The 139,528-nt window shown below is 47.3% G+C and overlaps 7 protein-coding genes and 3 pseudogenes across 18 annotated transcripts; 3 read left to right on the top strand and 7 right to left on the bottom strand.

Annotated features, from left to right (window-relative positions):
- Nucleotides 1–1,074: 1,074 nt before the first annotated feature.
- On the bottom strand, nt 1,075–8,031 carry LOC121479761 (sialic acid-binding Ig-like lectin 10). Of its 2 annotated transcripts, XM_041735571.1 has the most exons (11): nt 7,934–8,031; nt 7,432–7,815; nt 6,990–7,274; nt 6,651–6,698; nt 6,252–6,524; nt 5,192–5,239; nt 4,813–5,070; nt 4,445–4,729; nt 4,049–4,139; nt 3,824–3,953; nt 1,075–1,761 (listed from the first exon to the last, which is right to left on the bottom strand). In XM_041735571.1, exons 1-11 carry the CDS (start codon nt 7,968–7,970, stop codon nt 1,504–1,506), a joined length of 2,097 nt encoding a protein of 698 aa, XP_041591505.1. In that variant the 5' UTR covers nt 7,971–8,031; the 3' UTR covers nt 1,075–1,503. The 2 variants fall into 2 exon arrangements, with proteins under 2 accessions (XP_041591505.1, XP_041591511.1); XM_041735577.1 differs by lacking the exon at nt 5,192–5,239.
- A 1,595-nt stretch (nt 8,032–9,626) lies between these two features.
- Nucleotides 9,627–23,839, bottom strand: LOC121478866 (sialic acid-binding Ig-like lectin 14). The gene is made up of 11 exons (XM_041734266.1): nt 23,778–23,839; nt 23,338–23,699; nt 22,872–23,150; nt 22,667–22,714; nt 21,055–21,312; nt 20,598–20,733; nt 20,450–20,523; nt 13,869–13,918; nt 13,174–13,332; nt 9,755–9,880; nt 9,627–9,638 (listed from the first exon to the last, which is right to left on the bottom strand). The coding sequence occupies exons 1-11, from the start codon at nt 23,837–23,839 to the stop codon at nt 9,627–9,629; spliced, it is 1,566 nt and encodes a 521-aa protein (XP_041590200.1).
- Nucleotides 23,840–33,490: 9,651 nt separating this feature from the next.
- On the bottom strand, nt 33,491–42,045 carry LOC121478860 (sialic acid-binding Ig-like lectin 5). The gene is made up of 8 exons (XM_041734259.1): nt 41,996–42,045; nt 41,556–41,915; nt 41,124–41,402; nt 40,381–40,644; nt 40,020–40,304; nt 39,088–39,202; nt 38,679–38,757; nt 33,491–34,507 (listed from the first exon to the last, which is right to left on the bottom strand). The coding sequence occupies exons 1-8, from the start codon at nt 42,027–42,029 to the stop codon at nt 34,328–34,330; spliced, it is 1,596 nt and encodes a 531-aa protein (XP_041590193.1). The 5' UTR covers nt 42,030–42,045; the 3' UTR covers nt 33,491–34,327.
- Nucleotides 42,046–52,164: 10,119 nt separating this feature from the next.
- ZNF175 (zinc finger protein 175) lies at nt 52,165–71,019 on the top strand. 5 transcript variants are annotated; one of them, XM_041745140.1, is made up of 6 exons: nt 52,259–52,546; nt 52,876–53,000; nt 54,550–54,804; nt 61,044–61,170; nt 61,431–61,526; nt 67,580–71,019. In XM_041745140.1, the coding sequence occupies exons 3-6, from the start codon at nt 54,655–54,657 to the stop codon at nt 69,367–69,369; spliced, it is 2,163 nt and encodes a 720-aa protein (XP_041601074.1). In that variant the 5' UTR covers nt 52,259–52,546; nt 52,876–53,000; nt 54,550–54,654; the 3' UTR covers nt 69,370–71,019. The 5 variants fall into 5 exon arrangements, with proteins under 5 accessions (XP_041601073.1, XP_041601075.1, XP_041601074.1 ...); XM_041745139.1 differs by lacking the exons at nt 52,259–52,546; nt 52,876–53,000 and adding an exon at nt 52,165–52,238; XM_041745141.1 differs by having other exon boundaries at nt 52,258–53,000; nt 67,679–71,019.
- On the bottom strand, nt 65,622–67,565 carry LOC121485110 (annotated as a pseudogene).
- A 465-nt stretch (nt 71,020–71,484) lies between the features above and the next one.
- On the bottom strand, nt 71,485–86,279 carry LOC121478852 (beta-1,4-galactosyltransferase 3-like). The gene is made up of 9 exons (XM_041734248.1): nt 86,255–86,279; nt 85,335–85,407; nt 85,025–85,190; nt 75,792–75,948; nt 74,095–74,330; nt 72,716–72,903; nt 72,046–72,168; nt 71,794–71,895; nt 71,485–71,713 (listed from the first exon to the last, which is right to left on the bottom strand). Exons 1-9 carry the CDS (start codon nt 86,277–86,279, stop codon nt 71,572–71,574), a joined length of 1,212 nt encoding a protein of 403 aa, XP_041590182.1. The 3' UTR covers nt 71,485–71,571.
- Nucleotides 85,177–89,502, top strand: LOC121485109 (cytoplasmic tRNA 2-thiolation protein 1). Of its 2 annotated transcripts, none has more exons than XM_041745143.1 (3): nt 85,177–85,247; nt 86,670–87,214; nt 88,672–89,501. In XM_041745143.1, exons 2-3 carry the CDS (start codon nt 86,707–86,709, stop codon nt 89,274–89,276), a joined length of 1,113 nt encoding a protein of 370 aa, XP_041601077.1. In that variant the 5' UTR covers nt 85,177–85,247; nt 86,670–86,706; the 3' UTR covers nt 89,277–89,501. The 2 variants fall into 2 exon arrangements, with proteins under 2 accessions (XP_041601077.1, XP_041601078.1); XM_041745144.1 differs by having other exon boundaries at nt 85,218–85,342; nt 88,672–89,502.
- A 5,034-nt stretch (nt 89,503–94,536) lies between these two features.
- On the bottom strand, nt 94,537–114,554 carry SIGLEC5 (sialic acid binding Ig like lectin 5). 6 transcript variants are annotated; one of them, XM_041730706.1, is made up of 9 exons: nt 114,518–114,554; nt 114,059–114,439; nt 113,555–113,833; nt 113,306–113,374; nt 112,499–112,756; nt 112,132–112,416; nt 111,815–111,914; nt 110,935–111,016; nt 94,537–94,755 (listed from the first exon to the last, which is right to left on the bottom strand). In XM_041730706.1, the coding sequence occupies exons 1-9, from the start codon at nt 114,552–114,554 to the stop codon at nt 94,738–94,740; spliced, it is 1,509 nt and encodes a 502-aa protein (XP_041586640.1). In that variant the 3' UTR covers nt 94,537–94,737. The 6 variants fall into 6 exon arrangements, with proteins under 6 accessions (XP_041586640.1, XP_041586648.1, XP_041586632.1 ...); XM_041730714.1 differs by lacking the exon at nt 94,537–94,755 and adding an exon at nt 99,470–99,844; XM_041730698.1 differs by lacking the exon at nt 94,537–94,755 and adding an exon at nt 100,819–101,964 and having other exon boundaries at nt 113,306–113,353.
- Nucleotides 114,555–115,036: 482 nt separating this feature from the next.
- LOC121478846 lies at nt 115,037–115,985 on the top strand (annotated as a pseudogene).
- A 9,647-nt stretch (nt 115,986–125,632) lies between these two features.
- On the bottom strand, nt 125,633–129,247 carry LOC121478842 (annotated as a pseudogene).
- Between the last annotated feature and the right edge of the window lie 10,281 nt (nt 129,248–139,528).

Raw genomic sequence — 139,528 nt, 5'->3', positions numbered from 1 at the left:
TTATTTCACTGCCACTTACACAAGGTGAGTTACCTGAGAAAACTCTCTTTGACCTGCTTTACCCCCATACATATTTTTCAGCATTACCCTTAACCTCTTCTGCTTTACTTTTGTGGGGGTTTCCCCCCCCCCCCCAGCTCTTCTGGTCATCCTATTGTATAATTTAAAACGTTTTTTGGGGGGAGAGGGGCCTGATGGCTCAGTCAGTTAAGAATTTGACTCTTGGGGGCACCTAGGTGGCTCAGTGGTTGAGAATCTGCCTTTGGCTCAGGACAAGATCACTGGGTCCTGGGATTGAGTCCCACATCAGGGTCCCTGCAGAGAGCTTGCTTCTCCCTCCACCTATGTCTCTGACTCTCTCTGTGTATCTCTCATGAATAAATAAATAAAGTCTTTAAAAAGGAAGCATCTGATTCTTGATCTCAGCTCAGATCTCATTCTCAGGGTCATGAGTTCAAGCTCCACGCAGGGCATGGAGCTGGCAAAAAAACACATTCTTTCTTTTTTTAAATGCAAAGATCCCAACATCTATGCTGGGATCCTCAGTTTTCAGCCTGACAAGGAGTAACCATCCCCCAAGAGAGCTTTCTATGAGGCAATTAGGACAGATCTCTGGGGGAGGGAGGAAGGAAAGGGTAACGTTCCTCTCTGAGAAATAGAGCCATCTTTTCTCTTCACCAGCAGAGATTCAGAGCACATTGTGAAGTTTGTTTTCTATTCCATTTTGAAAGTCTTTCCACCTCCATGCCCCTCATGTGTTTGCTCATCCTTAGATGGGTCAGAGAATGCATTTGCCCCCACCCTCCATGTTCTAGCCCAGAGAGACCTCACTCTGGGGACTTCCTGTCCTGTCACTCAGCTAGCCTCCTTTTGCAGTGGCTGCTCTTGAGCTCACTCTGAACATCTGCTTCTGTTCCTCTTCTGTAAAAATAAGTGGCCGAGTTTAAAGATTCTGCAGACTCTTCCTGGAAACAACCAGACAGCAAATATTTCAGAGTCCACTCTGCCTGACTTTGGCTATAGACATACATAAAAGAATGGGCACGACTGTGCTTCAACAAAGCTTTATTTATGGACACTGAAATTTGAATTTCATATCATTTGCACGTATCACAAAATATCTTTCTTCTTTTGATATTCCCACCAACCACTTATTTTCTTTAAGTTTATTACTATTATTATTATTTTAATAATCTCTGCACTCAACATGAGGCTCGAATTCAGGATAGGGAGATCGAATTCAGGATAGGGAGATCGAGTCACAAGCTCTTCTGAATGAGGCAGCAGGGTGCCCCTCCCCCAACCATTTAAAGTGTAAAAAAACACTATGCTCAAAAATAGGTAGCAAGCTAGTAGGACTTAACCTCTGAGGTTAGCTTGCTCACCTCACAAAGAGATAGTTTAATTTTCTTTAAAGAGAGAGAGACTGGCTGCTCATTCTCCTCACCCTCTCCATTCTGCTTACCCTGGATCCCCGCCCTGCAGCTCCCACCCTGGAGACCCTCAACGGAACTTGATGTCTGCGTAATCTGAATAGGTATCCTGGGGCTCCTGGGGTTCCCGGGGCCTGGGGTCTGAGAAGTGGAGGGTGGCATAATGGAGCTCCTCTCGGTTATTTGATTCTGAGGCTTGAGTGAATGATCTGGGTCCTTGGCTAGTGTGGGAAACAAAATGTAGCTCCTTCTGGTTCTTCTTACAGTCCAGGGAACCCGGAGGAGGGGCCTGAGAAGGGCTGCTTGGTTTGGCTTTCCGATTCTGAGCCTGAGGGAAAAACAACCATCTTTCTTTCTTTCTTCCTTTCTTCCTTTCCTTCCCCTTCCTTCCTTCCTTCCTTCCTTCCTTCCTTCCTTCCTTCCTTCCTTCCACAAATGCTTGACTACTTACCACGTGCCAGGCACTGATTGAGGAACTGGGGATTACATCTTGGGGCAGGAACAGGCAATAAGTAATGTCTGTGGTGTAAGCCACCTTTCTGTGGTTCTTTGCTGTGCCAGCCTGAGCAAACAGGCACAGGCAGTTCCATGTCACCGCCACCATTCAATATGAGAACTGTTCCATCACCATCAAGTTCCCCTGCTTCCTATTCCTTTAAAGTCCTCATCATCCTCCTGTCAACAACCCTGGCAACTACCAATCTGTCCTCCATCTCTATAATTTTACCATTTCCAGGGTGTTATAAAGATGGAGTGATGCATATAAGACCATTTGAGGTTGGCTTTTTTTCCCCCTTTTTTGGTCTCTAAGTTTTTCCAATTGGTAGCTTTTTTTTTTTTTTTTTTAAGATTTTATTTATTTGGGCAGCCTGGGTGGATCAGCGGTTTAGTGCCACCCTCAGCCCAGGGCAGGATCCTGGAGTCCTGGGATGGAGTCCCATATCAGGCTCCCTGCACAGAGCCTGCTTCTCCCTCTGCCTGTGTCTCTGCCTCTCTCTCTCTCTCTCTCTCTCTGTCTCTCATGAATAAATAAATAAAATCTTTAAAAAAAATTTTGTTAATCTTACAAAAAAGATTTCATTATTTATTCATGAGAGACAGAGAGAGAGAGAGAGAAAGAGAGAGAGAGAGAGAGGAAGAGACACACACAGAGGGAGAAGCAGGCTCCCTGCGGGGAGCCTGATGCAGGACTCAATCCCAGGACCCCGGGATGACCTGAGCCAAAGTCAGATGCTCAATCCAGGAGCCCCTAACTGGTAGCTTCTTTAAAATGTTTGTTCCTTTTGATCGCTGAGAAATATCCCACGGGGTTAGATGTACTTGTTTGGACTTTTAAAGAATACCAGGCACAGAGAAAGAGGGGGTGCAGGGGCGAGGGGCAAGAGTGAAAGCAGGGAGGACACACAGGAAGTGAGGAGGTGCATGGAACTGCAGGAGTTGGGGAAGGTAGTTTGGGTGTATTCTGAAGGGGATTTGCTGATGTGTTGGTTGTGGGGTGGTAGAGAAGAGAAGAGCAAAAGATGACCTCAAGAATTTCAGCTTAGGCAATGGGGCAGATATGGTGCTATTTGTTAAGATGGTCCCAGTGGAGGAGAAGCCTACTAAGTCATAAGTTCTGTCTCAGGCTAAGTCCAAGATGCCCTAGTAGACATCCAAACAGAGATGCTGCCTCAACAGTTGGCTGTGAGTCTAAGATTCAGGGGTGAGCTTGAGAGATGTAAAATTTAGAGTCATCACAGTAAATGTTCTCTCCTGAAAATATCCAGCATTTGTAGAACACCTAACTAGGTGCCAGGCACTATTCTAAATGTTTTACAGGTACAATAAGCAAGGTGAATACTTAGAATGATCCTAGGTGGAAAAAAAAGATGAAGAATGATCCTAGGTAATAAATACTACTATTTTCCCCATTTTATAGTTCAAGAAACTAAGACACAGAGAAGTTAAGAGACTTGTCCAAGAACACACAGCGTTAAAACCAGGATTGAACCCAGACAGGCTGGCTTCAGAGCCCTGATCTTAATCACTAAATATAATCTGCTTTTCAGTGATATTAATAATTATCACATCATTAATTATAATTAGTAACACCATCAAGGTGGTAATAATGGGACAGCTGCTCCATTCTGAGTAAGTGTATGTGTTCTAAGTCTCAAACCAATTCTCAAAGGAAGCAGGGGGAGAAATGGAGGCTCAGAGGATACAAATGATTTGGTCCAAGTCTTACAAATAGTAGGTGCCAGAATCAGGACTTGAATCCAACACTCATACCTTTTCCACCTTGCTGTCCCTTGGGAAGATGGATGGGACCATCTTGGGTTGGGACAGGAGAGGGGCCAGGGTAGAAGTCTGAGCAGGAAAAGAACAGGCAGGCAGCATGAGCCACTCACCAGGGGGCCAGAGTTAGGGACCACGTTGATGTAATCCAGGATCGTACTTCTCCGTGTGGCCCTGGGCCTTGGAGGGATCCCTGCCTGGTCCGGAGTCCCTGCCTGGGTCTGTTTCTTCCTCAGAATTTTCCTGCCAGGGAAACAACCCACCTGCAAGTACACCCCAACACCTCCCCTGTCCCCAGCCCCAGATCCCACATGCCATTGCTCTGGCTCCTAACTCACATGACCAGGAGGAGGCAGAGGAAAAGAAATGTCATGATGCCAGTTCCCAGAAATGTTCCGTTGGAGAATGCTTTTGAGACGAGCCCCTTATCTGCACAAGGAAACAGCCATCTCTGAGCCTGTCCCATGAACGTGGGGCCTCACACCCACCTGCCCTTGGGCACTCAGGCTTTCAGCTCCCTTTCCAGAGGTTTTATCTGCAACCCCTCATGTCCAAGTCATGGAGACCCTGCTGCACCCCAGGACCAGGTGACAGGCCTTCCCATTTGGATTTCCCTTCGTATCCCCAGCCACAGGAGTTGCTTGTCCTCTGCCAGCTCCTGCTTCAACCACAGGACTCTGGCTCCGGTCCCACTCAGTGTCCACCTCGGGGGGGCACCCAGTTGGTCCCCTAACCTGGCAGCAGCAGGACGGAGGCGCTCTGAGTCCCGTGCATATTCCAGGCCTCGCAGCTGAGTCTGAGGCCAGAGCCCAGCGGCCCACGGAGGCTCAGGGAGCTGTTGGCCCAGGGCCCCTCAGCGCTGGAGGTGACGGTCAAGGAGGCATTGCTGTGGTTCCGCGACAGCAGCCCCTCCCCCAGCCGCCAGCGCAGGGTGGGGGCCGGGCGGGCGAGGGAAGAGCAGGTGCACTGCAGCGCCTCGCCCTCCCAGGAGCAGGAGGGACTGAGCGGCTGCGGGGGGTCTGAGGGATGGAGGAGAAGGGGTCAGCGGTGCCCCTGCTCCCCAGGCCCTGGGCATCCTGCCCCCAGGGGTCCCCACACTCACAGACCACAGAGAGGTGCAGGGAGACGTGCTGGGAGCCCAGCGAGTTCTGAGCTCGGCAGGTGAGTTCTCCTTCATGCTCCATTTGTATCTGAGGCAGCTCCAGGATCCCAGGGTCTGCAGGCTGCGAAGGGTTCAGAGTCTGTCCCCCCAGGGCCCAGCTCAGCCGGGCTGGGGGGTTGCTGTGGGTGACACAGAGCAGATGCAAGCTTTGGCCCTCCAGGACTGGGAGAGATGTGCCATTCCCGAGGTTTTCCAGAACTAGGGGAGGGAAGAGGCAGGACAGATGGTCAGCTAAGGGCACAGGGACCCCTTTGCATGCCAATATTCCAGATACCAATGCCCTCTGTGTAGTACCGAGTTTCTCTGTTCCCCTTCCTACCTGTCCTATTTTTGTGCAGGACCATCACTCTCAGGTTCTCTGGGGCATCTGAAACAGAGACAGGGTACTGGCTCTAGACTGGCCAGGGGCATCCCTCTGGACAGAGAGGGGAAGCGGGGGTCGAATCATCCGCTGACAGATTCTCCCCTGAGTGGCCGGAGGGAATAGACTGGTAAGAAGGACTGGTTTCTGTGATTTGGAATTTATAAAATATATTTGGCCTCTGTCCTGTTCCTGGTAGGGAGAGCTCCTAAAACCCTAGGAATGTCCTAAAGGAAGAGACCAATAAAACTCTCTTGATATGCATAACAAACCCCTATCCACCACAGCCGGGTTTATGTAAATGAGGGGACTTTTGGAAAGCACCTCAGGTTGGTTGCTGGTTGCCAGGAGAACCAACCTTGTGACCTGAGGCTTGGGGACTTAGACCCCACCCCTGACTTCCATGGTCGGGGAGGCTGGAGGTGGAGTCAAGCCAATCATTTGCTCAATCCTGCCTTTGTATTGAAACCTCCATAAAAACCCAAAAGTATGAGGTTTGGAGAGCTTCCAGGTCCGTGAACAGGTGGAGGTGCAGGGATGAGGGCGTACCCGGAGAGCAGCATGGAAGCTTAGGGCCCTCACCCCACACCTGGCCCTACACATCTCTTCCACCTGCTGGTTTTTGTTTTTTGTTTTTTTTCATAATAACCCGTGATCTAGGAAGTAAAATATTCCTGAGTTCAGTGAGCTACTTTATCAAATTAAATCCAAGGAGAGAGTCATGGGAAACTCCAATCTATAGCCAGTTGGTCCACCTGGGCTTGTGACTGGCCTCTGAAGAGGAGGGAGGGTCTTGGACTGAGCCCCTTCACCTGTGGGATCTGACATGTCTCCAGGTAGACAGCGTTCAGTGGAGTTGAATTATAGAACACTGGGCTGGCCGTCAGAGAATTGCCAGTCCCCAAAGGCCTGGGGTTCTGAGTGCCTTTAGAGCTCTGGGACCTTGCCCCCAGCCCTGGCCAGCCCCCCTCATCCCTCTCCCTTTCTGGAAACCAGGCCCCCGGCCAGTGGCACTCACACTGCACAGAGAGGTCCAGGGTGCGGCTCTGGGAACCAAGCCTGTTCTCCGCCCGGCAGGTGTAGCAGCCCGAATCCCCAGGCTTTACCCCGTGCAGCACCAGCTGGTGCTGCTCGAGGGTTCCAGGGCCCCGATGGTGGGACCAAGAGAGGATTCTGTCCTCCAAGGCCCAGCTCAGTGTGGCCGGGGGCTGGCTGTCCACAGCACAGAGCAGTCTCAGGAACTGGCCTTTCTCAACCTCTAGATGTGGGCTGTTGCCCTGGGGTTCCAGGGCTGTAGAGACAGAAGCAGCTAGAGGAAGTCTGCAGGGAGGAGCACCGCCTCCCTTCCCTCCCTCCCTCCCTCCCTCGTCCTCCGGGCGCCAGGAGGACCAGCCCCTCCCTCCCAGGCCCGAGGTACCTGACGTGTTGTCACGGGAAATACTGATCACCAGGTTTTTGGGAGCATCTGCAACAAGATTGAGATCTGGCTCTGGGGAGGGACGAGGAGTTCCTCACAGTAAGAGAGAGCACCCTCCGGGAAAAGAAAGTATGACTATCCGCGGGACACAAGCCACGGACAAGTGCCAAAGATGCTTGTGGACACGGAGCAGACTGCATCCCCAAGCCCCTCCAGGGCAGAGGCAGCATGGTGGGGCTCAACACTGGCCTCTCGGGACCCACCGCCAGACACATCCCTCCACTTGCACATCCTCTCCGTTCCTGCCTGCGCACCCTGATGCCCCGCCACCAGACTCACAGGCAACATTAAGTTGAACGGTTTTCTCTGTGCTCACGCCCTTCCGGGCGAACTCTACACGGCAGGTGAGGTGGGTGCCATGGTCCTGGGGCCTCGGGGTGAGAATAAGCATGGAGAAGTAGGAGGATGTTGGTCTGCTCCTTTGGTCGGAGACGGCGGCCCCCATCCAGGAGAAAGTAGGGGCTGGACATTCCTCAAAGGCCCAGTTAAACACGCAGATGAGGGTCACCTGGCGCCCCGACTCCAGGACCTCTGGGACGAAGACCTCTGGCTTCTGCGTCAGGGCTGAGACAGAGAGAGGGCAGGATCCTAGCCCTGGAAGGGGTGACCCCTGGTCTGTTCCCCCACAGACTCCCCTTTCCCAGTGTGGGGAGTGGTGGCGGGGGAAGGCAGGGAGGAGGAGAGACCCCACCCCATTGCCCAGCTGGAGCCAGTTCTATACCTGTCACTTGCAGAGAGAACTGGTTTCTCACAAAATTGTATTGCACGTGTCTGCCTCTTTCCACCCGAAAGAAGTACATGGCTGTGTCCTCCACCTGGGCCTCTCTGATGAGCAAGGAACAACTCTGACTCTTGGGATCGCCAATAAGCTGGAATCGATCCGGGGGCACAGTTTGCACCTCTCGATACTGGTCGTTTGTGGCCACCGGCCTTCCGATGGCCGAGTCCGACCCAGCTGTGAACCAGTAGCCGAAAGCTGGGGTATCATCCCTCCAGCCTATCTGGGGGTAGGAGAGGGTACAGGGCACATGCACACACAGGCCCTCTTGCACCTTCACGACCTTCTGCACTTGCAGTGAGAATCTTGGGTCCTGAGCCTGAGACCCTGAAGGAGACAGAGATTCAAGCTACACCCCCAGCCCAGACCACCCCACCCACCCTGCCTGGGATCTCCCACCCCACCCCCACCCATCCAGGCCCCTGCTGGCCGTGGACCCACTCACCGCCCCACAGTAGGGCCAAGAGTAGCGGCAGGAGCATCTTTGCACTAGGAGGTCCTTGGACCTGCCCTCAGACTGGCTCATTCCCCAGACGCTGTGACTGCAATGGGCAGGGCAGAAGAGGAAGCACCGCGCAGAGAAGACAGAGGAAGCTGAGCTTCCCGTGATGTGTAAACTGCTCCTGATACTGGGCCCCACGTGGCAGTCCCTGTCCTCTCCACTCCCCACCCCACCTCATCCACTAGGACTGGGTCTTTCCCTCAGAGGCCTACCTGGTGCTGAGGATTGCAGAGCTGGTCCTTCGGGGAGCCAGCTCTGGGGGAGAGCCTGGAGGGCATGTGAGGCCATGGGGTCTGGGCAGGTGGAAGATAGGGGCTCTCCCACTGGGCTGGCCCTGGGTCACTGAGGAAGCAGAAGTGAAAGTGCACAGTGAACCCTTCTTCAGAGAGAGGTGCCTCTGGGGATGGTGGTTGGTGCAGAGATGGATTCTGGGGGTGGAGGAAGGGCTGGTCTTGAAATTTAGAATGTCCAGTTAAAGTTAACTTTCCTGGGACACCTGGGTGGCTCAGTGGTGGGGAGACTGTCTTCAGCTCAGGTCATGATCCTGGAGTCCTGGGATCGAGTTCCACATCTGGCTCCCTGCTAGGAGCCTGCTTCTCCCTCTGCCTGTGTCTCTGGCTCTTTCTGTCTCTCATGAATAAGTAAGTAAAATCTTTAAAAAAAATAATAAAGTTGACTTTCTCTATTTTTTAAAAGGTTTTATTTATTCGAGAGAGAGCATAAGAGAGAGAGAGAGAGAGAGGACTCGAGAATGAGAAAGGGGAAAGGGCAGAGGGAGAGGGAGAAGCAGACTCTCTCGTTGAGCAAGGAACCTGATGTGGGACTCGATTCCAGGATGCTGGGATCATGACCTGAGCCTAAGGCAGACACTAAACCGATGGAGCCACTCAAGCGCCCCTGAAGTTGACTTTCAATTAAACAATGAATTTTTTTCTTTTTCTTTCTTTTTTTTTAACAATGAATTTTTTTAACGAAATATGTCCCAAATATTGCAATGGGACATTCTTGTATTAAAATTATTCGTTGTGGGGCACCTGGGTGGTTCAGTTGGTTAAGCACCTGACTCTTGCTTTCAGCTCAGGTCATGGTCCCTGGGTCCTGGGATGGAGCCCCAAGGAAGGCAGGCTCCCCACTGAGTAGGGAGCCTGCTTCCCCTCTCTCTCCCACTCTGCTTTTTTCCCCTCCCTGTTCCTGCACACTCTCTCTCAAATAAATAAATATAGCTTTATTATTTTTAAATATAGCTTTAAAAAATAAAATTATTTGTTGTTCATATCTGAAATTCAAATTTAACTAGATGCCTTGTGTTTTTGTTTGCTAAATCTGGTAACCCTAGGCTGGTCTCTGTCCCATCCCTCCATCCTGGCTGGTGGGCTCACTGATCCCCTGGTCCACCAGAGGCTCCCACCCCCAAGACCTCAGTCCTCCTCTCAGGCTCCCCTTCTTCTGCCCTAAGATTGGATGCACTTACTTGTAATACTCGTTCTGAAAAGAACACCTGCTCTCACAGGTAAGGAGGATATGGAGCAAGTGGGATAAACTCCCAGATGTCCTCCTCACCCAGCCCTTCCCCTTGAGATGACCTTGGCCACATAGAGACAAGGGTTCCAACCACTGAACCTGGGGGTGGCGGGTATCATGCTGCACACTGGGGACACAGACAAATCAGACACAGTGTCTGACCTCAAGGGGATCCAGTTTGGTAAATGAAGCTTCTTCTGAGAAACAGAAAAGCACTGAAGTGCTCATAACCACTCCCCCTACCCCCTCATCCCTGCCGATGCTGGGACAGATGTTCATGCAGAAGCCAGGAGAGGTCTCCTGGAGGAGGTGACATGTGGCTGCCTCTGTCCTTGCTCTCATGTTCACTGTACTCATGCGCTCAGGTGGCTATAACAAAGCACCACAGACTAAATGGCTTAAACAACAGAAAAATTATCCTTAATCCTTCTGAAGGCTGGGAGCCCAAGATCAAAGTGTCAGCATGGTTGGTTTCTTCTCAAGCCTCTCACCTTGGGGGTATAGACACCATCCTCTTGCTGTGTCTTCATGGGGTGGCCCCTCTGTGTATGTCTGTGTCCTGATCTTCTACTTCTCCTTCTCCTTCTTCAAGTGGGCTAACGCCCAGTGTGGAGCCTAATGCAGGGTTTGAACTCATGACCCTGAGATCAAGACCTGAGCTGAGATCAAGAGTTGGACAAAAAGCTGACTGAGCCACCCAGAGGCCCCCTCTGATGTCTTCTTAGGAGGACACCAGTCCTACTGTATTTGAGCTTGCTCTATGATCTCATTTTAACAGAATTACCCCTTTAAAGGTCCTATTTCCAAATATAGTAACAATCATAGATCCTGAGGTTAAGAGTTTAACATATGGGGACTCCTGGGTGGCTCAGTGGTTGAGTATCCGTCTTTGGCTTGGGGTGTGATCCCAGAATCATAGAATTGAATCCCACATCGGGCTCCCTGCATGGAGCCTGCTTCTCCCTCTGCCTATGTCTCTGCCTCACTCTCTGTGACTCTCATGATTTAAATAAATAAAATCTTAAAAAAGAAAAAGACTTTAACATATGACCAGGGCAGGGGGCACAATTCAGTCAGTCCATAATATCCATCTTTGGCGCTCTGATCCAGGTCCCTGCTCCCCAACCTGGGCTTTATCAGGGGAGACCCAGGATCCCTTCTCCCAGGGAGCCTCCTGTCCAGGGGTTACAACGCAAGCTCAGAGAGGAAGGGCCTCCCACAGAGAAGAGGGAGAGGGAGGGAAGGATGCCCCAGTCCTCATATGGGCTTATTCTGATTGTGCTACTGACAATTCCCTGATTTTCTTTTTTCTTTCTTTCTTTCTTTCTTTCTTTCTTTCTTTCTTTCTTTCTTTCTTTCTTTCTTTCTTTCTTTCTTTCAGATTCTATTTCTTTATTCATGAGAGACAGAGAGAGAGGCAGAGACATAGGCAGAGGGAGAAGCAGCCTCCTTGATGGGAGCCTGATGTAGGACTCCATCTCAGGACCCCTGGATCACAACCTGAGCCAAAGGCAGCCGCTCAGCCACTGAGCTACCCAGGTGCCCAAATCCTTGATTTTCATATTGTCCTTAGTTGTAGAAGATGATAATATGGCAGGGGGAGAAGGTTTGAATCCTTGGGATGTTCCTGTACATTTCTTTGCAACCTCCTATGAGTCTATAGTTTTTTCAAAATGAAGTTAAAAGCAAACTAAAATATTCACTCATATATGGACTGTAAAAAATAGTGAAAGGGACCATAAGGAAAGGGTAGTAAATTGAGTGGGGAAAAATTAGAAAGGAAGACAAACCATAAGAGACTCCTAACTCTGGGAAACAAAAGGTTGCAGAAGGGGAGGTGGGTGGGGGGATAAGGTAACTGGGTGATGGACACTAAGGAAGGCATGTGATGAGATGAACACTGGGTGTTATATGTTGGCAAATTGAATTTAAATTAAAAAAATGTTTTAAAGCAAACCAAAATAGATAATCCCAAAGCACAGCAACAACAAACAGTCTGATGAGTGTATTAGACACCTGCTCAGAAATCTGTAACGTGCATCTCAAACTTAACATGCTTCGTGCAGCCCTATTTCTCACCACAAACCTTTCCGGCTATCTAAATATTTTTATGTGTCACCAAGTCCTGACTGCTTCCTTTACCTCACTCCATACACAACTACCCACAAGACCCATTAGCTCAACTTCTTAGGTATTAAAAAAAGTCTATCCATTTACCCCCACCCCCACTACCATTCGTTACCTCCTGCAAGATGTATCGGTCTTAGTTAGCACTATTGACATTTTGAGTCCAATGGTTCTGGGAGGGGAGGGATAGGGACCGTGGCAGGATGTCCAACAAGAGCCCTGGCCTCACCCCTCAGATGCCAGTGGCACCCCGTCCACTCTAGCTGGGACTGGGACAACTAAAAATGTCTCCGGACATCGCCGCCTATCCCCCGATGGCAACCTACCCCTTGATGGAGAATGACTGCCCGCATCCCAGCCACCACCTTCACTCCTCCGTGTGACAGCAGTGATTGATTATTCTCGCTGCTCCCACTCTGCCCCCTCAATGGTGGCTTCTCAACACAACAGAGTTATTATTTTTCAAATATAAATCCATCCAGGTCCCTCTCTTACTTAAACGTTTCAATGGTGTCTTGCTATATTCATGAGAACACCCAAACTGCTCACCCTATCTCACCATGACCTCCCCAAGCTCACTTTGAACCCTCTTTTGCTTTGCTTCCGCATTCTGTCAGGGATCCCCACTGTGTTTCTCACCCACAGCAAGTCTGTTCACACCTGGGGACTGGAGGGGGGATGACCCTAGGAGTTGTCCAGAATGCTGTTGGGGGGGGGCTGCCCCTCCTACCCCTCTGGATTCAGTTTTCAGTCCACGTTTCCCATCCCCCACAGCCTTCTGAATTTCCTGTGGCTTCTTGGGCCCTTCCTCTAAGTGACCAAACCACCTCCACCCCTCTCCCAGGCTTGCCCAGACAAGAGCCAGGTGGCTACCCAAGGCCCCCAGAAATCTTTTTCCTTCATCCTAACATCTCTCTTCTCTGCCCAGGAGTGTTCAGATTCTCTCTGAACATATTCCTTTAAGACAAACGAACAGGGGCGCCTGGGTGGTTCCGTGGTTGAGCCTCTACCTTCGGGGCTCAGGTCGGGATTCCCAGGTCCTGGGATCGAGTCTCGCATAGGGCTCCCCTCAGGGAGTCTGCTTCTCCCTCTGCCTTTGTCTCTGCCTCTCTTTGTGTATCTGTCATGAATAAATAAATTAAATCTTAAAAAAAAAAAAGACAAAAAACTACGCAGCTCTGCAGGCCTTCCCTCTCGTCTCATTGACAAATGTTGCATCTGCTCCATCTACCCCTGATGCACAACGGAGGCGCTAAGATAGACTTTGAGAGGAAGTGAGACAGAGGTGGCGGGCGGGTATGGGGCGGGAGAAGTTGAGAGGGAAGAGAGAGGTAGTTAGCTCCGAACTGGGCCTGGGGAGGAAGCAGGGGTGTGGGCCTGAGACTGGAGCGAAGCATCGAGGGGATGTAGGAAAGGGTCGCAGTTAAGGATGAAGAGTCGGGGACTGGCTGCAGTTGAGGCCCTGAGTGCCGAGGAGACTCTAGTAGGGGAAAGGGGCACCTTATCCTCCCCAGCCCTTACACACACACACGCACCGTCCTCTTCCTGTCATCTGTCCGCAAAGGACCTGTCCCGGGTGCCTCGCCGCCTCCACCGCAGTTCAGGGCGCCGCCGCCAGGAGGCGCGCCACCTCCGAAGTGCTGAGGACCCCCGCGGAGCCCCCGGCACCGGGGCGGGTGCTGCTGGTGGTGGTGCTGGAGAAGCCGCAGCTCCACGGGGACTATTTCCCTGGTGCTGCATATATTTGCAAACGCGGCTCTTCCCAAGAGGCTACGTTGATTCTCATTGCACCTGCAAATTATGACTGTTCTTTCACTGCATCTCAATAGACCGAGTCTCTGCGGGGGGGGGGGGGGGGGGGGGGGGGGGAGCAATTAAAGAAGTCACCGTGACCACTCTCCTTCCCTCACTGCAAACCCACCCTCCCCAAATTTAAAACACTAAAGTAGGCGCGCCTGGCGCGCCTGGGTGGCTTAGTTAAGTATATGATCCTGGGGTCCTGAGATCGAGCCCCAAGTTGGCTCCATGCTCAGCGGGGAGCCTGCTTCTCCCTCTTCCTCTGCAGCCCTCCCTCCTCATTCTCTCTCTCCCATTCTCTCTCTCTCTCTCTCTCTCTCTCTCTCTCTCAGATAAATACATAAAATATTTAAAAATAAACAAATGAAACACTTCAGTACCGTCCCATGCTCACACATCATTCTCAAATGGAGTCCTGCCCAGGCACACTCACCATGTGACAGCCAGGGGGGAAAACATGTTCCTGTGATGGCTTCATCTGGGCTATAACAGAGATATCACAGACTGGGTGGCTTAAGCAGGGAACATTCACTTCTCACAGTCTTGGGTGGCGCAAGTCCAAGATCAAGGAGCTGGCTGATTCTGTATGTTGGAAGAGCCCACTTCCTGACTCACAGAGGACAACTTTCTAGACTGCCTTGCCCTCACAGGGTGATAGGAGGGTCCAGGGAGTCTCTGGGGCCTCTTTTACAAGGGCACTAAGTCCCATTCAGGAGACCTCCAGCTTCACGGCCTAATCACCTCTCCAAGGCACCACCTCCTACTACCATCACATGCGGGGTCCGGTAAATTTCAACATACAGATTGGGGGGGGGGACACAGTATATAGCATGTGGTGTTATCAGGTCCCATCCTCGAATTGTCTAGGTTGGGGTTGTGTTCTCAGCTGGACCTTCACCCTTTTCTCTTCAAGTGGAGATAGCATATTAAAAAGCAAGAAGGTGAGAGAAATACTACTACAGGATAAATTTGGATTTGCTAATTTCTAGTATAAGGAAAAATTTTGTAAGTTCAGTGCTTTGTTTTCAGATGTAATTGCTATTCACTGGCATGTGTTTTGACAGTCCGTGTGAACTATCTATTTTCTTTTCTTTTTCTTTTTTTAAAAAATATTTTATTTATTTATTCATGAGAGACACACAGAGAGAGAGAGAGAGAGAGAGAGAGAGAGAGAGGCAGAGACACAGGCAGAGAGAGAAGCAAGCTCTATGCAGGGAGCCTGATGTGGGACTCGATCCCAGGACTCCAGGATCACGCCCTGGGCCAAAGGCAGGTGCAAAACCACTGAGCCACCCACGGATCTCCAACTACCTATTTTCCAAAGTGAAATACCAACTCTTTACGTGAAGACCTAAGGCTCTCTGTGATCTGGTTCCTGTTTACTTCCCCAGCTTACTATCTCTTTACTCCAATACTTTAATTTTTTTCCCTTTAATAAAGTGTAAAGCAGCCCCTGCTGGCATTGACAGGCAGGCCCTGGTGTTCTCCTATTAAATATAAATGATTTCACAGGATTTCACACCAGACAAACCCACTTTGTGACTGGAGTAGAATAAGATAAGGATAAGACTACTCCATACTCATGCCTTAACACAGACACATTGTCTAAGCCACAAAATGACAACATAGCCTCCATCCCCACCCCAGTCCAGGATAACATGAATGACTGCAGAATATTTATCAATTACAGCTTTAACCTTTGTTATGGACTGAATGTTGTATTCCTCCCAACATTCATATGATGAAGCCCTATTCCCCAGTGCGTTGGTATTCGGAGAGGGGACACCTGGGAGATGATTTGGTTGTGAGGATCATTTCCTGAATGAGATTTGTGCCCTTACAAAAGAGACTGCAGAAAGTACCCTTGTCCCTGTGAACCAGGACATGCACTCTCACCAGGTGCCAGATATGTTGGTACATTGATCTTGGATTTCTCAGCCTTCAAAACTGTGAGAAATAAATTTCTGATGTCTGTAAACTATCCAGTCTGTAGTGCTCTTTTAAAGCAGCCTGAACTGACTAAGACAGATACCTATTGGAGCTGAGACATCACTTGGTAAGCTGGCATATATTCATCTAACTAAAACCCTTACCAAGGTAATTGAACATTTCTGACTCTAGAAAATACTGCCCATCATGCCCTTTCCTATCAATGCCAGTGTTCAGAGCTAGAGTCTTGGCCATGTGGATAAGGAGCAGCTTGAGGAAGAGAGCCCCTACCTTCTCAGCTATATTCACCTGATATTTAGTCCCTTTAACACACAGCTGGCAGGGAATGAAAAGTACTGGCAGCCTGCCCTTTCCTGGGAAGGTACCATAATTCTCGACTTGGGACTTGGAGGAGAGGAAGCCTTGTGTTCTTGCTCTACCTACCTGGAATAGAGTTTCCATTATCCTGAACTGGAATAGGGATGGAAGTGGAACCAGCAACATTATTCTTAAAAGCCAAAACTGGGAATGATTGAAATGTCCATTAACTGGTGAACACATAAATGAAATGTGGTATATACTCACACAGTGTAATAATATTGAGAACAAAATGTCATTAGCTATTAGTGTGTGCTCTAACGTGGTTGAACCTCAGAAATGTAATACTTAGTGAAAGATAGCAGACACAATAGACTTTATATTATGTGATTCCATGTATATGTATATTTATAAAAACAGTTCATCAGTTCATTAGAGATTGAAAGCAGATCGATGATTTCCTGGAGCTGTGAGGGAGAGGTATTTATTGCAAATGGGCATAAGGGTCCTCTTTAGGCTAATGAAAATGTGTGACAATGACTATATAACTATAAATTTACCCAAGAATCATTGAACTGTACATTTACAATGAATTAATTTTACACTGTATCAGCTATACCTCCATAAAGCAGTTATTAAAAGTCTGCTGGGGGGACACCTGGGTGGCTCAGTGGTTGAGTGTCTGCCTTTGGCTAAGGGCGTGATCCCGGGATCCGGGATCTAGTCCCACATCGGGCTCCTTTCAGGGAGTCTGCTTCTCCCTCAGCCTGTCTCTGCCTCTCTCTGTGTGTCTGTCATGAATGGATGGATAAAATCTTAAGAAGAAAAAAAAGATCTGCTGGGGACTTCTGCTTCTTAGCATAAGGGAGTATAGGGTCCAGAATTCTACTCCTGTAAAAAACTGGAATGCCAAACAAAATATAAGAAGCCTCTGTTTTCATACGTGAAGCACAGGCAGGGAAGAACTGTGATCCTTGAGAGAAAGACAAAAATGAGGTGAACCATAAAATCACCAGGTTTTTTGTGAGGCAGTTGTTTGCAACTAGCAGAGTGAGAAGGGGATGAGGTCATAATAAAACGGACTGAAAATGGGGATCCCTGGGTGGCTTAGCAGTTTCGCACCTGCCTTCAGCCCAGGGCGTGATCCTGGAGTCCCGGGATCAAGTCCCACATCAGGCTCCCTGCATGGAGCCTGTTTCTCCCTCTGCCTGTGTGTCTCTGTCTCTCTGTCTCTCATGAATAAATAATAAAATCTTTAAAAAAGAGAAGGGGACTGAAACTTCACTGGGTTGAAGAGACAGACTTGAGGGATAAGGAGACTGACATAGCTAACATATGTAGGTCAGAGTTTCAGACAATAGAGAGTATTGTGAAGAAAGGGTTCAAGGTCTCCAAGAAAGGTCCTTGAGTGGTTGGCAAAATAACAATCTGCATGTGCACAGGGTAAAACCCAATGAGGCCAAATGAGAATATATATATTTTAAAGATTCTATTTATTTATTCACGAGAGGCACACAGAGAGAGGCAGAGACACAGGCAGAGGGAGAAGTGGGCTCCCTGAAGGGAGCCTGAAGTGGGACTCTGATCCCAGGACCCTGGGATCACGACCTGAACCAAAGGCAGTTGCTCAACCACTGAGCCACCCAGGTGCCCTGAGTAATTTCTAAGGGGAGAATAATTACTGGAGAGTTATTAGATGGGAGATTCCCAGTGCTCACAAAGGGCTTGGTCTTGTGTATATTCCCTCCAGCCAGAGTGAAAATACCTTCTTGAATCCATGGGGCATTCAGTAAAATCACCAAAAGGGCCATGGCATTCAAGTGAAAGAAAATTAGTCAAACACTAGACCTGTCTTAGGAGGAGCTGAAAATTAAAGAATCTTAGGAATATGGCCCAGAGGTGCCTGGGTGACTCAGTCAGTTAAGCACCTGCCTTCAGCTCAGGTCATGATCCCAGGGTCCTAGAATTGAGCCCTACATGGGTCTCTCTGCTCAGCAGGGAGCCTGTTCTCCCTCTCCCTCTGCCCCTCCTCCTGCTTGTGCTTTTTCATTCTCTCTCTGTCAAATAAATAAATATTTTTAAAAATTGGTCCCACATGCAAGTAACTAAACTGCTTTTAAAAAAATGACCAGTGTTTTTAAAGGAATATAACAGGGGATCCCTGGGTGGCTCAACGGTTTGGCGCCTGCCTTTGGCCCAGGGCGTGATCCTGGAATCTCGGGATCAGTCCCGCGTCGGGCTCCCTGCATGGAGCCTGCTTCTCCCTCTGCCTGTGTCTCTGCCTCTCTCTGTGTGTGTCTCTCATGAATAAATAAATAAAATCTTTAAAAATAAACAAATAAATAAAGGAATACAACAAAACCAAGCAGCCACATAAAATTGATAATTTCCAGTATTCAACAAAAATTACTAGACACAGAAAGAAATATGAACACATGAGAAACACACTCAACAAGAGAAAAGTCCTCCAGTGGAATCAGAGTCAGACATGACACAGAGGGCAGAACTAGGAGACAAAGACATTAAAAGAGTTATTACAAGTATGTGCCGGAAATATTGAAGGATGTAAAGGAAAAAATTACCATTATATAATGAGCAAAGAAGTGTAATATTAAAAACAGGATGTGTAACTTTTTAAAAAGATTTTTAGGGCAGCCGGGGTGGCTCAGCAGTTTAGGCCACCTTTGGTCCAGGGCGTGATCCTGGAGACCCGGGATCAAGTCCCACATCGTGCTCCCTGCATGGAGCCTGCTTCTACTTCTGCCTGTGTCTCCGCCTCTCTCTCTCTCTCTGTCTCTCATGAATAAAAAAATAAAATCTTTAAAAATAAGTAAATAAATAAATAAATAAATAAATAAATAAATAAAGGAATAAAACAAAACCAAGCAGTCAGCCACATAAAAAAAAATCTTTAAAAAGATTTTTATTTGTTTATTCATGAGAGACACACAGAGAGAGAGAGGCAGAGACATAGGCGGAAGAAGAAGCAGGCTCCCTGAGGGGAGCCCAATGCAGGACTCAATCCCAGGACCCCTGGATCATGACCTGAGCCAAAGGCAGACACTCAACCACTGAGCCACCCAGGTGTCCTGGAAATGTGACTTTTTAAAAAGAGTTTATTTATTTATTTGAGAGAGGAAAGCACATACATGTGTGTGTGAAAGAGCAGGGGGAGGGTGGAGGGAAAGGAAGAGAAAATCTCAAGCAGACTCTGCTAAGGACAGAGCCCAGTGCAGGGCTGGATCTCATGACCCTGAGATCATGACCTGAGCCCAAATCAAGAGATGGATACCAAATGACTGAGCCACTCAGGTGCCCCCAAGAAATGTAATTTTTAAAGAAGAAAATATATTATCTGCAATGAGAGTTCCATTGAATGAGATAAACAATAGATTCAACGTTGTAGAAGAATGATCAGCAAACTTGGAGATGTAGCAGTAGATCCTGTTCGAACAGCAGACAGAGGGGGGAAGGGTCTGTAAAATGGCAAACAGATGTTCAGGGCCCTGTGAGATAGCATCAGGCCACATAACATATGTAAAAGGAGAGGCTCAGAGAAGATGAGAGAAAGGAAGAATAGAAAAAATATATATATATATACATTTAAATAAATATTGGCTTCACTTTTACAAATTTGATTGTAATTGTAAAACCACAGACTCAAGGTACTCTGCAAATGCCAAACAGGATAATATCTTTCTTCCTTTCTCCCTGTCCCTTCTCAACACACACACACACACACACACACACGCACACACACCAAGACATATATTAATCAAATTATTTAAACCGAGGGGAAAAAAGAGAAAATATTAAAACTGGGTAGAGAAAAAGACAAACTACAGACGAAAAAAAAAGGAAGGAAGGAAGGAAGGAAGGAAGGAAGGAGGAAGGAAGGAAGGAAGGAAAAACTACAGAATTCTCACAAGAAACTATGAAAGACAAAAGAATTTGAAGAACTGAAAGGGAAGAAAATGTTACCCTAAAGTTCTTTATCCCACAAAAAATATCTTTGCAAGCTAAGGGAAACAGAAACTCCTCTAGATAAATAACAGCTGAGAGAATTCGCCACCAGCATACCTACAATCACAAGAAAGATAGATTCAGGCAAAAGGAAAGTGAAACCTGAAGGTATACGAAGGAATGAAAAGCTACTGAATGGTTAATATGTGGATAAATATGAAATAGTTTATTTTTCTAATTTAAAAAATCTCTTTAAAATTCACTGCTTAGCTATTTTTTTTAAGATTATTTATTTATTCACAAGAGATACAGAGAGAGAGAGGCAAAGACATAGACAGAGGAAGAAGCAGGCTCCATGCAGGGAGCCTGATTTGGGACTCGACCCCAGGGCTCCAGGATCATGCCCTGAGCCAAAGGCAGATGCTCAACCACTGAGCCACCCAGGCAGTCCTAAAATTCACTGCTTTGAGAAATATTATGAGATTTATAACAATATATTATGGGGTTGAATTTTGGGCTTATCCAAATCAAATTACAATAAGCACACAGAAGCAAAATATTACATGGAGCATACATAATTCAATTAACAATAACAAAAAAATCTGTCTATGTCCTCATTCACCCTCCCCACCATGGATGTGGAACCATCAGGAAGAATCTTAAGGATCAGAGGTGAAGAGGCATTATTTCTGGAGAGGAGGTGGGGTCGAGTCCTCTAGTATTTCCTTGTTCCACAGAGCAATGCAGGGGTGAGTCTAGGATACTGTGGTTTGACAGATTCTCAGTTACAACTTGCAGACTTACCCTCTTTGGAGCCTCTGAACCTGTAGGGGAAACACAGTTCTGAGATAAGAGGCCAGTTCTGTGGGTAGCTTGCTCTGGAGAGGACAAGAAGAGTGAAACCACCCAAGGTGTCCCAAAATCTGGGATGCTGTGAGAAAGGACTTCTCACCTGGTATAGTAGATCCAGGTGAGGCCATAGGTGGAAAGGAAGCCAGCCCCCATGAGGGCCCCTCTGATCAGGGTGAGGACCAGAGGCCAGGTGCCCCCCTGCTCCCCTGAGTTCTGGGGACAGGAACTGGAGGTACCTAGAGGAGGAGGAGAGAGAGGAGGAGGAAAGTGAGTTTCCTTAAAAAAAAAAAAAAAAAGATTTGTTTATTTGACAGAGAGTGAGAGCCAGACAATCACAGAGAAAGAGGCAGAGGGAGAAGCAAAGGGAGAAACAGACTCCCCTCTGAGCAGAGCCCAATGATAGACTCAATTCCAGGACCCTGAGATCATGACCCGAGCCAAAGGCAGACGCCTAACCGACTGAGCCACCCACTCACTGAGAGGGAGTTTCCTGAATTCCACACCTTAGTCCCATTCACAGCCCCCTGTCAGAATGCAGGTGTCCCGCACATACTCACCCTGCATAACTAGGTTCAGGGAGACGTGGTAGGAGTTCCACAAGTGCTGAGCTCGGCAGGTGAATTCTCCTTCATCGCCCAGGACCAGCCGGGGCAGCTCCAGGACCCTGGGATCCGAGGGCTTGGAGGGGCTTAGAGTCAGGCTTCCTCGGGACCAGCTCAGCATCACAGGGAACTTGTGGTCAGTATCACAGACCAGGCGCAGAGACTGGCCCTTCTGAACTCGCAGAGAGGTGGCATTGCCCAGGGCCTCTGGGACTAGGGGACAGAGAGAGCCAGAAGGGCACAGCTGAGGACCCCTTCTCTCCCTCTGGCCTTCCACAGACACGGGTGTAGAAAATAGTGTCTCTCAGACAAGTGTTACCAGCAAAGGCAAGTAAGAGTGACGAGCCATCTGGTGGGGTGGGGAGAAGGAATGGTGCCCAATGAGCCCAGGACAGGTGAATGGCTCCCTGAGCGAGAGCTGGCATGTCTGGACATGGCAGAGAACATCCCAGGCGGTGCCCTTTGATGTATGATTCTGAAGAGGGTCATGGACACACATAGGTCTGACCTGGAGACTCGCACACAGGTGTTGCTCCCAGGCTTTCCTCTGAGAGCCACAGGGAACCATGGGAGGGTCTAGACAGGGGAGGAACAGGGCCAGATCTAGGGCAGGTGGAGGCACCTTTGGGCCAGGGTGGGCTACAGGGGACGGTGGGGATGGGGGCAGAGACTGGCAGGCCAGAGAGGAAGCTGGCCCAGATGCAGGTGGTCTCACCATGTCCAGGTAAGAGAAGGTGGAGGCCCGAGGTGGGGCTGCTGCCGTGGGGATGGAGAAAGAGAGCCACTTAAGACATTTTCCTGAAGTTGAGTTTGCAAAACTCGCTGGTTGTGGGGAGCATTGGGTGGGGCACAGAAATGTCTAAAGTGACTTCCAGGGATGCCTGAGTTGTTCAGCGGTTGAGACCTGCCTTCGGCCCGGGCGTGATCCTGGATTCCTGGGATCAAGTCCCACAATGGGCTCCCTGCATGGAGCCTGCTTCTCCCTCTGCCTGTGTCTCTGCTTCTGTGTGTGTGTGTCTCTCGTGAATAAATAAATAAAATCTTTTAAAAATAAATAAAGTGACTTCCAGGATATGGACTCAGGTTGCTCAGGTGGGAAAGGCCTCCCCAAGGTGCAGAGGGGGCTCAGGATGATCTGGACTGGACAGAGATGGACAGAGACTGGGAGGATCCCTGGGCAGACACAGGACTGGAAGCACCAGGGCACAGGCTTATTCACGGCGTCATGCAGAAAGCAGCCAGGGGCCCAGTGCCCAGCTATAGGAACTTGTATCTAAGGCTCCTGGTGGGACAGAGATGTCATGGCCACAGGAAGAGTGGAGAATCATGAAAAGGGTCCGATGGGAAAATGAGAGGAGAGAGATCAGGGGAGAGAAAGCAGCCATGGTGACAGTGAGTGGTCAGCTAGGATTCAGAGTGACCCCAGAGAGTCCAGCCAGGCGGTGGGGTGAGGCGGATTTGGGACCAGGGAGCGATTAAGGAGCAATGGAGCTTCATCCCGTCAGACCCTTGCAACATTCCCTTATTTGACCTCTGAGATGTCAGTTGTGCCTCAGACCTCTCCCACCTGTGCTGTTTCCCCTGAAGATGAGGATGGTCAGGTTGTGTGGAGCATCTGAAACAGAAACAAATAATTGGCCACCTGCAGTATGATGAGGTGGCCGTGAGCGAGGGGATGGAGCCTGGGTGTTTGCTCCATCTTGATTCTGTGGCTCTAAGAATTCTTCCCAAGTATCCCACTCAAGCCCTGCCTCCCCCTCCCTAGCACTCACAAGACACGTTTAGCTGGATGGTCCTCTCTGTGCTCACACCAGCTCCAGGGAAGGTCACTCGACAGGTAAGGTTGGTGCCGTGGTCCTGCGGCCCTGGTGTGAGGGTGAGCACAGACGCGTAGCGACTCTTGGAGCCCCGGGAGGTGAGGGTGACCCCGATCCAGGAGAATGTGGGGCGTGTTCCCCTCTTACAGACCCATGGCACGCTACAGGTAATGTTCTTGGGGTGGCCAGATTCTAGGGGCTCTTGGATGTGGATGTCAGGTGTCTTTGTCAGAGCTGAGGAGGAGAGAGACAGATCCTGGAGATGGTACCTGAGTGTGCCCCTAGAAGCAGCCTCTACCCTCAGGCCAGCTGTCTCCTCCCCAGACAGGATGGAAATCAGGGATCCCCTCCTAGTCCTGCCCCAGGAGCCCTCAGGACCCATGCAAGTGGCATATGTCCTTTTCTTGGCCCCATTTCTTACCCGTCACATGCACGGAGAGCTGGTTCTGTAGGTAATTATATCTCACATAAGACCCTCTCTCCACCCTGAAGAAGTATGTCCCCGAGTCCCTTCTCTGTGCATCTTTGATCTCCAGGGAGCAGTCATATTCCAGGGGGTTTCCAAGGAGGCAGAATCGGTCCTGGGTCCCCTCCTGTACTTTACGATGTGGGTTGTTTGTGGCCACTGGAGCATCCTGGGACGTAGAGGCCCCTTCCCGGAACCAGTAGCCATGAACAGGGTCAGAGTCAGCCCAGCCATTCTTGGGGTAGAAGAAATTGCAGGGCACAGAGATACATAGGCCCTCTTGCACTGTCAGGGACTCCTGAACTTGCAGCCAGTACCTCGAATCGGAATTAGAGAACCCTGGAGGGAATGGAGCCAGTGGAGGCAATGGAGGCAGTGGCTTCTGCCTGCCCAGCCTCTTCCCCTGGGCCCACTCACCTGCCCACAGCAAGGGCAGCACCAGCGGCAGCAGCAGCATATTTGAGATGGAGGGTGTGTGGGCTTCTTGTGGGTGAAGGAGAGGTGCCAGGGAGGAGCCTGAGTCCTGGTGGTTCTCAGAAGAGGAACTGCAGCCCCAGAGCTGGCCCCCTCTCTGCACAGAGCCTGCCACATTTCCTGGCCAGAGACCCAGGAGACGCCCTCCCCAGGAAGGAGAGGCCAGCACCTGACCGCGTGTCCTGCCCCCATCTTGGCACTTCCCTATGGCACCAGAGCCTGGACTGGGATTTCTGAGGACATGTGAGGCATGAGACACAGTGAGTCTCCTCGACCTCCAACTGAGGTGATTGTCTGAGCAGCATTGTCTATACCTGGGAGCTAGTCCATTCCTGGCTAAATCTGGAGGGGTCACAGCTTCATCTAGAGCTTCCAGGTTCTAAAGGATTCTTTAGGTTTGTGTGAGTGTCTGGAGCAGAAGAAAAGAAGGAGTCCTGGGTGTAGTGAAGGCAGGAGCCATTCATTCATTCATTCATTCATTCATTCCCCAAATACTTAGTGAACATCTGTGTTGGGGGACCTGGAGACAAGCCAGTTGGGCCTAACCTGGTCCACCTTGTGACATGGTCCCCACCCAGGGTGCCACTTCCTCCCCAGCCACACAGTACTGTCCCTGGGGGGTTCAGAGCTGCAGGCACCTGTGACTTTGCCATGTGTCCTTAGGTATTTTCTAAAAATACGAGTACGAGATTATTTTTGACATGTAGTAAACAAGAACAACTCTCTTCAAGCTGCAAAACTTGAACTATACCCATTAAAGAACAACTCCCCATTCCCCTCTCCTCCCAGTCCCTGCAACCACTGTTGCATGCTTTGTCTTCAGGAATTTGACAATTTTTTTTTTTAAGATTTTATTTATTCATGAGAGACACAGAGAGAGAGGCAGAGACACAGGCAGAAGGAGAAGCAGGCTCCGTGCAGGGAGCCTGACGTAGGACTCGATCCTGGGTCTCCAGGGTCACGCCCTGGACTGAAGGTGGTGCTAAGCCACTTAGCCACCCAAGCTGCCCCTTGTTCTCAATTCTTTTGCATATGCACCCAGATGTGGAATTACCAGATTATATGGCAATTCTATTACTAATTTCTTGAGGAAAGGCCATACCCTTTTGTGAACCTTCTCTATTACCACGTCAAGCTAGCTGTGACTACTCTTGTGATTCTGGACGTTCAAACTCAGCCCTCCCTGACATCCCCAGTTGGATGTCAAGTGGCTTCTCAGAATGAACATCATCCTCAAAACCCAGCTCTCTGAAGTCCGCCCCATACGAGGACTCTGCCCTTCCAGCTGCTCAGGGGAGATACTGGGCATCATTTTTGCTCTTCTCTATCCCCCACCCCCTCCTCCATTAGAACATGCTGTTAGCTTGACCTTCAGAATATATCTAGAAATATTCCCCCACTTGCAGTGTATCCTTGGCCCAGCGCACCTGGACAACCACCCCCCACCCCCAGGGCTGTGCCACATCTGTTTTTTGCTCCCACGGACCCAGTCTGGCTGATTCTGAACTGAGTAGCCATGGGGATCCTCCTAAATGAGGGTCCCAGCATGTGTCTGCTCTCCTTGAAGGCTGCAGTGGTCTGCAGTGGTCTTCCACGGGACCTGCATCATCCTCCGGGCTCCCTCACCTTTGCACTTCTGTGCTGCCAGTCTCGGAGCTACTGCACTCACTGCTCCCCTAAGAGGATTCCTTTTAGGCAAGCAAAGAGTCTGCTTCTTCCTACGTTGGAGTCTTAGTTCAAACATAACCTCCACAACCTCTCAGCTCCAGAAAACCCAGCCCAAGGCACCGCATGCTCCTTTCCCTGAGAGCTTTTTCTCCAGGCCTCTATGAATATGTGACATACTCTATTTTTATTTATTATTTACTTTTTTATTCTTGTCTCATAAGAACAGAACCTTGATGACAGATGTGCTTAGTGTTCCCTTGTTTTGTTTTGTTTTGTTTTGTGGTAAAACACTCACAAAATAAAACTTGCTTTTTTTTAAAAAAATTTATTTATTGGGCAGCCTGGGTGGCTCAGCGGTTTAGCGACTCTTTCGGCCCAGGGTGTGATCCTGGAGACCCAGGATCTTTTTATAAAAAAGATTTTATTTATTTATTCATGAGAGACACACACAGAGAGAGGCAGAGAATAGGCAGACAGAGAAGTGGGCTCCCTCCAGGGAGCCTATTATGGAACTTGATCCCAGGACTCCAGGATCACGACCTGAGCCAAAAGCAGATGCTTAACCAGAGTCACCCAAGTGTCCCAAAATTTGCCATTTTTAACATTGTATAAGGTACAATTCAGAGACACTAAGTACACTCACAATGTTGTGCAACTATCACCACCAACTCTTTCCAAAACTTTTTCATCATCCCCAACAGAAACTCTGCACAGTTGCCCAACAACCTCCACCCACCCCCATCCCCAAACTCAGAACAACTCCCATTCTACTTTCGGTTTCCATGAGCTTGCCTGTTCTGGGTAGCTCAGATAAGCAGAATCAAACAGTGTTTGTCCTTTTGTGTCTGTTTTTTTCCTTTAGCATATGGTTTTCAAGGGTAATCCCTATTGTGGCTGCATGATATTCCATTATGTGTCTACACTGTAGTTGGCTCATCCATTTTTCTGATGATGGACATCAGGACTGGTTCCATTGTTACCGTGAGTAATGCTACTATGAACAATGATCCTCAAGTATCTGTTTTAGGTGATGCTTTTAATTTCCTTGAGTATATACCTGGGAATGCAAGTAATGGGTCATACAGTAATTCTGTTTAATTTATTTTTTTTATTTTTTAAAGATTTTATTTATTTTTTCATAAGAGACACACACACACACACACACACACACACACACACACACGAGAGAGAGAGAGAAAGAGAGAGAGAGAGAGAGAGGCAAAGACACAGGCAGAGAGAGAAGCAGGCTCCACGCAGGGAGCCCGATGTGGGACTCGGTCCCAGGACTCCAGGATCGCACCCTAGGCTGAAGGCAGGCCCTAAACCGCTGAGCCACCCAGGGATCCCTGTTTAATTTATTTTTGAAGATTTATTTATGGGATGCCTGTTGGCTCAGCAGTTGAGCATCTGCCTTTGGTTCAGTCCGTGATCCTAGGATTCTGGGATCAAGTCCCACATCTGGCTCCATGCGGCAAGCCAGCTTTTCCCTCTGCCTATGTCTCTGCCTCTCTCTCTATGTCTCTCATGAATAAATAAATAAAACCTTAAAAATATATAAAAATGTATTCATTTATTTGAGAAAGAGAGAGAAAGACTGCATAAGCAGGGGGAGAGGCAGAGGGAGAGAGAGAGTCACAAGCAGACTCCCCATCCAGCAAGGAGCCTGACATGGGGCTCGATCCCACAACACTGAGATCATGACCTGAGCTGAAATCAAGAGTCAGATACTATCCAATGGAGCTACCCAGGCATCCTGATTTCTCTTTAACTTTTAAAGGAGATTCCAAAGAGTTTTCCACAAGGCTGCACCATTTCTCATTCCCACAAGCAAAGTGTGTGGGTTCCCATTTGTCCATGTCTTTGCCAACACTTGTTACCTTTTTTTCTTTTTCTTCTTTTTTCAAGGAGATCTGTCCTAATGGATGTGAAGTATTGCTTCACTGTGGTTTTGACTTGCATTTCTCTAGGGACTAATGATGTTAATTATTATTTCATGTTATCCTTGGGCATTTGTATATCTTCTTTGCAGAACATCTATTCAAGTCCTTTGGATGACAGAGAATTTTGAAGCTGTATTTATAGATGTACCTCTGGCACCTATAACAAGGCTGGCACATAGCAGGTGTATTTGCTGAATGAGTCTATGAATAAATGACTGAATATCATTCTTCCATTCAAAACCATACAACTACATGTGTGTATATATATATACACGCGGGCACACACACACACACACACACACACACACAGGTGGGTGGTATTTAATACTGACCCTGAATATGATCAGGCTCTGGAGATGCAAAAATGGGGAGGAAAGGGCATTTCATGAGAAGGAACAGCATATGCAAAGTCTTACAGTCATGAAGGCCCTGGTCCAGCTGTGTGTGGAGACATTGCAAGATGCAGGGAGAGGTAGAGATCTGGGTGGAGGGTCCAGTGGAGGATGGACCAAGCCTGGCCTTCAAATCCACTGTTTGCACCTCAGTCTTGGCTCTGGAGAGGAATCATAGCTGTTCATGATGGGGAGGAAGTGGACGCTAAACATCTCCCAAGGGCTTGGTGTGTTGAGGAGAGAGAGGGAGGCAGGAGGCAGGTGGGTTAGAGGCCCAGAGAAGAGAGGAGGCCACAGGAATAAGCAGGGTCAGGATGGGGAGGAGACCAGCATCAGGATGAGCTTAGGAGGGAGGATGGGCAAGATTGAGTGAGGTACTGGATCAGGCAGAAAGGCGGGAGGTCGTGGTGGAGAGCCACACCCCGGTTCTGGTGTTAGAGATGGGGGCCACGTCAGCCATGTGAGGGAAACCCAGTAGAGAAGTGGGCTTGGGAGGAATGTGGCAGCTCAGCTCTGGCCATGCTGAGTGGAGCAATTCTGGGGCCATCCTGGGGGAGGTGTTGGTGGGATGTTGGATGGTGAGCTGCCCACATCGCTCAGCTGAGGGATTAACTGGGGATGGTGTTTGCCTCCTCCATGTCCCCTGCAGGCCTGGCTGTCTCCTTCCTGAGGAACCTCAGTCTGAGAGAAGAGACCAGGGTCTTTCAGTCTACCTGTGGTGGTGCAGGGTGAACTGACTCACCCGTGTTCCCAGTTAAGGGGTTGGAAGTGAGTGATTGAGGTAGGAGAGGGCAGGTCTGGTCCCCAGATCACCTTGAGCCCAGGAGGCACATTCCATCTGCACACTCAGTGGAATCCTCCCCCCCACCCGGTGGGCCTCCTGCCTGCCCTGCTCTCTGACCTGTTCAGTCCCTCCTCACTGGTTCTGGGACTCAGCCACATGTCCTCGCCCTCCTCATGCCTCCCCTTCCCCTGGCGGAGTGTTCATGTGGTTGACTACAACCCTATGTCCTTTGCTCCCAGCAGGGCTCTGGACATTGGTTCTCAAGGCCTTGCTGCACCCCTGGATGTGGGACCACCTGCATCTGGGCTTCACCCCACCCCGTGCCCTACCAGCAGTTGGATAGAGGGCTCTGGGACTGCCTGCTCAGGGTCCAGGGAGCTGAAGGGCACTGGCATTAAAGTCCAGTGTGCAGTCCCTGGACACTCACTCCTCAGAGAGACACTCGGGGAAGACGGGCTGGGAACCCACAGCATCTGAGCTCAACAGGTGAATCCTCCTTCATCTCCCTGTGTACCTGTGGTAGTGTCAGCACCCCAGGGTGGAGAGGGCTGTGAGACACAGAGACACTCAGGGTCAGGCTGCCCCAGGTACAGCCCAGTCTTCTGGTGGGGGGTTGCTGTTGATCACACAGACCAGGTGCAGATATTAGCTCTCTAGGACTGAAAGAGACAAACTGTTCTCCAAGGACTGTGGGTGCTGGAGAAAGAGACAGGGTAAAAGAGACAAAGAGGTTGAGAGAAAGCAGATGGATACAAATGGAGACCAGCAGAGAGGGATAGAGTCGGGCACATAGACATAGCCTGAGATAGATCAAGACTCAGAGAGGAACCCAGAGAGGAGGAGTGAACATAAGAGGCTGCCTAGGTCCTTCTTTCTCTACACTCATTGATGCAGATTCATCCCTGCCCTGATGGAATCTGGCTGGAGGTAGGCCCCAGGAAGCACAGACAGAGGGTCTTGGGCTTTCAAGATACCCATGCACATTGTCAGCCCTACCCTAAATTCCAGGTCCTTCATTCAGAACCCAGACTGACCCAGAAAACTCTGTCCTTTTACTTATATTTCCACCTGACACGAGTTTACTGATTTAATGCAGTATCTCTGAGGGGGCTCACTCTTAGAAACTCACAGTCTGGTGGGGAACAGGGACCTAGGAGCTCCCAATACCACATGACTCATGTTGAGGTGTGAGTGACACGGAGCTGGGCAGGCCCTGCAGATGGCAACAAAATGAGACTGGCAAGTCTCCTCCTGGAGGGCCTCCTGGAGGAGGCAGCTTCTGAAGTCAAGTGGGAGGGGCAAGCAGGGACAGCCAAATGATGATAGGGCTGTGGCAGGGCATTGCAAGAAGGAAGACTAGAGAATGCAAAGATGACCAAGGCCTGAGTGTGCCCAGAGAAAATATAATAAGACCTGCAGAGTCAGAACTAGAGTGTGTGGAGTGGAGGCAAGCCTTCAGAGAGCAGGGCACAGGAGGAAAGGCAGAGAGTTTGTTTTTATGAACTCAAAGTGGGAAAAAGCAGAGCTGTAAGAGAAAAGATTGATAAATGTTTACTACAGATATGAATAGATCCCCAAGCACCAAAAGATAATTGACCATCCAAAACAAAACCAAACAAAAAACCCAAACAATCACAGTGGCATACCCAGTTAAGTGCTTGCAACTCCTATTACAGAAAAACAGCTAATTTCTCTAACTTGAAAAAAAAATGTCCAAAAATGAATAATAAAAGTCGAGTCACACAGTAGAAGACTGAGCAAAGAATATGAGCAAAGACTTGCCAAAATTAAAGAAGCACAGAAGCTCCCCACAGCTCAGTTGGTAGAACGTGCAACTCTTGATCTCAGGGTGCTGAGTTCAAGCCCCACATTGGGCATGGAGCCTACTTAAAAAAAGAAAAAAGAGAAAAGAAACACAAATGACTTGTCATTATATAAAATCATGTGCAACATCATTTATAATAAGAGAAATGCTAATTAAAACTCCCTGGAGATTCCAGCTTTCACCTGATGTCAGAGATCTAGAACGTTCACCCCAGGGCACACCTGTATTCTGACGGAGAGCTGGTGGGCAGTAAATAATCTGGCCTTATTTCTCCAAAATAGACAAGGTGGAGAAAAGGAGACCCCCCAGGGCATTGTTAGTGGGTATATAAATTGGTGCAACAACTATGAAAATGTTATGGAGTTTCGTCAAACAATGAAAATAGAACTATCATGTGATCCAGTAATCCCATTTCTGAGTGTTTATCTGAAAAAAAAAAAAGAAAAGAAAACACTAATTCAAAAAGAAAACTGGACCCCCATGTTCATGGCAACATTATTTATAATAGCCAAGATATGGGAACACCCTACGTGTCCACTGATGGGTGAATGGATAAAGAAAATGTGAGAGATATAGAAATCATATATCATACATATGATATATGTATCATAGAATATATATGGGAATATTATCTAGCCATTAAAAGAAAGAAGGACATATTATTTATGAGGACATGGATGGAACTTGAGGGCATTATGCCAAGTGAAGTAAGTCAGAGAAAAGCAATACATATGATCTCACTTATATGTGGAATCTGAAAAAGAAAAACACACCTCCCCAAAAGAAAGAAAGAGAGAAAGAAAGGAAGAAAAAAAAGAAAGACAAAATCAAGTTCATAGATATAAAGAACAGATTGGTGGTTACCAGAAACAGGTGTAGGAGGGTGGTGGGCAAAATGGGTGAAGGAGGTCAAAAAGTATAAACTTCCAGTTATAAAATAAATAAGTCCCAGGGATATAATGTACAACAAGGTGACTATAGTTAACAATACTGTGTTGCATATTTGAAAGTTGCTAAGAGAACAGATCTTATGGGATGCCTGGGTGGCTCAGCGGTTAAGCAGCTGCCTTTGGCTCAGGGTGTGATCCTGGGGTCCCAGGATCGAGTCCCACATTGGGCTCCCCGCATGGAGCCTGCTTCTCCCTCTGCCTGTGTCTCTGCCTCTCTCTGTGTGTGTCTCTCATGAATAAATAAATAAAATCTTTTAAAAAAGAGAACAGATCTTAAAGCCCTCAAAGCAAGAAAAGAATTTTGTGACTATGTATGATGATGTTAACTAGATAACTGTGGTGATCATTTTGCAATATCTACAAATATCTAATCATTTCATTATATAACTGAAACTGATTTATTGTTATGTGTCAATTACATCCCAATAAAAAAATACAACACATGACCCAGGTATTTAATTTTTAGGAATTTATCCCAAAGGCATAAGCACAAACATCAGAAACTAGGTACAAGAGTCTTGTACCTCTTGCAAGAGGTACCTCTGCAAGATTGCAGCATTTCAATTAAAATAAAATGAATTCCATGATTTTCCATTAGAAGAAGATGCACACAGAAGCAGAATCCATCTTTGGGAAGGAACAGTGCACAGTCACAGAAAAGAAGGTAGACAGTCTGTACTACTGATAGCATAGGACCCCTCTAGGCGAACACACCAAGGCTCAGAGCAGCCTATGGACACCAGTCACTTCCCGGGAGGGGACTGGGTGTCTGAGGACAGACTCTGCTGTGCATTCTGAATGTTTGTCCATGTGAATATATTACCTGTTCAGAAGTACCTAAATAAGCAGTTGTTAGGAAAAATAAAAGACAGGGCAGGAGGAGTCACCAGGAGATACATGATAAGGGGCAGATCTGCTGTTCTCCTTGTTCTCCTGATAACAGGGGGGAGGGCAGACATGGGGGAAGGGGAGGCTGAGGGGGACAACTGCTCACAGGGCCATGGGGATTGGGAAGGGGGAGGACCACTGGGTTCACCCACAGGGGGGGTTCCGGCCCTGCCCTCACTCCCCACACCCCAGGAGGAGGCTCCAAACTACCCGTGCCATTTCCTTGGGAGAAGTTACCATCAAACTATGGAGAGTCTGGGACAGAAAGACATGGTGGATTCATGTAAATGGAGAGGGCTGGTGGACATTGGCCCTCTGTCCCCATGAGCTGCATACATGGGGAAAAGGTGGAGACAGGTGTCCTCCTGACCCCTCTCAGCCCAGATTTTGGGACCAGCATCCAGTGTCCTAGCCCCTGGCTCCCCACCCCACTGCCCTCAGGACCCTATCAGAGACTTGGAAGGGGGAGGTCCTGGCCTGGCTCTTACAGACATGTTGAGATGGATGGTCCTCATCGTAGTCACTCCAGCCCCAGGCAAGGTCACCTGACAGGTGAGGGGTGTGCCATGGTCCTGGGGCTGTGGGGTGAGGGTGAGCACCAAGGAGAGGTGGGTCCTGGGGCCTCTAAATAAAAGCTCTCACTGAGAATTTGAAATTACATTGAATTTATTGATCCATTTGGGAAAATTTACACCCAGCAACACTGAATCTTCCAACCAATGAACATGTTATATATCTCTATTTATTTAGGTCCTCATTCATTTCTTTCAGCAACATTTTTTTCAACGTACAGGACTTGCATAGAATTCATCTAAGTTAGTTTATATTTTCATGTTGCCATAAGTTGCATCTTTAAAAAATATTGAATTCTTAATTGCCCTTGGCCAATACATAGAATTGCAAAGAAATTTTATAATTTGAGCTAGTATCTTAATACCTTGCTGAACTCTCTTATTGATTTTAGTATCTCTTTTGTGGATAACTTTAGATTTTCTATGTGCACAACCATAACATCTGTGAAAAAAAGACTGTTTTGCTTCTTTTTTTAAGAAAAATATTTTGTTCATTTATTTGAGAGACACAGAGAGAGAGAACATGAAGGGAATGTAGGTGGGGCAGGCAAAGGGAGAGGGAGAAGCAGACTCTGCAAAGCTGGGAGCCAGACTCAGGGCTCCATCCCAGGACCCGGAGATCATGTTCTGAGCTGAAGGCAGCCGCTTAACTGATGGAGCCACCCAGGTATCCCAAGACTGTTTTGCTTCTTACTTTATGATCTGGATAACTCTTATTTCTATTTCCTGCATTTATTGCACTGGAAAGGACTACAAAATACTGTTTAATAGAAGTAGTAAGGGCAGCCATCCTTGCCTTGATCCTGGCGGGAAAGTTGTGTGGCCTCTGGGACTGTCCCCTCCAAGCTTTCAGAGAAATCATTAGCAGAAACTTTCTGTTAAAGCCGCTAACAGAAGTCTTGACACATACCATGTGTTCAGAGTTCCCAAAAACATTTGTGTCAGGACTTATCTGTTTTATTTGTAGCCTCTCATCCATCTTCTGCGATCATCTGGCTGGATAAGGATGACTTCCCTGATTTCTCAATCCATGGCATAGATGGATTTGAGCTCAGTTCTTTTGAACACAATTCCTGAGGTTTTCCATACATACTGGGAGATTCAAACCATGACCAAGAAGACCATTGATTTTAAAATAGTCAAGGCTGAGCATTATTGGCTGAAAAATCATAAGATTAACAATACATTGGAAGTCCTAATCCCCAGTACCTTAGAATGAGACTGTAGGAGATAGGGTCTTTAAATTTCAGTTAGAATGAAGTCACTAGGGTGGGCCCTAATCCAGTACATCTGGTGTCCTTATTAGAAGAAGAAATTAGGACACAGACTCACACAGAGGGAAGACCAGGTGAAGACACAGAGAGATGGCCAAATACAAGCCAAGGAGAGAGACCTCTGCTGACACGTTGATCTCAGACTTCCAGCCTCCAGAACTATGAGAAAAATAGTTCCTCATTTGTGTGTCTTGATCTCTGAATACTCAGTGTTGATGCTTTCCTGTTCCCGAAGCTTCAGCTTGGGAAATTGGAGGAAAGCATAGTGAAGCTCCTGTTCCTCTCTTGAAATGGGGCTAGCCCCAGCAGGAGCTGGGTGGTCTTCAGGGATGTCCATCCAGGACTGGTCCTGATGTGCCTGAGTGGAAGGAAGAGGAGGACCTCAGAGCTGGTTAATATAGGGCCTGGGGGAAAGCAGTCAAGGACCAGAAGGGGATCAAGACACATTTTTATCAAGACAGGATTTTTATCACTTACCCATTCATTTATTTTTAAATGTTTAATAACTAAGATTGGCTAGCCCTTAGTCAGTGTTTTGTGTTTTTTAAAAATATTTTATTTATTTATTCATGAGAGACACAGAGAGAGAGAGAGGCAGAGACACAGACAGAGGGAGAAGCAGGCTCCCTACAGGGAGCCCGATGTGGGACTCAATCCCAGGACCCTGGGATCACGACCTGAGCTAAGACATATGCTCAACCACTGAGCCACCAGGTGCTCCTTAGTCAGTGTTTATATTAATTGCATTACATTCTTAAAAAAAAAAAAAGAAAAAGGCTGGGAGAAGGTATTATTATCATATTCATTACACAAATAATAAAATTAAGGCTAAGAGAGATTATATACATTGCCCTAAAGACACACATCTATCTATACAGGGGCACCTGGGTGGCTCAGTCAGGTTAAGCATCTGACTGTTGATCTCAGCTCAGGTCTTGATCTCAGGGTCGTGAGTTCAAGCTCCACATTGGACTCCATACGGGGTATGGAACCTACTTAAAAAAAAAAAAAAGACACACATCTATTATAAATGCATGATTGAGCCAGGACTCAAAACCAATTCTTTCTAACTATAGCACCATCCTTTATCCAGGCAGTGTTCATGGTACTGTCTAGAGTGATGAATAAAGCAGGTACAGTTCCTGAGACCATGTAGCTTATGGTTTTCTAGGAGAGGTAGTTACTAAACAAATAGAAGACAAATACATCCAAAGTTCTACATTTTTATAGGAGATATTCTGAATCTAAAGCAGGGCAATGGGGGGCTTGGATGGCTCAGTTGGTTAAGCAACTGCCTTTGGCTCAGGTCATGATCCCAGGGTCCTGGGATGGAGCCCCGAGTCGGGCTCCCTGCTCAGTGGGGGTATGCTTCTCCTTCTCCCTCTGCCCCTCCTCCCGCTTGTTCTCTCTCTTTCTCTGTCAAATAAATGGATAAAATCTTTTTTTTAAGATTTTATCTATTTATTCATGAGAGACACAGAGAGAGAAAGGCAGAGACATAAGCAGAGAGAGAAGCAAGCTCCATGCAGGAAGCCCAGTGTGGAACTTGATCCCAGGACTTTGGGATCACGCCCCACTCACTGAGCCACCCAGACGTCCCACTGGGTAAAATCTTTAAAAATAAAATAAAATAAAGCAGGGCAGGGGTGGTATATCCTATTTCTGGACAGGCACTAGAAGACAGAGCAGAGGTCAAGTTTGCAGTCAAGATGGCAACCAGACACCCTTTCCCACGTCTGCTCCATACCCACAACATCCTCAGGCTATGGAAGTATGAAACAAGAAGCCCTCACACAGTTGCTGAAAGAGGTGAGGTGTTCTCAGATTAAGAGGAAATGGCAAGATATTTCTCTGGCCTGAGAGATATAACAGGGAATAAAATAATAGCAACAACAAACCGCCCTTGGGACTCACCTGCTAGAGGTGGGAATGGTTTCAGATGTAGTAATGAGTTCTGTGCATATTCCATGCCAGCTACTGTGTTACACACTTCTCATAAGTACTGTATGATACTGTATGTACTCGTAATATTCCAATGTCACCAAAATAAACAGAGGTCAGAGAAGGTGCATCACTTGTCCAAGGTTTCCCAGCTTGTCAGTAGGGAAAGACGGAATTTTTTTTTTTTTTTGGAAGATGGAATTTGAACACAGTCTAGCTCTGGAGTACATGTTTTGAGCCCCCATACTATACTGACTGCAAAAGACATTCACTTAAAAGAAAAAAGAAGGGATCCCTGGGTGGCGCAGCGGTTTGGCGCCTGCCTTTGGCCCAGGGCGCGATCCTGGAGACCCGGGATCAAATCCCACGTCTGGCTCCCGGTGCATGGAGCCTGCTTCTCCTTCTGCCTGTGTCTCTGCCTCTCTCTCTGTGTGTGTGACTATCATAAAAAAAAAAAAAAAAAAAAAAAAAAAAAAAAAAAACCAAGAATTTGAAGGTAAGGAAATTGAAGATGTATATCCTGATTCCTGACAAGATGGGGATTTAGGGCACATTAAGAGTTTCATTTCCCAAGGTTAACCAAGGAGAAAGAAGAGAGAGAATTACACAAATTAAACTTTAAAAATGATTTTGTGTGTACTCGTTCTACCAGTTACTGAGAGAAAAGTTTTAGGAATAATCGACTGTAATTGCCAATATGTTCTCCTTGCTGTTCTGTCAGTTTTCATATATTTATTTTGATGAATGATGTTCTGTCACTGGAGGCATACATGTTTAGGATTTTTACATCTTTTAATGAAGTGATAGAAACCAGAAAAATAGAGTAAATATTGCATGATTCTATTTATATTAAGTCCCAGAAGGGACAAGATTAATCCATAGTGATAGAAATCAGTGATTGCTGGAAAGGTCAAGCTAACTGGGCAGGGGAACAAAGGAATTTGGGGACATGATGAGAATGTTTCACATCTTGATTGGGGACATGGGCATAGGGTGAACACATCTGTCAAAGTTCATTTCACTGCATACTTAAAATGGGTGCGTTATTATACAGAAGGTATACCTCAATAAAGTTGATATTAAATAAACACAGTGGTAGCCATCAGGGAAATACAAATCAAAGCCACAATGAGATACCACTTTGTAACAGTCAGAATGGCTAAAATTAACAACTCAGGAAACAATGGATGTTGGTGAGGATGCAGAGAAAGGTGAACCTTCTCACACTGCTAGTGGGAGTGCAAACTGGTGCAGCCACTTTGGAAAACAGTATGGAAGTTCCTCAAGAAGTTAAAAATAGAACTACCCTGTGGCCCAGCAATTGCACTACTAGGGATTTACCCCACAGATACAGACATAGTGATTTGAAGGGACACCTGCATCCCAATGCTTATAGCAGCAATGTCCACAATAGCCAAACTATCGAAGGAAGCCCAGATGTCCATGAACAGATGAATGGATAAAGATATGGTATATGTATACACACACACACACACACACACACACACACACACACGCACACACTGGAATATTACTCAGCCACCAAAGAGAATGAAATCTTGTGATTTGCAATGACATGGATGGAACTAGAGAGTATTATGCTAAGTGAAATAAGTTAGAGAAAGACGAATACTATATTATTTCACTCATTATGTGGATTTTAAGAAACAAAATAGATGAACATAGGGGAAGGGAAGGAAAAATAAAGTAAGACAAAAATTGAGAGGGAGGCAACCCATAAGAGATGGTAAACTCTAGGAAACAAACTGAAGGTTGCTGGAGGGGTGAGGATGGGGGGACAGGGTAAATGGGTGATGGACATGAAGGAGGACACGTGATGTAATGAGCACTAGGTGTTATATGCAACTGATGAATCACTGAACTCTACCTCTAAAACTAATAATACATTATATGCTAATTAAATTGAATTGAAATAAATAAATAAATAAAGAAGCACAACAGTAGATTTGAAAAATGCAAAGGGGGAGTGATGAGTTGTGACTTTGGGGTGCCCCAGTCTCTCTACCTTAGGGCTGGAGTCCACCACTTCCCTTGTACTCAGTGGTCTGACACAGACTAAGTTTGGGCTATTATACTTCTGGCAATCAACGCCACAAGAAAAGGCTAATATTCCAAGGGAATGTAATATTCTGACATAGGAGGCATAAATACTCCTAACAAGCAACTGGGCTATATACATCTTCCATCAGAAGCAGAAGTATTGGGTGCCTGGGTGGCTCAGTTGGTGGAGCATGTGCTGTCAGCTCAGGTTGTGATCCCGGAGTCTTGGGATGGAGTCCTGCGCTGGGCTCCCTACTCCTCGGGGAGTCTGCTTCTCCCTTTACCCTTCCCCCCTGATCTGCTGTCTCTCTTTCTCAAATAAATAAATAAATAAATAAATAAATAAATAAATAAATAAACCTTAAAAAAAAGAAGCAGAAGTATTAGAGCAGTTGAATTAATTTAAAATAACCACATGTGTAACTCCAGGGAGTATTGGATGTTAATAGGCAAATGCTCAAGTGCCCTTGCTGGGGGTGACTTCCAAAAGGCATATACTGGATAGGACCTCACAGCCTGTCACTCACCCCAGAGTCTGAGCTGTCATCTGGGCTCATATCCATGCTTTGCACTGGCTGGGCTGCTTTCTTCCTGCGGGTCTTCACTCTAAGTAAGAGAACAGCCCCGGGCCCTTCAGCTTGGTTATTTGGGGTATACAGTAGGGAGACCATCCCCTGCACCCATGAAGAGCATAGAATGAGGTAAGAGGTGGGTCCAGTCTCCAGGTGCTCCTCCAAATCCAAAAGCTGGACCAGGGCCTGGGAAGAGACCCCAGGCTTGGCCCAGTTGGGTATTGGCTGATTCACACCACCACTCAGCCTCCTTCCCTGGCTCCTGGATTTCTAACCAGTCCAGGTTGCTCTAGCTCAGGCTCTCTGAGATTCCACAACCCTATCCACTCCAGGCCTCTCCCTCCATCCCTGGACCCACTCTCACCTGAAGATGAGGCAAAGGCAAAGAGAAAGCAGGGCCATGCTGCCAGCTCCCCCAACTGCTCCCAGGACCCCACTAGTCCTGGGTTCTGATTTACCTACAGAATTTGAGTTTAAAAAATTTTTGAGTTAAAAAAAAATTGAGTTATGTGTAAGTTGCAGCTCCAACACATGGCATGTTCCAACTGGCCACTTCTCTCTCTCTCTCTCTCTCTCTCTCTCTCTCTCTCTCTCTCTCTCTCAGTGTGTGCCACTAGTATACCCACTCCCCATCTAGGACTCAGTGACATGGCATTCCATTGCCCTGTGAACGCTGGACCAGCCTCTTCCATTGGCCTCAGGACTGAGGATGTTAGGCCTTCAGCTGCTCCATTTGAGGCCTTGGTGTTTCTCCTGCCAGTCCCATCTCTCTGGGGGCTGTTAGGGGCTGAATTGCATCCCTCACCAAATTCATATGCTGAAGTCCTAGCCCTCTGCGACACCCCTCCATCCCCAGCATCTTAGTGTGTGGCCTTATTTGGAAACAGGGTCTTTACAAAGGTAATCAAGTTAAAATGAGATCATTAGGGTGGGCCATAACCCAATATGACAGGTGTCCTCATGAAATGGGGATATTTGGACACAGACATACACGGGAGGATGCCATGTAAACATGAAGGCAGAGATTGATTCCACAAGCCAAGGAACACCAAAGATTGCCAGCAAACACCAAGAGCTAGGGGACAGGCTGGAAAACGTTCTCACAGCCTCGGAAGGAACTGATCTGCAGACACCTTGATCCTAGGCTTCCAGCCTCCAGAACTGGAAGACAGTAAATCTCCATTGTTTAAGCTGCCCGGTTTAAGGTACAAGGTACTATGTTGCAGCATCCCTATAAAATTAATAAAAGAGCCACGGTCTCTTCCTCCAGGCATCAACCCCCAATAGACCTCAGACCTGGCAGCAGCAGGACAGCGGCGCTCTGTTTCCCGTGCGCATTCCAGGCCTCGCAGCTGAGTCTGAGGCCAGAGCCCAGGGGCCCACGGAGGCTCAGGGAGCTGTTGGCCCAGGGCCCCTCAGCGCTGGAGGTGACGGTCAAGGAGGCATTGCTGTGGTTCCGCTCCAGCAGCCCCTCCCCCAGCCGCCAGAGCAGGGTGGGGGCCGGGCGCGCGTGGGAGGAGCAGGTGCACTGCAGTGCCTCGCCCTCCCAGGAGCAAGAGGGGCTGAGCGGCCGCGGGGGGTCTGGGGGAGGGAGGAGAAGGGGTCAGCGGTGCCCCTGCTCCCCAGGTCCCGGTGTCCTGCCCCCAGGGGTCCCCACACTCACAGACCACAGAGAGGTGCAGGGAGATGTGCTGGGAGCCCAGCGAGTTCTGAGCTCGGCAGGTGAAGTCTCCCTGCTCCGCAACCCCTACTTGAGGCAGGTCCAGTATGGGACTTCTGTAGATGGGGGTGGCATTCAGGGCGGGGGACCCCCGGAACCAGCTCAGCTCCGCAGGGGGGTTGCTGTCAGCAGCACAGAGCATTTGCAGAGCCTGGCCCTCCAGGATGAGAATGGATGAGGTGTTTTGCAGAGTCTCCAGCACTTTGGGGAGAGATGCAGAAAGAGGGATATGACAGCAAATCCGCCAAAGAGGAGCCCCAAAGCAGGAGGATTTGACCAAAGAAAGTTGTGGGTGAGTGAACATTAACTTCGGGGAGTCGAAGTTTGTGGGGGCTTCTCTCCACTGCTCTTCCCATGCCTGAACTCAGTGACTGGTTTCTTGTATGTGTCTCATGCTCCACCCCAGCCCTGGAGGAAAGAGGTTCTTTCCTACCTGTTCTGTTTCCTTGGAAGATCCTGATAGCTGTGTTCTGTGGAGCATCTGGACAGAAGGATGAGCCGGCCTTGGCTTTGGTGGCAAGGAAGGAGTGGGTGCTCGGGCTTCCCCCCAGGAGCCATGGAAGGAGGTAAAGGGGTTCTCATCCTGCTTAGCTACTGAGACCCCATTGTCAAGCTCTAGCCCAGCTCTGCCCTGGTTTTACACCCTCAGGATCACAGGTGTCCTGGCCCCATATACTCACAGGTGACATTGAGCTGGATGGTCCTTCCCACCATCACATCAGCTGCAGGGAAGTACACTTGACAGGTTAGATTGGTGCCGTGGTCCTGCGGCCGGGGGCTAAGGATGAGCACCGAGGAGAGGTGAGTCCTGGGACCCAGGGAGGTGAGGGCAGCTGATGTCCAGGAGAAGATGGGGGCCATGCCTTGCTCGCAGGCCCAGGGCACAGAACAGGTCAGGTTCCTGGGGTGGCTGGACTCTAGGGTCCTCGGGATGAGGATGTCAGGTGTGTGAGTCAGGGCTGGTGAGGATAGAGAAGATGTTGGGACCCCTCGATGTTTTGCCATCTGCCCCAGTGCCTGGCCATCCTTCACCACCCCGAAGAGGAACAGAATGTTCATTTTCTATCTTTGGTGCCCACACCCTGGGGCCTTCCTCCAGGCCCCTACCATACCTGTCACATTTAGAGAAAGCATATTATCTAGATATGAATATTTCCCTATTTGAAAAAAGTAAGTTCCACTGTCCCCCATGTTGACTTCTATGATGTCCAGGGAACAGTCCTGGGCCTGGGGGTTCCCACGGAGGAAGAACCGGCCCTGGGTCCTCTCATGCAGCTTCTGGCTTGGTATGTTTGTGGCCACTGGAGGATCGTGGTCTACATCTGCCCCTTTCTGGAACCAAAACATGTGGGAGCCTATAAAAGCCAGCCAGGGGTAGGAAAATTTGCACGGCACATGGACACACAGGCCCTCCTGCACTGTCACCGACTCCTGTAGTTCCAGCTGGTAGCTCAGAACTTGAGCCAGAGGCCCTGGAGAGAGAAGGAAAAACTTATTTTGGAGTTCCAGCGCCTCCCCCAAGTGGGGTTTCCTCTCCCCTCAGCTCACTCACCTCCACACAGCATGAGCTGCAACCACAGCAGCATCCCTCCGTGATGTCTGGGACAGTCTGCCTTCTGCAGTCCCTCTGACAGAGAAAGGAAGCCACAGGATATGAGAGGGCAGAGGAAGCTTAGACAGGAAGCCTGTGGTAGAAACAAAAGGCCACAAACCTAGAATAGAGAAGTTCAGAACTACAGTCAACTGTGATTAACCTTTGAAATACTCTGGTTCCTTTTCTGTGTGCAGCAGGTGGGTCCTGAGGCTCAGAGGAGGCAAAGGTCTTGGTCTGGTAAGGCAGCAAGGAAAGAGGAGACCCCCCAAGTCCTACATCCTGGGCTCATGCACAGTTGTCTATCTTGGAGACCTGAACCTGCTCTGATTTCAGATTTGGCTGCTTGCCACTTGAAAATAATATTCGTGTACACCTGGTGTACTGTAATTAAAGGAAAATTTTTAAAAATCAATACTTGAGAGACAAGTGATATTGCTTTATTCAGGAAGCTGGCAAGCTGGGAAGATGGCAGACTAATGTCTCATAGAAGAAGGGAAGGGAGCCGTGTGCAAGAGAAGCAGGTGCCAGGTGGTTAGTCATACGTGAACATGACCCTGGACAGACTTGGTGGCATCCACAACAGCATTGTTTGAATGTAGTCAGGCCTTCTCTTCTGGCAAAGTCTGGTTCTCAAGGCCAGTGATCTGCAAACCTGAAAGAAGAAAGCTAGTTCTGCTACAGATTAACGGACTTAAGTCAGCAAGCAAGTAATGCATAAGTTTGAAGCAAATTAACTCTTCAGACCTGTTGGAGTGCTGTTACGATCCCACCTGGCCAGCCCCCAGGAGAGTCACAGCCTCAGGATCTTCATGGAGGCAGACTCCTAGGGATGGGTCTCAGGATAGCCTACATAGCTTCAGAGGGATAAGAGTCCAGATGAGGCAGGGGATGCAACACATGCCTTCACTTCATTTATTCATTCATTCACAAACTAACATTAAAAAAAAACACACAAAGAAAGGACAGATTTGAATCAGTCCTGACCCTCAACTAGCTCAAGCATTAGGGGAAAACAGACAAGTCTGAGCTTTATCTGAAGGTAATGGGGAGTCATGGAAGGTTCTTGAGCAGGAAAAAGGCAGGGTCATATAATTATCAACATGGTCCCTGTAAAGTCAGTGTAGGGAAGAACTGGAAGGGAGAGGCTGGAGGCCAAAAGGCCAGGGAGGAAATTGTTGTGACTTTGCAGAAGGGAAGAACCAAGCCCACATGGAGACAGCGGACTTGGTGATGGAAGAAAGAATGATTTAGGATGCTTTCAGGAAGTGAAACTTAAAGAGAGGTGCAGTGGGTGGGGGAGGGATTATTACAGTGACACCTAGAGCCCAGACTCTAGCCGTGGGGGCTGGAGGTGCCATGGCCAGGAGTAGTAAATGTGCAGGGCTGGGCTGAGCAGAAGGTGGGAAAGGGAAAAGGAAAGGTAGCAGAGTCAGCTCCAGGGGCAGGTATATTCTCGGTAGGTGGGGGTGGGGGTGAGGATTGGAGGTGAGGTGGGAGGTGCTGGGCAGAGCTGCAGAGACACACACACACACACACACACACACACACACACTCACACTCAAGCTTAACTGTGGGAATGGGGGTGAGGGATTGAGATGGCCTGGCCAGGGAAGAACCAGAAGAAGGTGGTTCTTGGTGACCTTGGTGAGAGTTTTGCCAAGAAGAAGCTGGAGGGGGCAGCAGCAGCCAGACTGCCGAGGGGGCATTCAACAGCAGCATCAGCCTTTTTTCATTTGAGCTGAGACCCCACTTCTGTCCCGAGCAGCAGAAACCCTACTTCCAACATTGCCCCAGAGAATTTTTCCTACCTGTGCCATCTCCTTGGATGGGACCCAATAACGAGTTGCTTAGAATATTTGGACCAGAGAATGACAATATTCTCTATTTCAATGGTGGGGTGGGGTGGGGTGGCTAACACTTTGGATCCACAGAAGGGTGGTGAAGTGAGACTGTCACGCTTTCTTCTCCTTCCTCAAGCCAGGCTTCTGGCCAGGCCTCGAGTCACACAGGCCCTTAGGGACACAGGTGTCCTGACCAACAACCGTAGGAGACATTGAGCCAGGTGGTGTCAAGAGCTTAGCCAACCCAAGTGTCTAAATAGGCAATTGAGCAACACTGAGTCAAAATAAAAGTAACAATGAAGCCTTTAATTACATACTGTGATGATAGATTGCACAAGAGTCTAAATGGGGAGAAAACACCCTTGTTCCACTTTCCCCCACAGAAAGGCAGCTGGCAGGGCGCCTGAGTGGCTCAGTCAGTTAAGCGTCTGCCTTTGGCTCAGGTCATGATCTCAGGGTCCCGGGATGGAGCCTCTGCTGCTTCCCTTGCTTGTTTTCTTCTCTCTCTCTATCTCTCTCAAATAAATAAATAAAATCTTAAAAAAGAAAAAGAAAAGAGAAGGGTGGTTGGGTGCTAAAAAAATATGATTCTAACTGTCAAGGGAAAAATTATTCATGACACTTATTAAGAAATGGTAAAGACTGGGACACTTGGGTGGCTCAGGAATTGAGCATCTGCCTTCGGCTCGGGGTGTGATCCCAGGGTCTTGGGATTGAGTCCTGTATCCGGCTCCCCACGGGAGCCAGGATCCGGCCCCTCTGCCTATGTCTCTGCCTCTGTGTGTGTGTGTGTGTTTCTCATGAATAAATAAATAAAATAATTTTTTAAAAAAAGAAACAGTAAAGACTATATCCAAGGCCATTGCAATAGGGTACAGGAGCCACCTCAGTGGGGTTTGGCAGCAGGAGAGAGAGAGCGATTGGGCTCAACTCTGAATATAAAAGGAAAAGTGGGAATTTATAGCCAGGAGCAGGGTTAGCATCAGTGGAGGGAAGATTACTGTGAGGGGTGGAGTTGGGGAAGTAGGAGTGGGAAAGTTCTGAGTTCTGAGTGGAGAAAATATCTTCAAGCTTTTCTCCTCCCCCTCCCATAAGAAGGCCTCAGTAGAGGTGTAGGAGTGGAAAAAATTCTGAGTTCTGAGTGGAGAAAATGTCTTCAAGCTTTTCTCCTCCTCCTCCCTTAAGAAGGCCTCAGTAGAGGTGTAAGAGTGGAAAAAATTCTGAGTTCTGAGTGGAGAAAAATGTCTTCAAGCTTTTCTCCTCCTCCTCCCTTAAGAAGGCCTCAGTAGAGGTGCCTGAAGACCTCTGCCCAAGGCCTCAGATAAAGAGAGGTAGGAAAGAAGGCACCTGGCCTATAGATACAGATAAATGCAAAGAGCATGACCAGCCAGAGAGGTCTGAGTCCTTAAAGGGGCAACTTCCTTCAGAGCCTTTGATGCACTGGCTGTCACCAAGTCTAGACCAGAGAGGGCAGCTTTCCCACTTGAGACTTTCCCTCTGAGGAAGGCCTTCATATTTACCTGTGATTAGGCCTGGAAAAATCACATACAGGTTTTAACCAAGGGCCAAACTTCTCAGATGGTTCTGTCTACAAAACTACCACCTCCTAGAAACGTTGCTTGATATATAGTGCTGGTATCATGATCTTGGGAACTTAAGATATGGATGAATACTAAGGGATGGGGGGCCTTGGGGCCCAGGGAGGAAAGAAGCATCTTCTTATGCAAGCTCCTGGCAAAGTGCTCTTTAGATTCTGAAATGATTCTGTACTACAGGTATAGTTTTGGGGTATTTGGTACAAGCTGGAGAAGTCAGCTTTTTCCCTGGAGGAAAAGACTCAGACCCCGGGCCGTGATCCTAGGCACAACCTCTACAAGGTCTCTCCTCTATTAGCCTCAGGGATCTGTACATCTTCTCCCACTCTCCAGATAAAGAGATGCATTCCCATTTCTGGGGTCCAGTCCTGGGGATCCTTGGCTATTTGTCACATTCAGAGACAGTGTCATATTTAGGAACCACATTTCTCTATCCTTTTTTTTTAAGATTTTATTTTTTAATTTTAATTTGTTTAAAGATTTTTATTTACTTATTCATTCATGAGAGACACAGAGGGGGAGAGAGAGAGAGAGAGAGAGAGAGAGAGGCAAAGACACAGGCAGAGGGAGAAGCAGGCTCCATGCAGGGAGCCTGACATGGGACTCAATCCCAGGTCTCCAGGATCAGGCCCCCCGCTGAAGGTGGTGCTAAATGGCTGAGCCACCTGGGCTGCCCTATTTTTTAATTTTTAAAAAAGATTTTACTTATTTATTCATGAGAAACACAGCGAGAGGGAGGCAGAACCACAGGCAGAGGAGAAGCAGGCTTCAAGGGAGCCCGATGTGGGACTCGATCCCGGGTCCCCAGGATCATGCACTGGGCAGAAGGCAGGTGCTAAACCGCTGAGCCACCCAGGCATCCCAAGATTTTATTTTTAAGTAATCTCTACACCCAATGTGGGGCTTAAACCCACAACTGTGAGATCAAGAGTTGCATGCTCCACGGCCTGGGCCAGCCAGGTGTCCCCATATTTCTCTATCCTAAAGTATTTCCACTTTTCTGAATTTTTGAAAATCTGATGCTCAGAGAGCAATTGAGGTTCTTGGGTCCCAGAAGAAGTTCTCTCTTTTTGGTTTTGATAGGGTCTGTGGCCAGAGAAGGATCGTGATGTTTCTTGGCCAACTCCGGGATCTGAAGGTGGATGTTAATAGGTCAAAGTCGGTCCAGAATGGGATTGGAGGTATAGACCCTAATTCACTATCACTGATGGAAGGATACAGATCATACCTGCACTATCCTCCAGCAACAACGGCAGCAAACAGAATGTCTGACCACAGCCCCACCCAGAACTCTTCTTAGACGTCTGTTGCCCTCACAGCTATAGCCACCAAAACAGCAGCAGCAGCATCTCTGGGCTGGAGTATATAGTCTAGATTCCCTTAACATTGTCTGGTTAGCCTCTCCCAGCTTGGAGATGGGGGCTTCTGAGGGGTGGTAAGAGAGCAGGGGATGCTTTCTGGATCAAATGTATGATTTCTGTCCCCAGCTTCTTCCTTCAACAGAAAAAAAAATCTTTCTCAGGCCACTGCAGGGGAAGTGAAAACTGAGCTCTCATCTCCCTGGACTATGGCAGTGTGGGCCTTCCTTTCTCCCACATTCCAGAACCCTGCCTCTTAACTTCAGAAAACCAATCCATTTCCCTCAAGAGAGATGTGGAGTTTGAGGGTCTGTTCTTCCCAGGTAGCTTTCTTGGAAACCCTATCATGAGGATGGAGGAATAGAGGACCAAGACCCTCTGGGGAACAAATTCTCTCCTTGTTGGACCCACCCCTGAGACCTCAGGAAGCCCCGGGTGAACTCTTGAATTGTCTACAGGGAGAGACCCTAGGGGACAGAGGCTGGGACTGAGCCTGGAGCTCTGACTCCAGCCCCAGACTTGGGTATGCAGCTTGGGTTCAGGGTGAGATAAAACTTGTGACTAAGTCTTTACCACTCTTCACATTTCCCATGACCCCCGAACATATAGAACATCTCTCCCCTTCTTCTCCACAGGTGCCACAATTCCTCTCCCCCATAAAGTGATAATCTAATTTCTCTCTCCTCACTTAGCTTCTAGATCTCCCATTGATAGTGCTCCATCTCTGAGATTACAGAACTTCCCATGCTTAAAGATTATCACTTTAAGCATAAAGTGATAATCTAATTTCTCTCTCCTCACTTAGCTTCTAGATCTCCCATTGATAGTGCTCCATCTCTGAGATTACAGAACTTCCCATGCTAAGCAAGGTCCCTCATGTGCCTAAACATTTTTTTTTAATTTATTCATTTGAGAGAGAGAGAGAGCACAAGCCGGGGGAATGAGAAGAGAGAGAAGGCTTCCCACCAAGCAAGGACCCTATGTGGGGCTTAATCCCAGGACCCCAGGACCGTGACTTGAGCCAAAGGGGATGCTCAAGCCACTGAGCCACCCAGGCACCCCATGCCTAAACACTTTGTATGTCTTCCTTCCCTTCCAAAGACAATGCCCCAGTCAGCCTCCTGATACTGCAGTCCTGATATTCCAGTCGTTGAGCATCTGCCTTTAGTTCAGGACATGATCTTGGGGTCTTGGGATTGAAGGTGTGATCCCGGGGTCCTGGGATTAAGTCCCGCATCAGGCTCCCTGCAGGGAGCCTGCTTCTCCCTCTGCCTATATCTCTGTGTCTCTCTGTGTCCCTCATGAATAAATAAATAAAATCTTTAAATAAAAAAGAGAGAGAGAAGATATTCCAGTCCTTCATTTATCTGACAGACACTGAAGCAAATTTTTTAAAAAAATCTTTCAGGATTTGGCACGCACATGACTCGAGTCAATAAAGAATCATGAGTTTTGTTCTCAGTCCTCCAAAATTCTATTTGGGCATCAGCCAGAGACTGAGCAAGACAAAGAGAGAGAGAGAGTGGAGGAGAGGGCGGATGTATGAAGAGGCAGAGGCAGAGGCAGAGGGAGACAGGAAGTAGACGGGAAGAGGGAGGAGAAGAAGCAGGGAGGAAGAGATAAGCTTGTTGGAGAGGATAAAGGTTTATCCCAGACGGAGGGATCTCTGAAGAGATTGGGAGTGTAATCAGCCCTGAGAGGCAAGAACCCAAATGTATGTGAGCAGTTCCACACTGAGGTTATGACTGCACATAAGGCCCTAACTCCCGGGGGTGGCAAGGAGACTGGGAAGGGCAGAGCTGGACTGGGGGGCACTTATCCTGTTCATATCTGTCAGCCCGCAAGCCCTCTCTATTCTCCCATCGCGTCTGCCCACGGCGGGAGCGTTCTCTCCAGCCAAGACGCCGAAATTAGAGGTGGCGCTGTCCGTGGTGCTGAAGCAGAATTCGGTCCGAGTTCTGGAATAACTGGGCTGTGCTGAAGTCTCAGCCCAGGAAAACAGCTGAGTCAGGACCGGACCGGCCTAGGAGTGAGAAAACCGGGAGGGAGCCCGCTCCTCTCCCTCCTCCTTCTCTACCTCGCAGAAAGTCCAGTGGGCTCTGCCAAACCACTGAATCAAAGACCATAGCATCCCATCTCTAGACTTCGTGTTATGTTAGAAAAATAAAGCCCCATGTATTAAGGTCCCTGAAAGTTTGCCTTCTTGTAACTTAAAGCAAAATGCATTTCTCATTTTTAAAAAAGATTTTATTTTATTTATTTATTCATGAGAGATACACAGAGAGAGGCAGAGACACAGGCAGAGGAAGAAGCAGACTCCATAATGCAGGGAGTCTGATGTGGGACTCAGTCCTGGGGGAACGGGATCACACCCTGAGCTGAAGGCAGATGCTCAACCACTGAGCTACTCAGGCGTCCCTGCATTTCTTATTGTTACATCATGTGGGGAGTGGAGTCGATGATTCTTCCAGTTCCATATGAAGCCAATCTGACATTTTCCAAAAGTGCCCTACTCATTTAAATCTCCCAAAAACACATTGAGAGTCCCCTATATGGGGGCACATGGGTGGCTCAGTTGGTTAACGTAACACTTGCCTTCAGGTCTAGTCGTGAACCCAGGGTCCTGAGATTGAGCCCCATGTCTGGCTTCCTGCTCAGCAGGGAGCCTGCTTCTTCCTCTCCCTCTGCCTGCTGCTCCCCCTGCTTGTGCTCAATCTCTCTCTCTGTCAAATAAATAAAATCTTTAATAAAAAAAAAGAGTGCCTTTACTTTTCTCACGTTGTTAATTCAAGATCCAAGAAATAGTGTTATATCCTTCATTTTGCATTGATGTGATTAAAAACAACTTTTCTCATCTCTTTCTTTTTCATTAACTGTAATCCTTCTTTGTGAATTATCTATTCATAGAATTTACACAGAGGGACCTTTAAGTTTCCTTATTAACCTCTCTAAAGATACTAATCTCATTCTTATTATTTGCCTTAGAGAATAATATTTTTTTATTTTTAGGCTTTATTTTATTAGAGAATAATATTTTTAAAACTTTATTTAATTTTAGGGGCACCTGGGTGGCTCAGTCAGTTAAGCATCTGCTTTCAGCTCAGGTCATGATCTCGGGGTTGGAGATTGAGCCCAGCCTAGGTCAAGCTCTCTGCTCAGCGGGGAGTCTGCTTCTCCCTCAACCTCTTCCCCCTGCTTGTGCTCTCTCTCTCTTTCTCACTCTCTCTCTCAAATAAATAAATAAAATGTTTTTTTTAAGTTTACTTAGTTTTAGTAATCTCTACAGCCAACATGTGTAAACACAACACAGATCAAATAATAAGAGATTGATGACCACCTTCCAGATGTCCTCTCTGTGTGTCTCTGATCACAACACTCTGTATATCCCTCCTGAAAGTATCCATGCTCCTCGCTTTTATATTAACCATTTTTACATTTTCTTTATTGTTTTTATAACGTATCCCTGAAAAGTATAGTTCAGATAAACCTATTTTTGAACTTTTTATAAAAGTAATCATATTATATGTCATTGCCTGTGTCTTGTTTCATTTTTTTATTGTGGATAATTTACATGAAATGAATATATATTAATGCATATTTGTAAATAATGGATTTATGTACATCATTGAATTTTTAAATAATAGACTTTAAATTATTTTTTATTTATTCATGAGAGACACAGAGAGAGAGAGAGGCAGAAACAGAGGCAGAGGGAGAAGTAGGCTCCACGCAGGGAGACTAATGTGGGACTCCATCCCGGAACTGGATCCCGGGACTCCAGGATCACACCCTGGCCCAAAGGCAGACGCTAAACCCCTGAGCCACCCAGGGATCCCCAATAATAGACTTAAAAAAGATTTATTTACTTAGTTGAGAGGGAGAGAGAAAGCAGAGGAGGGGCAGAGTTGAGCACGGAGCCCAGCGTGGGGTGGATCTCACAACCCTGAGATCATGACTTGAGCCTAAGAAACCAAAAGTCTGATGCTTAACCACCTGAGCCACCCAGGTGCCCCACAAAGCTCTCCTTTTAAAGTATTCATCCTAACTCTAAATAAAAGGAGCCTATTTACCCCTGATTGGGAAGTCAGTTTTGGAAGTTCTGTCCTTTCCTGAAAGAAAGTTTCTTTCTGTGACAATTCCTTGTGGTGTAGTTTCTGACTTGGAAAACAAACACAAAAGGAAATGCAGATAAAATTAAATTCCTTATAACTGGCAGCCCATGGACAAATACTTGAGGCAAGGAGAGTATGCCACCCTTCCAGGAATTCCCAACTGTCTTAAAGTTAATGCCTTGCTAGAGGGTAAAAAACAACCTTGGCTGTAGTCAGGTCTACGGGATCCTCTAAGTCTTCTTTAGCATATGAAAATCCTTTTGGAAACTTCCTTTGTCTTTACCTCCCCCAAATCCAAACGATATAATCTATTGCTCTTTACAATCCCAGTGCACCTCTTTCTGCCCATGGGTCCTGTCCCCGTGCTTTAATAAAACCACTATTTTTTACACTGAAAACGCCTCAAGAGTTCTTTCTTGACCTTCCGCTATCGAATCCTACTTCAAATCACATCAGTTTCTATCTGTGACTCACCAAGGAACTCCAGTTCTTTCGGTTACACAATGACCTTAAACAATTTTTCTTGGGCATACCATAGGAACCCAATAATCTCTTGAATGAATGAAATAGAATGTTTTTCTCACCTAGCAGTTCATTCTCATTACATCACAGCACTGTTTTAAACATTTTGCCTATGATAATATATTTATTTAATCCTCACAACTTTATGTAATAGGAAACTTAAGTACAGAGAGGTTAAATAACTTGCCCAAACGTAAACATCTGGCTTCAAACCCAGGCAGCCCAGCTCCAGAATCTTTGTGCTTAACTATGCAGTAAATGGCTGCAGAACTTATAAATAAAGAAACTACTTCTGAACACTGGGTCTGGCTTTGTCTCTTCTCTCACCGGCAGCGCACTGGGGAGTGGCTCCTATCCCATTAGCCTCTCTCTGCACGGTGGGTGGGTCGTGGTAGGTAGGAAGGGACAGAACACCTGGATTCTGAGTGCAGGGTTTTAAATCAGTGTGAAAATACAGAGGAATGGTATTTTCCAGGAAGCGCAATGGCAGTTCCTCCTAGAAACACATCTAGAAACAAGTAGGTAAGAGATCTCCTGCCACACACAGACACACACACACACACACACACACACAAACACACGAGAAAAGCGCCATGATAACTATTGGCGGGGCGTGGCTTCACGGCTCCTACCGAGCATGCGCACCGCTCATACCCCGGCGCGCTGAGAAATGTGGCCGGGACTATAACCCAGACCGGAAGTAGCTCGGCGCGGCCATTTCGCCTTAGCTTTGACTGGCTCTGGCCCGTCCGTCATCCGTGTGGGAGGCTGAGGTGATTTGGGATATTAGCAGTGGAGATTCTGTGGGGTCTGTGAGTGTCGGTGGCGTGGGGGACGAGTGACGAGGGTTTGCGGTGTGAGTGATGGGGCCCTTAGTGAGGGGGGCTGTGAGATTGGTGGCGGCTTCTCTGAGTTGGGTGATTGGTTCGGTCCTTTTCAGGCTTTTGCCTATTTCGTGTGTGTGTGTGTGTAAGTATTGTGGGAACTTAACTCCAGGTGTGTTCTGATATCAGATCTCGTAGTGTTGGTCCTTTAGACTTGTTCACCTGAGGACGGCGAACGTGCTTCTGGAGCAGCCGGAGTAGGTGGAACCGGCACGTTCGGGGAGAGACTCTGCAGGCATGACTGACTGGGAGTAGGAGCTTCAGGGATGGGAGGACTTCGAGGGGCCCCTTGTAACATCGGGAAGCAGTGTGGGGGACCTACAGAACTCCGAAGGGTGCTAAGGGCAGCGTATGGGAGCCGATGGACAGCAGGTCTGGCTGGGAGGTCCGTTATGGGGTTTTCTGAGGCCTCCTCCTTAGCTCCCTGTGGAAAGTGGCAAGGGTCAGTAACTGGCACATGAGCAGATGGAGGATGATTTCCTTTTGGGGTGCATCAGTTGGAGCCCCGTGTTCGGGATTATTCCAGGTTCTGTGGAAATCCCACTCCCTGGGAAACATTGGCAGCCAGCGTAGCCTGGCTATGTCTGAGACGGGGAGGCATTCCGTGACCTTCAGGCAGTCCTGTGGTCCACTCCTTGGGGATATCTGGAGGTCAGTGCTGTGGGTGAACTGCATTTGGGTGAGTGTGGTGTTGGGAGGCAATTCATGATGTACAGTTAAGACATGGTAAGTGATTGGAGGTCCTGCTGCATGTCTGCAGGTTTTCCAGGTGATGGTGGGGGTTGAGGACAGTAAGTTTAAGTTTCATCTTTGTTATGGGGCACCTAGCTGCTCAGTCGGTGGAGCGTGTGACTTTTGATCTGGAAATTTAAATTCGAGCCCCACGTTGGCTGTAGAGATTACTTAAAAATAAAATATATATTTATTATTTTTATTTATTTATGAGACATACAGAGAGAGGCAGAGACATAGGTGGAGGGAGAAGCAACCTCCCTGCAGGGAGCCCGATGTGGGACTCTATCCCAGGACACAGGGATCATGACCTGAGCCAAAGGCAGACGCTCAACCATTGAGCCACCCAGGTGCCCCCAAAATAAAATATTTAAAAAAGAAAAGCCTGGGCTGTCAAGGGATTCTGGATGGGAACTGAAATGTCCAGAAGCTTGGACCAGCATATCAGCAAGGCTACCTCAGAGACCCTGTTCTGTAAAGGCAACAGGAAATGGAAATGGTGTTTATGGAAGCTGACCGTGTACATAGGGGACCACATGAGATAGAGACAACTGCAGTTTGGAACAAGGCAGAGGAAGGATTGATTTTCTTTTCTCCCCTCTGCTGACTGAGACCATAAGGCAAGGGTGTAACAGCTTAAGTTTCCTCATCCACAAAATGGGCATAATAATGATCGTAATGTTTAGTGGACAGTGTTATGTGAAAATTGAACAGGGTGTTTACCACATGCCGGGACATATGCTGACAGCTTGATAAGTCTTATCACATGTCTTTCCCGATGCCTGTGATAAAAACTTGCATCCTCATTTTGGAGACTACAGTTAAAGTATTATCTTCATGTTCTCAAAGCTTAAAGGTGGCAGAGCTACAATTAAACCTTCATGTAGGGGGTCCCTGGATGGCTCAGTGGTTGAGCACCTGCCTTCGGCCCAGGGTGTAATCCTGAGGTCCTGGGATCGAGTCCCACTTCGGGCTCCCTGCATGGAGCCTGCTTCTCCCTCTTCCTGTCTCTCCCTCTTTCTCTCTGTGTCTCTCATGAAAAATAAATAAAATATTAAAAAAAATAAACCTTCATGTATTCCAAATACTTTGTTTTTTGTTTGTTTGTTTGTTTGTTTGTTTTAAGATTTATTTCCTTATTTTAGAGCGAGGGCAGGGAGGGACAGAGGGAGAGATAGAATCCCAAAGCAGACTCTCCGCTGAGCGCATAGCCTGACTTGGGGCTCAATCCCAGGACCCCAAGATCATGACCTGAGCCAAAATCAAGAGTCGGCTGCTAAACTGACTGAGCCACCCAAGCGCCCCAGAACTCTTCATCTTTTATTTTACCCTGATTAATAACTGGTTGGGTTCTTATGAACTTTTATTCCATAGGGTGTAGCATAGTGGCCTTCCCCTAAGGATCCTCAGAAATACTTGTATAGAGCAACTGTTAGAGGAGTGACCATGTGGGCCATTGCCTTTCCAGGACTTCCTGGCTTTGCAGGGCCCCTGGGTCAGACCACATCACTGAGGCTGCAGGTCTCCACAGCCCAGCCAGACTCTCCTCAGCAGCTCAGATTGAAGCTCCTAGATGCCCACCGAGCTTCAGGATCCTGAAAAAAGTGGAGCTGTCAGCAAGAGAAACCGGGAAGTGAAGCACAGGGGAGACATGCCTGCCAAAGAGAATTGGCACCAAAGATCCCAGGCCCTGAGTCCACAGGAGCAGGATGGACCATGTGAGGTAAGCAGGAGCAGCCCCATGGACAGTTTTCCAGAACCTGAGGGCAGACACAAGAAGCAGCAGATTCTGGACTCACTGTGGCTGAGACCATGTGCATCTTCCTGCTGAGAGCAGACTCCGGAGGGGGGCTGATGTCCCCTCTTTCACAGACCTGTATAATAGAGGAAACTGTAGAGGAAGGTATGTTGTAGAGGGGTTGGCCCTGGGGCAAAGGAAGAAGAAAAGGTAGCCCCTGATCTGGGTGGGAAGCCCCAGTCCCTGGCAGAGAAATGCTAACTCCTGACTGCTCAGCTCCGGAGATCCTTCATCCACCATTGGGTCTTTGCATATTCTCAGCTGGTCCCCTTCTGACTTCTTACCTGCCTGGTGGGGGTTGTCTCCTTTCCGCTCTGTCCTCATGGTTTTAGAATCATGGGATACTAGAGCAAAAACTGTTTTAAGCACATGTGTGGTTTTTCATATTTTAAATGATGAATGAAAATGCCAGAGAATGATGTTTCCAAATTGCCCATAGATAAAATATTTGATATTGGGGAGGGAGAAAGGAAGATTCTTGGGTATACTCAAGATTTGCTGAAATTCCAAGTTAGTCTGTATATTTATTTATTTGTTTATTAAAGATTTTATTTATTTAAGAGTGAGAGTGTACATATGAGTGGGGGTAGGGGCAGAGGGACAAGCAGACTCCCCACTGAGCACAGAACTCACTCAGGACTCAATTCCAGGACCCCGAGATTATAACTTGAGTCACCCAGGTACCTCTAGTCTGTGTATTTAAAGACATTGTATGTTTGAAAACAATGATGTTTGTTAATAACAATTGTTGACCTGTGATAGGTTTATAATCAAAATTACAGAGAGATACTCTGTTTTTAAAAAGTATAATAAGTGCATGGTTTATTACCATTGTGACTGGTGCATTGTGAAATTACATATTTCAGTAATGTTTAAAGTCATCTTCACCTGACAGAAACATTTAACAGAAAACATTGAAAGAAAGGAACATTAAACTATTACAGTAAATGCCAAGTAAAAATCATTTAAAAATTAAAAGATACCACCATAAGTATTTAAAAGTCATTCATTTTTTTTTTAAAGCTTTTATTTATTTGAGAGAGAGTGAGCACACAGGTGGGTGGAAGGGCAGAGAGAGAGAGGGACAAACATACTCCCTACTGAGCAGGGAGCCTGATGCAAGGTTTGATCCCAGGACCTGGGATCCTGACCTGAGCAGAAGGCAGACACTTAACTGAGCCACCCAGGTGCCCCTAAAAGTCATTCTTAAAATGCAAATGTAAAACACCCAAATTTGAAACAAAATGTTGAGACCTTGTTGTGTGACAATATTAGTTTTCTAGGGCTGCTATAAAAGTACCACCAATTGGGTGGCTTAAACAGAAATTTATTTTCTCATAGTGCTAGAGGCTAGAAATCCAAGATCAAAGTGTCAGCAGGGTTGTTCCTTTTGTGGTTTCTCCTTGGCTTATAGATGGACCTCTGTGTCCGTACACATGATCTTCCCTGGGGAAGAGGGGGGTATCTGTGTCTTAATCTCCTTTACTTTTTTTTTTTTTGTAAGATTGTATTTATTCATGAGAAACACAAAGAGCTAGGCAGAAGAAGCAGGCTCCCCATAGGGAGCCCAATGTGGGGCTCCATCCCAGGACCCCGGGATCACACCCTAAGCCAAAGGCAAGTGCTCAGCCACTAAGCCACCCAGATATCCCTTAATCTACTTTTCTTATAAGGACCCCTGGAATAGGGCCCACCTACTGACTTCATTTGAACTTATTAAAGACCATGTTTCCAAGGATGCCTGCTTGGCTCAATGGTTGAGTGTCTGCCTTTGGCTCTGTGTGATTCTGGGGTCCTGGGGTCCTGGGTCCTGGGTCCTGGTCCTGCATTGGGCTCCCTGTGAGGAGCCTGCTTCTCCCTCTGCCTATGTCTCTGCGCCTCTCTCTCTCTCTCTCTGTGCGACTATCATAAGTAAATAAATTAATTAAAAAAAAAAAAGGGGGAAGAGAGGCCCAAGTTGTCTCGATCTCTATAAAAAAAAAAAAAAAAAGAAAAGTGCCTTTACTTTTGTGTTGACATGGGTTGAATTGTTAAGAATGTGATTGAAAGCATGTTCAAGTGGATGTTATGATACAGGTTACTTCCTATTAGCTCATTCCCTTTTTTATGATGAAAATCATTTTGTCTGCTTGGCCTGGTTTTCATTTTGCCATTTCATTAGATAACTCCTTTGCTAATTCACCTTTTCAGTCAGCTTTTCTATTCATGTTAGAATATTTGCTGCCAGCATTCACCTAGTGTGCCCTCTTTTGGCCAATACTGTATGTTGCTATTTTGTACTTTACAACCCTGTGAATTTTTTTTTTTTTTAAGATTTTATTTATTTATTCATGAGAGAGAGGCAGAGGGAGAAGCAGGCTCCATGCAAGGAGCCTGATCCGGGACTGGATCCTGGGACCCCAGGATCATGCCCTGGGCCGAAGGCAGGTGCTAAACCGTTGAGGGATCCCCATAACCCTGTGAATTTGATAAAAAATAAATAGTATGCTATTGTTGCTTTAATTTGCACTTTACATTTTTCTGTTTTATTGGTCTTTTTTTAAAAATTGAAGGTTAGAGGAACCTGGGTGGCTCAGTCAGATAAACATCTGCCCTCTGGTCAGGCCATGATCTCAAGGGTCCTGGGATCAGAGCCCCATATCAGGCTCCCTGCTCAGTGTGGAGTCTGCTTTTCCCTCTCCCTCCAGCCCCCACCCTGTTTGTGCACTCTCCCACTTTCATTCTCAAATAAATAAAATCTTTTATTTTTGTTTATTTATTTTTAATTTTATTTATTTATTTGAGAGCAGGGAGAAAGAGACTTCCCACTGAGCAGGATCCAGGACCCTGAGATCATGATCTGAGCCCAAGGCAGTTGCTTAACCAATTAAGCCACCCAGGTGCCCCAGCCTCTGGTTTTCAAATATATTTTATAATACTAATAACCTGTCTCTGCATATATTTGTAACATTTTTGCCACTTTTTTCCTTTGCAAGTAGTTTTAGTCTTATTAGTACATAGAAAAGAAAGATTGTTTTGCTAGGCTTATGAATAAAAACAGTTGTCTTTGCAAGCAGCACTCTGGCAAATGATCAAAATTGTCTGACACAGTATGAGCTTGATGTAGCAAGAAGGTATAACCTATTTCACTGTTCTCCATAAGATCACATGTTCAGCTTAAAAAACCCAAAATAACCATGGTCAACACTGTATTTCTCCTCAATATCAATCAGTTTTTACCCCAATAACTAAATGTTTTGGTATTTGCTTCCTAAACTTTTAATGACCCCCTTACAAAGCTATGTGATAGGAGATTTATGAGAAACCTATATATTAGTTCATCATCCAGGGTTCCTGGCTCACAGCTCCCCAAATCTCTCAGGAATTTCCTGAGCTATAAGCAGGAGCATCTTTTGTCACAGTATTTGGTCTTGTCAGTTCCTGGGGGGAAAAATGCTTCAGAGCCCTAAAGGTGAAGTGTGTGTCTTGTTTATAACAGACCTCTTTCCACAACTGGGTTTATGTAAATAAGGTGAATTTTGGAAACCCTACTGGGGGGGGGGGGTTTTGCCAAGGAAACCAACCCACTGATCCTAGGGTTGGGACCTTCAGTCCCACCTCCAGAGAAGGGGGGAGTGGCTGGGGGTAGGCTCATTTACCAAAGGCCTATGATTTATTCAGTCATGACTGTAATAAAACCTCCATAAACACTCAAAAGGATGGGGTTTGGGGAGCTTCTGGGTTGATGAGCACATGGCCCTGCCCCGAGAGTGATTCACCTGGAGGGGGCATGGAAGCTCTGATTCCCTTCCTACATACCTTGCCCTGTGCATCTCTTCATCTGGGTCTTTTTTCTTTTTCTTTTCTTTTTTTTTTTAAGATTTTACTTATTCATGAGAAAGAAAGAGAGAGGCAGTGACACAGGCAGAGGTAGAAAAGTGGGCTCCCCATGATGTGGGACTCAATTCTAGGACTCCAGGATCACGCCCTGAGCCGAAGGCAGATGCTTAACTGCTGAGCCACCCAGGCGTCCCCTTCATCTGGCTCTTGATCCATATCTTTTACTATCTTTTCATAATAAACTGGTGATCCTAGTGAGTAAATGGGTTTCCTTAATTGATTGAGCTGCTCTAGCATATTAATTGAGCTCAAGAAGGAGGATGTGGGAACCTCTAATTTATGCCAGCTAGTCAGAGCTACAGGTGACAGCCTGGGCTTGTGACTGGCACCTGAAGGGGTGGGGCAGCCATATAGGACCAATCCTTCACCTCTGGGATCTGACACCACCTCCAGGTAGATGGTGTCAGAACGGAGTTGAATTGTGGGCCACCCCACTGCAGAACTGCTTGGTGATGTGAAGGGATTCTCCCTCCTTTCACATATATGTTAGAATTTGGTCCAGAACTGCAAAGAACTGTCTTGGAGTTTCCATTGAGTGCTCTTATATACTCCCACCCCCAGCACACACATGCTTTCCATGCCCACCCTTCCAGGAAGGGAATTGGCTTTTGCTCATATCAGTATTCCCTGTTGTAAAGGAAAATAACTTCTCCTACGTGTCTCCTTTATATGCACAGAACGCTGCGCTTCTGGTCACCAAATGTGTGGGACTTTTTCCCATACCAAGCACTTCTCTGCAATACCAGCTGGGTGTCCTACAGTTTGTCAGCAGGAATTCCCAGAATGCAAAGATTTGGTCCAAGGCATGGGAAAGCTTAATTGGCCTACTGCTTGCAAACTGGGGTGACCACAGGCTTCTGCTATAAAAGGAAAGTATGCTCCAAAGGGGAAGATGTAGGGTTAAATAGGCAAAACCCACAAGTTCTGTACCCTTAACAAGGGTGACCAGACTCAGGTCCCAGACTTCAACATTAGGAGCAGACAAGCAGGATGCACCTTGTGGTTTCTGGCAGTGGCTTCAGGATGTGGTGGCCAATGAGGAGCATAAAAAGGTTTTTCTATGAATTTTCCTGAATTTTGTGCCAGCTCATCATCTCTAGCTGTGCTGACTGATTTTGTTCCTCACGGTCATCCAGCCTGGTTAAAATTTTGGGAAGTTGACATCTGCTCCATGAGCTGTTATCGTCTTATTGTTGGGGTCTTTTGTTCTCAAATTTAACTCAATTCGGGCACTATCTACTCATGAATAGGGTCAGATCCCACAGGTTGAGGGCACAGTCCTACAAGACAGCACCTCTCCCCCCACTTCATCTGCCAATCACAACTCCAGTTGGTCACCATTGCTTCTGACTCATTGGTTTTTGGAGGTTCTCATAACGCCCTCCTTGGGTTTGATTAATTTTCAAGACTAGCTAACAGAACTCAGGAAACCCATTTACTCACTACGTGTTACTGGTTCACTACAAAGGATATTAAAGGATAAGAATCAACAGCCACATGACATCCATCGGGCAACATTCTAAAGGAATTTCTGTCCCCCATACAATTTGAGGCCTGGCCAGGGGGCATATGTAAGTGATCTGGTTCAGCAGCCTGGAAGCTCTCCAAACCCTGCCCTTTGGGTAAATACATATTTATGGAGGCTTCATGACCTAAGCATGACTGAAGGAATCATTGGCCATTGGCAACTGGTTGCACCTCCACCTCTTCCCTCCCTGGAGGTAGGGTGGAGCTGAAAGTTCTAACCCTCTAATCATGTGGTAGGTTTCCCTAGCAACCAGGCCCCCACTACCAAAACACATCTTTTTTTTTTTTTTTTTTTTTTTTTTTATAGTCAAACAGAGAGAGAGAGAGAGGCAGAGACACAGGCAGAGGGAGAAGCAGGCTCCATGCACTGGGAGCCTGATGTGGGATTCCATCCCGGGTCTCCAGGATCGCGCCCTGGGCCAAAGGCAGGCGCCAAACCGCTGGGCCACCCAGGGATCCCCCAAAACACATCTTAAACATAACACAAGACACCTTTATTACTTGCATCACTTGAGAAATATAAAGGGTTTAAGAGCTCAATTCCAGAAAACTGGAATAAAAGCCAGCATAATATCACAAGTATGTAGTAGATGGCAAGATATTTCTAGAAATTTTTTTAATCCCCCAAAATACAATATGAAATGGGAGTTAGTGGAAAGCCAATATAAATCATGGTGAAAACTCATTAAAAACAAGTCTACATGTAACTTCTGTATTCACCAATAATGTCTAATTCACAGTGGGGTATGTTGTTACAGGGATCAGTGTCATTTGAGGATGTGACCATGGACTTCAGCAGGGAGGAGTGGCAGCAACTGGACCCTGCCCAGAGATGCCTATACCAGGATGTAATGCTGGAGATCTACAGCCACCTCCTCTTCGTGGGTGAGCACACCTGACCCGGGAATCTTGGATGGACCTCGTTGAGATTTCCTTCCTTGTTGTGGAACACAGTAGGGCATCTGAAGTATGTAATCTGTTTGCCTTTGATTTGTCCTGGATTGTTCATTCCTTTAGGACACCTTTGAATATTACTTTGTTTCTAGTGAAAGATATTGACTTTTCTGATGAGCCAACACAGAGCTTCGTTGAATGGCCTGTAAAGCCCAAGACACATCCAAATCCAATATTCTTTTCATTAACAGGGTATAACATTCCCAACCCAGAGATCATTTCTAGGATGGAAAAAGGAGAGGAGCCATGGATGAGAGAAGTTCAGCTCCCACATCAGAGGCATCAAGGTGAGTGATTTTACCTAGCCAACATGGATATCTTGAGAGGAGCATTATTCAACCTGCCACACTATCCATCCCCCAGTGGTGGGTGGTATGTCACCTCCCACTCCCAGTTTCTTTTTCTTTTTTTTTTTATTTTAAAGATTTATTTATTTATTCATTCAGAGAGAGAGAGAGAGGCAGAGACACAGGCAGAGGGAGAAGCAGGCTCCATGCAGGAAGCCCGATGTGGGACTCGATCCGGGGTCTCCAGGATCAGGCCCTGGGCTGCAGGCGGCGCTAAACCGCTGCACCACCAGGGCTTCCCCGACTCCCAGTTTCTAACACTGATACATTATCTTGTAAATGCCCCTTAGGGGCAGGTGTAAGAATTTCTCAGAGGTGAATACTCAGGAGTGGGATTCCCTCACCCCTGGATAGAAGTGTTATTATAATGTGACTCAGTATACCGTACTGCTCTTTAGTAGGGTTTAATTTACTCTCTTATCGGAGAATGTACAAGGATCCACATTTGTGCATCTTGCCAGCATGGTGCACATCAGATTTCTCACGGCCCATTTGATAGCCGATAAGGCTGTTTCTTGTTGATTTCATTTTTCTAATAACTAGTGGAACATCTCCGATCTGTCTTCTGATTGGGTTTTCCGTCTGTACATTGCCTTCCTCATATTGTTGTACCCATTTGTGTCCATAGAGTTTTTTCTTAAAACCTTTTTTCTTTTTTTATTTGTTCCCTTAATTCATTGGTTTTTCTTTTCTGTGCTGGGTCTTCTTTCTTCTTTTCCTTGTAATTGTGACACCTGCAGCTCCGCTCCCTGCTTCACTCTGGTCATCCCTTCATATAGGAATTACCTTAAAGGGCCCTTCTATTCAGAACACACAGGCCTCAATTTTTTCTGGTGATCCTTAGACCAACTCCCTCTAGTCCTTGTGGCTCAGCCATTCTCTTACCTTATTCAGCCATTTGGTGGACTGTGGGATGACACTTCCTTTATTTTTGGGAGATCAGAAATTGGAATCCTTACACCAATTAGACATTCTTCTCACCTTATACATTTTGTCAGAGTCTCCTATGTTTCTTGGCCCTTCCATCTCAGTCTTAGAAATCCAACCATTTTTTTTCTTTTTTCTTTTTAAAGATTTTATTTATTTACTCATGAGAGACACAGAGAGAGAGAGAGAGGCAAAGACACAGGCAGAGGGAGAAGCAGGCTTCATGCAGGGAGCCCGATGTGGGACTCAATCTCGGGTTTCCAGGATCACACCCTGGGCCAAAGGTGGCGCTAAACCGCTGAGCCACTTGGGCTGCCCCCATTTTTTTGTTTTGGATGTACAACTTAGTTTATACTTTTTCTTAATCCCAATGGGTCTCTCATAAATTAGTTCCCAGTTCCTCCTGCCTCTGTTTTTGTTCCTAATGGGTTTTGTGGATTCCAGTCATTGATGAGGTCAGTCAAAATGCCATTGGTAGATTTTACTGATATTTTTTTTTTTTGCCTGAGATTTGATGGAAAAATAGTTATTTCTTACTAATAGGATTAATAAATAGTCTTTCCAGTAACATTAGCATCATGGCCACACATTTCTAATTTTAAATGTATTTGAAGAGTTCTGTCATTTGTGCTCTATTCCATTGGGTTCCTATTTTCTTCCATGTTTACTGCAGAGACATACGTATGATATACATAAGTGAAGACAATATATATACTAAGAAAACTGTAAAATCTATTAAGGTAAATTCAAAGGCACAGAGGATTGTCATTAGATTGGGTAATGGCATGAGGTGTTAAAACCATTAGCCTTTGGCATTAATCTTATGTATTTAATGGAAGGCTACTCAAGAAATAAGTATCAGAGTAAGGGATGTAGGGAGTGCTTGTGAAGGTCAGAGGGGATGTCATCAGCCCAGAGGAGGAGCAGCACTGGGGGTGATGTGAAGGGCATGGTACTTGTAGCTGTTCCACATAGTAGTTATGAGCTGGAGCAAAGGAACAGGCAGAAAAAGCTGAATGAGGGTAGAAGTCATGAATATTGCTTGGGCTGGGAAATAAATTGGGCTTTTTTGAAAGCAGCATTGTTTAGCTAGCTGTGTTAGAGAATTAAGGATAAGCCTTTCAGCATAGTTCTGTTATTTTACATTGAACATCTTCAGCAGTGGGAGTTTAAAATGTTCCATATGCATGCCTGGGAACTCAGTATAAGATTTTCAGAAAAAAAATGAAAGCCAGTGTTTGGGTAAAATTGCTATATGAGTGAAAAATGAAACAACAAATAACCTGATTTAAAAAATAAGGTAAGGGACTTGAATGGACATTTCTCCAAAGATGATATATAAATGGCCAACAAGTATTTGAAGAGATGTTCAACATTAGGGAAATGCAAAGCAAAACCACAATGTGAAAATCAGCTCATTAAAGTGGCTACTGGCAAAAAACAAAATAATAAGTGTTGGCAAGTTAGTGATTCCTGTGCACTGTTTGTGGGAATGTAAAATGGTGCAGCCACCCTGGAAGACAGTATGGTGATTCCTCAGAAAATTAAATGTAGAATTACCATATGATCCAGCAATTAATTCCACTTTTGTGTATATGTATATATCCAGGAGAATAAAAAACAGGATCCTGGGCAGCCCAGGTGGCTCAGCGGTTTGGTGCCGCCTTCAGCCCAGGGCATGATCCTGGAGACCCGGGATCGAGTCCCACATCGGGCTCCCTGCATGGAGCCTGCTTCTCCCTCTGCCTGAGTTTCTGCCTCTGTGTGTGTGTGTGTGTGTGTGTGTGTGTGTATCTCTCATGAATAAATAAATAAAATCTTTAAAAAAAGAAGAAAAAACAGGATCCTGAAGCGATACATACCTGTGTTCATAGCACTATTCATGATGGCTAAGACATGGGTGCAATACAGTTGTCCATTGATAGGTGAATGGATAAACAAAGTCTGTTCTATATACACCATGGAATATTATTCAGCCTTAAAAAGAAAGGTAAATAACACATGATATAATATAGGTGATCCTTGAGGACATTATAAGTGAAATAAACCACTCACAAAAAGACAAATAGTCTCCAATTCCACTTACAATAGGAGGTATCTAGAGAGTATTACTATTCACAGAGACAAAGTAAAATGGTGGTTGCCAGAGGGGAGAAGACGAGGGGGAGCTGCTGTTTCAGGGGCATCGCTTCAGTTTTTCAACTGGAAATTGGCTACACAATACTGGGAATGTGCCTAACACTTAGAAATGGTTGAGATGGCGGGGGAGAGCCCTGGCTAGCTTGGTCAGAGGAGCATGCAACTCTTGATCTCAGGGTCTCAGTTCAAGCCCAATGCTGGACATGAGTGTACTTAAAATAAGAACAATTTTTAAGAAATGGTGGAGATGGTAAATTTTATATTACTTTTTTTTAACCACAATTTTTAAAAAAGATTTTGTTTTTAAGTAATCACCAAACATGGGGCTCAAACTCACAACCCCAAGATCAAGAGTTGTGTGCTCTACCGACTAAGCCAGCCACGTCCCCCTTTTTCTTTTTAGCATCTGTTGTATCTTGTGTTTTATACTACTAAATTTGTTGATCAATGACTCCCATTCTTGGTGGAGAAAAAATGGTATATTAGGTAGTATAAGGCTGAAAGTTATTCAAAGAGACCAAGGTTCAGTGTAGTAATTTCTAGAATAATTTCTCTCTTGTAGAAGGCAGGTAGGTCAGTAGGAAGCCTCACTTCTTATATTCTTCAGATGTCTAAGTTTTTCTGTTGGTGTTGTTGCCTATGCTTTATGATACTACCAACTGTGCACAACATCCAAAGCAGGTTCTAGTAGGCAGAAAAGGTGTGGAGGGTTTTGAGAAGCTGTGGTCTTATCACCCAGGCCAGAAGTGGTACATAATGTATCCATATTCCATCAACAACAATGGTCTATCCATCAACACCTCATTGCAAAGGACATTCGGAACTGTTATGTAGCTGGGCAGCCATGTTCCTGACCACAGTTAAACTTCTGTGGAAGAAGAGAGTGACACAAATTTCAGGGGACAGCTTGCTTGTCTACTCTTCCAATGTACTTCTCTAGGATTGTAAGTTTGTTTATTAACTTGTTTTTAATTTAAAAAACTGTATTTACTTAGAAGCATTCAGAATGTCAACAAAACAGCTGCAACTTTTTTTTTTTTTTTTTTGCAATTACAGAGTGGTATTCAGTTAACAGAATAACAATTATTTCGTAGAAGCTGCATCAGAGACAACTGAAGATGAAAAACTACCATCCCCATATATAACTAATTTGTGCTGTGCACCAACAAGAACCTGCTTTAAATTTCCATGACAATTTACAACCCCCATACTGTACCTGGCAAGGTTAGTGGCTACTGAAAATGCCACAAGGACAGAGCTATCTAAAGACACATTCGGTAGTGTGTTAACTATACCAAAAAAGACACGGTACAATTTAAAAACAAATCTTACACAGCCTTACATTTCAGTTTTTTTCTTTAAAAGGAGTGAGTCGTGTACAAGGGGGTTAAATGCTTTATAGACAAGAAAAAAACTGCACTAGAACCATCTTATTCATCATCATCTTCTTAATCTTCTTCCTCCTCATCCTCTTCATCTTCCTTGTCTTCCTTCTTTTTCTTGCTCTTTTCAGCCTTGACAACTCCCTTTTTTTTTTTTTGTCACATCAGGCTTTCCTTTAGCTTGGTATGCAGCAATATCCTTTTCATATTTTTCCTTCAGCTTAGCAGCCTTCTTTTCATAAGGCTGCTTGTCATCTGCAGCAGTGTTATTCCACATCTTTCCCCAGTTTCTTTGCAACATCACCAATGGATAGGCCGGGATGCTCTCCTTTGATTCTTGGGCGATACTCAGAACAAAACAAGAAAAAGGCCGAGGGAGGCCTCTTGGGTACATTGGGATCCTTGAGCTTCTTTTTTGTTTCCCCTTTAGGAGGGATATAAGTTTTCATTTCTCTTTCATAACGGGCCTTGTCCACCTTAGCCATGTCTTCAAATTTTCCTTTCTCTTTAGCAGATGTGGTCTTCAACCTTTCTGAGCACTTCTTAGAAAACTCTTAGAAGTTGACTGAAGCATCCAGGTGCTTCTTCCTGTGCTCCTTTCAGCAAGTTTGCACAAAGAATGCATATGATGACATTTTGCCTCTCGGCTTCTTAGAATCTCCTTTGCTCATGTTTATTTATTTATTTATTTATTGCTCATGTTTATTTTTTTTTCTTTGTTTGCTCATGTTTAATGATTTTCCTTAGCGAGGCACAGTGTCGCCCAGTGCCCATCTGGCTCTCACTTGCCCCAGTGCTGTCTCTATGGAGCTCAGGGTACTGCAATGGCTGTGAGAACCAGGCTGTAAGTTTATATCTATATTCAAGCAGACAAATTTCAGCTTCCTGGAGAGTTGAGTTTGGGCATAGGTTCACTTTCACTGCTTGGCCATGTCAGGGTTGGTGCTTTCTTACTTTTCCAGAGGATTTATAGGACAGATGGATTTGGGAGAGGAAACTGGGAGGTTAGTGACACTTTAGATCTGAAAGCTAATGAAGAGCTATCCTCTGAGTCCCTCCTTCGAGCCTTGGCTGTTCCCAGATGGTGCCCTGTCACACTTGTCTGTATTTTCTGTCATCGTCCTATAGGCATGTGTATCTACAGGATCTAGACCGTGTGTTTGCATAAGTGGAGCCACCTTGCCTGTGTTCTAATCTCATTTTCCCCAGAGTTCTGTGGGATGATCTTGGTCAATTACTTAGCTATTTTGTGCCTCCTATTCATCTGTGAAACAGGTAGAGTAAGCACAGTTACCTCCTGCAGGGTTAGTGGGGATTTAAATGATTTTCCATGTGCACTATGTAGAACACTGGCACATGCTCTGTGCTGTATGCAGACAGGTGACAAGTAACTAAGGCAGGGCGGCTCTTTCCTCTCATCATTGCCATCATCGCTGCCATTGTTTTTATCATAACACCACAATTTGTGTTCAGCCTCAGTCTGCTCCTATTCTCCTTCATCCTCTGCTAACTTGTGTCTCTTTCATCTTCTTTTTCTCTTTCTAGAAAGGGCATTTGGGCTTAAAACTTCCCAACACAAAATGTTTGAAAAATTTTTATTTCACAATGAAGTCATAAGAGACAGTTCCTGGTGTTGCATTTCAGAGGACCTGCGGGAAGATGCCAGCTATGCAGTGAGGGATCAGCAGAAGCAAAATAATCCTGCACAGCATGGGGCTTTCCTCAACAGGAAAACACTGGATACAGGGAGAGACTGTGAATGTAAGGACCCCAGAAAAATCATTCATTTGAAGCCCTCCCTTGTTTCTTCACAAAAAAGATCTCATAAACATTGCTCATTTGCAAAAAGTTTGAAGCCTAACCTAGAAGTAAATCATCAGAATCAAACTGACAGCACAAAACACCTCAATGAGCTTGTTGGCCCTGGCCATCTCTTCACCCATAGCTCTTCCAGTGCTGACTGCAAGCATATTCATCCAGGAGAGAACTTCCGTGAAGGGAATCAATGTACGAAAGAATTCAGCCATAAACAGTCGCATAGCCAACATCAAATTCGTAATCAGGAGAAACCTGATAAATGTGCTGAATGTGGGAGGGGCTTCCCCCAGAAGCCACCTCTTGAGCAACAGAGATTCCATAGTGTAGAAAACCTCCAAGAGTGTGGCAAATGCACTAAAGGCTTCACCCCACAACCAAAGCTTGGTGTGTATCTGACAGATCACACAGGTAGCATTCCTTACATCTGTAAGGAATGTGGGAAGGTCTTCATTCAGAGATCAGAACTGATTAGTCACCAGAAAACTCACACTAGAAAGAAGCCCCATAAATGCCACGAATGTGGGAAAGCTTTTTTCCAGATGTTATCCCTCTTCAGACATCAGAGGACTCACTCTAGTGAGAAACTCTATGAATGCAGTGAATGTGGGAAAGGCTTCTCCCAGAATTCAACCCTCACCATACATCAGAAGATTCATACGGGTGAGCGGCAGTACACATGCAGTGAATGTGGGAAGGCCTTCACTCAGAAGTCAACACTCAGCTTGCACCAGAGAATCCACTCAGGGGAGAAGTCCTATGTTTGCATTGAGTGCGGGCAGGCCTTTGTCCAGAAGGCACACCTGACTGTACATCAGAGAGGCCATACTGGAGAGAAACCTTACCCATGCCACAGCTGTGGGAAATCCTTCATTTCCAAGTCACAACTTGATATACATCACCGAATTCATACTGGGGAGAAGCCTTACGAATGTAGTGACTGTGGGAAAGCCTTCACCCAAAAGTCACACCTCAATATCCACCAGAAAATTCACACGGGAGAGAGGCAACATGTATGCAAGGACTGTGGGAAAGCTTTCAACCAAAAGTCAATACTCAGCATGCATCAAAGAACTCACACTGGGGAGAAACCTTACAAATGCAGTGACTGTGGGAAAGCTTTCACTTCCAAATCACAGTTCAAGGAGCATCAGCGAATTCACACCGGAGAGAAACCCTACGTATGCTCTGATTGTGGGAAGGCTTTCAATGGCAGGTCAAATTTCCACAAACATCAGATGACACACATGAGAGAGAAAACTTTTGCCTGTTACAAATGTGGGAACGCCTTTGTCCAGAAATCAGAGTTGATGGCACATCAGAGAACTCATGTTGGAGAGAAGCCCTATGAATGCTGTGACTGTGGGAAATCCTTCAGCAAGAAACCACAGCTCCAAGTGCATCAGCGGATTCACACAGGAGAGATGCCCTATGTATGTTCACAGTGTGGGAAGGCCTTCAACAACAGATCCAATTTTAATAAACACCAAATGACTCATACTAGAGGCAGGTCTTATTAAAGCAGTTATTGTGTAAAAAGGCTTTACCCAGAAATCACTTCCTAATATGCATCAGCATATACATAAATGAAACCCCAAATTTCTCAAAGAAAAATATCTCCCAAGCATTGGATTCAATTGCAGGTTATAGAATCCATGAAAAACTCCAGGAATGCACTGCCTATTGCAAAGTGACACAGTATTTCATGTGTAAGAAATTACTCAGAAAACAAAAGGATATTTGTACAAGCCTTGTTAAGGATTGTAAAATTCATCTGGGAAGAAACCCCCACCTAACACATTGAGAAACGTATTTCTCTAGAAAGTAGTGAGACAGACTTTTGCCAGATTATAGGAAAATTTATGAGGTTATATTAATGATAACCCTATTGAATATGGAATATCAGTAATTTCAAAGTACCGGCAAACTGAATGACCAGACAGGTGTGTGTATGTGTGTGTGTGTTTGTGTGTGTTCACATGGTCAGGTATATACACCTACTTAACACTTTGTGAGTTCTGTAGTGTTTGCTATAGGATTCACTGCGTAGCAGAATTGTGGGGAGATGATACACTTTTTTAAAGGATCTGCTGTGATTGTGTTTATCCGATTTATTCCCAATTGAATATATCCTGAGGTTGCACAGTAATTATTTAATTTCTTTATACATACACAGGCATAGCTACCTCATTTTATCGTGCTTTGCAGATACTGTGTTTTTACAAATTGAAGGTTTGTGGCAGCCCTGCATTGGGCAGTACCATTTTTCCAACAGTATTTGCTCCCATCATGTTTCTTTCACATGTTGGTTATTCTTGGACTATTTCCAAATTTTTCATTATTTGTCGTAGTTCTTTGTGATCAGTGATTACAACTCACTGAAAACTCAGATGATGGCTGGCATTTTTTAGCAAGAAAGTTTTTTAATAGAAGTATGCACTCTTTTTTAGGCGTGACACTATTGCATACCTCATAGACTACAGTATAGTGCCAACATGACGTCCACATGCACTGGGAAACCAAAAAATTCATTTGACTTCCTTTATTGCAACATTTGGTTTACTACAGTGGTCTGAGACCCAGCCCAAGTATCTCCAAGGTATGCCTGTCTCAACAGGTGAATGTACACTTGGTAAATGCATAAGTGTGATTTTGTGATGTATACTGGTCTTCACAGTACATCTTTTCTCTGACCAGCTCTGCTCTACCCTGCCCCCCTTTCAACCTCCCCCATCTCTGGTGAATGTCTCCATAAATAACCAGTGGTCAACCTTTTTTAGTATGGACTTTAAACATTTTTACACAGGCTCCTGATCATTTACTCTGGGAGTCGACAGACTGGCCATCAGCCAAATAGGGTTGGTCACCTGTTCTTTTTAAATAGTTTACTGGACACAGCCACGTTCGTGTGTTTATGTACAGTCTGTGACTCTTCCTGTGCTTCAGTGGCTTGCAAGCCGAAAACTGTATCTGGCCTTTTATAGAAGATTATTAGTATCTGACATCCACATTCAGTACTCGCTCATAATCCTATACCTGTGTTGGAGCTCTGTTTTATAAATATCAGATCAGAGCGCCTGGGTGGCTCAGTCAGTTAAGCATCTGCCTTCTGCTCAGACCATGATCCCTGGGTTCCTGGGGTTGAGCCCTGCATCAGGCTTCCTGCTTGTGCTCTATGCCAAATAATTAAAATCTTTTAAAAAATGAATAGCAGGGACACCTAGGTGGCTCAGCAGTTGTGTTGCTGCCTTTGGCTCAGGTCATGATCTTGGGATCTGGGATTGAGTCCCACATCGGGCTCCTGTGAAGAGCCTGCTTCTCCCTCTGCCTATGTCTCTCTCTCTCATATTTTTAAAAAATAAATAGCAGAGCATACCATACACGTGTACCTTGTTCTTTTCGTGCTGCATCTGGTTGCATGGTATTCTGTCGGGTGAACACTGTTCAACCATCCTCACAGGACGATGCCAGCAGTGCCTATCGCAGAAGTTTTTGTGAGAAATGAATGGGTAGGCAGATGTGTGCTGCACACTTGGAGAGAACCAGGGAATCTGAGTGGGACTTTGAATGAATGTGCGAAAATGAAAGGGTGGAGATAAAGGTTGACAGAAGTGAGTAAAATAAACTTTAATAAGAAACCAGTTGGGAGGACTGCCCTACAGCCCTGGTCTTGGGGATTCTGTTCCAGCCTCCAGCTCCCCCTCAGCTTGGCACTGGGCCTGCTAGGGCTGGGAAGTTGGGAAGTTGATGTCCACGGTGAGGTTGGTGTAGAGGGGCTGCAGCTCCTTGGAGAGCCGCCTGTAGCCCAGCGAGTTCATGCCATCCTGCTGCCATTTGTGGTGGATTGAGGCCAGAAGGCCAGGGCTGGAGGCAGGGGCAGCTACGTGAGCCCAGGACTTAGTGACTGCCCAAGGTGGGACATCCTACCTCCAACCCCAACTTACCTCTGGGGGCTTTGCTGGTGGCTGGGGTCCTGCCCCTCTAGCATGTGGTAGCGGCCAAAGAGCAGATGGGGTCGTGAGAGTAGCATCCCGCTCAGTTGCAGCCTTACAAGGGAGAGGGCAGGGAAGCCAGAAGCCTGACTCTGATAGGGTCCCTATGCCACACCCAGCCCTTCAGGCCATGGCGGCCAGTGTCCCCCACACCATGGAGGGACCTGCAGCCCCATGCTAGGCTCCTCAAACAGGGCCCCCCACCTAGCAGCGATGTCATGGTCCTCATGATCCCAGTACCAGTACGAGTTGGGGAAGCCATTTATCCTCAGGTAGTGAGTGGGGCGCAGAGCAAACACGCCCCCAAGGTAGCCGTGGTAGGGTAGCCTGGAGAGGCAGAGAGAGTTGGGAACAAGGAATTTCAGGCAACAGGGGTCCTGGCCAGGATCTCCAAGCTTTATTTCTGAGTTTACCCTTCCCAACTCACCCCTGTGATCACCTCTCCCCTAACCCCACAGGTACCCCCTTCCCTGATCTTGGAGTAACCCTTCCTCTGCCCCCTGAGGTGGGCCCTCACTTGACCTGGGATATCTCCTCCCCTAAATCATCTGACAGGCCCACCGTGTGACCCCTCAATGGCCCTTTCTCCTCAGACCCTAAGATAACCCTCTCCTGTCCCCTAGTCAGCCCCTTCTTTCACACATTCTCCTTCTTTGACCTCCACCATGACCCTGTCACTGACCTCCACCCTTAACACCCACATCTAAAAGGAAGTTTCTTCCCTGTCTACAAGACTTTTCCTTGGGCCCCATCATTCTTCTCCACCTGAGTTCCAGGGATCGAGGATTAGACCCTATAGATGGGCAGGGTGAAGTCCAGGGAAGCACAGGGTCTGCCTATGGTTTCCCCCAGGAGGCCCCCTCCTTCCACCTACTTGTAGTTGAACTTGTCAATGGCCACAGACACATGGGCTGGGAAGATGTCACAGATGTAGAGGTTGCGGTCATCCTCTGGGAGGAGGTTCACATCATGGAAGAAGACACAGTCCCATTCCTCCTCCTGCATGGCCTCCCAGAACCCCACATTGCGTAGCTTGCCCCGGTTGAAAGCAGTGGTGTGTACCTGGGATGGACAGAGATGCTCCATGCTCACTCACCAGTGGGCAGGAGTGTTTCCTCACCTGCCAGGCCCATCTGCTCCCCCTTTCCAGTGCCATTCTCCTGCCTGGGCCCTATTCCCACTGGAGCTGCAAAACCCAGACCTATCCACAAGGGCACAGTTCAAAGTTTACCTCTCCTGGAAGACTTTTCCTGGATTCCCACCCCCATCCTAGGCAGAGTCTGTATCTCCAGCCCCTCAGCTCTGTCCACAACCATTTGCAGGATTCTCAAAGATTATCTCCTTCAAGAGACTATAAACCCCCCTTCAATAGGCAGGGGTTAGGGAGAGCAGGGACCACCTACATCTGTTTCTGCCCCTACCAAAGAATGGATCTGATGCTCAGAAAACATGACAGGTTTTGCCTCTCCCTCCTCTTCCTCCATCATCATGTTCTCCTTCATCACCACCTAGTTACCATCAACACTTGCTATTATGTTCATTGCCAGCATGAGCACCATCATCATCAGCATCTCCAAGGCCATCAACACAACCTCATATCACCTCCATCACTCACCACATCAACATCATCCTCACCACCATCAAAACCATCATTGCCATCATCATCATCACCATCATCATTAGCTATATCACTAAGTAGCTACTATGTACCAGGCCTTGACCTCACTGCTTTAGTTATTAACTCAATGCTTCCCACAACCTAGCGATGGGAGGGTTACTATCATCCCTGTCTCATGAATGAAAAAACCATAACACTGAGTTCCCCAAGTTTATCCATAGTTATATGAGTGACAATGGGATGGATGGATGGATGATGGTCCCACACTCTGACCACACAGGTAGTAATAGGCAAGACTGAGATTCAAACAAGCATCCAAAGGGATCCTAAACCCAGTGCTTTAAATTACCACTTAGCTTCATTGCCCAACCTGGCCAGCCCTGGTTTCAGGGAGGTCTAGACTCTGTGGGACTGAGTCTTCCAGACAGCCACTTGAGCCAACCCCAGACTCAGCCCCAGCTGAGCTATAAACCTATAGCCCCAGCTCTAATTTCCCCCAAGATCTTCTTGACTCATAAATCCAGCCCCCAACCAGCCACTCTCTGGCCCAAATGCTGACGTGACTCTCCACAGCTGTGCTTGGAGACCCACCTTGTGGGTCTTTTTGCCTCTGCCCCTCCCCACCCCAGACGCACCTGGTTCACCACATAGATGGCATAGTGCAGTTGCTGGCGCTGTAGGAAGGGGTGCAGATGGAAGAGCAGGTGCTGCAGATGTTGGACTTGCCCGTAGTAGGGCACCACTACTGCTGTGTGGTGACGTGTCCAGCAGTCAGGTGGCCGGTACTGGCCCCCCAGCTCCACCAGCGGGTTCTTTTCCACCACCTGCTCCATTGTCAGGTTCTCTGGGATCATCACCTTCAAGGGGCCATCTGAGAGAGGTAAGTACCATGGATGGTCAAGGGGATCCCCTAGAAACCCCACAACCCAGTTGTACTGGGTTCCATCATGTCCCCCCCCCCCAACCATGTCCACCAGCCTTCAGAATGTGACCTTAACTTGGGAATAAGTCTATGCAGATGTAAGTGATTAAAATGTGGAAGTGTTGAATTTGGGTGGGCCCTAAATGCAACAACTGGTGTCCTTATAAGAAGGTCATGTGAAGACCCAGAGAGAAGGTGGCCATGGAGGCAGAAATTAAAGTGATGTGCCTCTAAGCCAAGGAAAGCCAAGGATTGCTAACAACCACCAGAAATTAGGAGAGAGAGAGGCATAGGATGGTTTTTCTCTCTAGAACATCCGGAAAGAACCAACACTGTCAACACCATGAAACTTCTGGCTTCCAGAACTATGGGAGAATACCTCTCTGTTGTTTTAAGGGTGTTTCCCCTGGGGTGGTTCTCAGGCCACCCACTCTCCCTGCACCTCAGACTGCTCCTTCCAGCACCTTCTTCTGAGGGCCCCACTGCCCACCCACCCAGCCCCAGCTGTGGCTCCTCCCCCTTTCTGTAGCAGAACATATTTCTTCCAAAGATGCCACAACAGTATCTCTTTACCCAAATGCCCCTCTTACAACATGACTTTGATACTCCTCCCACAGAGAGATGAGTGTATGTCCCCACTCCTTAAAATTGGGTGGGCTTTTATAACAGTTTCAATGAACAGAGTATGGCAGAAGTGACACTACATGGCTTTTGGGACCAGATCAGAGAAGGCCAAATGGCTTCTGCCTGCTTTATGTGAACACTTGCTCTTGAAGCTAGCAGTTGCCGGCTAAGCTCTCAGGCCACCATACTGTTTGGAAGCCCAAACGAGCCCCCTGGGAGGGCTCTGCGGAGGCTCTAAGATCATGTACAGAGAGTGGGAGTGCTTCCACCCCCTGCTTTTTTAGCTCCAGCCATATCTCACTGCAACTGTGTGAAAAACCTGGACCACGACTGCCCAACTGGGCCCTTCCCAAAACTCCCCACCCAGATACACATTAAGAGTTGACGTCTGTTGGGCACCTGGGAGGCTCAGTGGTTGCGCATCTGCCTTTGGCTCAGGTTGTGATTCCAGGGTTCTGGGTCGAGTCCCGCATCAGGCTCCCCGTAGGGAGCCTGCTTCTCCCTCTACCTATGTCTCTGCCTCTCTCTCTCTGTGGCTCTCATGAATAAATAAATAAAATCTTTAAAAATAATAATAATTAAAAAAGAGTTGATGACTGTTTAAAGACAGAGTTCTGGGGTGGTTCGTTATGATGCAGCCACAGATGACTAGCACACATGCTGTCACCCTTGGGTCATCAGTGCCAGGCCTGCTTCTAGATCCTCCCCTACCCCCCCAAAGGAGTCTTTCTAGCTCCCCAAAACCTGAGGCAGGGTTCGGGGGACAGGATATTCTGACAAGCTTACTGATGTAAGGTGAGATGAGGGGGCAGCTAGGCAGGTCCTCCTCACTAACGCCCACAGGGTGGATCTGGCTTAGGTTGGTGTACACATCCTGGGAAGAGGTCTGCGCAGCAGAGACTGAGACCAGAAAGGGCAACTCTTCTCCCACCGTTGGCCTGTCCTGTATCAGGACGTGCAAGAAGGAGGTGAAGCTGTGGTGGTGGCGGTTCTGGTAGAGGAATGCCCCCATAAGCAGCAGCTGTACCCCCAGAAATAATAACAGGAGCCCCCTCTGTTGTTCCATGCTGGGGAAGGAAACAAAAGGTCATTCTTTCCATCTTGCAAACCCCTCACTTTTGCCCCATGTAGCTCAGTCCCACAGCACTGCACCCACCCCCTCCCTGACTGTCTTTGCACAGGGGAGGGGAGGTCAGGGTGAAAGAACAGCGAGGCTGCTCAAGGCTGTGCCGCCTGCATGAAGAACCTGACGAGCATATCTGCAGCCTCATCTCTTCCCACCTGGTCCCCTCCAAGCCCCATGATCACAGTGGACCCTGGCTGGTAGCTCCCCTGGGTGAGCAACTCAATCTTTCTAAGGCTCAATGTCCTTGTCTGTGAAATGGGACCTATAGCGGGTTCGGGCTCACTGGGTTGTTGCGCTAGGATGTGCAGTGTGCAATGTGACCCGGCTGCACATTATTCCAGATTGTGCCAGGTCTGCTCATATTTCCAGCACCCTGTATGAAAGGGACCTGACTCCTGTTTATTCTGGGTGCCCTTCTCTTTCCTGTAATGAGCACCTGGTATCTCCTAGAGGCTTATGCAGCCTCTATACGTCTCCACCACGGTCTGATCATCCTGGTTTGTGGCTGTCCTGTCAACCGCCCCCATCAGAGTAGGAGTTTGCAGAGAACAGGGTTCAGGACTGACTCATCTCTGGGTCCCCAGCATTTCCGAGCACAGGATGAGTGAGTGAATGAATGACTCACCACCTGACAGACTCCTGCTCATGCTCAGCCACTGCCAGAGCCCCTCACTGGGGAGCCTTCTCCACATCCTCCCCTCTCTGCGTCAGCTCTCCTGGTCTCCTGTATCTCTGCTGTCACTGCTCTGACACCAGACCAGGAATGATCTGTGTCCAGATCTTCCTCCCTCATCTCCCTCCCTCACCCACCTGGGAATGGGGCAGGCCTCGGCCCAGCTCAGCCCTGGGTCCCCAGCATCACCCAGCACCAGGGCTGAGTGTTTGTTCATCTCTAGTTACTAAGAACCACTTCTGTGCCAGGATTATTGAGCAAACCAACGAAGCTGCCACAAGCAAAACCAATAGAAACCTCTACTCCCCAGGAAACCCTTATTCTGGTGGGAAGGACAGGCAAGAAAACAGGTCATTTCAGAGAGCAATAAAAACCTACACATCGAAAGGGGTGGAGCAGGAAATGGATGGAAAGGAAAGAAACAAAGGGAGGCTATCTCTTTTCTAGGTGGCTGGGCAGAGGGAAGAGCAGGTGGAAAGGCCGTGAGGTAGGCAAGGGGAGAATCAAAGGGCACTGAACAGTCATACACAGGCTGGAGGCCTCGTCACTAAATTGGTGAGCGAATTTTCAGACAAACCAGAAAATTATCTCATTACAGAAATAGGCTCAGTATTACATCTCAAATGTGGGACAAGACAGTATGGGATTGGGGGCAGAAAACCCTTCAATTCTGGAGCATGGAGACATGAATCCCAATTTCAGTAGCAAATTCTCTGTTGTGAGGCAGGAATAAGAAAAAACTACCTGAAGGTAGAATGTCTCTCAGCTTTTCAGCTGAAAAGCCAGATCACAAAGGAGCGCTATTTCATAGAATACCATACAGACTTTTGAGTGACATTTCAAATTTAGATGCCCCTCTTTTCATCAAAATGAGAAGAAACCCCCACATATGGTGGAAATGCACCCTGTTCACACACCCAGCAGAAAACGGATTGTCGAGTATGTTTCAGGGGGAACCCCTGGGTGGCTCAGCGGTTGGGCGCCTGCCTTCGGCCCAGGACATAATCCTGGAGTCCCAGAATCGAGTCCCACATTGGGCTCCCTGCATGGAGCCTGCTTCTCCCTCTGCCTGGGTCTCTGCCTCTCTCTCTCTCTCTCTCTTGAATAAAGAAAATATTTTTAAAAAGTATGTCTCAGGGAGCTCAGCTGGACTTGGTATGCACTTTGGGACCAAAAACCAGTCTTTGAAAGGTCCTGGTAGAGTTGGCGCAGCAGCAATTTATGAATGTATTTGATGAGAACAGCAGGGCTCATACTAATCCCTATTTCCCAGCGGTGAATGCTACAAGTGTGGATGGTTCCTGAGTCGGCCACCCCAGCCAGGGTCCAGCTGCTCTGTAAACATTTGGAGGTGCCAGCAGAACCTCGATGGTGACTCTATTTCCCCTTCCTCGGCAGCTTGGAGGAGCAAGGAGCCTTCCATGGCATATGTGTGCTCAGGAGCATGATTCTTCACACAGGAGTCGGCTGCATCTGTTGGTTTCTGTGGAGCCACCAACAAAGGGAATGTGTTGGACACACATCACCCAGTGTTAAGACACCCAGTGTCCAGACTTCTTTCTCCTGGTGCAGGACAAGAAGGGCTACTATGGAAAGTGTGGTTTGTCTCCTGGAGAGCCCAGTAAAAAGGACCCCTCTGACTTCACAGGAAATGTGACAGGCACGTTTTGTAGACTGCAACAGAGCAATTATCCTCTGATTCCTCATTTTATCATTGATCCCTATTGCAAATACAGGGGTTATGACTTAAGACACAGTGTTACTGTCATTTGGGCTCCTGGTGGAGAAAATTTAATTATGAGCAATGATTTGAAAAAAGAAATTGGGGGAAGCATAATCATGTGACTGTAGGTATCGAAGCATGAGTGTGTTCCTGTTACTCCCTCAAAAAATAGAGTCCATTTCACTACTGTTGAAAGGTGAGCAAGGTAGGATAAAATCAATTGCATATTGTTTCCCAAAGTTACTTAAGATTTCAAGAAAAAAAAAAACCCGACATTTTAAAGTAGCAGGAACTCCCATGCATGTTACAAGATTCAAATTAGTACACCCACATTTTCCAACTGACATGTTTCCAAGTCTAATAATAAGTTATATTTTCATTTGGGGAAAGCAATATTTTTCTGACTGCCATGTGATATGTGTACATCCCTTAAGAGCCTACATGACCTCAGAGACCCAGAGTCTCCCCAAGGAGTCTCCCCATGGATCCCCCTAGGAAGCTGTCCGTTCCTCCTGGTGGGTTCCTGACACATGCCTGCACCCCAGCTCTGTCTTCTGAGTCAGACTAAGGGTGGCAGTGATTTGAGGATGACAATGCCTAGCATCTTCTGCCCCAACTGTGGCTCATTAGGTCTCTTTTCATGAAAAGGGAAAGGTAGAAGCACAGAGGATCTTTGGCTGACCTGCCATACACAACTGGCCCTCCAAAGTCCATACTCTCCAGAATGAAAATACACTGCCAACAAGAGGGAAGTTGTTGAAACCAAACCATCTAGAAGCCCCTCATTCCAAAGAAATTCTAATATTAGAAATGTGTTTCTTGGAGCATCTGGGTGGCTCAGTCGGTTTAGGCATCTGCCTTCAGCTCAAGTCATGATCCAGGGGCCTAGGATTGAGTCCTATGTCAGGCTCTCTGTTCAGCAGGAAGTCTGCTTCTCCCTCTGCCCCTCCCTTGCTCATGCATGCTCTCTCTCTCTGAAATAAACAAAATCAAAAACAGAAAGAAAGAAAGAAAGAAAGAAAGAAAGAAAGAAAGAAAGAAAGAAAGAAAGAAAGAAAGAAAGAAAGAAAAGAAAAAAAGAAGGAAGGAAGGAAGGAAGGAAGGAAAGAAAGAAAGAAAGAAAGAAGAAAAGAAAGAAAAAAGAAGAAAGAAAGAAAGAAAGAAAGAAAGAAAGAAAGAAAGAAAGAAAGAAGAAAGAAAGAAGAAAGAAAGAAAGAAAGAAAGAAAGAAAGAAAGAAAGAAAGAAAGAAAGAAAGAAAGAAAGAAAGAAAGAGTTTCTTCTTTAGGAATGAAACCAATTTTCCTTTTCATCCGGAAATTATCTTTCAAGCTGGATCTGTTAGCTTCAGAAATACCTGCCCCAGGTCAGATTTTGTGTTCACTCTAAGGCAATCCCTGAACTTCCTGACCTCCAAGAAGGTAAGAAATGTATTCTGGTATATAGAATCTGTTTTATGTAGCAGAGGTCTTCCAAGTGGGGTGTGTATACATAACTTCCTGCATGGGAATGTGTTTCTATTCTACTCATTTAAGGTGATGCCAGGTTCCTGTTGGGACATTCTGTATTCAGAACCACCACAGCATGAGAGTTTAGTGGAGTTAATTTAAAATTCAACCACAGTGTTTTCAGGGACAAGTTTTTCAAGTTACACTGGATAAAATATCCAGGTAAAAATTTATGAACCCTGTTAGAATTGGTATGCATTTTTCTCTTAGGTACTTAAAGCCTATTTGAGTCATGTCATAAAATATTTATCCCATTAACAGCCAATCTTCATCTCATATCACCTTGTAAAACGTGTAACATTTTCCACCTCTGAGTAACAAAGCAAAACAAAACAAAAAAACCCTCAATGTTGAAAAATGTCAGGTGCCACTCGTCTTGTTCAAATTTTCCATAGCTTTACAGTTTTTTGTCTGCTTGATGAATTAATGAGAAATTTATATTTAAATATCGCAGTGCTTCTAGAATTTGTCAGTTTCTCCTCCTCATCCTGCTAATTTGGGTTTTATTTCTTTGGAGACTGTGTTGTTAGGTATATCCAAGTTTAGAATTGTTTGGTCATCCTGGTTATTCCTTGTTCATCTGGGATGACGCACTATTACTCCCAGTGCTTTTTGGCTCAAAAATCTGTTTAGTGGTTGTAGCTGAACTTAGATTTCTTTGTGCTGTTTTCCGGTGTCTTTTCCTCTCCTCTTGTGTTCACACTTTTGAGTCTTTACTTATTAGATGTGGGTGTCATGTGTACAGCACATAGCTTTTTTCTCAACTCTCCTGGTGATTGAGACAATTTTGCTAGTTTCTAATCTCACAGCAAATCTTATTTATTAAATGATGTTCATTTTTTGAGGAATCTTGTACCCAACATGGGGCTCAACCTTATACTGCAAGATCAAAAGTTGGATGCTTTTCTGAGACTGAACCACCCAGTCACCCCCACAGCATATTTTTTTTTAAGATTTTATTTATTTATTTGAGAGGGAGAGAGTGAGAGTGAGCTAGAGTACAAGGGCAGGGGGAAGGAGAAGCAGACATCCTGCTGAGCCCTGAGATGACCTGAGCCCAAGGCAGACACACTTAGCTTAACCACTTAACAGACTAAGTCACCCAGGTGTCCCTCCTACAGCAAATCTTATTTTAAAATATTTATTAACAAATTCCCCTAATTGGGACACCTGGGTGGCTCAGTGGTTGAGTGCCTGCCTTTGCTCAGGGTGTGATCCTGAAGTTCCAGTATCAAGTTTCACATGGAAGAGGGGGGTGAGGGGCCTGCATATACCCTGCTTCTCCTCTCTCTGCCTTTGTCTCTGCCTCTGTCTCTCGTGAATAAATAAAATCTTTAAAAAAAAAAATTTTCCCTAATCTAAACCAATACTAAGCTTTTAGATTTTATAAACTAATATAACCCACAAAGGTAGTCTTGATCTTAAAAGAACACTAACGCATTGTGGGCCTTTCATTTTCAAAGCCACCCTTTGATTTCACAAGTAAGGATATTGATGCCTAAAGTCACTCAGGTGTAAGAAAAGAGCATGAATTTTAGGGGCACCTGGTGGCTCAGTTGTTTCAGCATCTACCTTTGGCTTAGGGTCATGATCTCAGGGTCCCAGGATTGAGTGCCACATCCAGTTCTCTGCTCAGCAGGGAGTCTGCTTCTCCCTCTCCCTCTGCTCCTCCTCCTGCTCCCTCAGATAAATAAAATCTAAAACAAGAAAAAGAGCATGAATTTGAGCCCAAGCCTGTGTGTGTGCAACTCCGAAGTTCTTTCCATTGCCTGGCTGGGGGTGTCTTGGGGGATGAGGGTGGTAGAACTCAGGGAAGGTTTCCACAAAAAGGTAGCATTCTGGGTAGGTCCCGAAGGATAAGCAGACATTCGCCACCCATACCCAGGGAGGGAAAGGCACTCTAGGCAGAGAGATGGAAGTACCAGAGAGCCTGGTATGCCTAAATCATGGTGGTAATGGTACCTCTCATCTTTGGAGCACTTACTATGGCCCAAGAGCTGTTTTAAGCACTCATCAAACGTTCCCTCTTCTCAGTCTCAGCATTACTGGCATTCTGGGCATGTTAGTTCTTTGCTATAGGGGCTCTCCTGTATATTACAGATTTCTAACACTTCTGGATGCCAGTATCCGCCAACTCCAGCTGTGACCACCAAAAATGTCTCTGCCAAATGTCCTCTGGAAGTCAAAATCATGCCAGGTTTGGAACCAGTGCTCTCATCGAATGAGGGCTGTACTATTATTTTTTTTTAAGATTTTATTTATTCATGAGAGAGAAAGAGAGGCAGAGACCCAGGCAGAGGGAGAAGCAGGCTCCATGCAGGAGCCCGATGCAGGACTCAATCCCGAGACTCCAGGACCACACCCTGAGCCACCCAGGAATCCCTACTATTGTTATTTCTATCTCACAGGTGAGAAAATGTAAGTTGTCCACAGTTCTACAACTAGGATGGTACTCCCAGGATCTGAACCAAGTTGCTTCTGCCCTTAACCACCATACCACACGGCAAACTTCCTGGGTTCTGTGCTCACTGGGGTACAAATCACAGGAGACAAGAAAAGAGGGGCAGGCTAGGGGCAGCTCAGGAAGGGCCTCGAAAGCCTTGCCTGCTCTGTACCTGGCCTTGTGCCTGGATGCTGGGACCCAGGTGCAAATCCAGCTAAAACCCTCTTTCAAGGAGCTCCCAATACAAAGAGACACCGAAAGTCACAGCCACAGCCCAAGGTGACAGGGCCTCTGACAATGTCAGGGACCAGGGGCTGTGTGAGCCCAGAGATGGTTTATTAATGCAGTGCAAGTGAGGACAGGTCCTGCAGGCTTTCTAGAGGGAGTACATCCACGTGGCTACCTGGATGAGAAATAGGAATCAGTGTGGTGAGGAGGAGGGGTGAAGAAGGGTCTTCAGGAAGGGAGGATGGCATGCGTAAACACCTGGCAGAAAAGTTACTTCACTGGCAATTGTGGGGGAACTGCCAGAGGCTCAGGAGGCTGAAAAGTCATCAGGGGCCTGGTTGCAAACACCAAGCTGAGAGACTCAACCTTACCCTGCACGTGATGAGAAGCTACATTCTCCTGCCCTCTCCAGAAGCCCCTGACACCAACTTACAGTCTTTCCCACCAGAATATTGTGTTGCAACAAACAAAACATAAAATGTTTGCAAAGCATCCATGAGATACCTCTGTCCAAACTGTGCCAACACACTGGTGAATATGGCCACTAAGGACTAGTGGGACTGGTCCAGTTCTCAACTGGATTACCAATTACTGCTGCGCCAGGGAAGTGACATGAGGAACCAGAACACCCCGGCCTCAAGCACTTACTAAGCACCAACCACTGGTCTTAATGTTTTACAGAGGTTAACTCAGTTACTTCTTTAACCCAACAACACTATTATCGTCTCCACTAGGCAGAGGACACTCAAGCACAGACTTTTCATAACTTACTCAAGGTCACACAACTAAGCAAGTGGCACAGGGAGTCAAATGGCAGGCTGGCTTTCACAACCTCTTTTTGTCAATGATGTCCAGTTTGAGATAAACCTTTCTGTCAATTTCTCAGTACAAAGTGTGTGGGTGGTGTTGAGATCTGCTCAAATACATAGTGAAAGAGACTTGCAAAGCAGGAGACTAAAACCAACACAGAACCACCTAAATTTGTATACTAGTTGTGGGGTTAGAAAACCAAAGTACAGCACAACAGAATACCACTTAGGCCATGGTTCCTCAACTTTGGCACTATTGTTCTGAACCAGAAAATTTGTTGCAGTGAGAGGCCATCCTGCACACACTATGTTTACCAGCATCCTTGGCCTCTACCTACCAAACGCCAGTCACATCCTTCCCTGCTTCCTTGTTGTGACAACCACAAATGTCTCCAGATAGTGCCAACTGTTCTCTGAGGTACAAAACCACCCCCAAACTGAGAAGTGACTTAAAGACTCTCAGTAGGTTGCCTGAGGTTTTGACATTCTCACCTCACTCCTTTCTTTAAGAGAAAAATTAAGCCTGGTCACCAGTGGGAAGCCGCCCCAGTCATTAGAATAAATGGGATGAAAGTTTACTGTTTGGTGAACACACACTTTCCATATTAACTCATATTAACTCAGTCTGTGAGGCACATTCTGTTATTAACCTCCACTTTACAGAGGAGGGGCACATGCCAATTGCTCAGCAAGTGCTATTCTATCCCTCATGTCCTGGCTCGCAGCACTTTTAACAGCTGGTCATCTTCATCTCTCCAGCCAGGCCTGACACTCCTGTGTCCCCGAGGGTCAACCCTCCTGACAGCTTCAGACACCCAAATGTCCCCCATCACCCTTCATTCTCAATCCTCCCTATCGAGGGTCTCACAGGGGGAGACAAGAAATAACACTCAGGAGGAGGGCAGTTTGGGGGCTGCAAAGCGGCTGAGGGGGGGAGAGGGTGCTGACTCCTGGGAGGCTGCACCCTAACCCTGGGACCAACCCTCATTGGTCTCACCTGCCCTCTATCTCGAGCTCTGCCTTCAACCCCACAAGCCCGTAGGGGCGCGCACTTGTCACTGAGCCACGCCTGCGGGTAACTGCTCACCGGGTCCCGCCCCAGCCTGGCGCGCGCGTGGGGAAGCGCAAACCGCTCGGGTCAGCTCCGCGCACGCACAGCCCGCCGGCCGCAGGGCCCTGGACCGCGTTCGCTGGCGCACCCACGCCCACTCCCACGACCGTGGGGGCGCGCGTATTAGCCCACCCTGTGCCCCGGGCGACGCGGCCCCATCCCTGCAATCTACGCCGCGGTCGCGCTGCCTCTCCCTTGCGCACCCCTATTCCCTTTCTCCCCTCCACCCTGACAACTCTCCACCCGCACCTCAAGCCCTATCATACTCCCATAAAGGCAGAGAACCGAAAAGGCAACCATCCCCTCTCTAGAATGAAGTGCACAGCGGGCTGCAGGACACAGGAATCAGGCCCCTGCTCCGGCCTTTGCGCAGGCGCAACCGGAGACGCGCGGGACTGACCCGGAGCACCCGGGGAGCCGTGGGCGGCGCGCATGACGTCACTGCGAGGCTCGCAGGGTGTGGGCCCAGCTGGCTTCCGAGCTGTAGGAGCTTTGGGCCAAACTGCCCCAAGGGCACCTGGGAGTCGTAGGCAGGGAAACCCAAAGCCTTCTGGTAGTCGTAGTCCCTTCACCGTTTCCGCGTTTTCTCGGAGCCTGGACTTTCCTGCGCGGGTTCTGCTCACGTGAGTCCCTCCTTCCTCGATGGGCCGATCCTGGCCCTTTGTAGTGCTAGAGTGTTAGGAGTTGAGGATCTCCTAGTCTTCTCCCACGCATTCCGGTAGGTGTCCCTGGAGACATGGCACTCCTCTCCGTGATCCCCCAGCGCCAATCTCTGGCGACCCTCTGGGCGGAAGTGCCCTAAGCAGCTGGTGTCCCTGCTGATCCGCTTTGGACTCTGCCTCGGTTCTGACTCCTTTCCACCCCGCAACCTGAGGACGGTTCCAACGCACCCTCCTCTATCCTGGTTACAACCTGGATAGTTGTAGAGTGATCAGGGCCGGCGTTGGGGGAGCGTCAGGCGGCCGTGGGAGCCCAGCGGAGGCGCCAGACCCAGCCCAGGGTCCCAGAAGGACTTCCAGAGCAAAGGACCTCAAAATTTACCATGCCCAGACAGAATTACAGAGGCCTAAACCCCTGGCTCGCACAGTATTTACCTATTCTTCCCTCTTCCCACCTCCTTCCCCACGAAATGGTCCCCTATGCTTCCCCACGCTGAAGCCAGAACCTTTGTCAGCCCCCTGCTTCTCTCACCTACTGCCTCGTTCAACCAACTCTTGTGCGAGTCCCACTTGCTCTATTTCCAGAAGAGATCCAGACCACTTCTCTCCACCTCCACTGCCTCTACTCAGCCCTAAGCCACATTATTGTTCATCTGGATTGTTGCAGGAGCCTCTTCATTGGTCTGCCCGTGTCTACCCTCGCTACTCTCCACCCTCTATTTGCGCGCAGCAGCAGCCCGAGGATCTTGTTAAAATATAAATCAGATCCTGTCACTGCACAGATTACAACTATCCAATGGTTCCCATCTCATCCAGAATAAAATCTAAGCTCCTCACCCTGCCAGCCTCCAAGCCCTAGATCCTCTCCCCTCTTCAGCCATAAATCACTTTCCAAACAACTGAACACAGACAGGCCCTGCCTTTTCGGTCTTTGCATTTGCTATTAGCTCTATCTGGAACATTCTTCCCACCTTGATCTAATGCCTGATTCCTCATCCTTCTAGCCTGAGCTCAGTAATATGAGGCTCAATTCCTTCATGTTACTCCTTATATTTGTAAAGTATCTTGGTTATTTACTTATCCATGGGTTGGCTCCTCCTCTAAACTTGATGCCTGCAACCCTTCCTATTTTGATCACTGCTGGCCCAGTGCCTAACACATGTTAGGTAGATGGGGGGCAATGAATGGATACTCGTTGAATGAATGAATGAATGAATGAATGATGAACGCTTAAGCTGAGACTTGAAGGTGCCAAGCCTCCACAAGTGATGGGAGAATATTCCAGGCAATGGGTGTACTCAGCGCTATCCAGGCCGCCTCTCCGGAGGCGACAACCCCACAAATCGGAATCCGCATGTAACCTGCCTCCCCTCTCTCCCTGTCCAGGAGAAGCCAACTCCTTCCCGCCCGCCCGGAACCCGCGATGCCCGCCCCGCAGTGCTCCTCTTGCCACGCGGCACGCGCCGCCCTCCGCCGCCCGCGCTCCGGCCAAGCGCTGTGCGGCGCCTGCTTCTGCACCGCCTTCGAGGCCGAGGTGCTGCACACGGTGCAGGCGGGCCGCCTGCTGCCACCCGGCGCCGTAGTGGCCGTGGGCGCCTCCGGCGGCAAGGACTCCACGGTGCTGGCGCACGTGCTGCGCGAACTGGCGCCGCGCCTGGGAATCTCGCTGCGCCTGGTGGCCGTGGACGAGGGCATCGGAGGCTACCGCGACGCGGCGCTGGCGGCCGTGCGGCGCCAGGCAGCGCTCTGGGACCTCCCGCTCACCGTCGTGGCCTACGCGGACCTCTTCGGGGGCTGGACGATGGACGCCGTGGCCCGCAGCACCGCCGGCTCCGGCCGCAGCCGCGCCTGCTGCACCTTTTGCGGGGTGCTGCGGCGCCGTGCGCTGGAGGAAGGGGCGCGCCTCGTGGGAGCCACGCACATCGTGACAGGTGAGCACGGGCCCTGCGGCCGAGGGGCAAAGGGGGTACCCTTAAGTGGTGAAGGAGCCGCTGGGTGTGCCCTGGAAGGAGGAGCTGCACATGGAGAAGGGGATGTGCGTGCCTGGCATGGGCGCGGCCAGCTTTTGAGTCACTGTGATCGATGGCATTGGCAGCTCCAGGGTGGAGGTGTAGTCTCCAGGGGCTTGGTTCCCTACATTAAGATAAAAGGACATTCTTTGTGTCCCCGTTCACAAAAGAAGGGGAATGAAGTGGTCCCACCCTTCAGAAGCCAGCTGTAGTCTGGAATACAACTGTCTTTGAATTCCTTATTTTCTGTTGGCCTCTCCTCTGTGATGACCCTTATTCTCTCCTGGTCATCACTTCAACACATAATTCTTGACCACTTACAAAGCCCAGAGCAATGCCTAATTTCAGTTTCCTCTTCTGTAAAATGGGGTTGTTAATAATACTGAGGTCCTAGGGTTGTTGGCAATTAGGTTATGTGTGCAGCACTTGGACCAGAGACCAGAAACCAGTAGGTATTGCAGAAATGTTTGCCATTGTGATGATGCACTAGACGGTATCTCTTCCTGCTCTTCTCTCACACGTATAATTAGAACCTGAGAAGTGCTACTAGGGAAAATCATAGACTTTGCCAGCTTCTAATAGAAGCATCCAGTTGAAGGGAGAAGAGTAGGGGTTAGGAAGCATCTAGAGTGAGCTGAGACCCGAAGGCCACCCAGTAACCAGTGAAAGGCAGACAGAGGGGCAGATTATAAGCAGAGGAAACAGTTTATGCAAAGGCCCTGAGAAGGGTTAATATGCCAATTCAAGAAGCCCTAAGAACACCAGTGTTCTACTGTCTGGACTATACAGGCTCCAGTATAAAATAATAAGATGCAGAATAAGAGATTTAGCTTGTTTTATGGTGATTGTTGTGTAAATATTCCCTTTCTCCCTGGTCTTTCTGAATGCCATGATGTGCATTCCCAGAGGCACTGGGGCAAGGGCTCACTTGAGAGTCTCCATTAACTTAAATGCTGCTTTGGCTCCTGTGCAGTGTGAAGCACACTTCTGAGACTGAAATGTTTGTAGCCTAAAGCACTTTTACTACCTTCCTGAAAAGGCAACTAGCACAGGGCGGGGATGGCGATAAGTGGGTGCCAGATGAGGGCGCCCCGAATTGCTCCCCGGGAACCTGTGTGTGTTCCCTCTTCTTTCTCACTGTGACCACCGTCAGCCTCCACCTGGCTGTCCCGGGGCGCCCAGGGGTCTCCATGGCCCCGTGTGGCCCTCCCTGCTGGTCTCCGGGCCCCCTCCCGGTCTCCCCGGGTTCTGGCTGCCCCGCAGGGTCTGGGGTCTCCACGGCCGGTCGGTCGCACGCACACCCCGGGCCCCTCCCCGTCTCCCCGCCCGGCTGCCCCGCGTGGCGCCCCCACCTCACCGGCTCCCCCTCTCTCCCCCAGGCCACAACGCCGACGACATGGCAGAGACCGTGCTCATGAACTTCCTGCGGGGCGACGCGGGGCGGCTGGCCCGGGGCGGGGGCCTGGGCTCGCGGGGCGAGGGGGGCGCGTTGCCGCGCTGCCGCCCGCTGCAGCTGGCCTCGCAGAAGGAGGTGGTGCTGTACGCGCACTTCCGTCGCCTCGACTACTTCTCCGAGGAGTGCGTCTACGCGCCCGAGGCCTTCCGCGGCCACGCGCGCCACCTGCTCAAGCTCCTGGAGGCGGCGCGGCCGTCGGCGGCGCTGGACCTGGTGCACTCGGCCGAGCGCCTGGCCCTGGCCCCGGCCGCGCGGCCCCCGCCCCCCGGCGCCTGCTCCCGCTGCGGGGCGCTGGCCAGCCGCGCGCTCTGCCAGGCCTGCGCCCTCCTGGACGGCCTGCAGCGCGGCCGGCCCCGCCTGGCCATCGGCAAGGGGCGCGACGCGGAGGGGCCGGCGGGGCCGCCGCCCCCGCCCCCGCCCCCGCCCCCGCCTCCGCCTCCCAGAGACCCGGGCTCGGCGCCGGGCCCCGCCGCCGCCGGGGAGTGCGGGGCGGCCTGTGAGGGGCGCTGCGCCCAGGCCTCCCTGTGACTGCGGGAGTGACTGCGGGAGGGGCACGGACGGGACCGGTTGCCGCTGACCCCGCTGACCCCGCAGAAGCTGAGGCCGGGACCAGGGCCAGGGTCGGAAGGAGGAGGGAGCAGGGGGCTGGGAGCCAGGACTCCTGGGTGCGAGGGAGGAGGGGCCGGGGCAGGGACCCCTGGGTGTGAGGGAGGAGGGAGTAGGAGGCAGGGACCCCTAGATCTGAGGGAGGAGGGGCTGGGGGCCTGGACTCCAGGGTGTGAGGGAGGAGGGGCTGGGGGCCTGGACTCCTGGGTCTGAGGGAGGAGGGGCTGGGGGCCTGGACTCCAGGGTGTGAGGGAGGAGGGGTTGGGGGCCTGGACTCCTGGGTCTGAGGGAGGTGGGGCTGGTGGCTGGGACCCCTAGATCTGAGGGAGGAGGGGGCTGGAGGCCTGGACTCCTAGGTCTGAGGGAGGAGGGGCTGGGGCAGGGACCCCTGGGTGTGAGGGAAGAGGGAGTAGGAGGCAGGGACCCCTAGGTCTGAGGGAGGAGGGGCTGGAGGCCAGAACTGGTGTCAGGGAGGAGAGAACCTTACATTCCAGAGGCAGTAAAAATTAGAGGGCTGCTTGCCTAGTACTCTGCCAGGTTCTGCGCATGCTCGGGAGAGTCCTAACCCTCCTTTAGGACCCACTATGTGTCACCTTTGCCAGGAGTGGGTAAAGCAAAACCGCTTCCCTTGATGGGCCCTCTCATTTACAGTAATCAGGATGCTTATCTCTGAGTGCTGTGGATGCTGCCCCGGCTGACTTCATCCACACCACAGTCTCACTGGCTGTTGCCCGAGGTCAGGTGACTGGCCAGAGGTCACCTAGCTGGAGACAGATAATACTGGAGCCTCACACGCAGATATGCGCCTAAAGCTCTTCAAAGCAGTGGATTTGCTCCCCACCCCCATCTGAATCTCTCCTGGTGTCTCTGTGTGGTGCATGAGGAGCAGCTGGGTGGGCTCCCCAGACCTCAAATTATGTAGGCAGAGCTGGGTGAGCCTCAGTCAGTGACTTGACCTCTCTGGTCTTCAGTTTCCTCCTCTGAAATGAAATCAACACCCACCCACCCCATCAAAGCATCGTTGGATGGATTTGGTAGTGTCCTTAATACATGCTGGCCAACTTTGTGGGTCATATTACATTTTGGCCACCAGGGTTCTCTGGGTTTCAGAGTCTTCACTTCCAGAAGGGTGTGAGGCCAGAAGCTTCCTTGCATGACCCCTGGAGAGACACCTGGAGTTCTCAGTACCCCCTCCAAGTTTTGCTGGCCTGGCCCCTTGTCAGGAATGCCCTCCCTTTCCGTCCACCTTCTCAAATCCTCCAGGGTACTTCTAGAAACCTTCCTGACTCTCTCTTCTCACCTGCCCAGCCTGGGACGTTAGGACTCTTCCCAAGTCCCAGCCCCTGAGTCCTGCCCTCATATGTGGCCATCCACAATCTGGTTCTTGTTCTCCCTAACTGGACTGAGGTTTAAGAGCAGACCTCCCACCCCACCAGATAACCAACATCATTTATTCAGTATGTATTGAGTCCCTAATGTGTGGAGGAGCGTTTCTAGATATTGTTGGGGGGAAAAAAATACAAAATCCTCTCACTCAGGGCTTTTGTTGGCTTGGTCAGTGGAGCATGTGACTCTTGATCTTGGGGTCGTGAGTTCAAGCCCCACATTGGGTGTAGAGATTACTAAAAATAAATAAACTAAAAAAGGGGCACCTGGGTGGCTCAGTGGTTGAATGTCTGGCTTTGGCTCAGGTTGTGATCCTGGGGTCCTGGGATCAAGTCCCGCATCGGGGTCCCTAAATGGAGTCTGCTTCTCCCTCTGCCTATGTTTCTGCCTCTCTGTGTGTGTGTCTCTCATGAAAAAATAAATAATCTTCAAAACAAAACAAACCAACTCTCTCACTCCTGGAGCTTACAGTATTGCTGGAGAAAGCCAAAGCCAAATCAGTATGTAATAGGCATCTGATAATGCATGCTATGAATAACAAAGCAGCTTAAGGGGAAAGGGCATGAGGGGGTGCTCTTTCAGTTTGGGAGGTCAGGGCCCTTTTGAGAAAGTGAACAGAAACCAAAATAAAGCAAGGTCAGTTTCTAGCCATGACAGAGTATCTTGTGTCAGAACAACACTTCTGCTGAGACCAACTGGAAAAGAAAAAATAGATATATAACAAAGTGATCTATTTGAAGACATCAAAGAGCTACCAGGGCAGCCAGGATCCCACAGAAGAGGCTCATTCTGCTGGAGGGACCAGGAGGCTAAGGAATAGGCAGAAAGCACAGGCTGAGAGGCCGGGGATCTCGGTGGAGCATTCAACAGTGTGCTGGGACTGGAGACAGTTTGGAGTCTAGGGCTACATGGGCAGGGACTCCAGGGACCAGAATCTGGGGTGAAGGGAAGAGTGTTGAGGTTGGCCGGACACTGCATTTTCCCTGGGCAGTCTCATGGAATAGGGTAAAGTTTGATGTTCAGGGTTTTGTAAAAAGTCGAGGCCCAGTAAGCACCTGTTAGGACCCCAGTAAGGTTACAAGTTAGAAGTAAGGCCCACCTAGAAGTAGACCCACCCACAAAAACACCAGAACCTAGCTTCAAATACTCAATCCCAGACCAGGTTAAGAAGATTCCTACCCTGCTGGAAAGCAAGAGTAGGGTAGCCCTGTAGAGCTGTAAAGGGATGCTCTCTCTTCCTTGCCTGCCTCCTCCACAACAACCCCCCACCCCATACACACACACTTCCCAGCTCCTCACATGGAGAAAGGGGCTGAGTGCTCTAATAAATCCCTCGTCTTAGCTCCCTCCCTGGGTGCTTCCCTAACTGCACCCACTCATACAGCTATGACAAATTCTAGAGACAATTTTAGATTCTGTATAGTATTCTCTTCCTCCAGAATATATTTCTTGCCTGTAGCAGGCAGGGCATTTCAATGCAATTAGGGATCAAGGGAGTTTAAAACCCAGCTTCAGTCCTTATGGGGTGAACTTTTTTTTCCAGTCTACCCTCCCTGATAGTCCCAGCTACAGGACTGTAATGGAGCCAGGGCCCCTCCCCCTTGGTAAACCCTCAACTGTCTTTCTTTAGCCCTCCTGACACTCGTAAGGTTCTACGTAGCTTCTCAGTAACTGCTTAGAATCGGCAATCTAGCGGGGAAAGGGGGCTTTAAATACGTGGCTCATGTCTTTTAACTTCCTGCTTCTTCCATCTTCACTGTGCAATTTTCTGTCAACTCCAAACATTGGAAAAATTGTATCCAGGTTGTCTGATATTTGTTTTTTTCCACAAGGAAGGTTGGTTTGAAATACCCTGACAGGCCACTGTCAGAATCGTGTCACCTGAACTAGAGAGTTTGCCAAGCTTCCTATGTGTGCTGAGTGCCATTACCAGAAGGTTCTGGGATCCCACCCACTGAGGGGCTCCCCACAGGTCTTGTTTCTCCCAGAACCAGCTAACCACCCCCAACTCATGAGCCAGACCACAGTATTGTTTGCTCTGAAGCTGTACCAGCTCTGGAGCAAGTCACCCAATAGATGGATCAGGAGTCCGTATGCCTTCCTGCTCTAGGCCCCACACACACCCCACCCCCTATATCCCCATGCACCCCATCTTCATGTCCTCTTCTAGTGCTAGCTCCAGCTGGTACCTGCTGTTGTCACAAACAGCTTGAATGTCCCCTCATCCCACATCTTGGCACCTTTCATGCTCTGGGAGCAGTTGCTGGTCTGGAGGTCTCAGAGGAAGTGGATTTTTGTGGCCCTGTTGTTGCACATTTAGATTCTGTTATGTCTGCTCACTGGAGCATCCAGGTGAGGATTCTCCTTCCCAGAACCAATAGCCACGCACTGGATCTGGGCCTACCTTAGCCTATCTTGAGGTGGAGAAGATTCAAGCACACACAGAACCGTCTGCGTCATCACAACCATAGAAGTGTGTTGGAGGGAGGGTAACTCAGGATAATTCCTTCTCAGTAAAAGTTGTGGGGTGTCCTACCCCCTTCACCGGGCCCTGGCATGGGAAGATCACATTCCCCCCATACCTAGACTCTAGGGTCCCCAGGGTGAGGATGTCAGGTATCTGGGTTAGCACCGAGGAGGAGAGGGAGAGGCCCAGAGCTCAGAAAAATGACACAAGGAGAATCTCTCAAGCCAACCCAATCCCCTGAGGCCTTTCCCCTAATTGTCACAGCCAGAGATCGTGTTTTCTGTTTGTGATGGTATCTTTCAAGAAATCTCTTCTCCAAGGAGCAATATCCTAGTCTCCCTCGTCCTAGTACTTCTGTTGCTCACAGAACAGTCACAGGTGGAGGTCCCCAAGGAAATAGCCCAAGGTCCAGGGTCCTCTCCTGCAGCTTCACACCTGGTCTGTTTGTGGGTTCAGGAGGAGTGTGGTATGTATTGGCTCCTTCCACAAATCAGAAGATGTAGGCTATTCTAGAATAAACACAGAAATCTCAGGGTGAAAGAAGGTTGGAGCATGAGGATCTACTTTGTCCTATACCATGTTCTTGTTTCTCATACTTGCAGCTCCTACCCTGCATGCTTCTCTAAGTTGTGCCTCAAATGGAGACCTAAGCTCTTCTGTGAAATCACAAGTCCTACAGCCCTCTTACCACCCCCCTGCCCCACGCTCCCAGCAAGGGGAGCAGCAGCGGTAGCTTGGGCTTGGATGGGGCAGGTCTGGGCCCCGACACCACCAGATCAATCCTTTCCAGCTGGAGATCAGAAGCAGTGGACCTGGGGCACCTGGGTGGCACAGTGGTTGAGCGTCTGCCTTTGGCTCAGGTGGTGATCCTGGGGTCCTGGGATCAAGTCCCACATCGGGCTTCCTGCTTGGTGGGGAGTCTGCTTCTTCTCATGTTCTGCTCTCTCTCTCTCAAATAAATAAAAATTAAAAAAAAAAAAAAAAAAAGCATCTCCTCACTGTCACCACAGTTGTCCCCGAGCTGAATCTTCTTCCCAGATTACGGCTGTTTAGATTACCACAGCACCTAATAGTGGTTCCTGCTCCCTACAGTTCCTTACCTCCCACCATTCCCCCCCACCACCTTCCCTACTACCCCCCCCCCACCAACCTCAGGGCCTGACTAAGGCCTTCCCCTCATCTGAATATTTAACTTTCAGATAAAATGAAGGAAAACTTAGAATTTATCTCTGTGACCCACCGGCTCCCAATATAACATCTCATCCAGGCTTCTTTTTTTTTAAGATTTTATTTAATTACCCATGATAGACACACAGAGAGAGGCAGAGACATAGGCAGAGGGCGAAGCAGGCTCCACGCAGGAAGCCTGATGTGGGACTCAATCCAGGGACTATGGGATCATGCCCTGAGCCAAAGGCAGACGCTCAACCGCTGAGCCTCATCCAGGCTTCTGATGCTTCACTCCTTCACCTGAGCTGAATCAGGGCTTCCTATAGCACCAGGCACAGAGCAGGATCACAAGTCATGCTGTCATCCAGAATTCCATGGCTGCACAAGGAAGGGATTAAAAGCAATAGTGAATATCAACCCACTGGAAAGTGATGGGAGGAAGGGGAGGAATGAGACACTTAGAGAATTTTCTGGAGGGGGTGAAGGCAGAGGCAGCCCTGGGGGGCAAGGCATCTTGTGTTTTGTGGGAAATGCATTATGTCTCTGAAGTTAACTAAGCCACCAGGGTGAGGAGGTTTTCAGAGAGAGACTAAGGAGAAGCCTGGATGTCCTCCAGCCGCCACTTTTGTCCCCTAGAACAGAATTTCACACCAGTCCCATTCCCCCAGCCCTCCTCCTTCTCCATCTGAGGCAGGTCAGGGATATGCCTCCAGGGGGTGCTCCACCCAACATGCCCGACCTGGGGACCTCCCAGCCCTAGGGTTGGCGCTGTCCGTGGTTCTGGAGCAAAGCTGAGTGAGTTCAGTTCAGTAGGGTCCCCCAACTCTGCCAGGGACCCTAATCCACAGGCACAAGGTCCCGAGCCCTAGGTCAGCAGGGCACCTAAGTCAGAGCAGTTTCAGAAAGTCTGGGTTCCCCCTGGGAAGGAGGATCCAGAAGAAGGGGTGGGAGTGGGCTGGGCTTATCTCTGTGCTTTCCCCCTCAACCCTCTTGTTGCCTTAACATTGATGCCAGCCTGGTGAAGCATAGGGTCAGGTCTTCTCTGAGGTTCCAGGTTATGCTCATGCTGTTGGCCCCTGGACCACACTTCAAGTAGGAAATCTGTGCCCCAATCTCCCCTCGAGTAGAGGATTAGGAAAGAGATGGTTGTTCACCGGAGCTCCTCATGTGCTGGACTCAGGGTTGTGCCTTTCTACAAACTGGCCCAGTGAGCCTTCACAACCATTCCTAGAGAGGACTGGCTAACAGTTCTCCTCATCTGGCAGAGCAGGAAACTGCAACTCAAGGTGCTAAGCAATCTTCACAGGGTTTCACATTGTTAATGCGCCTTTGGAGGCTGGGGCTGCGACCTACACGTGCTTGATGCCATAGAGTGACTCCTGAATCCACTGTGTTCTAGTCTCAGAAAAGCAGATGACCCACACTGGGGAGGTGTTTTATTTATAAGGGATAGAGACCATCATACGATAATCAGAACACGTGGCAGCAGACAGCAGAAGGTGAAACCCTCATAGGATGGGGAATCGAGGACAGCTCGGGTGGCTCAGTGGTTTAGCACCTGCCTTCAGCCCAGGGCTGATCCTGGAGACCCAGGATGGAGTCCCGTGTCAGGCTCCCTGCGTGGAGCCTACTTCTCCCTCTGCCTGTGTCTCTGCCTTTCTCTCTCTCCCTCTCATTCTCTGTCTCTTTCTGTCTCTCTCTCTTTCTCTCTGTCTCTCACGAATAAATGAATAAAATCTTATTTAGAAAAAAAGGAGGCGGAATCGAAAGTGATGAAGATCATGTCTCCAAGGACCAGCCTCTATGCCATCTTCCAACTGGTTCAGGAGACTCTGCTGCTAATAGACACGCAGCATGCTCACCAGTAGTGACAGAGTAGATTTCACTTAGCATTTGCCACTGGAATGTCTCTAGAAGAGAAAGTTCCCCAGTGAACTTCATATCCTAGGGAAGCTTCCAAGCTCATCAGGCCTCCACTGAGAATTAAGGTCTCAGTGTGACCTACAGAGAGGGTAGTTTTTGAGAATGCTAGGCCAGCTATGGAGAAGCAGGGGACTGGGGAAGAAGCAGAGCATGAGGGGGAAGAATGTGCAGAAATTTGTTTAAAAAAAAAAAAAAAACAGGGCGCCTGGCTGGCTCAGTTGGTGGAGCATGTGGCTTTTGATTTCAGGTTGTGAGTTTGAGCCCCACCTTGGGTGCAGAGATTATGTAAAAATAAAATCTTAAAAAAAAAAAACAATTCATCTCACACCTGTCAGAATGGCTAAAATCAAAAATACAAAAGGGGCGCCTGGCTGGCTCAGTCAGAGAGTGTGCAACTCTTGATCATGAATTTGAGCCCCATGTTTGGTGCAGGAATTACTAAAACAAAATAAACATTTTCCTTCAGGGATTTTATTTATTTATTTGAGAGAGTGAGATTGAATACAAGCTGGGGCGAGGGGAGGGAGAAGTAGACTCCCCACTGAGTAGGGAGCCAGACATGGGGCTCCATCCCAGGACCTCAGGATCACGACCTGAGCCGAAAGCAGACACTTAACTGACTGAGCCACCTATGTACCCCTAAAACAAAATAAGCTTAAAAAGAAACCAACAGTGGCACCTGGATGGCTCAGTGGTTGAGCATCTGCCTTTGGCTCAGGTCGTGATCCCAGGGTCCTGGGATTGAGTCACACATCGGGCTCCCTGTGGGGAGCCTGCTTCTCCCTCAAAAACCAAAAAGCACAAGAAACAACAAGTGTTGGAGAGGCTGTGGAGAAAAAGGGACCCTCATGCACTGTTGGTGGGAATGTGAACTGGTGCAGCCACTTTGGAAAACAGTATGTAGGTTCCTCAAAAAAATTAAAAATAGTGGCACCTGGGTGACTCAGTTGGTTAAGTGTCTGCCTTTGGCTCAAGTCATTATTCTGGGGCTCTGTGGTCAAGCCCCACATTAGGCTTTCTGCTCAGCAAGGAGTCTGCTTCTCCCTCTGCCCCTCCCCTCCCCACTCATTCTCTTTCTCTTTGTCTCAAATAAATAAATGAAATATTTTTAAAATTTAAAAATAGAAATACCATATGATCCAGTAATTCCACCACTGACCACTGAGTACCCCCAAAATACAAAAACACTAATTTAAAGGGACACATGCACCCTTATGTTTATTGCAACATTATTTAAAATAGCCAAATTATGGAAGCAGCCCAACTGATAGATGAATAGATAAAGAAGACATGGTACACACACACACACACACACACACACACACACACATACACACACACTCAATGAAATACAAGCCATAAACAAGAATGAAATCTTGCCATTTGCAACAACATTGATGGGTCAAGAGGGTATATGCTAAGTGAAATAAGTCAGTCAGAAAAAGACAATTACCATATGATTTCACTCATGTGGAATTTGAGAGAAAACAAATGAACAAAGAAAAAAGAAAGACCAAAAAAGATTTTAAAAAAAAGATTTTATTTGTTCATTTGAGAGAGTGAGAGAGAGATAGCAGAAGCAGAGGGAGAGGGAGAAGCAGATTCCCCATTGAGCAGGGAGCCCAGCTCTGGGCTAGATCTCAAGACCCTGAGACCATGACCTGGCCTGAAGGCAGATGCTCAACCAACTAAGACACCCAGGAGCCCCCCAAAAACAGACTCTTAAATATGGAGAACTGAAGGTTACCTGAGCAGAGGTGGATGGGGGGATGGGTGAAGTAGGTGAGGGAATAAGAACACACTTACAATTATGAGCATGTAGTAATGTATAGAATTGTTGAATCACTGTATCGTACAGCTGAAATTGCTATAACATCATATGTTAACTATACTGGAATTTTTAAAAAGATTTTATTTATTTATTCATGAGAGTCACACAGAGAAAGAGAGAGAGACTGAGAAAGAGGCAGAGACACAGGCAGAGGGAGAAGCAGGCTCCATGCAGGGAGCCCAATGCAGGACTTGATCCTGGGACTCCGGGATCACACCCTGAGCTGAAGGCAGACGCTCAACCACTGAGCCACTCAGGCATCCCAACTATACTGGAATTAAAAGAAAAAGGCCACAGGTACAAAATAGTGTCATTTATGCTTAATCTCCAAAATGAAACTTAACACATAATCTCACTACAGTTTCAACCTCCTATAACTAGGGAGCAGGGGCTCTGGGAGCTCCAAACAGACCAGGTTCAGTGACTCCAAAGGCAGAGACACAAGCAATGGTGAAACAAGAAAGGGATTTACTTGAAGGAGGCCAACACTGGGAAGACAGCAGACTAGCATCTCAAAGACTGTCTCCAGAATGCTGAAAATATTCCTAGGTTCCTATACGGAAAGTGGGGGCAGGGTGGTGCCTGGTAAGTGGCTCAGCCGGTTAAGTGTCTGACTCTTGATTTTGGCTCAGATCATGATCTCAGGGTCGTGAGACTGAGCCCCTCATTGGGCTCCACACTCAGCACAGAGTCTACTGGAAATTCTCTCTCTCTCTCTCTCTCTCTCTCCCCTCCCCAAACCCTACCCACAAAAACCCCCACCCCACATCCCTTTATCCATCCCCACCCCAGCATATCTCTGAGCTTTCTCTAAAAAAAGGAAAGGGAAGAAAATGTAGGGAAAAGACAGTGAGGACATGCCGCTGGGCAGTAAAAGACAGGTGGATCATTGTCTTCGGGTCAGTCATGCCAGGTCTTACAGGCTCAGGACAGTTTTTATTGCTTGAGGGAGTAGTTTCAGTTCCCATCATGGGATGCTTTGCCCACAAGGTCTTTTGCTTAAGAGATAAGCTGCAAAGACGAACTGAATCAATTAGAAGTACTGAGGGGGCACCTGGGTGGTTCAGTCATTAAGGGTCTAATTCTTGATCTCAGCTCAGGTCTTGACCCAGGGGTCATGAGTTCAAGCCCCTTATTGAGCTCCACACTGGGCATGGAGCCTACTTACAACAAAGTGGGGGTGGCGCACCTGGATGGCTTAGTTAGTTGAGCAGCTGCCTTTGGCTCAGGTCATGTCCTAGGATTGAGCCTTGAGTTGGGCTCCCTGCTAAGCAGGGAGCCTGCTTCTCCCTCTTCTTCTGCCTGCTGCTCCCCCTGCTTGTGCTCTCTCTGTCAAATAAATAAATAAAATCTTTAAAAAAAAAAAAAAGGTCACCCTCTCCCCCCCAGAAATGTAGTCTTAACTGGTCAGTCAGGAAATTTTTGATCAGCACCAATGATCTGCCACAAGGATCTTCCTTCCATCCCCAAAGGAAGATGAGGTAATGTGCAGAAGACCCCGTACCTTCAATTCCCAGCACCAGGGAAAGCAGCCTAGCCGGTACAAATCCTTTTCTTTTGCTAGCTTTCTTGTCCCATCTCCTTCCAGAAAAATTTGCATTTTGTACCTCAGTAGAAAAGCTTAATGTCAGGCACTTACAATCAGAAAAGCTTGTTGCTGGGCATTTGCACTGCAGTGCCACTGGTGAAGTTCTGGCTGTTTTTGTTCTAGTGCTTTGTGGAAAAGAAATAATACATTAGTACCACTTTAGAGAAAGGGAGAGAGTGAGCTCTTTCTTTGGTCCAGGCTCTCAACTGGGATCTGTGCAAGGACTCAGGTGTGAAGGACCAGCCAGCGTTGGCCAGGTGAAGCAGAGAGGCTGGGTCTCCAGGAGAGGGTCAGAACAACACAGATGTTGTAAGAAAGACAGCAGAAAGAAGTGCAAATGAGCAGTGCTAATGAAGGAAATTCAGCTAAGTAAATTGGAGGATGTAATGAGCTTTATTCCATGACTTATGAGGTGGTCAGCATCCCTTCCAGCAAAGAGACAGGTGCTCCGAGGAGCTGTACACAGTGGAAGGTTTATAGAGGCAGGAGGGTGGGGCAAGGGAGTTATTGTCAAAAGAAAGCAGGTATTTTCAGATTGGGCCATCCTTTTTGGGGGAGGGTATTAACTTGCAGGTGACCTCACCAGTGCTGATCAGGACATTTCAGATCCACTGTTTATTTATTTTTTATTTTTTTTAACTTTATTTATTTATTTTTAATTTTTATTAAAAATTAAAAGCAGACTCCATGCACCAGGAGCCCGACATGGGACTCGATCCCGGGTTTCCAGGATCACGCCCTGGGCCAAAGGCAGGCGCCAAACCGCTGCGCCACCCTGGAATCCCCTCAGATCCACTGTTTAAAGAACACATTTCTGGGAGAGCTTGAAACCACTGTTAGTCTAGTCTTGGTTTGCTGTCATGGAGGCAAGTGTCTCCATTTTGGCTCTGTTTCTTCTTTCCTTTCCTTTCCTTTCCTTTCCTTTTTTTTTTTTTTAAGATATTATTTATTTATTTGAGAGAGAGATAATGAGAGAGAGAGCAAAGGAGAGAGCACAAGTGGAAGGGAGGAGCAGGCTCCCCACTGAGCAGGAAGCCTGACAAGGAGCTCAATCCCAAGACTCCAGGATCATGACCTGAGCCGAAGGCAGACCCTCAACTAACTGAGCCACCCAGGTGCATCTGTTGTTTCTTTTTTCAACAGTAGCTAGCAGTCAGGTCATGATGGACTTTAAATGCCAGGGGCAAGGATGCCTGGGTGGCTCAGTGGTTGAGCATCTGCCTTTGGCTCTGATTGTGAGCCTGGGTCCTGGGAGGAAGTCCCACATTGGGCTCCCACAGGGAGCCTTCTTCTCCCTCTGCCTATGCTCTGCCTTTCTCTCTGTGTCTCTCATGAATAAATAAATAAAATCTCTTAAAAAATGCCAGGGGTACCAGATGCTTATGTATTGTCTAAGGCTAGGGAGCCTTGAAGGGGTTTGTGCAAGGGATCCAGGGTCAGCTCTCTGGCTGTTGGACAGATCCCTGTGAGGCCCATAAATGACATAGGGAAGGGACTGGAGGTCAGGAGGTGAAGGAATGTGATGGAAGAATTGACAGGTACAAGTGGACGAGGAGAAGACCTGACAGAGATGATAAGATGCTGTATCATGAAGCAAATGGCAGGTCAAGGGGTTGGTCCTTCCCTGGGAGGCTTTGAAGAGTTCTGGGAAGGAGCATGAGCGAGCCCTAGGCCTGGTCATCCCCAGCCTCAGGGTAACTTGCCAGCAGGACCTTTCTGTCCACAGAAGATAGCAGTAGGAGGCATGGAGCACACATGGTGAGACAGGACCTCTGTGGGTTGATTTCCGCATGTTAATTTCTTTAATGTCCACAACCACCTCTGAGGCAGGATGCATGATCTCTGATTTACAGAACAGGAAACAGGCACAGGGAAATGGAGCAACTTGCTGGATAGTCTATGTTTGAGCCCAAGTCAGCTCTGCCTGGAGACACATGGACAGTTTTTCCTGTTCATATTGCCACAAGGCTCCACATGCTTCACCACTTAGCGCCTGACTCCTCTCCCCCAGGGATTGTGATTCCCCAGACCAGCACCAAGCTCTGAGCAGTCCTCATTTGCTTGTCCTGATCTCTGAGTACTCGTTGGTGCTGGTGGCCTCCTCATCCTGAGGCTCCCTCAACTTCATCTCATGAAAGCTGAAGGAGGCATAATGCAGATCCTGTTGATCCCCCGAGGGAGGGGCATCCCCAGCAGGAGTTGCCTGGTCTTGGGTGCTGTCTGGCCAGGCCTTTTGCCTGGAACCCTAAGTAAAGGAGAAATAAAGGAGTAAGAGAAGGAATAAGGCAGGTGTAGTCCCCAAGGGAAGTTGGGCTAATGGGACATTTATTCACTCATCCTCCTATTCACACACACTTCCTATGAATTCAACTCTTCACTCATCCATTTAAAATTCTGTAAGGCAAAAAATAATCATAAAATAAAATAAAAATTCTTTAATGTTACAACTTATTAGGCCACATTGAAGCTTATTAATCACATTTAATCCTCACACACACACACAAAAACCCCACAGCCCAGTAGGAATAATATCTATTCTCCCCATTTTACAGATAGGGAGACTGAGGTGGGGGAAGGTGAAGTTACTTGCCCAAGGTTAGTCCTTGGCAGAGCCAGGAAAGAAAAGAAACTCAGGCCTGCTGTGTTATTGGAAATTTAAAAAGGAGGAAATACTTGAACAAAAATAATGAAGATAAAATTCCCAGAACTGAAGAAAGATAAACTACCTCAGCTGAAAAGGTCCCCACAAATACAAGAAAAAAGACCAGGGACACCACATATTCTAATACAGCATAGTAAATCTTAAGAATATCACAACCAAAGAGAAAGGTGTATATGTGCTGCCGAAGAGAGCACTCAAAGAGAAAAGTGTAAAAGTTTCCAGGGACAACGAGTGGATTACTTACAAATGTGCAAGACTCAGACAGACATAAAATCTCTTCTTCTTCCTATTTTTTTTTTTTTTTGAGAGACAAGGAGCATGCAAGATAGCAGGGAGCAGAGGGAGAGAGAGCATCCCAAGAAGACTCCACACTGAGCACAGAACCTGACATGGGGCTCAATCTTACCACCCTGAGATCATGACCTGAGCTGAAATCAAGAGTCAGATACTTAATCACCTAAGCCACCCAGGAGCCCCCAGACATTACATTTCTTTTTTTTTTTTTTTAATTTTATTTATTTATGATAGTCATACAGAGAGAAAGAGAGAGAGGCAGAGACACAGGCAGAGGGAGAAGCAGGCTCCATGTGCCGGGAGCCTGATGTGGGATTCGATCCCGGGTCTCCAGGATCGCGCCCTGGGCCAAAGGCAGGCGCCAAACCGCTGCGCCACCCAGGGATCCCGACATTACATTTCTTAATGGCAACCCTAGTTTCAAGAAACAGTAGAGTAGGGATGCCTGGGTGGCTCAGCAGTTGAGCATCTGCCTTTGGCTCAGGGCATGATCTCAGTCCCGGGATTGAGTCCCAAATCGGGCCCCCTATGAGGAGCCTGCTTCTCCCTCTGTCTATGTCTCTACTTCTCTCTGTGTATCTCTCATGAATAAATAAATAAAATCTTAAAAAGAAAAAAAAGAAACAATAGAGTTCAGTGTTGGGGCACCTGGGTGGCTCAGTGACTGAGGGGGTCTGCCTTTGGCTCAGGTCATAATCCCGGGATCCTGGGATCGAGTCCCACATCGGGCAACCTGCAGGGAGCCTGCTTCTCCCTCTGCCTATGTCTCTGCCTCTCTCTGTCTTTCATAAATAAGCAATATCTTAAAAAGAAAAATAAATATAGTGTTTAAAGCATTGGAAGAAGGGGGTGCCTGGCTGGCTCAGTCAGTAGAGCTTGCGATTCTTGATCTTGAGGCTATGAGTTTGAGTCTCATGTTGGGTATAAAGATTACTTATAAGGAAAATAAAATAATAAAATAAAGCATTGAAGGAAAATCATTTTGATCCTAGAATTTATATCCTGCCAAATGAAACTCAAATATAGGACCATTACATAAAATTTCAAACACGTAAGTCCTCAGAAATCTTAATACAAGAGAATCCAAATTGAAAGCACATTGGGAGGAAGAATTCAAATAAAACTAACAGGGGGGATCCCTGGGTGGCGCAGCGGTTTGGCGCCTGCCTTTGGCCCAGGGCGCGATCCTGGAGACCCGGGATCGAGTCCCACGTCGGGCTCCCGGTGCATGGAGCCTGCTTCTCCCTCTGCCTGTGTCTCTGCCTCTCTCTCTCTCTCTCTCTCTCTCTCTCTGTGACTATCATAAAAAATAAAAAATAAAAAATAAATAAAAAATAAAAAAAAAAGAAAAAAAAAAAAACTAACAGGGGCACCTGGGTGGGTCAGTCGGTTAAAGCATCTATCTGCCTTTAGCTCAGGTCACATGATCCCAGGGTGGTGGGATCAAGCCCCTGCCCCCCCATCCAGCTCCCTGCTCAGCCGGCAGCCTGCTTCTCCTTCTCCCTCTACTGCTCCCTCTGCTGGTGCTCTTTCTCTCTCTGTCAAATAAATAAATAAAAATCATTAAAAAAAAAAAAAAGATAAAAGTAACAAAACCTGAAAATGCTGCAATAAATCTGGGGTACAAAGGTGTGACTCAGTAAAATGTGTGACTGTGTATTAAACAAAATACCAAAGAATAGAAAAATATTAGGTATGTTCATAATAATCCAGAGTGAAAAATGAAGATCTAGAAAAAGCAGCAACGTTGTAGAAAGTGTGGGGAAAGAAGCATGAGAGATATAAAAAGCACACTAAAGTTCTTTCTTGGGTATAAGGGAGAGATTGATTTTTTAAGAGAGGAGGAGAAAATGAAATATTGAAAAAAATGGAACCAAGCAAAAGGGAAAGGTAAAATAGGAGAATGAAAACCGCATGTATTAATAACCATAGTAAACACAAATAAAGGAAGTCAAATTGGATTTGTAAAAACCTGGCTGGCTCAATTAGTAGAACAGAAGATTCTTAATCTCAGGATTGTGAGTTCAAACCCCACATTGGGTGTGGAGCCTACTTAAAATTCAAAAAAATTTTTAGGGATGCCTGGGTGGCTCAGCGGCTGAGCACCTGCTTTCAGCCCAGGGCGTAATCCTGGGATTCCTGGGTTTTTAAGTCCCACATTGGGCTCCCTGCATGGAGCCTGCTTCTCCCTCTGCCTATGTCTCCGCCTCTCTTTCTCTGTGTTTCTCATGAATAAGTACATTAAATCTTTAAAAAATTTTTTTTAATTTTTAAAAATGAAAAGTTCTTTTTTAAAAAACTTGGTTATACTACTGTTTACAAAAATCACTTTTGAAGCATAAATAAAATGTTGCTGGAGAAACAAAGGATGGACATATAACAGACGTCTTACTAGCCAATGACAAATTGTTGTATCTATATTAAGATCTAACCAAATAGACTTTAGAACAAAAAGTCTCAATAGAGGATCCCTGGGTGGTGCAGCGGTTTGGCGCCTGCCTTTGGCCCAGGGTGCAATCCGGGAGACCCTGGATCAAATCCCACGTCAGGCTCCCAGTGCATGGAGCCTGCTTCTCCCTCTGCCTATGTTTCTGCCTCTCTCTCTCTCTCTCTCTCTGTGACTATCATAAATAAATTTAAAAAAAAAAGTCTCAATGGAGAAGATCATGATGTATGATCAAATGTTCAATTCACTGAGAAGATCCAATATTTCTAAAATAGGTGGACTTACAACCTAGAAATCAAAAGTAGTATGCTCCACCTGCTGAGCCAGCCAGGTGCCCCTAAGATACTTTAAAAAAAAAAATTTTTTTTTAATGGGCTCCACATCCAATGTGGGGCTCAAACTCACAACCCTGAGATCAAGAGTCATATGCTCTTCCAACTGAGCCAGCAGATGTCCTGTGATATTTTTTAAATCGGGGGGGGGGGGGGGGGCCCTGTTGAGATGCCTGGGTGGCTCAGCGGTTGAGCGCCTGCCTTCAGCTCAGGGCCTGATCCCAGGATCTGGGATTGAGTCCCACATTCGGCTCCCTGCAAGGAACCTGCTTCTCCCTCTGCCTATGTCTCTGCCTCTCTCTCTGTCTCTCATGAATAAATAATCTTTAAAAAAAAAAAAGAAAAAAACTGTTAAAAATACTTCCATGTCTATATACAAATTATTAGAATAACAAGAGAGCTTAGGGGCACCTGGCTGGCTCAGTTGGAAGAGCGTGTGGCTCTTGATCTTGATCAGTTCACGCCCCACATTGGGTATAGAGATTACTTAAAAATAAAATCTTTTTTTTTAAAGATTTATTTATTTATGATAGAGAGAGAGAGAGAGAGGCAGAGATACAGGAGGAGGGAGAAGCAGGCTCCATGCGGGAGACTGATGTGGGACTTGATCCCGGGACTCCAGGATCGCACCCTGGGCCAAAGGCAGGCGCTAAACCGCTGAGCCACCCAGGGATCCCCTTAAAAAAAATCTTAAAACAAAACTGGGGCATCTGGGTGGCTCAGTGGTTGAGCATCTGCCTTTGGCTTAGGTCGTGATCCTGGGGTCCTGGGATCTAGTCTCCTGCCGGGCTCCCAGGAGGGAGCCTGCTTCTTCTTCTGTCTATGCCTCTGCCTTTCACTGTGTCTCTCATGAATAAATAAATAAGTTCTTTAAAAAAAAAAAAAACTAATGAGCGCTTAGCAAGCTGGGAAAATATAAGATCAATAAACATGTCATTGCTTTTCATGCGTTGCTGCATCTACTGAGAGAATGAAGACAATTCTGAGCACCCAGATCAGCACTCTGAAGAGGTGGTGTCACAGTGAGGAGATGAACATTTACAGTGAAGCCTCAGAAGAACTCTGCAGGGGCGTTGGGCCTCACCAAGGTAGAGAGTGGAAGATGTATAGATAAATTAAGGAACTGGCTACTGCTCAATCTTTTACCACCTACCGCCCACAGTCCATGTTACAGGAACATCTGTGACCAGAGGACGGAGTCTGAGTGTGCTCACTTCTCCATCACTGATTCAGGAGAGTGAGTCATTTATTGAAATACAAAATCTTTTAGGAGAAAAATACAGGAGGGTGCCTGGATGGCTCAGTTGGTTAAGCAGTTTAGACCGCATCTGCCTTTGGCTCAGGTCATGATCCCCAGGTCCTTTAAAAGAGGCCCCACCCCCCACCCCCCATCGCACTTCTCTGCTCAGCAGGGAGCCTGCTTCTCTTTCTCTCCCTCTGCCCCTCCCCCTGTTTGTGCTGTCTCTCTGCTGCTCTCTCTCAAATAAATAAATAAAATCTAAGAAAAGAAAAAAGAAAAGAAAAATATATCTGCAGAGGATGCATGAGGCCAGGCGTTTCTTGTGTAGTATCTGTTGTGTAATCCAAAAGGACAAGTTGATTTAATATAATTCAATATAATGATGGCATTATATTTGCATCAAATTCAGCTGCTTGGTTCAGCAAGCCATGACAGTTAAAAACCAGAATATCACAAATTTTTCAGATGGTATCTCTATCTCTGTAAAAGCATGGTGCAGTACACTTATGAATAGATCTAAAACACTCCAGCTACCAAAACAAGAATCTAAATGACACCTAAGGCCAATTTGTAATTTTATAAAATTCTAAAACACTTTATAAAATTTTTAAGTTTCTTCTTCTTCTTCTTCTTCTTCTTCTTCTTCTTCTTCTTCTACTTCTACTTCTTCTTCTTCTTTTTAGTAATCTCTATACCCAATGTGGGGCTCGAATTCATGACCCGGAGATCATAAGTTGCATGCTCCTCCCACTGAGTCAGTCAGGCATCCCAACACCTCGTAGTGAATTTTTTTTAATTAATTAATTTATTTGAGAGAGAGAGAGTGTGTGTGCTTGCAAATTGGGGTAGGGAGCAAAAGGAGAGGGAGAGAGAGTTATAAGCAGATTTTGTGCTGAGCACAGAGTCTGGTACAGGGCTCCATCTCAGGACCCTGAGATCATGACCTGAGCTGAAATCAAGAGCCAGCTGCTCAACTGAGCCACCCAGAAGTCCCAAAGCTTATATATTTTTAATCAATATTTTAATTCTGAAAAAAATATTTTAATTCTGCATATCATTGATGAGTGATCAGAAAATGCATTTTTAAAAAGATTTTATTTATTTATTCATGAGAGACACACAGAGAGAGAGAGAGGCAGGGACATAGGCAGAGGGAGAAGCAGGCTCCCCGGGGGGAGGTCCATGCAGGACTTGATCCCAGGACCACAGGATCATACCCTGAGCCAAAGGCAGATGCTCAATGGCTGAGTCACCCAGGCGTCCCAGAAAATGCATTTTAAAAAAGATAACATTTATAATAGTAACAAAACTAGCATTAAGGAAGTAAAATAACAAAAGGAAGACCTGTCTGAAGGAGTCCTACATCTTTTTTGAAAAAAATTTAAACTAATAGATCCCTGTTTTTGTGGACAAGAAGACTTGAATTCACAAACAAGTAAATTCTTCCCAAGTTGATCTATAGATTCAATGTAATTCCAGTAAAAATACCAACAGGGGTGTTTTTTGGGAACTTGACAAACTGATTCTAATGTTTAAATAGAAGAACAAAAGGCTGAGAATAGCCAAGACACTATTAGAGAAAATTAAGGAAGGGATCCTGCTCTATCAGATATCAGTACTTGGTCTTGAATCTACAGATGGGTTGCCTTGCCTCTAGAGATAGTTCTGGCTCAGACAGTTAAATTGACCACTGGAATAGAATAGAGGCCACAGACAGAGGCCCACACGTGTACTGAATTTTGATGTATGACAGAGTGGTGTGGCAGATCAGCAGAGGGGCAAGAGAAAGGTTATTCCATACACGAAGGAGGAACATATATAGGTCAACGCTGCACCCTACACAAAAATCAACTCCAAGTAGATTAAGTCTTTACATGTCCAAAGAAATACATAAAACTTTTAGTAGAAATTATACTTGAGGGATGTACCTGGGGGGCTCAGTGGTTGAGCATCTGCCTTTGGCTCAGATTGTGATCCCAGAGTCCTGGGATCGAGTCCTGCATCAGGCTCCCCGAAAGGAACCTGCTTCTCCCTCTACCTATATCTCTGCCTCTCTCTGTGTGTGTCTCTCATGAATAAATAAATAAATAAATAAATAAATTCATGAGACACAGAGAAAAAGGGAGGCAGAGGTATAGGCAGAGGGACAAGGAGGCTTTATGTAGGGAGCCTGATGTGGGACTCAATCCTGGGCCCCCAGGATCATGCCCTGAGCCAAAGACAGATGTTCAACCTCTGACCCACCCAGGCATCCCAAATAAATAAAATCTTAAAAAAAAAAAAACTACACTTGAATATCCCTCTAATCTTAGAATAAGAAAGGTTTTCTTAAATGAAACCCAAAAGTCACTAAACAAAAAAGAGGAGATTGGGGAATATGGTTATATTACAATTAAGAACGTACATTCATCAAAGATCACCTTTAAAAAGTAAAGGCAAATTACTGAGAAAAGTTATTTATAGTGTGTATGACCAAGAAAAAAATTAGTATGAAGATGCATAAGCTCTCCAATAAATTCAGTAAGAAAGTCAAACACCTAGGCTCCTGGGTGGCTCAGTTGGTTAAGTATCTGCTTGGGTCATGATCCCCAGGGTCTTGGGATCGAGTCCCAGAGTCCCATGTCAGGTTCCCTGCTCAGTGGGGAATCTGCTTCTCCTTCTGCCTCTGCCCCTCCCCCCTGCTCATGTGCTCTCACTCACTCTCTCTCTCTCTCTCACGTAAATAAATAAAATCTAAGAAAGAAAGAAAGAAAGAAAGAAAGAAAGAAAGAGAGAGAGGGAGGGAGGGAGGGAGGGAGGGAGGAAGAAAGAAAGAAGAAAGAAAAAGAGAAAGAAAGAAAGAAAGAAAGAAAGAAAGAAAGAAAGAAAGAAAGAAAGAAATCAAACACCCAATAGGAAAATGGGCTGCAGATAGGACCAGGCACTTTAGAGAGGAGGTGTTCATATGCCAATGAAGACAGAGATTTTCATCCTCGCTGGAACGAATGAAGTGCAGATCAATACCATAGTTATATAGTGAGATGACAAAAAATTCCGAAAATCAAGTGCTGCAGATATTATAGATCAACAGGATCTGATAGGCACAGATGGGTATATAAATGGATGCATTCATTTGCTTTGGAAAACCATTTGTCATGATCTTGTAAATTGGAACATTCACATACCCCTAACCTAGTAATCAAATTCTTAAATAATGCCGAAGAAAAATTCTTGCATGTGAATGCAATGAGATATGAACAGAAACATCTGGAGCAACTCAAATGTCCACCCACAGGAACTTAGGCAATAGACATAATCATAAAATGAAACAGGCAACTGTAACTTCATGCAACATGGATGCATCTCCGAGACGTCACTAGTAGTGGTGAGTCTGCAAAGCTAGTCCAAGAGGAGTAAAGAGAGTGTGACAGCCTTTGCAGGTTCAGAAGCAATTAAACTGAATAGCAGATATTTCAGGCATATATATGTGGGATAAGGCTAGCAAATGAAGATTCAGAGCAATGGTTAAAGGGATATGTCACAAAGCAACACGAGCAGATATAAGTTATGGTCAGTGTTTGAGGTGAGTGTTTGGTGGGTTCACAGTTGCTTATCATATTGCAAATAAAACGAGTAAGTACAAGTGAACAATGCTTGTTCCCATGAAAAGAGCTTGGCCATGAATAAAGTATTTTGGATAACTCCATTTAGGGCAACACGGGCTCAATTTTATAGAAGGGCAGGGGCACCTGGATGGCTCAGTGGTTGAGCGGCTGCCTTCAGCTTCGGTTGTGATGCTAGGGTCCTGGGATCGAGTCCTGCATGGGGCTCCCTGCAGGGAGCCTGCTTCTCCCTCTGCCTGTGTCTGCCTCTCTCTCTGTGTGTCTCTCATGAATAAATAAATAAAATCTTTACAAATAAATAAATAAACATCAGACCAAGAAACGTGACTCGATTCTCTAAGCAACGGGCAACGGCTGGAAAGCAATCGATTTTGGGAGAAGCTCTGTCAGGCTGTGTCTAGCAAAGAGGTGAGGTGGGCTCAGTGATCAGTAGGAGTGGAACAAGAGTTGACCAGAGGGTTACTGGGTCTGAGAGATGAAGGGGAAGAACAGAAGAGAAGTCAATCCCCAGCTCTCTGCCCAGGTGGCCAGACTGGAGCAGGGGTGGGGAAATGCAGAGGAGCTCCATCTGGACTCCGAATGGACAAACCTAGCCCCCATCCCCCCCCCCATGCGAAAGAAGACGCCAGCATCACTCACCCAGGCAACGGTACCCATGACAGGATCTTCATCATCCATGCCGTCTCCACTCCCAGATGTCTGCTTCCTGCGGGCTTTCATTCTAAAGGGAGAAACCAGCACCCTGTAGCCAGGGTGGCTCAGGTACACATGGGCAGGCTGCCCGCTCCCTGGTGAAATGGCACCCAAACCCCGGAACCAGCCTCAGACCTTCCTGATGTGCAAGTAAGCACTCCAATCCCCTGGATGAGTGGATATTTGGCCAGACCAAATGTCCATCACTGAAGAACTCTCTCATACGTAAAAACTTGGGCCCCGGTGGTCATTGCAGTGTTATTCGTGATAGCCAAAAAGTAGAAACAACCCAAATGTCTACCAATACATGAGTGACCAATACAATGTGCTCCATCCATGTGATGGGATGGTATATGGAAATAAAAATGGAACAGGATACTGATGCATGCCACAACGTGCATGAACCCTGAAAACATCATGCTAAGTGGAAGAGGTCAGTCACAAAGAACCATGTGTTGTAGGATTCCACCTATACAGAGTGTCTGGAATGAGCAAATGTAGAGAGACAAAAGAGATTGCCTAGGGCTGGGGGGGGGGCAGGATGAAAATTAGGGAGTGGAGGGTTTCTTTCATTTGTTTCTTTTTCTTTTGGGGCTGATGAGTCCTATAATTGGGGTAATGCGTGCACAACTCTGAATGCACTAAAAGCCATTGATCTGTACGCTGTAAATGTGTGGGAATTACATCTCAATGAAATTGTTATATCCCCCACCCCCACCCCAACCCCCAAAAAAGACCCCCTCTGGATCTACTGTACTCAACCCTGCATTTCTGGGATTAAGTGACCTTTCTCTGCACTCCCTGTAGTTCCCCAACATAGACTTACATGCAAAAGAAGGAGAGGCACAGACATAGGAACAGCAGAGCAGTGGCACCAGCACCTCCAAGAGCTGCAGGCACGGCTCCTGCCAGGAATACCGATTTCCCTGCAGAGAAGAGGTGTGAAACTCACTACCAGCACTCAGTCTCTTGCCTTCCTACCTCCTCGCAGAACGTGCTGCAGGGACTGCTTGGGCCCCAGAGATGGGAGACCATAACTCACCAATCACCTTCTGTCCAGGCCCCCGCCTCAGTTTCAGGCTTCCTTTTTTCTAGGATCCGGACTCCCTCCTCCCACACCTATGCCCCCAAGAGCACCCAGACCTGGCAGCAGCAGGACAGCGGCTCTTTGTTTCCCGTACATATTCCAGGCCTCGCAGCTGAGCCTGAGGCCAGAGCCCAGCGGCCCACGGAGGCTCAGGGAGCTGTTGGCCCAGGGCCCCTCAGCGCTGGAGGTGACGGTCAAGGAGGCATTGCTGTGGTTCCGCTCCAGCAGCCCCTCCCCCAGCCGCCAGCGCAGGGTGGGGGCCGGGCGCGCGTGGGAGGAGCAGGTGCACTGCAGTGCCTCGCCCTCCCAGGAACAGGAGGGGCTGAGCGGCCGCGGGGGGTCTGGGGGAGGGAAGAGAAGGGGTCAGCGGTGCCCCTGCTCCCCAGGTCCCGGTATCCTGCCCCCAGGGGTCCCCTCACTCACAGACCACAAAGAGGTGCAGGGAGACGTGCTGGGAGCCCAGAGAGTTCTGAGCTCGGCAGGTGAAGTCTCCTTCCTCTGCAGTCCCTACTTGAGGCAGGTCCAGGATGGGACTTCTGTAGATGGGGGTGGCATTCAGGGCGGGGGACCCCTGGAACCAGCTCAGCTCCGCAGGGGGGTTGCTGTCAGCAGCACAGAGCAGTTGCAGAGCCCAGCTCTCCTGGATGAGAATGGATGAGGTGTTTTCCAGAATCTTCAGGGCTTTGGGAGAGAGATGAAGAGAGGGAGAGGGAGAGACAGGGCATCAGCTGTAGGAGGCTCTCGGTCTCCATCCCTCCCTCCTTCTCAGGATCCCATTGCATCTCCCTTTCCTTCCTTGACCCACTGAGTTGATTCCATCAGGGCTGAAAAGCTGAGCTTTAACACCCAAAAGAGGTTGACCTCAAGTATCTGGGCCTCATATATTCAGGGGAGACTCAGTGTCCCACTAGGACATGCCTGGACTGTCCGGTGGCTTCATTCAGTGAACACAGCAGGAAATAGGGGTGGAGGGGTAGGAAGAGTGCCAGAGCAATGCCATTGGTAAAGTGAAATGGGCTTTGAATTGTGTGTTTGTGCATGCTTGCACATGACAGTAGAGGTGCATGGACCCATGGGATGTGGAGGAGGGAGGGTGCTGATTTTTAACCTTGCTTTCCCCATATCTGATCCCATTCAATCTATGATCCCCACCCTCTTCCTGGGAGCTGACTCCCTACCCCCACGTCAGGGCCAGGTCCCAGCCCCCCAAGGAGACAGATTATTTCCTACCTGCAACATCACTGAAGAAGATGCTGATGGTGAGGTTCTGGGGAGCGTCTAGGATGGAAAGATATGGCCCTGCTTCAGATGTGAAGATTGGAATGGAAGTAGACCCAACACCCAGGGAGGGGTTGGGGAACACAGGGAAGGTGGGGATGACTGTCCCTGTTGACTCTTCACCTACCCTCCCAAAGGGTATTCACGAATTCACACAATCCCCACTGCCCTGAGGGATCCAGGCATCCCTCCAGCACTCACAGGACACATTGAGCCTGATGGTTCTCTCCACGGTGCTCTGAGCTCCTGGCAGGGACACCCGACAGGTGAGGTTGCTGCCATGGTCCTGCAGCCTCGGGGTGAGGGTCAGCACTGAGGAGGACAGGGTCTGGGGGTCCAGCCGGTCCAGAGCACCCCCTACCCAGGAGAAGGTGAGAGGTCTTCCCCCTTCGCAGAATCCCGGCAGACTGCAGGTCAGGTTTTGGGGGAAGCCAGACTTCAGGGGCTCCAGAAAGTGGATGTCCGGTTTCTGTGTCAGGGCTGAGGAGGAGAGAGGGAGGTGCCTGGGCCCTGGGCTAGTGGGGACCCAGACTGTGACCCTGAGAGGGACCAGGGCCTCAGGGCACAAGCTGACCCCAGGCCCGCATGTCTCTTCCCACCATCCTAACCCCCAGACCTGGAGCAAGGAATGTTCCAGTGTCCTGTTCTTGTTCTAAGATGGGAGTTTCCAGGTCCCAGAGCCCTCTCCTGAGGCCACTGCCATACCTGCCACCTTCAGGGTCAGCTTCTTATCTCCGTAAGTATATCTCCCGTTCTCTCTCTCCATTTGGAATTGGTAGACTCCCTGGTCGCTTGTCCTGGCCTCTCTGATTCTCAGGGAGCAGTTGTTGTCTGGGGGGTTCCCGATGAGGTGGAATCGGTCCTGGGTCTCTGTCTTCACCTTTATCCTTTGGTTATTTGTAGCCACAGGCAGGGCATTGTATATGTTGTCCCCATCCCGGAACCAGTACATATATAGGATCGCAGAGGAATACCACCAGCTCGAGGAGTAGGAGAAAGAGCAGGGCACGTCTGCACACAGACCCTCCTGCACTGTTACTGATTCCTGCACTCGGAGCTCATACTCTGCATCCTCCTGCAGGGACCCTGGGGGGACACAAAGGCTTGGCGGTGGGTCCAGCCCATTCCCACCTGTGCCCAACTCCCCTCCCTTGGCCCACTTACCCCCCAACAGCAGGGGCAGCAGCAGCAGGGGTAGCATGTCTGCAGCCACCAGGGCAGGAACGTGGGTGTAGATCCCTCTATCAGGGAAGGAAATGCCCTGAAGGAGGGGGTGAGGCCGAGGAAGCCCCAACAGGAAGCAGTGTGTGACAGAGCTGTGGTCACCATGGATGGGGAACTTGGGCAACAGGAGCCATGGTGGGTGGTGAGGTGGGGGCTGAGAAATTATTATGTCTCACCTCTGCATCTGACACAGCAGGTTAAAATACCGAGGCCCCTGGAGGCTGGCATGCTTGTCCAGATGTAAGTCTGGACAGTGATTGCCTTCCAAATGATGTTTAAATCAAGAGTGAGTTCAGCAAAGGGCCAGAGACGCTAGAAAAGAGAAACAGGGAGTATGCAGGCAGCCTCATCTCCTTCCCCCAGCTCTTTCTCTTCCCAGTTCCCCATCAGTCTCTGTGTCCAGTCCAGGGGCTGCTTCGGGGAATGCCAGGCAAGGGCAGTAGGTCTTGGCTCTTCATCATGTCCTATAGTCCCTTAGACATGTACTAAACCTGTAGCCCTCTGAGCCTCAGCTCCAGGATTTCATCTAGACCCACTGCAACCACATGCAGCAGATCTGCTGAGCCACGGCTCTATAAAGAATTTTTTTAAAGATTTTATTTATTTATTCATGAGAGACACAAAGAGAGACACAGCCAGAGGGAGAAGCAGGCTCCCTGCGGAGGAGCCTGATGCAGGACTCAATCCCAGGACTCCAGGATCATGCCCTGAGCCAAAGGCAGACGCTCAACCACTGAGCCACCCAGGCGTCCCTGATAAAGAATTTGATGAGCCAACTAGGAAGTAAGCAGGACTCCAGCAACCAGAGGAAAATCTGCAACAGTTGCAATATTCCACAAATCAGCTGGCTGGGGAAACAAATGAATAACCCAGAACCTGAGAAAGACGGCCTCCGGAATGACTTATCTGAGGCTGTGAAGGATTTCTAGGCTGTGCAGGGAACGGATCTGGAAAAGAAAAGAAGAGTATAGCCAGAGTGAGAGGTGAATGTCCTCTCTCTGCAGAGGAGAGGCAAAGAGAGAGCAGCTCCCCTTGTTTGATGGCCACAGGAGTGGGACCAGACACAGAGAGCCAGGAGAATGAGGTGGGTCATCAGGGAGCAGGATCCGGAATTTATTAAAGAGTGAGAAAAGGCAATTTGGCAGCTGCATACTGACATTCTGGATGCCCATCAGATGTTTAAAGATCTGGCCATGATGATCCATGACCAAGATGACCCAATTGGCAGCATGCATAGAAAAGCCAATGTGGAAAACTCAAATGTGCTTGCAGACAGAGCCACTGGTCAGTTACAGCAAGCTGCTTTACTATCAGAAAAAAAAAAAAAAAATCTCACAAGAACATCTGTATTCTGGTGCTTCTCCTGTTTGTGATTACCGTAATCTTGGTACTTATCTGGCAAATTTGAGGCAATTGCCTCAGAGCTAGCTTTTGCAGAGCTGTTTTCAGAGGCCAGTGCTAATTGGAGTCTTGCCAGAACAAACATCACAGGAAGAGAGCACAGGAAGAGAGCCCACGTTCAGACTCGGGACTCGGGACTCATCCCTGGACTCCAGGATCACACCCTGGGCCAAAGGCAGTGCTAAACCGCTGAGTCACCCAGGCTGCCCAGGAAGCTTTTTATTTCCATTTAGCTGTGAGTTTTATGATGAAAGTGCTTGAAATCAATGCTTAATAATTTTTATCTCTTGAGATTTAATCGGCCAAGGACCAATCATGAAAAATGAAGCCATACTATGTGTTTCAGCAGAGGGAATTCATCATGAAGGATTTGTTATCCAGATGTTGGGAGGTGAATGGAGCCCTGCCTAGAAATCTTGGACCACTTTAAGTACCCAGCTTGAGGGTTTTGTTTGTTTGTTTGTTTGTTTGTTTTTAGTCTTTTTAAAGATTTTTTAAATTGAAATACTTTTGATATATAACATTAGTTTTTGGGACACCTGGGTGGCTCAGAGTTTGAGTGTCTGCCTTTGGCTCAGAACATGATCCCAGGGTCTGGGAATCAAGTCCTGCATCGGGTTCCCTGTGAGGAGCCTGCTTCTCCCTCTGCCTATGTCTCTGCCTCCCTCTTTCTGTGTCTCTCATGAATGAATAAATAAAATATTTATTAAAAAACATTAGTTTTGAGTGTACAACACAGTGATTCAATATTTGTATATATTGGAAAATGATCACCACACTAAGTCTAGTCAACATCCATCACCATACATAGTTACACATTTTTTCTTGTGATGAGAACTTTTAAGATCTACTCCTTTAGCAACTTTCAAATATACAATACAGCATTATTAATTATGGTCACTATGCTGTGCATTATATCCCCAGGACTTATTTTACAGCTGGGAATTTGTACTCCTCCCCCAAGTTTTATTTATTTGTATTTTTAGTAATTTCTACACCCAACATGGGGCTTGAACTCATGACCCCAAGATCAAGAAGAGTTACCTGTTCTTCCGACTGAGCCAGCCAGGTGCCCTGCAAGTTTCTACTTTATGACCTCCTTTATCCATTCTGCCCACCCCTGGCCTGCAGCCAACAATGTGTTCTTTGTATCTATAAGTTTTGTTTTGTTTTTTATTTTTTGTTTTTTAGATTTCACTTATAAATGAGATCACATAGTATTTGTCTTTCTCTGACTTATTTCACTTAGCATACTCCCCAGGAGGTCCATCTGTGTTGTCACAAATGGCAGGATTTCCTTATTTTTATGGCTGAAGGATATTCCATCGTGTACGTATAAACTGCATCTTCTTTATCCATTCATCTACGGATAGACACTTAAGTTGTTTCCAGTCTTGGCTACTTTAAATAATGCTGCGGTGAACACAAGGGTTCATATATCTTTTTGACTTAGTTCTTTCATTTCCTTCAGATATATACCAGAAGTGGTATTACTAGATCATATGGTAGTTCTATTTTTAATTTCTTGAGGAACTTCCATACTGCACTAATTTACACCCCTGGGATCCAGCCCTGCATTGAGCTCCTTGCTCAGCAGGGAGTCTGCTTCTCCCTCTCCCTCTGCCTCTCCTCTGGCTTGTGCTCTCACTATCTCACTCTCTCTCTCAAGTAGGTGAATAAAATCTTTTTTTTTTTTTAATTAAAAATAAAAGATGCCATACGGTGGCCTGGATGCCTCAGACCGTTGGGCAGCTGGCTTTTGATTCTGGCTCGGGTCATGATCTCATGAATAAATTAAAAAAATAAAATAAAATAATTTTAAAAACCCAATATTGTATTAATGTCAAGTGAATCTAAATTAATATGCAGAATCAGAGCAATATAATTACCCAATCCCCCTGGTGATTTTTGTGGAACTTGATAACCTCATTATAAAATTTATATTGAAAAAAAAAATTTATATTGAAGGGGTGCCTAGCTGGCTCAGGGTAGAGCATGAGACTCTTGATCTCAGGGTTGTGAGGTTAAGCCCCACATTAGGTGCAGAGATTACTTAAAAATTTTTAAAATCAGGGACGCCTGGGTGGCTCAGAGGTTGAGCATCTGCCTTTGGCTCAGGGCATGATCCCGAATTTATTTATTCATGAGAGACACACAGAGAGAGAGGCAGAGACAAAGGCAGAGGGAGAATCTGGCTCCCCAAGGGGAGCCCGATGCAGGACTTGATCCCATGACCCTGGGATCACGCCCTGAGCCAAAGGCAGATGCTCAACCTCTGAGCCACCCAGGTGTCCCAAAAACTTTTAAAAATCTTTTAAAAATTTATATTGAGGTAGAAATTTCCAAGTGTACCCAGGGCACTTATGAAGAACAACCTGCAAGGAGGGAATCTGGAAGATATCAGGATATGTTACAATGTTATAGAAAATAAGATGGTGTTGTACTGACACAGGGATAGACCAATAGACCCATAGAGCAAAATAGGGAAGCTAGAAGTAGTCCCTAACCACAGGAAACATCCTGTATAACAGAGGAGGAGATACAAAGAAGTGACAAAAAGATAGACTTTTCAATACTGTATGTGGGTAACTGGGGGTCTAAATGCAGTCAAATGAAATTGGATCCCTAGCTCATATCATGCCCCAAACCAAGTGCTGATGGATGGAAGACTTATTGTTTTATGAGAGATGGAACAACAACAGTAATAAATCACCAGCCACTAAGTGAGAGAAGAAATTTACAATGCATATAACTATCACTGTCTGTAATATAAGAATTTCTACAAATTCATAAGAATAAGAAAATACAGACAGAAATGGGCTCCCATGAGCAGGTGCCTCATAAAAGTTAGCATACAATTAGCCAATAAATGAATGAAAAGCTACTCTACCTCATTAGCAACCAGAATTAAGATACTACCACAAGAGGACACTCATTGTACTCATACATGCTCCTCACTGGTAAATATTAAAGTATCTGAAAACACCAAATGTTGGGGCATCTGGGTGGCTCAGTTGGTTAAGCATCTGACTTTGGCTTAGGTCGTGATCTCAGGGTCCTGGGATTGAGCCCCACATCAGGATCTGAGCTCAGTAGAAAGTCTCCTTCTCCCTCTCCCTCTGCCTCTCTCCCCACTCGTTCTCTCTCAAATAAATAAATAAATAAATAAATAAATAAGAATCTTTTTTAAAAAATGAAAATACCGGGATCCCTGGGTGGTGCAGCGGTTTGGCGCCTGCCTTTGGCCCAGGGCGCGATCCTGGAGACCCGGGATCGAATCCTACGTCGGGCTCCCGGTGCATGGAGCCTGCTTCTCCCTCTGCCTGTGTCTCTGCCTCTCTCTCTCTCTCTGTGTGACTATCATAAATAAAAAAATAAAAAAAATAAAAAATAAATGAAAATACCAAGTGTTAGTGAAAGTGTGGGGTAACGGTTGTTGGCAATATAAGTTGATATAAATGCTTTACGGGAAAATAGCATCTGCTAATAAACTGAGGAAGTGCTGAACCATGACCCGGCATTCCACCTGTAGAGTTATGTTCTAGAGCCATGCTGTCCAATACGGCAGCCTGTCACCATATGTGGATTGACCACTTGAAAGGTAGCTATAAGGATGTGTGCTGTAAATGGCTCTACAATGTGCCATAAGGGTGAGGCACACCACTTCTGAAGGCTTAGTACAAGAAAAATGAATGTAAACAATCTATTCTGGTATTCTGAGACCAAATCCAATGTAGAGGTGGGGAAGAGTTTCCCCCCACCACGACTAACAAGCAGTTCTCAGACACCAGCACAGTGTCTGAGAATTCACTTCTGCTCAATTCTGACTTTCTCCCTGGAGATAGCATCAGATCCCATAGGTTAAGGGTTCGGTCCTACAAGCCTCCTTCCTATCCCCACAGTCCCCTTCATATGTCAGTTGCAAATCCAGGTTGTTACCTGTACTTCTCACCAACTGGCTACAGATCAGAAGTTCCCAGGAACTCATCCTCAGATTTGATTAATTTGCTAGAGTGGCTCACAGAACCCAGAGAAACATTTAACTTGCTGAATTACTCGCTTATTATAAGAAGATATACCTCAGGTACAGCCAGACAGAAGAAATGCACAAGGCAAGGTATGGAGAGAAGACGCGCAGCTTCCATGTTCTCTCCAGGCATGGCACTCTCCTGCACCTGCATGGATTCACCAACATGGCAGTTCTCTGAACTCAGTCCTCTTGGGTTTTGGGGTTTTTAAAATATTTTTTTAAATCTTTTTTATTTATTTATGATAGTCACAGAGAGAGAGAGAGAGGCAGAGACACAGGCAGAGGAAGAAGCAGGCTCCATGCACCGGGAGCCCGACGTGGGATTCGATCCCGGGTCTCCAGGATCGCGCCCTGGGCCAAAGGCAGGCGCCAAACCGCTGCACCACCCAGGGATCCCAGGTTTTGGGGTTTTTTAAAAAAGACTTCATTTATTTATCTTTTAAGTAACAAAGAGAGAGCATAGAGGGAGAGGGACAAGCCGACTCCCAGCTGAGCAGAGAGCCCAATGTGGGGCTCCATCCCAGCATCCCAGGATCATAACCTGAGCTGAAGGCAGGCACTTAACCGACTGAGCCACCCAAGTGCCCCATAGGTTTTTTTTTTTTTTAATTTTTTTTTTCCCCATAGGTTTTTTAAAAAGATTTTATTTCTTATTTGAGTGGAGGGAGTAGGTTTTTTTTTTTAATTTTTTTTTCCCCCATAGGTTTTTAAAAAAGATTTTATTTCTTATTTGAGTGGAGGGAGGAGCGGGGAGGGGGCGGGGGAATGAGACTCTGAAGCAGAATCTGCTTGATCCCAGGGCCATGAGATCATGACCTGAGCAGAAACCAAGAGCCAGAGGCTCAACTGGCTGAGCCATCCAGGCACTCCCTGCTTACAGATGTTTAAAATAATTGTGAAATTATCTAAGTGTAAAAAAAAAAGTAACTAAGTGTATCCAAATGTATCAGTTATATAAAACAGTACTGAGACCACTTCTATTTTACCATCTGCTTTCTGAGGATTAACTATGCTGGAAACAAAGTCTTCTAAATTTTGTTTCCTTTCTTTTTGTTTTTTAAGATTTTATTTATTTATTCATGAGAGACACAGAGAGAGAGGCAGAGACATAGGCAGAGGGAGAAGCAGGTTCCCTTCAGGGAGCCCATGCAGGACAGATCCCAGGACCCTGGGATTATGTCCTGAGCCAAAGGCAGACACTCAACCGCTCAGCCACTGGCATCCCTAAAATTTGTTTCTTAATAAATAGAATAGGAAGATCAACTCAAAACCAAGTCAGAAACAAGCTACAAGATGCAATGAATAAACTTAAAAATAAGCTGAAAGCACTTAAGACATGGCTTCCCCAAAGAGAGAAGATAGAAAATAAAATCCTGAAATATATGTCACATTTCTCATTAAGACCCATTAAAAGAGTCCCTGGGTGGCTCAGCTGGTTAAGCATCTGCTTCGGCTCAGGTCATGATCCCAGTATCCTGGGATGCAGTCTCACTTGGAGCTCTGTGTCCAGCTGTCATTGAACCCCACATCAGCCTCCACACTGAGTGGGGAGTCTGCTTGTCCCTCTCCCTCTACCCCTCCCCCTGCTCATTCTCTGTCTCTCTCACACAAAGAAATAAAATAAAGTCTTTTAAAAAATAAATGTTCTATTTTGGTAAAGTAAACATAACATAAAAATCACCATTTTAGCTATTTTGATCATTTTAAAGTATACATTTCAATGGTATTAAGTACATTCACCCTGTTGTGCAACCATCACCATCATCCATTTCCAGAACTTTTCATCTTTCCAAATTGAAACTCTGTAAACAATGATCATAACTCTGTATTTCCCTTCCTCCTAGCCCCTGACAACCATTATTCTACTTTCTTTTTCTATGACTTTGCTCCATGTACCTCATCTAAGTAGAATCATACAGCATTTATTATTGTGTGTCTGGCTTATTTCCCTTATCATAGTATCCTCAAGGTTCACCCATGCTATAGCCTGTATTAGAATTTCCTTCCTTTTCACAATTGAATAATATTCCATTGTGTGTATACACCACATTTTGTTTATCCATTTATCCACTGATGGATACTTGGGTTGCTTCCAGCTTTTGTTGTTGAGAATGAAGTTGCTGTGAACATGGGTGCACAAAGATCTGTTGGAGTCCCTGCTTCTGTTCATTTGGAGGTCTACCTAAAAGAGGAACCACTGGATGTGGTGAAATTAGGAGTTTCAAACATGAACATGAAGGTGGGAAAGTGAATTCGTTTGGGTATTCTGGAGAACTCTTGAATACTATCCTCTGTAGCTGACTATATGCCAAATCATGACGAAGCCATTCCATATCTACCATGAAGAAAAGTGCTGGTCCTTCTTATTTTCATTGAAAAATCATATTGGGGCACCTGGGTGGCTCAGTCAGTTAAGCATCTGTCTTTGGCTCAGGTCATGATCCCGAGGTCCTGGGATCGAGGACCACATCTGGCTCTCTGCTCAGTGGGGAGTCTGCTTCTCCTTCTGCCTCTGCTACTTCCCCTGCTTGTGCTCTCTCTCTCACTCTCTATCTCACAAATAAATATATAAAATCTTTTTAAAAAAAGAAAAGAAAATTCATATCAAAATCGTAAGTAAAAGCCCCAAACTGGAAACAAATACAGTCATTGTATTTTAGAATAAACAACTGGAAGGATGTTCACACATGGAATACTAATTAAAAGCAAAAACAAGACTTACAAATGGGTGACAGACACATGGAAAAGTGCTCAACATTGCTCAGCATCAAGAAAATATAAATCAGAACCACAGTGAGATACCACCTCACACTCTCACACTGCTGGTGGGAAAGCAAGCTGGTGCAGCCACTCTGGAGAACAGTATGGAGGCTCCTCAAAAAGTTGAAAATAGAGCTACCCTACAGCCCAACAATTGCACTACTGGGTACTACTTAAGCCAAAGATACAAATGTAGTGATTTGAAGGGGCACTTGCACCCCAATGTTTATAGCAGCAATGTCCACAATAGTCAAACTAGGGAAAGATCCCAGATATCCATCAACGGATGAATGGATAAAAAAGAAGTGGTATATCTATACAATGGAATACTACTCAGCCATCAAAAAGTAAAATCTTGCCATTTGCAATGACATAGATGGAACTAGGGGATCTTATGCTTAGGGAAATAAGTCAATTAGAGAAAGACAATTATCATATGATCTCACTCACATGTGGGTTTTAAGAAACAAAACAGAGGATCATAGAGGAAGGAAGGGAAAAATAAATAAGACAAAATCAGAGAGGGAGACAAACCGTAAAAGACTCTTAAATCATAGGAAAAAACAGGGTTGCTGGAGTGGAAGGGAGTGGGGGGATGGAGTAACTGGGTAGTGTAATGAGCACTGGGTGTTATATAAGACTGATGAATCATTGACCTCTACCTCTGAATAGTACACTATATGTTAATTCATTGGATTTAAATAAAATAAAAAAGTAAAAGCAAAAACATACTGAAACCAAAAATGAATTTTTGATACATGTAACAACATGGATAAATCTGAAAAATGTAAAACTGGAAGAAAGAAGTCAGACCCTAAAGAACATAAAACATTTGAGGCCACTTAGTACACAAACCTGACAGTACAGATCTGTATTAAAAAGAAAGAGGGAGTCGGTACTTCTGTGACCATGTTGATTTGAAGGAGCCCAAAAGAAAGCCCAATACTTTCAGCATGGCATTCAAGGTTCCAAATTTCTTTCTTTCTTTTCTTTTCTTTTTTCTTTCTTTCTTTCTTTCTTTCTTTTCTTTTCTTTTCTTTCTTTCTTTCTTTCTTCTCTTTTCTTTTCTTTCCTTTTCTTTCTTTCTTCTCTTTTCTTTCCTTTTCTTTCTTTCTTTCTTTCTTTCTTTTTTTCTTTTCTTTCTTTCTTTCTTTCTTTCATATTTTACTTATTTATTTAACAGAGAAAGAGCACAAGTAGGGGGAGAGGCAGGCAGAAGGAGTGGGAGAAGGGAGCCTGACCAGGGGCTTGATCCCAGGACCCTGAGATCATGATCTGAACCAAAGGCAGACACTTAACCGACTGAGCCTCCCAGGTCCTTCAAGTCTCCAAAATTTCTGACCTTGCCTTCTCTCCTGCCATGATCATGTCCATCGTGCTGCTGGTTCTTCCTGCCAAGTTATAGGTATAAGAGCGCTTCCTCTCATCTGCCAGCCTGTCTCCATCCTTGGCACATCTCCACTGGAGCTGCCTGCCACTGCCCATCTCTCCTGTCTCAATGGTAGGTCCTGACCACCGAGCCACCCAGAGATCCCCTGTATGTTGCATTTTTGGATTTTTTTTTATTTTATGATAGTCATCACAGAGAGAGAGAGAGAGAGGCAGAGACATAGGCAGAGGGAGAAGCAGGCTCCATGCAGGGAGCCTGATGTGGGATTCGATCCTGGGTCTCCAGGATCGCGCCCTGGGCCAAAGGCAGGCGCTAAACCGCTGCGCCACCCAGGGATCCCTGTATGTTGCATTTTTAATAAAGCTTTCATTTGTAATTAAATGTGAGGGTTTATAACGATTACTGGGAGGTAGGCGTCTTTCATCCGGGAAAGAAAAGCTGTACTCCTGACTTACCGTGCACTGATGTCTACACTGAGAGGGAGGTTTGGGAGACCAGAAACACAGGGGTTAAGCAGATAACTTCTGGGTCATGGGAAGTAAGTCCCCAACTCCCTTGGCAGGGGCAGGGCTGGGTATGGAGAGGGGGAGGGGCGAGAGGGGTGGGGTGGGCAGTACTGGAAAGGGGAGGCAGGTTAAACAGATGGAGTCTGGCATAGGCAGAAACAAGGGGGCGTCAGTGGGGGTGTGTATTAGTCAGATTTTTTATTTCCTGTATCTTAAAAAGCTTGCTGTCCGAGGAGAGACCACCCCTCCCAGGATCAGCCAGTTCTTCAAGATGGCAAAGTGCTCTGCCAGGAGCACATCTTTCACATCAAACCAACCAATCCCCAGCCAGGGTCCCACAAATACCCCTTTTCTCTCTGTCTCTAACTTACACACTAGACCACCATCTCTCCTGCCCTAAATCACCCAGGACAGGGGCCAGACAACTAGAACCACCCCTATGGGCCAAAGTCCCCCAGAATCACTCAAACTAGCTGATCCTGAACAACTCTCCAGGCCTTGCCTTTCCCACAGAAACCCCTGGAAAGGCTCCTGCAAGGCTTCCCCTGCACCTGCTTCTGCCTCCCATCCAGAACGTGGTGCTTACAGATCCCCTGTGGTCCTGCGCAGCCTGGAACACCACATTTCCTCGGGAAACATAAGTAGTAACTTCTGATGGTGTTGGCCTGGGCATGTCATCACTCATTCACTTCCCCAAATTAAACCCCCAGGGGTACAACTGAGAAGGTTTTGGTTAAGAGGTTCCAAAGAGAAGCTGGCTATGACATCCCCATATCTGCCCCTTGGGCTCCAGGTCACTCCCGTCTTGAGAAGAAGGAAGCCTCTGTCAGTCCCTCCGCCTCACTCTCTGGGGCCTCCACACCTGCAGAACTGACATAGGTCTCCAATCAGAGAGCCGCCACTTTAATTCAAACTCCAACAAGTGGGGGGGGGGGACAGCTCAGCCCCGCCTGGAGTGCAGGGACCCATCAGAAGACTTCCCTGGAGAGGGACAGGCCCAAGCACCTGCTGAGGAGGAAGCCAGCCCCCATGAGGGCCCCTCTGATCAGGGTGAGGACCAGGGCCAGGAACTCTCCTGTTCTTCAATCACACAGTTGCAGGAAGAGGGGCTTCCTGAAGAAGGGGGTACAGAGGATGAAGTTCTGTCCCCAAGCCCCAGGCCCTTCCACACTCCAAACACCTGACCAGGCTGTCCACCCCCAGAACCTTATTACAACTTTGCACGGAGAGGCTGAAGGAAATGTGCTGGAAGCCCAGTGGGTGCTGAGCCTGGCAGGTGAATTCCCCTTCATCTTCAAACCCTACATGGGGCAGCTCCAGGACCCCTGGTGCTGAGGATTGGGAGGGGCTCAGGGCTTTTCCTTCCCAGGACCAACTCAGCATGGCAGGGGGGCTGCTGTCAGCACTGCAGACCAGAGGCAGGTATTGGTCCTTCAAGACAGGCAATGACAAGTGGTTGGTCAGGGTCTTCAGGACTGGGTAAGAGATTTACCACTTTGAGGGTGGAACTGAGAGATCTGTCTCTTTCTCATCTTCCCACAGAGCCAGCAGTGAAAAGACAGGTCATGTGACAAGAGCTAAGAGGGTAGGTAAATCATGCCTGAAGGGGCAATGACCCTGGTGGTTGAGTCAGGCCACCAGAAGGAAGGGGGCTGGGACACCTGGGTGGCTCAGTGGTTGAGTGTCTGCCTTTGTGACTCAGATATTGATTACTGGGTCCTGGGATTGAGTCCCACATCGGGCTCCCCACAGGGAGCCTCCTTCTCCCTCTGCCTATGTCTCAGCCTCTCTCTCTGTCTCTTATGAATAAATAAATAAAATCTTTAAAAAAAAAAAAAAAAAGAAGGAAGAGGGCTGCACTGAGGTGGGGAGGGTGAGTGGTGGGTGGGCAGCTCTGGCAGAGATGTGTCCAGAATGGAGACAGGCTGACAGATGAGGAGAAGTGCTCTTGTACCTATAATTTGGCAGGGAGGACTGGGAGCACAAAAGACATGATCAGGGTGGGAGAGAAGGCAGGATCAGAAATTTTGGAGCTTTGAGTGCCAAGCTCAGGGCATTGGGCTTTGCCCTGAAGTTACTGGGAAGCAGCAGGGGATATGAATAGGGAAAATGCAGAATCATGCTGGGTCTAGAAAGATCATGCTGGGGCCAAGTGGGGACCTGTGCCAGAGAGGGTAAACAGGAGGTAAGGAGGCTGAGGAGGAGGCTGAGGCAATGGTCCAGGGTCCAGGATAAGATTGGAGCTGGGTCTGGGGCCAAAGGCAAGAAAAGAAATGATTTGGGAAACGAAGTTCTAGAGACTCACTGACTCATGGAGTGCAGCTGGTGAGAAGAGGAGTTATCTAGCCTCCTGTCCAGACCATCCCCTAAAGATAAGTAGCAGAAGCAGGGACAGTTGAGAGGCATGAGCAAGAGACAGCCACCTGTGCAGATCTGTGGCCGAATAGAAAGTTGTGGAAGACACAGGAGAGGGATGGGGCCACAGGTGAAGACTTGTGACAGGATGAGGAGGCCCAGCAAAGTGGGTGTCCAGGGTGGGGCTACAGGGAATGGGAAAGATCAGTGATGAAGGAGGGAAGATGGAAATTCAAGCGCAGGGAGCAGAACCCGGAGCAGTCAAAATCAGAGACAGAACAAGGTGGAAGGGTGGCTGCCAGGGGCTGGGGAGTCAGTGCGTGATGGGCACGGAGTTTCGGTTCTGCAAGATGGAGAGAGCTCTGCAGACCCATTGCACAACACTGTGAAAGCCCTCCACACCGCTGAGCTCTAGCCTTAAACATGGTGAAGACAGTAAGTGTTATGTTGTATCTGTCTTATTACAATTAAACAAACTCTAAAGCTAATGAAAAAAGGAAGGAGGTCAAAAGGTACCAACTTCCAGTTATAAAATCAGTAAGTCACGGAATGTAACGGGCAGCGCAGTGACTACAGTTAATCGCGCTGTGTTGTATATTTGAAAGTTGCTAAGGGGGTAGATCTTAGATGTTCTCATCACAAGAAAAAAAACTTTGTAACTGTGGTGAGGGGTGTTAAGTAGACTTATTGTGATGATCCGTTTTGCAATACACACAAATACCAAAACATGTTGTACACCTGAAACCAATACACTGGTATGTGTCGATTAGAACTCAATTAAAATAAAACATACATAACACACACAGGCTAGAGCAAAGAAGCAGCAGCAGCCAGAAGCAATCCTGGGTGCACCTGGGAGACACCGGTGAGGTGGGTAGCGGCAGGCACAGACCCGGGGGCTGAGGAGAGAGGGAGGGTTTCATCCCCAAGCCCTGAGCCCTGTGCTGGCAGACCCTGCTCCCATCACAGTCCCAGGGAATAGAGTGTCTTTCCTACCTGTGTAGTTTCCCTGAAAAAATGTGGGTGGTCATCAATTGTGGAGCGTCTGAGAACGAAAGATGTGATGAGGGGCAGGGTGGGCTTTTGCCCTTTACAGGAGCTCCTTAAATGAAGGGATGGGGCTTTCCAGCTTCCCCCAATCTCCTTCAGAAAAAAGATTCCAGGACTGACCTCTCCTTCCCCCACTGCCCTGAGGGATCCAGGCATCCCTCCAGCACTCACAGGACACATTGAGCCTGATGGTTCTCTCCACGGTGCTCTGAGCTCCTGGCAGGGACACCCAACAGGTGAGGTTGCTGCCATGGTCCTGTAGCCCCGGGGTGAGGGTCAGCACTGAGGAGGACAGGGCCTGGGGGTCCAGCCGGTCCAGAGCACCCCCTACCCAGGAGAAGGTGAGAGGTCTTCCCCCTTCGCAGAATCCCGGCAGACTGCAGGTCAGGTTTTGGGGGAAGCCAGACTTCAGGGGCTCCAGAAAGTGGATGTCCGGTTTCTGTGTCAGGGCTGAGGAGGAGAGAGGGAGGTGCCTGGGCCCTGGGCTAGTGGGGACCCAGACTGTGACCCTGAGAGGGACCAGGGCCTCAGGACACAAGCTGACCCCAGGCCCGCATGTCTCTTCCCACCATCCTAACCCCCAGACCTGGAGCAGGGAATGTTCCAGTGTCCTGTTCCTGTTCTAAGATGGGAGTTTCCAGGTCCCAGAGCCCTCTCCTGAGGCCACTGCCATACCTGCCACCTTCAGGGTCAGCTTCTTATCTCTGTAAGTATATCTCACGTTCTCTCTCTCCACTCGGAATTGGTAGACTCCCTGGTCACTTGGTCACTTGTCCTGGCCTCTCTGATTCTCAGGGAGCAGTTGCTGTCCAAGGGGTTCCCGATGAGGTGGAATCAGTCCTGGGTCTCTGTCTTCACCTTTATCCTTCAGTTATTTGTAGCCACAGGCAGGGAATTGTATATGTTGTCCCCATCCCGGAACCAGTACATATATGGGATCCCAGGGGAAGACCACCAGCTCCAGCGGTAGGAGAAAGAGCAGGGCACGTCTGCACACAGACCCTCCTGCACTGTTACTGATTCCTGCACTCGGAGCTCATACTCTGCATCCTCCTGAAGGGATCCTGGGGGGACACAGAGGCTTGGCGGTGGGTCCAGCCCACTCCCACCTTTGCCCAACCCCCCTCCCTTGGCCCACTTACCCCCCACAGCAGGGGCAGCAGCAGCAGGGGTAGCATGTCTGCAGCCACCAGGGCAGGAAAGTGGGTGTAGATCCCTCTGTCAGGGAAGGAAATGCCCTGAAGGAGGGGGTGAGGCCGAGGAAGCCCCAACAGAAAGCAGTGTGTGACAGAGCTGTGGTCACCATGGATGGGGAATTTGGGCAGCAGGGGCCATGGTAGGGGGGTGAGGTGAGGGCTAAATCATCCCATCTCGCCTCTCTGTCATTTGCAGGTGGAGCCTGTGATCTACTGAGATGGTGAGAGGCTTGTCTAGGGGGATAAGGCCCCAGAACTGCAGTCCTTTCTCATACACCTTAGGTTTTATTTTCTTTTCTTTTGTTTTCTTATTTATTTTGGGGGGTGGCACAAGCAGAGGGAGGGGCTGAGAGAGAGAGAGAAGCAGACTCCCCAGTGAGTGGGAGATGGAGGTGGGGTTCTATCCCAGGAACCCGGGATCATGACCTGAGCTGAAGACAAATGCTTAATGGACTGAGCCACTCAGGCGCCCCTCCTCATGCACCATGTTTGCACAGGGAAGAGAACACTACCTGACCAGCTCCCTGGCATTAGAGCCTCTGGGTGCTGGAAGAGATCAGAAGCAAATGCATTATCACATAATGGAGCTCTAAGGAGAGGCTCCCAGGCTGAGGGGCCAAGTGGCAAGGTCTGCCCCTCTGTCATAAGTTCTCAGGGACAATTACATCAGGTAAACGTGACTTGGTCCACAGTAGTTACAAGAGATGTGGTTCCCACCAGTGACCCTGGGGCCTCCTGACCCCATGGGTTTGGGTCCCCCTTCCTACCACTGTGCTCATGCCATGCAGCTTCAGACTCTGGCCTTGGTGTTGACGCAGGATTAACCTGAGAGTGGGGCACTTGGAAGGTAGTAGTGACCGGGCTTAGGACAGTGTCTGGCACTGAGCATTAATTCATCCAAATGATGTTTCCTGGACACCTTGCATGTGCTAGGCCCTATTTTAAGGCTAGAGATACAGCAAAGGGTCAGCTCTGAGGATGGAAAATAGGAGTCAGAAACTAGTTAGAAGATAAACAGTTAATAAAAAAATTAAAATGCACTATCTCTTAAAGAGTGATATATTTTAAGGGGAAAAAAAAACCTCAAACAGTAAAACAGAAGAGGAATCTTTGAAGACTGCTGAAATTAAAAAAAAAAAAAATTGTACCTTCTCACAGAGAAGGTGACATCTGAGTTAAGACACAGAAGAAGCGAGAAAGAGCCTGTGGGCATCCACAATAAAGGAACCGGTTATGAAGGAAGAGTGCACACAGAAGTCCTATGTGGGAATAGATGTGGTGTGTTGACAGACAGCTGGATGACAGCGTAGCAGAGTGAGCCATGGGGAATATGGGAAGGAGACCAGGTCTGGGAGGTACCTCAGGTCAGTTTCTGAAGAGCTCTGGAGGCTACTGTAAGAATTTGACTTCTACTCCAGGTGTATTAGTCAAGGTTCTCCAGAACCCAGAGGATCACATCCTCTGCATAGACACAGAAATCTATTGTAAGGAATTGGCTCCTGTGATTACGGAGGTTGACAAGTCCCAAGATATGCAGTTGGCAAGCTGGAGACCCAAGACATCTGAGGGTGAGTTTCAGTCTGGAGACCAGCTGGCTTGAGACACAGGAAGAGCTGACATTTCAGTTCAAGTCCAAAGGCACAGAAAACCTGATTCCTAGCTCAAAGGCAGTGAAGCAGGAAGAGTTCCCCTTACCGGTGGAAGGGTCAACCCTTCTCTTCTATGCAGGCCTTCAACTGATTGGATCAGGATGACTACACTGGGAAGGACAATCTGCTTCACTCAATCTACTGATTTAAATCATTGGCCATTGGTGATTTACTCAATTTCCAGCCCCTCTGGGCTCTCTGGAGGTCAAAGGAGCAGGACTGAAAGTCCCAACATTTCACTCAAAGGTTGATTTCCTTAAAAACCAGCCCCCATCCCCAAAAGCTATCCCAAAGTCGCTTATTAACATAACAAAACACACCTTTATTGCTTTCATCACTTAGTAAATTCCAAGGGTTTTAGGAGCTCTGTGCCAGAAGCATGACTGGGAGGACCAAATATACATATTTCTTATTATAAATCACAAGTGCGGAGGGATGGCAGTACAGGACTTGAACTGAAAAGGAACAGGGTGTGATTTGCTATTCCCTGACCCCTTGCTTGCTGGACGGAGCCCAGACTCCTCCAGGGCTGTTGTGGTGCCCAGGTTGTGAGATGGGAGCGCCAGGGTCTGAGTGGACATGGTGGATTGGCGGAAAGCTGATGGCTCACAGTATTTCTTGGTGCATCAGATGCACATTGACAGAGAAAGAGAAAGATCAACAACACCGATGTGTTTCTCCTGAGTGGTTGCAAGCTCCAAACTGCCATTGCTGGAAAAGGGAAAGCCTTGAAGAGAATTTTTTTTTTTAAAGATTTTATTCATTTATTCTTACGAGACACAGAGAGGCAGAGACATAGGCAGAGGGAGAAGCAGGGTCCCTGCAAGGAGCCCGATGCAGGACTTGATTCCAGGACCCCAGGATCACGCCCTGAGCTGAAGACAGACGCTCAACCACTGAGCCACACAGGTGTCCCTTGAAGAGATTTTTAAAGAGGAAAATTGGGAGCTCAATTTCAGACATGTTGGGTTAGAGATGCATGTTTGACATATAAGTGGAAAATCAACAGAATATTTGCTCTGTGGGTCTGTAGTTTAGAAAAAGTTCCAGCTAGACCCATGAACTTGGAGTGCCACCACACAGATCGTATTTAACCATGGGCCTGAGTGAGATCACACATGGCACGAGCTAAAACAGAGAGGAGGTGAGAACCATCTCCATTGGGCATCAAACCAACCTTTCTGCTGAGAACAACCAAACCCTGAGGGAAAATCATGGTAAATCTGAAAACCACTGAAGGGCTGACAAGAGAATTTTCACTGTGAAACTGAGAACAGGATAGAAACCCAGATAGGGAACAGAGGCACCAAAGCTACACATTTCCTGAGAGAATTTTTTTTTTTTTTAGATTTTATTTATTTATTCATGAGAGACACAGAGAGAGGCAGAGACATAGGTCTGATGGGGGACTCCATCCCAGGACCATGGAATCACAACCTGAGTCGAAGGCAGATGCTCAGCCACTGAGCCACCCAGTTGCCCATCCTTGAGGGAATTTTGAACATGGATTTGGGACTTAACTGTCCTGAGGATCAAAGTCAGACTGTAAGTCAGGTGGGGAAGGCTCAGGACCTGTGTGCATATCCAACTCCCTGCACACCCCAGGCTCTTTCTGGGGACAAGCTGGAGCAGGGCAACCCCACTCCACCCTCTGGGGTTATCCCATCATTAGCAGAGAGGGCAGAAGCATCTCTAGGCTGGGGGTCCAGACCCTGCCCTTCCTGCTCTGACTCATCTATTAGGAATGTGAATACAGACAAGACCCATGAGTGGGAAGGAAGTTCCCATCAGAGACCACAATATATAGATATAAGGACCCTGCTTGAACAGAAAAGGAAGTTTCCCCATAGCATTTCCAAGGAAGGATGAAGTCAGACCTGACAACTACCAGGCCCACAGGACATGGACTGATGGGAAGCCTCTGTCCCAGCCTGAGGGTTCAGCAGCCCTCTGAGGGCACCTAGGTGGGTGCGGGAAAACAAGTTCTCAGGGTGAGATCTGCACCTCCAAGCTTCAATCCAACCCATACATCTTATAGCCCTAGGAAAGCTCGTCCTCACTCCCACTGCCTCCCCTACATTCCCAGATTCTCCCGGGTTCCCTCATGACTGTCTTCCTATGGTATTGTTTTATTGTTTTGTTGTTGGTTGGTTGGTTGGTTGGTTGGTTGGTTGGTTGGTTGGTTTTTTGACTGTCCAGACCCTGGTTTTACCTCAAAGCAGCATCTTGGGGCACCTGGGTGATTCAATTGCTTGGGTGTCCGACTCTTGGTTTCAGCTCCTGTCATGATCTCAGGGTCATGGCATCGAGCACCACGTTGGATTCCTCACTCAGTGATGAGTCTGCTTGAGATTCTCCCTCTGCCCCTCCCCCTGCCCTTGTGCACTCTCTCTAAAATAAATACATAGATCTTAAAAAGAATTTAAGTAACATCTTGATTTCTTTTTGGAGAATGATCATTCTCCCATCATCAACCCCGTTCTCTACTTCAGGGGTGAGCCTATGAGCCAACACTGATCAGTTGGCATATTTTATCACTGATAACACCCATGATCAACTTATTAGCTCCTGGATGTGCCTATATCCATTTTCTTTAAAGAGTTTCTAGGACTTTTGCTCTACCTTTGGGAAAAATAGCTGCCCTCCTTTACCTGGGGTCTTTGAATGGGGAAGAGTCAAGCCTGGAGCTGTCAGAGCCCAATACCAGGCTAGAGCCTGCCTGAGAACAATGCCAACAGATGAAAGCAGAGCGACAAGGGGTAGCAAATTTTTATAAAGGATTTCGGTGACATTGACTAAGCTCTAGAACCCTCTGTGCCAGAAGCCAGTGTATTTCAAAACTCTTCAGCTAACAAAGTGTGATACTGTGATTTATAATAAGAAATGTATATTTGGTTATTGTCCCAGTTCCTGGCACAAATGTCCTAAAACCCTTGGATTTCTTAAGTGATGAGAGCAGATAAAGGTGCCTTTTGCTGTGTTAACAAGGTAACCTAAGGATGGGAGCTGGTTGCCAGGGGAAACAACCATACTATTAGAATGTTGGGACTTGGGGCACATGGTGGCTCATTGGTTAAGCATCTTCCTTCGCCTCAGGTTATGATCCTGGGGTCCTGGGATGGAGTCCCATATTGGGCTCCCCGCAGGGACCCTGCTTCTCCCTTTGCCTATGTCTCTGCCTCTGTCTGTGTCTCTCATGAATAAATAAATAAAATCTCAAAAAAAAAAAAAAAAGAAAGAGAAAGAAAGGAAGAAAGGAAGAAAGGAAGAAAGAAAGAAAGAAAGAAAGAAAGAAAGAAAGAAAGAAAGAAAGAAAGAATGCTGGGACTTCCAGGAAGGGGAAAGGAGCTGTAGGTCAAATTCAAATGCCAAGGGCCAACGATTTAAGCACTCAAGCCTATATAATGTAGCCTCTGTATAAACCCGTATGGAGGAGGTCCCGAGAGAGCTTTCAGATGAGTGAACCAGAAGGCATCCCAGGTACCACAGGGCAGGGTCCCAAACTCCACAGGATCAGAAAAGTTCCTGTGTTCAGGACCTTATCCTATGCACCTTTGATCTGACTGTTAAATTATATCCTTCCATATCCTTTGTAATAAATTGGTAACCTCATGAGTAAACAGGTTTCCTGAGTATGTGAGCTGCTCTAGCAAATTAACTGAACCCAAGGAGGAGATCCTGGGGGCCTCTAATCCATAGCCCGTGGGTCAGAAGCACAAATGACAACCTGGGACCAATGATGGGACTGAGCCCTTAACCTGTGGGATCTTAGACTGTTTCCAGGTAGCTAGTGTCAGAATTAAACTGAATTGTAGGACACCTAGCTAGCGTCAGAGAATTTCCTAAGTGTGTAAGGAAAAAGACCCACATGTTGGTATAGGGAGAATTGTAGTGAGTTAATACTTTTCCCCCCTCCATTAGGCCAGTTTGAACTAGACTCATCTTTTTTTTTTTTTAGATTTTATTTATTTATTTGTTTTAGATTTTATTTATCCGTGAGAGACACACAGAAAGAAGCAGAGACATAGGCAGAGGGAGAAGCAGGCTCCCAATCCCGGGATCATGCCCTTAGCCCGAAGGCAGCCGCTCAACCACTGAGCCACCCAGGTGCCCCCAAACTAGATTCATCTTACGTGCACCTGAAAGAGTTCTAACACAACCTCTCTCTTAACCATGGTGCCCACACTCCCTTACCTACTCTGCTTCAGCCCCTGAAGCCGCCCAAGCCTCCTCAGGAAACTCGACTCCAATTTCACAGCTCATCAGCCTGCCATGTACTTCTGGGAAAGACACTGATGTGCGTTCATGCTTTTTAATCAGCCCATCTCGGGCAGCCCAGGTGGCTCAGCAGTTTAGCGCCACCTTCAGCCCAGGGTGTGATCCTGGAGACCTGCGATCGAGTCCCACGTGGGGCTCCTTGCATGGAGCCTGCTTCTCCCTCTGCCTGTGTCTCTGCCTCTCTCTCTCTTTCTCTCTCTCTCTCTGTCCCTCATGAATAAATAAATAAAATCTTAAAAAAAAAAATCAGCCCATCTCTGATGCCCATCAGTATAAGACAAACATGATCAAAACCAGCTGTAGAAATAAAGACCAATCTTAGCTTGCATTTCCACGACAAAATATCACAGATAGGCACAGCTTAAACAAAATGGAAGGAGGGACGTGATGGAGGGAGAGGGAGTAAAAGAGAGAGAGACCAAGGGAGCATGCCCACCAGGCTCTATTTTTCCTCTTGGGAGAACATTAATCCCATCATGGGGGCTCCATCCTCATGACCTCATCCAAATTTAATCACCTTCCAGAGGCTCCACCTTCAAATATCACACTGGGGGTTAGGGCTTCTACATATGAATTTGGGGGTGGAGGGACACGAACATTATAACCAATGAAATGAGAGGGGGCAGAAGCCTATTTTTTCAGAGCTTGCTAATAGTAAAGGGAGTGGGCCACCACCACTTGCACTTGGGCACAGACTCAAAGGCACACAGAGGATTAGGAAAGCTTCGCTGAGGAGAAAAGAGAAGGCTTCAGGTATATCCTGGTTGGAAGCTGTTGGCCTGGGGAAGCCAGAGGAGGGTTAGCTAGAAGTGAGGCACCCTAAATGACTAAGGTTATTTAAGCCACATGTATGTGGCTAAATACTCTGGTTGGTCTTAAATTGGAAGCAGAGACAAAAACCAGGGAAGCTATCAATTATTAATCAAATCCTGGCCGTGTGGGTCTGCTTGATACAGGGGTTAGTGTTTGGCTTCCTGAATCAGAGACATGATCTGACTTCCTACAAGTCCGAATTGTCAATAGTAAGCTGGTTTCCTGGGCTGGTAGGCTGCAGGTTGTGTGTCAGACTTCTATTTTTATATATGGTCTGAGTTTCCCCTATTTGCATATTCAATCTCTCACCGTGTGGTGAAGCAATGTCCACATTTACAAAGGACCACAAAACCCGTCTTAGGGAGAAGACCTACATACTTATTTTTCAAAACAAATCAATGACCTTTTTTGGGTGTTAAAACAGAAATCTGGAGGTTGGGCTAAAGACTAGGCTAATATTTCCCTGCCTGAAAATCATGAGAATCCTAAAACTGGCTGAGATAAACACTGAGAGCAGCACTGGAGGTGGTGGCCATGGAGGTTGTGGGGACTGAAGCTGGACTTCTCATGTGGCAGGAGATGCAGCTGATATGAGGCCCCCATGGGGTGGAGATGGACAGTGAGGATTAATGTCCCATTTACGTTGCTTCCTTTGTTGTGGGGCCATTCCCCACTGTTGTCTCCAAATGTTTGGTATGTTATGTATAATACTATTGTATTAAAGTGCTAAAGATTGCAAGAAAGAAGTTTGGTTGGGTTTTTTCCCCCATATTGGGAGAAAGGACATCACAATGTGTGTGACAATTAGGAGAATGGCATCCCCAGTAATCCTCCTAAATAGTATGCAGAGCAGGCAATTTTGTATTTATTGTACTTTTATGGCATGGGGGCTCCAGTTATATTCTCTAGATATCAAAGTCCTGGGGTGCTGCAGGATTTGGGGGACCTTTGGCTTGTGCTATGTGTGATGGCTAAAATCCATGAGGATATCAATCTGATAATGAAATTTGGATATAATTGAAGGTGGACAAAAGGGCCAAGAATAAAGATATAACCTCTGCATTGGGACACAGTCCGATGCAGTGAAGTGAAGCACAGGGAGGAAATGTTGTGAGATTCCACCTAGCACAGATATTAAACACAGGAATGACAAGAGTCCACACTTGACCAGCAGTGTGGTTCCAGGGTTAAGAGTAAAACCAGGCATCTGTGAAGAGTTTTCCCTTGACTCAGCTTTTAATGAATAGGCTTGCTCTAGTTCGTATTTGTATTTTTTTTTTTTTTTGGCTGGACCAATTTGGAATTTTATTTTTTAAGATTTTATTTATTTATCCTGAGAGACACACAGAGGGCGACAGAGACACAGGCAGAGGGAGAAGTAGGCTCCCTGCAGAAAGCCGGATGTGGAACTCAATCCCAGGACCTGGGAATCACCACCTGAGCCGAAGGCAGATGTTCAACCACTGAGCCAACCAGGTGTTCCTGGTTTGGAAATATTTTAACAAAAAACTTATGACACCTAAATACTGGGAGTTATTTCAAGATATTTCTTTCCTTGTCTATTCTTTAACTAGTCTCCATGCCTAGCATGGATTCCCAATGCAGGGCTTGAATTCAAGACCCTGATATCGAGACCTGAGTCGAGATCAAGAGTCAGCCATTTAACCAACTGAGCTATCCAGGTACCCCTCAAGATATTTCTTGAAAAATTGAAATATCTGGTATTCTTTCATGGTAGCAACCAGCTGGAGCTGCACATGAACTGGCTCCCTTTATACCCCACCATGCACAATTGCCTCTTTCCACTAACGCCAGATCCAGGTACTACTTGTCAGAAACTTACCCAGATACTTTCCTTATGCTGGTCTGCTCCAGTTATTTACCACATTGCCTTGTTGTGTAGGGATTTGATTTTGGGGAAAAGCCCTTGGCATCTGTGGCCCTGGTTTAAGGAAGTATTAATACCCTTAAAATATCAAGTATTCAAATTCATGAGTATAACAAATCTTACTGAAGACTTCTTTATTTTACTTTTTTAAAAGATTTTATTTATTTATGATAGACACACACAGAGAAAGAGAGAGAGAGAGAGAGAGGCAGAGACACAGGCAGAGGAAGAAGCAGGCTCCATGCAGGGAGCCCGACGTGGGACTCAGTCCCTGGTCTCCAGGATCGCGCCCTGGGCCAAAGGCAGGCGCCAAACCGCTGCGCCACCCAGGGATCCCTGAAGACTTCTTTAATTTCTCTCAGCAACACTTTCAGTTTTGGGTCTAGAGGTCTTGAAACTATTTTGTTAATTTTACTTATAGGAATATTTGTGATTTTGGGGTGTTTTTAAAACGATCTTGAAAAATAAATTTTTTAATGATACTGTATTTTTTATTTAACTTTCTGATATTTGATAATAGAGATGCAGAAATCATTTCTGTATGTTAACCTTGGATATAGTAACTCTAGTGCACTACATATTAATCCAGTAGTTTGTCTGTTTTGGATTTTTTTTTAAGATTTTATTTATTTATTCATGAGAGACACGGGGGCGGGGGCAGAGACACAAGCAAAAGGAGAAGCAGGCTCCGTCCAGGGAGCCCGACGTGGGACTCGATTCCGTGGGACTCGATTCCGGGTCTCCAGGATCACACCCTGGGCTGAAGGCTGCGCCAAACGGCTTGAGCCACCAGGGCTGCCCTGTTTTGGATTTTCTACGTAAATGATCTTGTCATTGGAAACAATGGCATTACTTCTTCCTTTCCAGTCACACTGCTTCTCCTCTCTGCTTCACTGCAGCCTCCCATCATTTCATCCAGCCATAGAGACCCCCTGACTGGCTCAATGTGACTCTTGATCTTGGGGTTGTGAGTTCAAGCCCCATATGGGGTGTGGAGATTACATTTACTTTTTTTAAAAAATATTTTATTTAGGGATCCCTGGGTGGCGCAGTGGTTTGGCGCCTGCCTTTGGCCCAGGGCGTGATCCTGGAGACCCGGGATCGAATCCCACGTCGGGCTCCCGGTGCATGGAGCCTGCTTCTCCCTCTGCCTGTGTCTCTGCCCCTCTCTCTCTCTCTCTCTGTGACTATCATAAATAAAATAAAATAAATTTAAAAAAAAAAATATTTTATTTATTTATTCATGAGAGACACAGGGAGAGAGAGGCAGAGACACAGGCAGAGGGAGAAGCAGGCTCCATGCAGGGAGCCAGACCTGGGACTCGATTCAGGGACTCCAGGATCACGCCCTGGGTCAAAGGCAGGCGCTAAACTGCTGAGCCACCAAGGGATCCCCCCTACATTTACTTTTTAAAAAATGTACTTTTAAAAAGAGGAAGAAGAAAAAGTGGTGAAAATAGACATCTTTGTCTTTCTCGGTCTTAGGGGAATAGCAGTCAATATTTCACTATTCAGCATAACTGAAACCAGTGCCATGTAAGTACGGAAGATCCAATGCCACTCACCAAAACATTCCAGATGATAGTTTGCATTTAGTTTACACACAGGCTTCTAAAATAGTCTTAAGGGGCACCT

Source organism: Vulpes lagopus, chromosome 2 (genome assembly GCF_018345385.1).
Source record: "Vulpes lagopus strain Blue_001 chromosome 2, ASM1834538v1, whole genome shotgun sequence".
Lineage (NCBI taxonomy): Eukaryota > Metazoa > Chordata > Mammalia > Carnivora > Canidae > Vulpes > Vulpes lagopus.
The sequence above is the reverse complement of the archived record's forward strand: the minus strand, read 5'-3'. Positions and strand labels throughout refer to the sequence as shown.

Coding starts and splice junctions, on each gene's coding strand:
- LOC121479761 (XM_041735571.1), bottom strand. CDS start 7,970: ATGCTCCTGCCGCTACTCTTGGCCCTACTGTGGGGCG. Junction 7,275..7,431: donor GTTCTCTCTGCAAGTGACAG/GTATAGAACTGG, acceptor TCTCTGTCTCAG/CCCTGACGCAGAAGCCAGAG. Junction 4,140..4,444: donor CTCCGTCCTGCTGCTGCCAG/GTTAGGGGACCA, acceptor TTCCTTGTGCAG/ATAAGGGGCTCGTCTCAAAA.
- LOC121478866 (XM_041734266.1), bottom strand. CDS start 23,839: ATGCTGCTGCTGCCGCTGGTGCTGCCCTTGCTGTGGGCAGGTGAGTGG. Junction 20,734..21,054: donor CCTGAACCTAGTTATGCAGG/GTGAGTATGTGC, acceptor CTCCTCCTCTAG/GTACCTCCAGTTCCTGTCCC. Junction 20,524..20,597: donor ACCTGGATCTACTATACCAG/GTGAGAAGTCCT, acceptor TGTCCTCTCCAG/AGCAAGCTACCCACAGAACT.
- LOC121478860 (XM_041734259.1), bottom strand. CDS start 42,029: ATGCTGCTGTGGTTGCAGCTCATGCTGTGTGGAG. Junction 39,203..40,019: donor CGCTGTCCTGCTGCTGCCAG/GTCTGAGGTCTA, acceptor AACTCAAAAATT/TTTTAAACTCAAATTCTGTA. Junction 38,758..39,087: donor TGCCTTTGCCTCATCTTCAG/GTGAGAGTGGGT, acceptor TCTCTTACTTAG/AGTGAAGACCCGCAGGAAGA.
- ZNF175 (XM_041745139.1), top strand. CDS start 54,655: ATGCCCACCGAGCTTCAGGATCCTGAAAAAAGTGGAGCTGTCAGCAAG. Junction 54,805..61,043: donor AGCAGGATGGACCATGTGAG/GTAAGCAGGAGC, acceptor ATGTTGTTACAG/GGATCAGTGTCATTTGAGGA. Junction 61,171..61,430: donor CAGCCACCTCCTCTTCGTGG/GTGAGCACACCT, acceptor TTTCATTAACAG/GGTATAACATTCCCAACCCA.
- LOC121478852 (XM_041734248.1), bottom strand. CDS start 86,279: ATGAGGAATCAGGCATTAGATCAAG. Junction 85,408..86,254: donor GAATCAGGCATTAGATCAAG/GTGGGAAGAATG, acceptor ACTTCCGCCCAG/AGGGTCGCCAGAGATTGGCG. Junction 75,949..85,024: donor CGGCTCCCCGGGTGCTCCGG/GTCAGTCCCGCG, acceptor GTCCTGATACAG/GACAGGCCAACGGTGGGAGA.
- LOC121485109 (XM_041745144.1), top strand. CDS start 86,707: ATGCCCGCCCCGCAGTGCTCCTCTTGCCACGCGGCACGCGCCGCCCTC. Junction 87,215..88,671: donor AGCCACGCACATCGTGACAG/GTGAGCACGGGC, acceptor TCTCTCCCCCAG/GCCACAACGCCGACGACATG.
- SIGLEC5 (XM_041730698.1), bottom strand. CDS start 114,554: ATGCTACCCCTGCTGCTGCTGCCCCTGCTGTTGGGGG. Junction 113,834..114,058: donor GCTGACCCTGAAGGTGGCAG/GTATGGCAGTGG, acceptor TCTCCTCCTCAG/CCCTGACACAGAAACCGGAC. Junction 111,017..111,814: donor TGCCTCTCCTTCTTTTGCAT/GTAAGTCTATGT, acceptor TTCTCCCTTTAG/AATGAAAGCCCGCAGGAAGC.